At 41.3% G+C, this 140,591-nt stretch overlaps 3 protein-coding genes across 4 annotated transcripts; 2 read left to right on the forward strand and 1 right to left on the reverse strand.

Moving 5' to 3' along the window:
* Positions 1-11,956: 11,956 nt before the first annotated feature.
* On the forward strand, positions 11,957-13,131 carry LOC147893386 (LOB domain-containing protein 16-like). The gene is made up of 2 exons (XM_087385727.1): positions 11,957-12,232; positions 12,679-13,131. Exons 1-2 carry the CDS (start codon positions 11,957-11,959, stop codon positions 13,129-13,131), a joined length of 729 nt encoding a protein of 242 aa, XP_087241853.1.
* A 39,755-nt stretch (positions 13,132-52,886) lies between these two features.
* On the reverse strand, positions 52,887-53,623 carry LOC147893387 (uncharacterized). The gene is made up of 4 exons (XM_087385495.1): positions 53,411-53,623; positions 53,325-53,352; positions 53,106-53,236; positions 52,887-53,022 (listed from the first exon to the last, which is right to left on the reverse strand). The coding sequence occupies exons 1-4, from the start codon at positions 53,542-53,544 to the stop codon at positions 52,950-52,952; spliced, it is 366 nt and encodes a 121-aa protein (XP_087241621.1). The 5' UTR covers positions 53,545-53,623; the 3' UTR covers positions 52,887-52,949.
* Positions 53,624-66,153: 12,530 nt separating this feature from the next.
* LOC147893388 (putative glycerol-3-phosphate dehydrogenase [NAD(+)] 1, cytosolic) lies at positions 66,154-119,517 on the forward strand. 2 transcript variants are annotated; one of them, XM_087385743.1, is made up of 5 exons: positions 66,154-66,882; positions 67,213-67,434; positions 90,398-90,645; positions 90,824-90,963; positions 119,129-119,517. In XM_087385743.1, the coding sequence occupies exons 1-5, from the start codon at positions 66,228-66,230 to the stop codon at positions 119,268-119,270; spliced, it is 1,407 nt and encodes a 468-aa protein (XP_087241869.1). In that variant the 5' UTR covers positions 66,154-66,227; the 3' UTR covers positions 119,271-119,517. The 2 variants fall into 2 exon arrangements, with proteins under 2 accessions (XP_087241869.1, XP_087241872.1); XM_087385746.1 differs by having other exon boundaries at positions 90,824-90,913.
* The last annotated feature ends 21,074 nt before the right edge of the window (positions 119,518-140,591 follow it).

The raw sequence follows: 140,591 nt of genomic DNA on the forward strand, positions 1-140,591 counted from the left end.
GGTATGCACATCACACGTGATCGGAGTAGGAAACTCCTTTGGCTTTCACAGAAGGAGTATGTTACAAAAGTATTACAACATTTCAATATGGAGGGGGGGAAGGCAGTGAGTACTCCATTGCCTCCATATGTGAAACTGAGTCATACAGATAGTCCCAAATCAGATGAGGAAAGGGCCATGATGGCCAAGGTTCCTCATGCATCAGTGGTAGGGAGTCTTATGTATGCTATGATAGCTACTAGACCAGACATTGCATTTGCAGTGGGAGTTGTTAGCCGGTATATGGCTAATACAGGAAAGAGGCATTGGGAGGCAGTTAAGTGCATCATGAGGTACATGAAGGGTACCAAGGAGATGTGCATCTGCTTTGATAAAGGAGACATGTGTATACTTGGGTACACAGATTCAGACTATGTAGGGCATGTGGATAGTAGGAGATCCACTTCTGGTTCTGTGTTCACCTTTGCAGGTGGTGCAGTGTCGTGGATGTCTCGCGCATAGAAGTGCATTGCTTTGTCTACCACAGAGGCTGAGTATGTTGCAGCCACAGAGGGTTGCAAGGAGGCTATATGGATTGATCTACTAGTGGAAGATTTGGGGATTCATACAGGTGTACCGACATTGCATAGTGATTCGATGAGTGCTATTCAACTAGCACGGAATCCGGTCTTTCATGCAAAGACCAAACACATTGAGGTCAGGTACCATTTCATCAAGGAGGTACTTCAAGAGGACAAGCGCATAGAGCTTGTCAAGGTTCATATAGATGATAACCCTGCAGATATGCTGACGAAGAGTCTACCTAGTCAGCGGTTTGAGTATTGTCGTGTATTGATGGGCATTGGATAGTATGCTCATTGGTTGTTCTCCCTTAAAGGCACATTGTCCTTTAAGTGGGAGGTTGTGGGGGCTAAAGGTCACTGTGCCTTTACCCCAGTTATGTACAATACTCAAATGCATATATAAATGAATGAAAAAGAAGATTAGGGTGTTTTGCACCCACCAAAACTTGTGTGGCTCTCTATTTCTCTCTCTCCCTCTTCCATTCTTGCTTCCATTGAGAGCACTCTCATCTCCATATTCACATCTCTATCTCCAAAAATCTGTTTACTTCGTGGTGCAACTTGGATCACGTAGCACCATCTTGGATCAGAATGATCCGGATGAAAACCTATATTGAAATGGGTGTCAAATGCCATCAATTATATGAATTTATGTTTAAGTACATGTGCTAATTGATCTCAAAAAATGAAAGCATTTGAATAATCAAATCATTAGTATGTACCTGTTCACAATGCTTGGGAAGAACAAAAGTATCACTTTCATCAGTTCAGAGTTTAGTAAAGTCTATTGCAAAGAAACCACTATTGTCTTTCCTCACTATAGCATGGGGACCATTGTACATAGTTCTAAACCATTTTACATCAAGAATGAAAATACTAAATGGTTTGAAATCAATTTCATAGATTTCGCATATGGTCCCACAATAATCCAACTGCGAGGAGAGAAAATTGGTATCCGAAGCACTTGCTCAGCTATCTTGTGTGAAGTTAGCCATGAATCCACAATCATATGTGACTCTCTTTGAATTGATGAGTTCCACGCAAAAATGTCATCCATATGACCATAATGCACTGTACTTTTTGTACTGCAAAAGAGCATCATTAAAACAATGAGGATGCATCTATTTTATAGTGTATATTGCCACAAATAACTTAATTATGTCAAGAGGTCAAAAAATTACATACATCATACACATCCAGATGATAACTCTCGCTCGCGCTTGTTTATTGTCTCTGCATCGTGTTCGGCTTTATGTAGAGTCAGTTGTAGCCAATCAAGTGACATGTGAGTGGGGAGAATGGCAAGATCTGATGGATATGGTTGTGCTTGACTCCGAGTCTCATCCTTGCATTTATTCTTTTTGCTTTGGCCGCTTCATATCTCTGAATCCACTTTTGCATCTCCTTGCTATTGAGGATACAAAACTTTTTGAATTTCTCCATTTGCTCTTTGCTCATCTTTCTTTCAATCCCTTTTCCTTGGGGAACCTCTCCAACAACAATGGGATCATCATTCTTGTTATGCCAAGCCTGCAGCATATCGGGATCCATGGATGCAAGAAACTCCATGATATATACTAATGACTCTTGCACAAGCCATCCCTCTGCCATGCTTAGTTCCAGTCTTGCCCTTCGCCTTACAAATCCCTTCAAAGTTTTCATAAACCGCTCAATAAAAAACATCTACCGACTATGAACGGTACTTGCAATGGCACCTCATCAACTATACATGCACAAGCAAGTGCACTTGAGTTGTCATAATGCTCGAAGGAAAGTGCTTCTCAAGCAAGCATATGGCTGTGATGGAGTCCACCCTAGCCTTCTCGATGCTCTTGATATGGAGATCTCTTTTTGAGATATCCACCTATTTCACATGCCCATGTAAGATCCATAAAATCAGTCTACAGAATATTCAGCTTAAATTGAAGAAAATGCAATCAATGTGAGTTGATAGTAAGCATACCTCACAATACCACTGATCTTGAATATAGCATTTCTAACATCTTCTTGTAAGCACCCTTTCAGTGTAATTGGGAGGATGAACTATCCAAGCAACAAAGAAGTCATGTCAATAATATAACATTATCATAACTATACTAATACATCACGATTATCGATACACAAATCCTACAGATTAGAATACCTGCTGTAAGACCTTGTGCCAATCATGGAACTTGAGCCCACTAAGCTTATTGTCCTTTGAAAATGCTCCTTTCAGGCAATGCATGTACCTTATCGGTGTTCGAAAAGAGGCAATGTATGCCTTGCTCGTTGCCTCCTCTCTTGGGGAGGTTGCTTTTGGGAGCACAACTTTACGACCACACACTTGGGGCCACAAATGAGGCATCCTATTCATAGCATGCAAGTCTTCTTGCACTCAAGTCCTTATCACCAACCAAGTGTTCCCAAATAGTAGCCCCCACATTCTTGAAAATATGCATGGGATCCAAGAGATGATTGATTTGTAACTAACCCCAATAAGGAAGCTTGTGAAAGATGGATAGACTCTTCATACCAGGAGGAGGCTCCTCTCCATTCACCCTCTAAGCCTGAATCCAATCACTTGCCTTCATATATGGTGGTGGTGGATCAACCTGGCCTCCATGCGCGAGATGGTTAAGTGGAAGGTATTGAGCATGACCTTTATAAATTCCTCATATGTTTGGAGTGTCGCGTGCAAGTGCATTCAAACCCTTCCCTGATATAGGACAAGCATGGTACCCACTTATTGCAAGTCCTGCATGCATGCATGAATGTGTTAGTATAAGACATGCGCTAGAAAGAGAGTCATAAAAGTATCATTACACATGTAAAGACACAACCATGTACCTATGCACTCTCCATATCTTGGGTAGTCATGCATGGTCTAGATCAAGATTCCTCTGACCAAAATGTCATTGGTATGTCTAGGAGCTCTAGAAATATCAAAGACCTATATGCTTCTCCATAAGGTATGTAATTGCTCTATCAAAGGTGCCATGTACACGTCCATATTTTTAGCCTTGTACTTCCTTGGCGCAAGCAGTGCAAGCATTAGGTGTCCCTTCTTTATTGTTAGCCATGGTGGGATATTGTAATTCACCAAGACTATAGGACATGTCGACCAAGATGTCGAACGTAACCTGAAAGGGTTCATGCCGTCCATGGCAAGCCCAAGATGTAAGTTATGTGGCTCCCTTGCAAAGTCTGGCCACTGATTGTCTATGTGCTTCCAAGCAGCACAATCTATAGGAATCCTCAATGTGTCATCAGTGGAGTGATGTGTAGCATGCCAAGTCATCAACTCTGCTATGGATTTGCATCGGAACATGTGCTATATTCTAGCAATGATGTGAAAGTGTCTCAAGACCTTTACTCGGATTTTCTCACCCTGCAAGTCATCTCTATATCATTGTTCCCCACACTTCGAACAACTAGCCAAATATCCATGCTCATGAATGAAAGAGAATACAATCATTACGACAAGCATGGATGGTATCATAATCCATACCCACCGTTGTCAGCATCTTCTTTGCTTCATCTCTTGATGGGAGCATGGTATTTGGTGCAGGAAACATCTTTTGGAGCAATCTATAGCAATTCAAACATACATAGGCTTTGAATAATGAGAAACTATGATGATTCTCAAAACAATCAAGATCCAAATTATGAGATAAATTAATGCAAGAGCTAATCTCATTAAGGACGAGACACTTGTATCAGACCACCCATACTTTGCTTGCAGATTCAAGATTGAGAGACAAGCCCATAGTTTTAATATCCAAGCACCCTCTTACAATCGTGTTGATTGCAACTCTCACATATTGGCCTCAGACTCGAACATCACATGTACATGTGATGTAGTGCCCCTAAAAATAGAATCCATAATGTCCACCATACCCTCGTCATCATTAGGCACATCAGGGAAACTATCCTCCTACTCAAAGTGTGAAGGTATATGCGCCCCCTCACCACCCTCCTCATCCTGTCTCAAGGTTTTGTGTAAATATAAGAACTTGTCTCAAGGTTTCATGTAAAGTACACATGCAATATTAATCACGAACTCAAATAGCATTAACTTACCGATGATCCTTCAACACATGCACCACCAACAGTCAATATTGGTGCGGGCTCCTCCCCAAACATCTGCAAGTGGCACATGACAATACGGCATTAATGTTGTACTTCTCGCTTGCAATGAGTGCAATGATAATACAACCTCTCCATAAGCCACTCCGCGCTCCTAGGTGTTGGTGCATCATCTGATGAGCTTCCACTCCCCTTCCATCTGCACACCTCCAAAATCACAACACAAATCGCAAGGAAATCCACTCAAGCTCTGAAAAATAGCCACCCATGAGGTTTTATGCCTATTGCTAGATTTTATGCCATGTACCATCGGTATATACCGACATTATATCCTATTCTATCGGTATATACCGATGCTTATAGGACATACAGAGTTGGTATATACCAACGGAGTAGTGTCAGTATATACCAACTCTGGGAGCTAAAAATCGAAACCCGTGCGTCGTCGCTCCTCACAATTCTATTGCGAGAAAAGCAAAAAACTCTCCTCCTTCGTTATATTCGGTGACCTCACTTTCCTCCAACCTCTTCCCTACACTCCTTACCCCTACCCAGCCCCTCTCCCAACACTTGTGCTCCCTCTCCACCCTTTCCCTCTCTGCTCATGTAAGAGGATGTTCTCGAAGAAGGTGTGTCTATTTAAACAATGTAGGTTTTTTTTGGGTGAGATTTCGTTTTGTGAGTGTTGAAGCATGTTTCTCCTTGCATTGCTAAGCCCATATACTCATTTTCATGCTTGATTTTCAGAGTTGAAGGACCAAAAATGAGATTTGGTGAAAGAAAGAAGGCTCACCTCTTCTTTTTTTGTTTTTCTCTACTTTCTCTTCCTCTACTTTCACTTTCCCTTTCTTTTTCTAAAGTTTCTCTCCTCCTTTCCTCTCCTTTTCTTTCTTTAAAGGAAGAAACAATACACAAAAAACAATCATGAAAGAGAAGAGTATGAAAGCTATACCTATTGTTTTCGTGCTTTCTCCTTATTTGTAGGCTTCTCTTTATCCCCTCAATTCAATCCCTTTGGAAAGTTGCTTCTCCAAACTCCTCCTTTCACTAATGGTATGTTTCCTCTCTTTTATAGGGCCCGTACACAAAACACCTCCTCTTTCGAGTGGGATTATCTGGTTCTAGGACACATCATTTCTAGGTAAGAAAGTGCTTCCTCTCTTTTCCTATTTTTCTTTCCGTGATTGCAACTAATGCCTTAAGTGCTAGCTGCAGTGATGGGCATAGGAACTCTTCTTCTCTCTTCTCCCCACTCTTATTTCTTCTATTCTCTTTTTTTCTATTTCCTCTATTCTCTTTTTTCTCCTTCTCTTCTCTTTTCCTTTTCCCCTCTCTTCTCTTCTCTTCTCTTTTTCTCTCTTTCCTCTCTTCCCCTCTCTTCTCTTATTTCCTCTCTTCTCTTTTCTCCTATCTCTTCTCTTATTTCCTCTCTAACCCTCTCTTCTCTTCTCTCTTTTCCTCTCTTCTCCCCTCTCTTATTTCCTCTTCTTCTCCTCTCTTTTTCCTCCCTCTTTCCCCCCCTCCTTCCCTCCCTCTTCCTCTCCTCTCTTTTTCTCTCTTTCCCTCTCTTTTTCTCTCTTTTCCTTCTCTCTTGTTTGCTCTCTTCTCCTCTTTTCTTATTTCCTCTCTTTCCCCTCTCTTTTCCTCACTTTTCCTTCTCTCTTATCCTCTCTTTTTCCTCCCCTCTCTTATTTCCTCTTCTTCCCCTCTCTTCTCTTATTTCCTCTCTTCTCCTCTCTTTCCTTCTCTCTTTTCCTCTCTTTACTTCTCTTCTCTTCCTCTATTTTCCTCTCTTCTCCTCTCTTTCCTTCTCTCTTTTCCTCTCTTTCCTTCTCTCTTTTCCTCTCTTTCCTTCTCTCCTTTCCTCTCTTTCATTCTCTCCTTTCCTCTTCTTTTCCCCTCTCTTTTTTTCTCTCTTTTCCCCTCTCTTTTTTCCTCTCTTTTCGTCTCAATTGGTCCTCTCTTCCTCTCTTTTCCCCTCTATCCTCCTCTCTTTCATTCTCTCATTTCCTCTCTTTCCCTCTCTCTTTTTTCCTCTATTTTCCTCTCGTCCTCTCTTTTCTTCTCTCTTTTCCTCTCTTTTTCTTCTCTCCTTTCCTCTCTTTCCTTTAAGCCTTCAATCTCTCTTTTCCTCTTCTTTTTCCCTCTCTTTTTCTCTCTTTCTCTCTTTTCTTCTCTCTTTTCCTCTCTTTTCTTCTCTCTTTTCATAAGCATATGCATTTGTGTATGCTTATGCTTATATGCTTATGCATGAGCATATGCTCATGCATATGCATAATCATATGCTTTCTCTCTTTTCCTTCTCTCTTTACTTCTCTCTTTTCCTCTCTTTACTTCTCTCTTTTTCCCTCTTTTCTCCTCTCTTTTCCTTCTCTTTTCCTCCTCTTTTCTCCTCTCTTTTCCTTCCACTCTTTCATCCTCTCTTCCTCTCTTTCATCCTCTTTTCTCTCTTTTCATATAAACGAAGAGATGAGACGTGCATTTCGGATAGGAGCGAAGCTGTGGTTTATTGAGATGGAGGTGTAGAGAGAGGCAGTCGATTGGGTTGCTCGCTCGATATAAGTCTACTCCAACTTGTAATCTCACTTTTTAAATTGCTTTATTCTTCAAGTTCCAATCTAATTTCAAATTAAAATGGTTTTGCTCTTAGGGTGCAAGCTCGAACGTCCCATCAGCGGAGGTGAGCGGCGATGACAAGGAGGCAGGTCTCGAGGGATTTGGCTTAGACCGCTTCGACGAGAGCCAGGGATTAGGTGGAGGTCACGAGGGCTAGGGCGACGACTCCGATGAGTCGGATGAGTAGCAGTAGCAGTAGTAGTTTGTATAGACTTCGGCATGTACATATGCTTTTGTCTGTCAGCTCATTTGAGCAATTTTGTATCGCCCTTTTCGAAAGGGGATTTTTGTAACAAACAAGGTTGTATATGTATACTTCAGCATGTATATGCTTTTGTCTGTCAGCTCGTTTGAGAAATTTTGTATCACCCTTTTCACAAGGGAAATTTTGTAACAAACAAGGTTTGAGAGTTTTATCTCCCATGTTTGTTGTAAAAATTCTTTTGTAATGCAAAAAAATAAACATTAATGGGGCAAAATGGGGCCACAGCAAGCCCTGTTTTGCTTCACTATTTTTTAAAAAAAGTTCTGTTAAGGGTTGGTATATACCAGCGCTTTACCAGTGTTGGTATATACCGATGCTTACATAGCGATGCATATTTTTTGACGTTAATAGCGACATAAATATCAACCTTTGCGTCAAAAAACGGTGTGTACCTTGTAGTGTTATTAGAGGTCTCATATCATTGGTAGGGATCCCAATCAAGTCTTGGATTTATCTTAGGGGTCTTAGACGAATACCCAAATTTCATTCTAATAAAAAAGAATTTCCATATTTGTTTATAAGCACCCTTCCCCAACCTTGCTCATATTTTCCCTTCCCTAGATGGATAGAATAATAGGGCCCAATTCATTACAGTGAATTGCTATGAACTAAGTTGCATTAATTTGAGATTGATACTTTTTGTGCAAATTATGATGAAAAAATCATGAATTCTTGTATTTTTAAGAAATTGTTTCAGGTATTTGTACTAATAGTATATGTATGAATAAACATACATGTCTGAAAAAACAACATAAAGGATTGTCATCAAAAGTATCCGTTCTACAATCACTTCTAGAGTTTTTCGATGTTTTGACCTCATTTTTTGTGTCAAAGATGTAAAATTCTTCATATTATAAAAGTTTTGTATTTTTAAATGGGCTTGAGTCTATAAACCTCTTTTGTCAGCTCTTATTTCTATCATAATATTAGTTATGGGCTATTTATGATATAAATGCATCAAGGAATTCATAGATGCATTGGTTCATATTCATGATGACCAACATGTTTCATGAACCGTTGCACACATATACATCAATCCAGTAAACAAAATAAGCCCATATGCATGACTACTTGAATCAAAAGCACTCCCTATACAGGTTGTTGAACCATATGCACATATAAAATACAATGTATTCAGGTAAATTTTTTAGCACATATACATAACTAGATTATATGCATGAATAAGCACTTTCATATAACACATTTAAGTAAATATTGTTGACTCATATACGTAGCCAACATATCTACATGAACCAAAACAAATCAATTAATTTTTTTGACTTGAGATGATTTCAAGAATCACCTAAAGTAGTCAAATATTAATGCTAAACACTAAAATTTCGTATTATATCTTATTTTCTTTCAAAAGTTATTACTTTTTTAAAATCATCATTTGTCTTCTTTTTTATTGAAAAAACAATGCAATTGTTACACACAAAGAGTTGTACTGTTCATGGCACTTTATAGACAAGATATTCTTATGAATACTTTGAGGCTTGTACCACCCTGAATTCTTTGACTACCTATGTGTCCCCTAATTTTTTAAAACAAAGAATCTATGTGTCCCTGACTTATTCAGTCAAATATTTACTGGTGTGGGGGACTCAATGTTTAATTCTCAAATTTACCAAAACCTCAAACTCTAAAAATATCATACTCTATCCGAGGGAATGACACACTCCCTCATTTTTATATCTAGTTTAGGGAGAATTGTGCACCTCCCCCCATAATTTTGTTTTGTTTTTTTCCCCACTCACACACATTGATGAAAACTAAGTATTGCTTGTATAATCAATTTAACCCATTTGATTTTTTGTCCAAGGCTAAATACTTTGGAGAACATTCCACAATTTTGGTATTGATCAAAGTGAAGGGAGAAGGGTATTTCAAATCTGAAGCTCCAAGCTTGTTTGTCCTCTCAAAGGGAAGTGGAAGAGGGTATGAAAGTGAAAGAGGGTAGGAACGAGTGATGGGTGTGAGAGGGGAAAAGTGTTTCAAGGGTGTGATAAACTCAATAAGCCAACAAAGGGAGGAGATCTCTCAAAACATGAAAAGAACAATGAAAAATTTACCCTGTATTTTGGCTTTGGGTTTTTGTACCAAATTCCATTAATATTCTTGTCGATATTTGCAAAGGAAATTCCCAATAATCCATTGGTATTTGCATTGGTATATTCATTAAAATATAGTATAACGATAGATATACCGACTGTTATAGTAGCAAAACAGAGCATTTGCTCTATTTTTAGTGTTTTTAAAATTCATATGTTGATAAAATTTTCCCATTGTGGAGAATTATGTGTAGATGGGCCTCAAATGGGCCAACAAAGTGAATCATCATTAGAGGAAGAACTAGTGCACATGAGTTTAGAGTGCTTTGTGAGAGGATTCATTGTTCATGGGATGATTCCATATGTTTAGGTGCAAGTTCATAGTAGAATTAATAACATGACAAGGCATGACAATCATAGAATGAATGTGGAAATTTGAGACAAGAACTGTAAAGTCATTGTGCCAACTATGTGTGTGTGTGCGTATGCACTTATCTGTATATGTACATAATTATATGTATGTATGTGTGTGTACACATGCACACACAGACAGAAAGAAAATACTCTGAGGTGGGCATAACAACACCTTTGGTGGGTCATCTTGGAGGGATTTTGAACACGGGTAGCTAGCGCAATGCCCACACCACCACCTCGATTGAGGCTCCTTTCATATTTTTTGTAGTTTGATCATGGTAGAGGCATCCCCAACCATGCACCATGTAGCACGGAGTTTGCGTAAAGTAAGGGTGGTGTAGGTGCATGTGCAGGAACGTTGGGTGGCCACGTCAGCATGGGAGTGGAATCCATGCTCGCTCGTGAATCGTTATGCGGAAGAGGTGGCAAGGAACCGGGGGGAGGGGGCTCGTCTTAGTGATGAGATACTAGTCACACGGAGGGCGTGGGGAGGATATGCAGGAGATGCTGCTGCTGAGAGATGGAGGAGAGATCGGAGGCAGGCAGGCACGCCAGGGAAGGTTTGGCTTGGATCAGTAAGTGAATGAAGGGCGTCGTGGGCAAGCCATGGGAATGGCGTGTGAGAACGAGGCAGGAGGCGATTAAGGTTTTGCCAACAAGGGATATATTCTGCTGCGATCCCCCGCTTTCCGCTTTACTCGCCCTCAAGTAATTCCCATTCGCGAATCGCAGTAGCGCTTAGATCAGCGGGGTGAGGTCACAGAAATGCGATTGTTGCCGATTGATTCTGTCGAGTAGACGTAGTAGGAGAGATGAGATGCAATCGTTGCCGATTGCTTCTAGCAGTAGTAGTAGGAGACTGAGATGAGATGAGATGGTCTCGTGTTTCTGGCCAGCAGAGATCGCTGCGCAGCAACTACTTACAAATATTAGTTGTTTGCATCCAAGAACAATCTCAATCAGCATCATCATGCGTTGTTTGTGAAGTTTAGAGCCGCGACGTGCGCAAAAGCGACAGCCAACGCCTGCCCATCGTGGTAGCTCCAGTATTAATATTATACCAGCTCCCCGTCTGGCCGACATAAAAAGAAGTTTTTCCACGAGAGAATGTTCAGCGCTACGACCAATCTTTGGCCTCCCGCTGAGATTGTCTTCCGTTTTCCAATAGCCCTTCTCCTGTCCTGCTCCAGCGCTGTAGCAAAAGCTCGCGCTCGCAACTTTTGCTTTGAAGTTTGAAGCCTGCACATTCACATCACGACGGTTCACCAATTTGCAAAAAGCAATTGAACCGGACGAGTCACGACTACCATCCAAGATCATTAACAATCTGCCAAAAGCCTCGTATACCCCACTTTGCTTGCGCTCTCTCCCTCTGCTTTTCTCGACTCGCGTGCTGTAACGATCGTCGAGTAGGATGATCGGACCCACAAGAGTACGCAGCCCTACTCGATTGCGCCAGCCGGCTCGAGCAGATCAGCGATTGAGTACTTCGCGAACATTTCTTCGACAGCGCGGCGCGCCCCATGAGCTGGGCTGTGCTGCATGATGCATCTCGTCTTCTCCGGGAAACGCATGACTCCGCCTTTGTGTCCACACGTGCAGGCTCGGCAAAGATAATGGGATTGCCAGGTTGCCGGAACTGATCCGATTTGAAGAAGCTGAGCTACAAGGAAGGAGTCAGGAGCTGTAGCTACTTTCTTACGATTGAAACAGTGGAGCAAAAAGGCCTATAGGACCTAGATATGGAGCGGATGACGGGGGGGTGTGAACGTCAGATCTGCCCTTGCACTGAGCTAGGGGATAGGCAAAAGTATGAAATAACGGACGAGCACGAGCCAAAAGGCCTGCAAACGAGTACCGCGCAAGGAGCAGACCAGCCAAGGAACCGACCTGAAATCGACGGTGCCCAGCAATTAGCCTGTGTCACAGCCGGGAGATTGGAGATCAGACCGGCCAGACCGCCGGTAAGGGAGGATAGCATGAATAGTGGAGCTCCATGTGGGGCGTGCAAGTTTCTCCGGCGCAAATGCGTGGATGGTTGCATTTTCGCACCCTACTTCGGATCTGAACAAGGTGCGGCACGCTTTGCCGCAGTGCACAAGATCTTTGGCGCTAGCAACGTTTCCAAGCTTCTGCAGCGTATTCCTCCTCCGAAGCGCTGCGATGCCGTGCTCACTATCTCTTATGAGGCTCAGGCTCGAATCTCCGATCCGGTGTATGGATGTATATCAACAATCGTCGCTCTACAACAGCAGGTTGGTGTTGTTAAGATCATAATCTGCTGTGGAATAAAGCTACGCCCTGCGTTCTACTCTTAGATGGCGCACAATTACGTAGTGGCAGATAGATTCTGTGCTTGTCACATGAAGCTGCGACAATTCGACCTCCAGAATATCCATCATGAAAAATTTCAATGTGTCCTTTTGATTTTTCGTCTTTTTTGATGTGGTATAAACGACCGATCGTCTGAACGTCAAATTAGAGCGCCCGTTTCTTACGTCAATACCTATTGCATAATTACCAAGGCTAGAGGTCAAGAGACAAGCGTTTTGATCTCAACAACAAGTGCCCGAATCTAGCTTAGGCTTTGAAATGTTTCGTACAGGTCTCTTTTGATGAGGATATAGCTGGTTTAATTTCTTACTCTGAGAACGTGGTGAACAAAGGGACTGTGTTTCTGAAATTCGTCCTTTTGCTGCAGGTAGCAAGCTTACAAGCTGAGCTCAATATAGTAAGGGCGCACCTTGCAAACAGCAGGCAGATGGCGGTTAGCTTGGCCATGCACCAGCAACACCATACGCCTGCTGCACTACTGCCACCGGCAGCACATAATTTGCCGTTTGAAACTTCCTTACATGCAGGTGGCCATGTGCAGCATGTTCCTGCTTCCCTCGCATTTCCGGGAACGATCAATATGGAATTTGGGGCCGCCTATGGAAAGGAAGAGATGGAGAGATCCGATACTATACTTTACGATATCAGTATCGCTACAAGCCCTAGCGATCAGATACAGCAAGGAATAGATCACCACGTTACTGTAGCTGCAGAAGACCCTCACAATGTCGAGGATGAAGAGAAAGTCGATGCAGCCCATCTACAAGCCTTTGCAGCAGCAGGCACTCCTTCATTCAAAATGACTTGGCCACAAACCTAGTCAGGTATTGATAACGAAATTTATACCAAAGCTCTCGTTTGACAGGGCTGGCATCAAACAAGCTTTTGCAAACATTAGGACTTTACCTTTGTATATGCGCCACCAAAATCTCTGTAAGCCCTGTGCATTCATTGACGTTGTTAACTTTGCAGGCGTAACCAACAGAGCGTTATCGAGAAGATGTGAAATCACCCAACTCGCTCTCAGGAGAAACACATGACAAGGGTGGGTTGAGACGCTTTGAATCTTCTTTTCACATAATATACTGCCCCAGTCACAACACTTTCGCAATCTCATTTCCTTCTATCAAACAGAAACATAGCTAAATTTTCACAAGTAAGCAATGTTTAAATGCTTATCTACATGCAACGTATACGCACGTGCCTGTTCTATAATATGTTCCATTGAAGTCAATATATACTTTTGTTTCTTTGGAAATAACAACTTACATTGAAATCAAAATATACTTTTGTTTCTTTGCCCAAAATAAGGGAGCAATCTATGGCCATCAAAAGCTTTCTTTGCTCTAGCCGTTGATGTGATTCTAACCAAACGTTCCAACACGTCCTTATATCAACCACCATTGATGTTTTCTATCATGGAAACATTATTTCTCTCTAAACTTACGTAGAGCGTGGATAGTGTTCATAACATTTTCCAACTCCTCATCCTGCTACCATTGCATAGCATGGGTAGCTAAAATGTGCTACTAGAAGTTCATGAGAACAAACAATATGGGTAAGACTTAGGAAGCTTGGCCATATGTCTAGATGAGGTTGAGACTCGTTTGAGCTATGTCACATGTGGCATTAATGGTTTTCATTGGCAACATTATCAAAGAGTTCAAGAACACTAAGAGATATTTCTTACTTAATTCTATCCTTTGAGAAGGGTAAGCTATTGGGCAGGCCACCAATCACTTAAAAATCATCAGAACATTGAAGGGCGAATCTTGATATTAGATGCCAAAATTTTAAGAACATCTATTTGCCTATCTAAGAGCTTGTTGAGGAGAATAAGGAGGACATTATGGATATGATCCACTCAATTTCTTCAAAATTCTTAGAGGGAGGGGGATTTTTGAGCTATGGTTCAAGTAGCAATGATGACTCATTCCAACGAAGTAAGACCAACAATTGCTGATCGAAGACCATTTACAACTTTAATCTAGCCCATAAGATACATGCCAAGCCAATAGCCAAAATGTAGGATTCCTACTACTACATTCTATTCCTAGAGAAAAATTCCATTTGAAAGTGACATATGTAGATTATAATTTCCTTAATGGGGCTCACATGTTGGATGTTAAGGAGTATTAAATTAAGAACATGAGAGGGACATCCTCCTAGTTCAATTGGTGCAAGGCTTATGATGGGGAGACATGCTCCTAGATTCAAGAGGTTTTAATTGGACAATAGGTTTTAATAACTATTTTATAGAATGGTGGAACATACCTTCAATGGTGAGCTTAGAGAATTGCATTCCATTAGGGATACTTATTGACTCCCTTATCATTTTTGCTTCTTATAGTACCTATCATTCCTTCCTTCAAAGATTAAGACTTCAAGAGGGGTAACCTCATGGGGCTACCGCTGCTCCCAAGGATGGTGCCATTGAAGTCTTTTGAATTTGATGGCAACACTAAAGCAAAGATCCCTTATCATTTGCTTTTCTTATAATAAGGAAGATTTCAAGAGGGGAAATCTTGAGGGGCTACTCTCCTATTCTCAAGGATGGTGCGATTGAAACCTTTTGAATTTAGTGGCAACACAGAAAGCAAGGCTCTCTTATCATTTGATCATCTTCTTATAGTACCTATCATTCCATCCTTGCAAGGGGGGGAGCGTCTATAAATTACCTCTCTTATTCTCAAGTGGTTCCATTGAGTTTTTTGAATTGGATGGTAATACAAAAAGCAAGGGGTACGAATTTAGTTTACATACAAAAATCCACTTGTATAAATAAATACTCTTGAAGGAATGCCATCTAATTTGACATACACATGATAAAGCTCTGAACTCGCTCTCAAGAAATACCATCTTGTACAACAGACACAAGGGATAATAACACGTAAATACCTATTTTGAGTTGCATACTTAATGTATGTAGAAGGCCACAAAAAACCCATATTTGTCCATCTATGTGTTATATATGCATTTGCATAATGAGGACCCCTTGACAAAAAGGAGAGTGGCAAGGTTTAAGCTTAATTTAGGGTGTTTATAGAGCAAGTTACACATGATTCCACCAATTTCTTATGTATGTGGAGAATCTACGCAATCAAGTATGTATGGACGAGAACCTTAAAAACAAAACAATGCATGCAATTGGGTAGGAATTGCTTAAATGAATGATAGCATAGATATGCTTTTAAGCAACTATAATAAAGACCCTTGAAGAAATGCCATCTTTTTTGAAAGCCCTCAAGACATACCATCTTGTACAATAGACACAAGTGATAATAACTCGTAAATAATTTCTTTGATGCATACATGATGTATGGAGATTAAGGGAAAAGGCCCATCTTTGTGCATCTATGTGTTATAAATGCATCTACATAGTGAGGAACCCTTGACAAAAGGGAGAGGCAAGGTTTAAGATTGGTTTAGGGTGTTTGTATAAATACATCTACATAGTGAGGACCCCTTGACCAAACGGAGAGTGGCAAGGTTTAAGATTGGTTTAGGGTGTTTGTAGAGCAAGTTACATGATTCGACCAATTCCTCATGTATATGGAGAATGTGTGCAATCAAGTATGTATCGGTAAGAACCTTAAAACAATACATACAATTGTATAGGAAATACTTAAATGAATGATAGCATAGATCTCCTTTTGAGTAGCTATAATTACTATGGCCAAAAGTATTCAACATGGTTAATTATAGTAGCAGCTATGGTTATAACAAAAACATACTATGGTTGTAACAAAAACCTATCATAAGTAGTAATCTAGTTGTAAAAAATCACAATTGTTGAGCACTTATTCAACAATAGGGGAATATGCTATAATCTATTATCCTCACTAATTTTAAACCAATGGTATAAGTTTGAAACAAGCCTTCATTGAAAAATTTGACCAAGTATGTACTCTTACCTAACAACATAGTATGTACTCTTACCTAACAATTTGATGACTACATGGAAGTTTGCACTCAACCATTTTATCATGATGAGCATGTTGTGGGAGTAAAACTCTTTCTCATCCATAATTGGCAGCTAGCTTTAAGGCTAGTCAAAATAACCTGCAAGAGATACATACTATAGTGATATATTCCTAAACATCCTAGAGGAGGAGGTTGCAATACTACATAAAGGGGAGCACCTTCAACGTTTTTTATTATAGTTCTATTTGTAATTTGGAAAGTATCAAAGGGACCTTGAACATCAAAACACATGCCTAAGATTATGTCAAATCCAATAAATCAAACTTGTCTATTTTTCATCACTTTTATTAGAACACCAAAGGTCAATATTGCCAATGCAACTATTGGCATCAATTACTTCATTGAGTACTCATCCAATTTCAATTACATTAGAGATTTTTTTTTGGGTTGACTACCCCATCACAACCTATAAATATGAAAACGTGTAAGATCCTATTCATGTGGATGTAGATGCACAATTAAAACTTGGGGATATATGCTACATTTGTGTACATTACATCAAGAATATTACAACTACACCCAACCATCAAATCTCATTGTTTTGTGTAAATGCCATTACAAAAAATTTGGACTCAAAAAGGGCCCTGTAAGGGAGCCCTTGGGCTAGTGACATGGAAGAATAAGGTGAATAAAACCCAATAGAATATTGGCTAGTGGAGGGCAATAGAATATTGGAAGTGGCCTGACTTCTCTATTTCTTTATTCAATGGCCCAAACAATGAGGTGGAGCACCCACTTGCTGCCTCAACTCTCCCATCACGTTTTTTAACTATAACCAAAGTGAGAAACCTAGTTTCTCAACCAAACTTGAACCATTTGACCTGAAACCAAATCCTCCCATCCAACTACCACACTCCTTTCATTCTCTCTCATTCCTCTTGCTTCCCCCTCATTTCTGAGCACCATTTCAAATTTTTCTTTGCTCCAGTCCTCTTTTCAAATTTCCTGTTAGCTCTTAAGTGGGAAGTTTCTTTCTCTATTCTCCCTTTCATGGGGTGGACTCTCATGCCAAAATCTCATCACTTCTCTTCTCTACCTGTGTTTCCCTCCCATTTCACTCTCATTCTTTCAAAACGTTCAAGATTTTTGAATGAGATTCAACCTACCTTCTTCTTTCTCTATTTTGGGCGCTTCTCCTTCAAATCTCGCCACTTCCTCTCTCATCTGAGATTCTCCCACAATTTGAAATCATTTCATTTAGGAAGACAAGGTGATCAATGTTCTGGGCGAGCCATGAATGATGCAAGGTGTTTGGAGCTTAGAAGGAGCTATTGGACGAGATTCTTAGAGAAAGGATCAAAGAAGATTGACTTTCAGGAATTGCAGTTATTGATGCATGAGAATCAATCTTTCTTTTGCCCATCTCTCAATACTAGTTACTTTCCCTACTGCAATCTCTAAGGGTGCACGATTTCAAACCATTTGTGAAGGTTTGGGGTCCATCCAAACACCTTGTATGGAGGTTCAGGTTAGATAATATTTGGAACAATGCAACACAATGATTATGACGAGATTTGTTTGTTAATGATGTAACTTTGAAGAGCAATTAGTTCGTAGTTCATTTTGTGTAGTTGTGTTGTTTTGTTTTATTTCATGGTTTGAAATCGTTGAAATTTTTTTTTGTTTTGTAAGAAATTTCATGTGAAATGACTCTTTTTCACTCTTACTATCAATGATTTTCTACAGAATATTGCTTGAAATAGATTTCGAGATGTTTGGGAGTATATAATTTGTTTTGAAGAAAGAACCATCAACTTTATCAATCCTAGAACACATTTGGGAGCACTGGGAGGGACAAGTTTGATCACATTTTTCGAGCATTTTTCTTTCAAAGAGTCGTGCTCCAAGAATCAGGTACTATTCATTCATATAGTTTTAGAATTTTGTTAGTTTTCAACTCAAATTAGGGTCTATCAAAGCAACTAATTGCATGGAGATTCACGTGAGAAAACCTTTAGAACAATGCAAGACAATGAAAATAATAAGATTTAATGATGCAACTTTGAAGAAGCAGTTAATTTGTAGTTTTTTTTGGTAATTTTGTTGTTTTCTTTTAATACATGATTTAAATAGGAAGAAAGATTTTTTGGTTTTAAAAGATACACTCCTACTATTGAGTTTTTTTATAGAAGATGGTTAGAAATAGATTTGGAGTTGTTTGGAAGCATATAATTAGTATTGGAGAAAAATCCATCAATTTCAGCATCCTGGATTACAAGAGGGACCATTGAGGAGGACAAGTTTGATCACGGTTTTTCTTCAAAGATTCCTGTGAGGTATTGTTCATTCACATAGTTTAACAGTGTTTGATGATAAGTAAATGTTTTTTTGAATTTATAGATTTTAATCGTTAGATTTTGCATGCAATTGGGGTTTTCATTTTTGCTTGGTTTGATACTTTTCTGAAACATGTCATGTTTGTATATTATTTATTGATGTCAATGTTATATTATATTAGGTGGAAAGTGCATGAAATCATGCAAGCCGCTCGAAATTTAAAAAAAGGTGGATATCCATTTTCAAATAGATGCAGAGAATGCACCAGTTTTAAAGAGAAATGAATCCTCCTTAGCAACTGAAAGTGATTTAGTAGCTCTCCAAAATCAAGGAAAAGCACATATGGATTTGTGGGGTTAGAAGGAAAAATATAACCAGTAGATCCACAAACTTGTCAGACTCCTCAATTCCATGGATTGACCAACTTAATAAAGTTTCTATGTAAGGGTGAGAATGGTTTGTTAGGATATTATTGAAGGTTGATTGGTCATGGAGCAAGTAGCCTTCATAGCCAATATCAATCTTTGCTTAATGAAAGAGGCAAAAGGATCACAATGATGGAGGCTTGGAATCAACATTTGGTATCATCTATGCAAGCTACAAGTGTTCAAATGTCTGCATATGATGGCATAGAGAAGAAAAATTAAGAATTAAAGGTAAAGGTTCAAACATTAGATGCTTAATTGGGAGAGAGCACTATAAAAGCAATTCACTTACAGATGCAAAACACAGCTCTAAAGGATGAGATCAAGAAGTTAGAGAAAACATTATCATTCATGAAGGATACTCCAATGGGTCCAAGACTACATAAGAGGAAATTGCGTCCAATGGATGAAATATCCAAGAAAAGTGGTCACTGGAAGCATCGAGTGAGAGCTTGTAGGAGTGTTTCAGAACTCATGTCTATCCATGATGAACACTATGGTGCTATGGGTGAAGTGTTTACAAAAAAAATGTTGGAGTATGTTATACAACATCCAAAATTCAAAACTCTAAAATCAGAGATAACATCTGAGTCAATGAACAAAGTTGTGGAGCATTTCAATGCAACTAGTGCACAGGGAGTTTGTGATACTGCAGGGATAAGTACAAGAGCATATCGGCTCATATTTAAGAGCTTAAAAACAACATGTCTTTTTGTAGGAGCAAAAGTTAAGGCCCCGCTTCCTAAATCGACTGATGTTGATAAGGCCAAGCATGCACTCAATTTAGGCGTACTTGATTTAGTCGGTGAGCCCCAGCATGTATGTAGTACACTAACTTTGAAAACAAAGGCTGGAGAGACTAAAGAATTGGAATTGACAGTCAATAATAACTTTGTGATGGATGTTCGAAGAGTTCTGCAAGCCATGGTGAAGTTTTATGATATGCCTATGGAAGAATGCAATGGTACTTTGAAGATTGTACTAAAGGTTGATGAAAGTGAGGTGGTCAAAGGTCAAAATTTGGAAAGAGTTAGTTTGACAATGACGAATAGAATACTGGACCTTAAAGTTGAGCTTGATGATGCAAGACAATTCAGTGTGCAATAAGAACTGTGCAATAAGAACAGGAGATTTGGTGGTTGGTTTCCTTTGAGGTATGATGGAAATTAATGCAATAATGCAAAAAGACTTAGAATATTTTGAAATAACATGTGAGTGTTTTTTGCAAGTTCTGAAAGAGTTACATTCAATTTTGAAGTTGTTTTTTGACCAAACCGATATCCCAAGTGCGATCAAAGGTCATAAAAATGGTGAGCTACTTGAAGTTGAGGGCTATGGATCCTACTGTGTAGAATGGCATCTAGCTGTTGACCTCAAGACTATTAAATGTATGTTTAATGTGGCACATGGAGCAAATACAAGCCATCCTTGTCCACTGTGCATGTAGACGAGAGTACCTACAAAGGGTGGTAAAAAGAATCAAAAGCAATGAGCCTCTGAACTTATAGAGATAGATCAAACTAAGGCACTAGATAGGGATGCTCCAGGGAAAGATCCATCATGGAGCCCAATTCTTAAAATTCCTCTTGAGCGAGTACAGATTTTTGTGCTTCATGCTATTATGGGAATCATTGAAAAGTTGGTGCATCTATACATCATTGATGCATATAACTTGAAGCCCCAACAAGAGAGTGAGAGGATGATTGCAAGAATTGAAAAGGTTCTTTCAGATATTGGACTAGACTCTGGGCAAGTAAAGGTTACAAAAGATGAGAAAAGATCTGGAAAAATAGGAAATGTTCCTTGTAAGCCAAGCTTTGGTGGTGTCAAGGATTTAAAATTCCTTTATGTAAAGAAGAAGAATGACAAGCTCAAACGTGCTAATGAGTTTGATGTATGGAGAAAGTTAGATAATGCCTATTGTGAACGAGGGGGGAAGGGACTAAAAAGACTAGAAAAGGCACGAGTGTGGTTAGCTCTTGATAGCTTAGTACCTTTACTACAAAAGAAAAGATTCGAAGAAGATGATGCACAGTGTTTCATCAATGTTGTGAATGACTTTAGCCAGAATATGGAGATAGCTTGGGGAAAGAATAATTTCACACAATACATGGTAATCTCTAACTTGGACATTGAGATGCGCATATTGAATGGTCCTATATTTACTGATTTATTTTTCTATTTGGCAGCACATATTATATGCTCATGCACCATACATGGCATGGAATTATGGAAGCATCGGAGTGTGGTCTACTTAGGGCATGGAAAGATCGCATTGGCAAGCACGTTGTGCATATAATAGAGCGACCCAACACGGGGGTGGTAGAACTAAGTCAAGCCCAATGGTTCAATTGGCTCAATGGTGGTACAAGCATATCAAAATAAGAGCAGCTGCAACACTAGCATTCAAAGAGTCCTTAGTGTCCCATGTAGTGCAAGATGTTAACACGGAAAGTCAAAGAAGAATATACAACTCATCGAATGCAAGACAGAATCATGCAAGTTGGCATGCAACCTATCATAGACAAGGGCGCATATGGGTAGAGACAGATGAAAATGATGGTGTAGACTCTTCCAACGTGGATACCCATGCATAAGTTTCAGAATTTATTTGTAATTTTATTTATGTGATTTGCAATAAAGCCAACATATAATGGACGTGAGTTGTAGTATAAATGAGAAATTGTGTTATGGGATGTTAATTATAAGTATTTAGCTCAAGGTTGCACTAATTTTACTTTTTTAAGGGTTTTTAATCAAACAAGTATTTTTCAAAAATTAGGGTTTTTTGTCCCTATATAAGAGAATGCGCCCTCATTTTCATTTCACTGTTTAAAGAGCTCTCCACTCCCACACCACCTCCCACTTGCCCCTTAGATTTCCACCCTATCTCTTGCACCCTCACCCTTTCTCTTGCACACTCTCTCCATCCCCCATGGCCAGGTCCAAGATCAAGGCACCATGGAGACTAGCACAGCCAGACCCACCTCCAGACTCAAAGACAGAGAGTGATAGTTCCCCCCCTCTCCCCTCGATGATCCCTGTCGAAGGGAGAAACTGCCAATCTAGAAGCCAGATAGGGAGCAAGAGGGATAGAGGAAGGCACAAGAGGAGGGACACAGGAAGGCACAAGAAGATCCTCTAATAGAGATGGATGACTCGGAGAGCACAGAGGAGGAGCGTGTGGAAGAGGAACAACGAAGGACAAAGCAGAGGACCAAGAGAAGAACAGACAATCAGGGTCCACACCAACGGGGGCGAGGTGCCCGAGCTCCAAGTGCAAGTCAAAGAGGCCCTCAACATCCAGGAAGAGGCCCTCCACATCGAGGGCAAGGAGGTCCTCCTCCAGTGAGGCGGTACAGATTCAAGCTAGGGATAGTGGCACTACGGGAGATCAAAAAGTTTTAGAAGTACATTGGTTTGCTGATCTCGATGGCCAGCTTCGCAAGGGTGGTACACGAGGTCATGCAGGACCTCAACCTTAACGCAATGTCCTAGTTTTATAGGCGCGAAGTTGTGGAGGCTCCCTACTGTATTTCTAGAGATGCCTTGCTTGCACTGCAGCATGCATCTGAGGCCTACCTACTAGTAGACCTCATGGATGACACCCAACTGACTGCCATCCATAGGAAAAGGGCCACGGTGTAGACATGCAATTTATTGTACATCTTAGGAAGCCCAAGGACACTTAGGGATTTTGTATGCTCCACCATGCACTCTGCCTACGGGCATCTATCTTGTACTTTGCCTATGGCATCTACCTTGTAGAGGCCTATGGGCATCAATATAATAAAATGTTTGTTTTAGAATTGTCTTTGCATGTGCAATCTTAAATTTATTTTCAATGTATTTGCAATCTATTAATTTACTTACATGCACTCTTAATGTATACAAAAGCAAAATGAAATAATAAACATCAAATCTTAATAGAACATGCAAAAGGAAATAATACTCAATTTTACTTAACATAGAAAAGGAAACAATGTTCTGTAAACAGGAAGAGAAAATTATTTGAAAATGGTATTCTTCATTTACATTGAATAGTATCACAAAGATCATCAAAGCTTGAATGCCTAAGCTACTCTAGTCTATGCTTCTTCCTGCCTGGCTCAGATCCCTTTGTTGCTTGCTAAAGCAGAGAGGGCTGCATAATTTCATTCTCTATAGCCAAGGGATCTGTAATGCTAGCTAGCCCTGCAATAGCTATAATACTATGAAGCAGACCAGATCATGTGTCTGAGAACAAAAATAAAGCTACATTACGCCTAATCAGAATAACACGATCGGTAGTACGACGGATGGGCCTCATCTTCACCATCCGACTGAGGACCCTGAACTTCATGATGTTTATCTTTCCATCTGGCGATAATTGTCGATGGAACACCAAAATGTGTTGAGCCACTTTGTTGATGTAGTGGCCAATCGATGCCATCCCCCCACCAGAAGACCCTCTGGCTCCACCCTTGCATCGGGCATACTCATCAACCCATAAAATATCTTGCAACCAACAAATTACATCAAAATCCAAAGATTATATAAATCAATAAAATATCATTTTTCAAGAATTAATAAGAATAAGGGTTTTTTTCCAAGTAAAAATCATATCCTTAAGAAATCTTATTTGGGAGGCCACTGGGACCCTAGCAACCATGTCCATAAATTTTATGCCCAAAAAACCCTCGCAAGCCCAAAATTTGCAAAAATTATGCTCTGGTCGCATGATGTTGGATTTTGGGCTTGCAGGGGTTTTTTGGGCATAAAATTTATGGCATGGTTGTTAGGGTCCCAGTGGCCTCCCAAAAAACGTTTCTTAAAGATATGATTTTAATATGTGAAAAAACCATAACCCTATTTACATAAATGGAATGGGAGGGGCAAGTGGCAGGGGCATGTGTAAGGGGCAAGTGGCAGGGCAAGTGTGACAGTGGCAGGATGTCCTGGGTTCAAAATCATAACATTTGGTTGGGTTTTGTAACCTAAACCCTCAATCTTATTTTTCATTCCCTAAATCAAATTTGGGAGGCCTCTGACACCCTAGAAACCATGTCCATCATTTTCAAGCCAAAAACTCCCCTGTAAACCCTAAATCTGTCATGCAACTAGAGCCTTGTTTTAGTAGGGTTTTTGGCTTGAAAATGATGGACATGGTTTCTAGGGTGTCAGAGGCCTCCCAAATTTGATTTAGCGAATGAAAAATAAGATGTGGATGTCGGGTTTAAAAGTCATAAAATTTTCTTGGGTTTTCTACTCAACCCTAAACCCTATTTTTTATTCCCTACCAGTTAAAGAAAAAGAAATGATTTTTGTTCCTAAAATGGAACCTAGAATTATACTGATGATTTTAGATGACCTCGCTTTCAACTTGCTCCTCAGCTAGGCTAATAGTATTCTCCTCAAGCTCCAAGTCTAGGTTTAGGTCATCTCCTCCACCACTTGTTGATGGACCTGCTCCACCACTTGTGGATGCAGGACCCTTGGGCTGCTCGCCAACATCCTCATCAAACTTGCTACTCACAAGGAGAACGGTAAGGGCTGCAACTCTCTCCATCAAATGAATTGGGGAAGATGAATCATCCCCGATGGGAATAGCGCACTCATGGAGAGAGAGAGGGACATTATCCATGGCCCTACCTAGTGTCTTCTTGAAGTTAGCACTCTGGTCAAAAGAGCTCAAAATATCCAATGAAACTCATTGGTGAGAGAAGTTAGCGCGACAGATTGCCCATGGATAAGTCAATCAAAAAATTGAAGAGAGGGATTATCAGCAGGAAGGAGAGCTCTCAAGTGTGACTCAAGATGGAATGCTTTGCAGAAGATAGGATAAACCTGATCTGCAGAGGCATGGGAATCAGTGGATGAAATCCACTAGTCAAAAGCCTCTCTAGGGGAAGCCATGAGTGTAGGAGGATGCTTGGGAAGACGAAACAGGAGGCTGTGGAATGCAAGGTTACTCAAGAGTGGGAAACTAAAAATGTGAAAATGAAATGACCTTAGAAGTGTACTTTATAAATGGACATTGGCCTTAAAAATGCTCTTAATTACAATATTTTTATATTTATTGTTTTTTCTTTGGAAAGTCTCTCTCTCTCTCTCTCTCTCTCTCTCTCTCTCTCTCATAGACCCACAAGGTCTTCCAAGGATGTTAATATATCTTTCTTTCTTTCCCTTCCTTTGTATCCCTCATTGCTCTCTCTCTCTCTCTCTCTCCCCTCCTCTCCCTTGCTCTCTCTCTGTCTCTCTATCTCTTTTTCTCCCTTTGTGTCCCTATTTGCTCTCTCTCTCTCTCTCTCTCTCTCTCTCTCTCTCTCTCTCTCTTTTCCTCCCTTTGTGTCCCTATTTGCTCTCTCTCTCTCTCTCTCTCTATCCCTTTGTGTCCCTATTTTCAATCTCTTAGTCTCTCAAAGACCTTAATTAACTTTCGTATTTTTCTCTTTCTCAACTTAGAGGTGCAAATGAATAAATGCAATCTTAACTCTCTCTGTTTTCCTTTGTATCTCTCCCCCTCCCTCTATCTCTAAGAGGCCCTTTGTGTCCCTAACTGCTCTCTCTCTCTCTCTCTATTCATACATCTAACTCTGTCTCATGGCCAGGTGCATTATTTGTGTCGCTTATTGTACTCTCAACTTCTCTCTCTCTCTCTCAATCTCTCTTGCATGCTCTATTTGCTATCTATCTTGAGATCATACACTCTCTATCTTACACAATACAAATATACAAATATCCATACAAATTTAAAATTACAAATATTTATCACTTTATCATTCATAGACCATAGAGAGCCATCAATCTTGAGGTGCATACCTAATTAAAAAAATTTTAACAATAAATGAAACAACACTTTGTATTATATAAGATTTTTGTTCATACATGTAACAATGCCTCATTGCCAAGTGCATTGTTGAAGCACTAAGGATCCAAGAAACTGGATATCATATGAAATACCTGCCATCATGTCTCTACTATCTCTAGAGTACGGGGGGGGCAACAATTCTTACAAAGGACACCTGTCTCATCCCTATATCTAACTTTGTGATTATCAAGTCTAAAATAATAGTCTTGGGGAGGGATTGCTATTGCCAACTGCAATTCTTCCTTAATAAATCGCATGGTCCACTCCTCTTCCAATTCCAACATTAGATCAGGATGTCTTTGCCGATAAATTGATACCTCGACAATAGGATTGTGAGTCAGCCCATCGCGCAGATCGTCATCCATTGCTTCCCATTGAAGGTTCTTCCATCTAAACATTCTATATGTGAAAGTCATGCAGAGATTTTGCCTTCCAATGAAATACCTGCAAAATTTTGGATCTATCAATACATAGTATCCTGATCATTTTTTATACAAACAAGAATTGTAAGATCTGCTCACCGAAATGTCACATTTGAAGTGTTCAATCAACATTGTACTAAATCTTCGGCATGACATGTTCTTGTTGTCCATCCATTGTCAAATAGCTCAGATAGCCAATCCATTTCTAAGCTCTTGCAAGTGTAAGTAATCTTTGTTTCCCTTAATTGCCTACAACTTGCAAAGAAATCAACAAAGCATGGAAATGGAAGAAACCAGCTAACCTAGCATTTCTTCCACCAGTAGTTGGCTTCATAGCATTTCTCACATCATTAAACATTATATTTTTATATGATTCACTTATCTCCATACTTGGAAGTGGCCATTCGAGACTATCAAAAGAGGGCAAGGGAAGAGATTCTAATCTACCATACTGTCCTTCTTCATCTGGTACAATGAAAATTGAGTCATAGAAGAAGATCCCATCCTTTTTTAATTCTGATGGTGTGTGATCTTCATACTGAAAACTCCCGATCTCAACATGGAGGACATGCAACACCCCAGTTACGAATGCTGCAAGCTCCCATTCTTTGTAAGTAGATGGATATAAGTCTGTAAAACAAATACAAGGCATAAGACAGTAGTGTCAACGTCCCCAAATAGATGCAAATATTCTAAAAAGCAAATGAAGTACTAGTACACTTTGAAAAACTTACAATTGGGCCTATGATATGGAAGGCCTTCATTTGGATGCACATATATGTTTGCATGCATAAAGACATGTTGAATATATACTTGTGTCACTATGTTACTGCCAGGAGAATTTTAAAAATCTAAGATCCTTCCCTTCCAATGTTTGGATATGTCCATTGCATCCTTTCGACCCACCTTGTAGCACCCACAATTAGTGGGTTGCATTGTGATCCAAGAATATTTCTTGTAGAGCTGAGGAATCCATTCCCCATGCTCATCCTTAATATTCTTCAATACAACAGACTGTAAACTACTTCTATATCTATCATTTTCTACTTCCATAGTTTTTTCCCCTGTACCATATGATTAAAATTAGCTCTTTCTACTTCCAAAGACCCTCCAAATTTATGTCTTCTATTCTCTCTTTCTCTATCCCTCTCTTTCTCTTTCTTTGCAACTCTCTCCCTCTCTCTCTCTCTCTCTCTCCTTCTCCCTCTCCCTCCCCCTCCTTCCCTCTCTCCTTTAACTAAACCTCTCACAAAAACAAGCAAAATATTATTACAAAAAACATAGAATACTTCTCTCTCTCAGTCTGTCTTCCAAGGTACCCCTCACATAAACAAACATCAAATTTTTTTGAAATACTTAGTTATGATATGCTCTCTTCCTACTCTGTTTCTCCACAAACAAAGAAAACATTATCAATATCATATCATTCTCTCTCTGCCTCCCAAACTCTTTGATTAGGATCTCTTTTTCTTCCTTCTTTCTCAAATACTTCTAAAACCTAGCAATTTGAAATAGAATCTCTGTCTCTCTCCCTCAATCATCCCCTCAACAACATAGCAGTTTGAAATATAATCTTTGTCTCTCTTTTCCCTTCCTCTATCTACACCTCCTATACTAGCAAATAAGAAAACGACTATTTTCTATCTCTCTCCCTCACTCATTCCCTCAAATAGATAAAAAAACACAGCAGTTTCAAATTTAGTCTCTCTCTCTCTCTCTCTCTCTCTCTTTCCCTTCCTATATCTATCCCTCCTATACTACTGAAGAAAAAAATGACTATTTTATGTCTCTCTCTCCCTCACTCATTCCCTCAAATAGAAAACAACATAGCAGTTCGAAATAATCTCTCTCTCTCTCTCTCTCTCTCTCTCTCTCTCTCTCTCTCTATCTATCTCTCTCTTTCCCTTCCTCTATCTATCCCTCCTATACTAGTGAAGAAACCTGGAAAGTATGTGTTTCTTCTTCTGGAGTTGACTCTATATACTCCAAAAAGGTAGAGAAAGAGCTGAAAATGATAGAATACCCACTTTTCTCACTCCTTCTAAGGAGATTTAGGTCGCAACTTCAGGAGGTGACTCTCTATACTCCGAAAAGGTGAGGAAAGAACCAAAAATGAGAGAACACCTATTCCAAGCAGATTTAGGTCGCAACTTTGGTTTCTAAGAGAGAGTGAAATAAGTAGAGATTGAATGGAAGAGAAGACGGATGAACAGAGGTTTGACAAAATTTTCTCTGAGAGATTTTCGAATGTGGAAGAAAAACGTGAGCAAAGAGGAGAGAGAATGACTAAGCAAGAGTGGAAAGAAGATATTTTGAAACCAACTGCTAGAAAGTGGTGGGAATGAATGTTTGAAACGTTTTAAAAGAGAGAGAATAGGGGGAGAGCTGGTTAGGAAGTCAAAGTTTGGGCCAAATGGTTGAACCAAATGGAAAATGTGAGCATAGTTTTAGCTAGGGATAGTTTGCCTTGGGAGGAAAACAAGGAGGCCTGACATGGTCAGGGCAGGCCTGACAAAGATAATTTTTTATTGTAAACCACCAATGACGTATTTTGGGGTATTTTGAAAAAAATCCAAAAATTTCCCCTAGATTTGGGGAGCCTCTGTTACAGAGAAGTCCACATGGCATAATCTCCTTCATGGATACCATATTCCCTTATCCAAGCCTCTAATATTTTAGTAATTCTCCAAAGGGCCCCTTTTTTAGTCCAAAATTTTTGTAATGACAAATTTATACTTCAATGCTTTGATTTTAAACATCACCATTACATTTTATGGCATATATGTTTAATAATGTGTCCATTATTTATGTCCTCTCTTCATCTTCGTGACTCGTTTCCTTTCCCTCTTCATAATTTTTCATGCTATCACAGATTTCTCTTCCTTTGCTAAGGCATTGTGTTTGTGCACAATATAGATGTTATCCTCTTCTTTGAGTAGCTTTAAAAAGCTTCTCATTCTAACAACCTATGCTCAAATTATGAGGTTTTAAAGATTTATGTGGTTTGTGAGCATCCTTGAGTGTGTAAGTGACTAAGTGTGAGTGAAGAGTGAGTGTTATTAGTTCTTTGTAAAACTTTATAATGATGTAGTTAGACTACTTCTTGTCATTACTCATTTCCTTAGTTTATAAACTATTCATAATAATTATAAAGTGGGCTTTGTAGGAGCTTAATAAATCTCGTGAATTCTTTTATTCCTACATTTGAAGATGGAAGCATCTAGTAGTAGTATTAGTGGCAATGGCAATGACGGTAGTAATAGTAATAGTAACAATAGACGCAATAGTTCCGGTACTAATAGCAATGGTTGTCACAAAAAGATAGAAGATCCAAAACCATTTATGAAGCTACAATGGCCCTCCAATGGGGGAGAGTGCTCATGTGTGCAAGACACATGTACTTTTGCTATGGACTCCTCTACATGCAAGGGATGTTGAGAATTGAAGGAGGAGAGATAGAGAGAATGCGAGTGAGGGGAGAATGAATGCATGAGATGAAAGGTTATCACCCTTTCAATAGTGGCCTTTGGAATCCAAGGCCCATGTATCCATTTCACTACCCTTAGCCTATGATCGCGACTTCCTACCATTTAAATGAACCCATGCATCCTACCCATTCACAACAAGACAAAGCAACTATAGACATGCAAAATAGCGAGCATGTCTATAGGTGCAACTAGAATAGTAGAAATACGGGTGCATCTAATAGTGCATCTATTTGCACATCTAATAGCGCGTCTAATAGAGCGTCTATTAGCACGTCTGCACTATGAATTAGATGCGGATTTAGACGCCTTAAACCACTTGACATCCAAAACATACACAAAGAAGTGTCGAAAGTCAAGCTTAATAATATCTTGTATTATGCCACAATAATCATCCATGGCTCCATTGGCTCCCTCAAAGCTAGCAATGACGTAGCAATCTTGTGTGTTTCTCTCATCAATCCGTTGTGTTCGGAAATGCTTGCCCTCACACCATATAGCATTGAACATAGTACACTCACACGAGATTCACTAGTAATAATAACGAGACGTCACCTGTGTGTAATAAATATATGAAAATTTCCCTTATCTACCCCCTATTTACATGACCTTACCTTATAAAATGTACCTTCCTTCCCTTATATAACCCCCCTCCCTTACACTCACATGGTATTATACAATAAACCCTAGTGGACCCCCCGAGAGTATACTACACAAAGACAAAATCAATTAAATAAGCAATCTAAATTGTTGAAAGCTCCTAACTTATGCATAACATTCTATATACCAACCTTGCTCATGCATTCCCTAGCATACTCCCTTTCTTCCATTGTGATATGCATCCCCTCGTCTCTCTCTACTCTCTCCATTTTGTCAAGTAGCCAATCCACATGAATATCCTTTGAAAGTGCTCTTAGATGCTGAGGGTATGGCACACGAGATTCGTGATGTGTACAAAAGAGGGCCCTTTCTCCTTGTCTTCTTGCCTTTACATCCTCGTATCTTGTCACCCATCTTTTAATCACATCACTATTAAGCATGCAATAAAGGTTGATATTATTAAGCAACTTCATGTCTATTGCTTTGCTCTGTCCTTTCCCTTGAGGCACAATAGAGGTCATCCTTAGGTCTTCATCATCTCTCCATAGTCATGGGAGAGAGCTATCCACATCAACAAGAAACTCAGAAATTTATACAAGTGACTCTTGTACCACCCTTGGCCATGCTACCTTCGGGCCTTGCATTTTGTCTCACGAAACCCTTCAACTTCATGAAGCGCTCGAGGAAGAACAACCATCGTGCATGTATAGTGCCACATATAGCAATCTCATCCACCAAATGCACTATGAGATGTAGTTGGCTTGTGAGAATAGAAGGTGGAAATGTCTCCTCCGTTAAACAAACCACCTCCACAGACATAACTCGAGCATTCTCAAGCGTGGTGGGATCTAGATTTCCTTTGAGCTCACATATCTAGAAAGGAAAAAGTACACCATATTAGCAATATGAAAGCCTTGCATGGAGCATTGATACACTTCACATTTTGTATCTTGTAAAGTACCTCACAAGCTCGCCCATCTTGTAAATACAATCCTTCACGTCCTTCGATGCACTACGAGAAATGCTAGTAAGTAGTATGAACTGAAATGGTTGATTAGTTGCTTCTAATTCACTCACAAAGTTGGAAGGAAAAGGGTATTATACACATAAAATACTTACTTGGAGCATCTTGTGCCAATCATGAGATTTCAAGCCATATAATTGCTCTACACCTCTTTTCTTGCTCTTTGTGAAGGCCCCCTTCAAACACCTCATGCATCCAATGGGAGTACGAATTGTAGTGATAGCTCGCTTCAGTGCTACCATCTCTAGCTTTAATAACCTCCACAGTGCACAAGGTAAAAAGACATGCCCATTTGGCCTCACTGGAGCTACTTGTTGAAGATGAAGACATCCTATAGATAAACAATCCAAAAAATTTGTTCTTGCATGAGTTGTAAATATCAAAACTCTGTGTAGCATCTAAAAGCACATCTAACACCGTGTTTGTACTGTGGAATGCATCTATAGGTGCATCTAAAACATAGTGTAGCCACGCTGATAAACGCACGTTTAGACGCACTTTTAGATGCGTGTTTAGAAGTGCAAACTGCGAGCTGATTTTCGAACCTACTTTTAGCGTCCTTGCTTTCCTTCACATACTTTTAGCATTGCGCGACTTGCTTTCCTATTAACAGACACAGCTCCAGGCATCCACACTTATCTCCAAGCACCCACACTCATCTCCAAGCTTACATAGTCATCCCTAAGCATACAAGAGAAGAGGGTGAACAAGGAAGAGAAGAAAGAGAAGTAGCTTTGAAGAAGGACAAGAAGCTTCCATACCTCTATCCAAGGTAAGTCTCTTGGCACTTGATTCGTCCTTTGTCATATGCCATTAGGAAAAAAGGGAGCTCATTTTGGGGCCTTTTACAGTTTGGAAAAATAAGCTCTCAACCAATCAATAGAGGGCCAATGTAACGTTGAAAATTCACGAAAATAAGAGAAAATAGAAAAAAGAAACAATACTTTATGTAGGTACAAGCGTGCTACATTAATGTGGAGATTGGTTTTTTATTCTCACAAGATCTTTGGACAAGAAGATAGAATCTAAACTGACATTTTATCTGACAAGGGCCTTCCCGCTTCCACCTTCCTTTGAACTTTGAAATGTTGTGCCGCCTTTCGTGCGAAAGGTCTACCATTCTACACCATTGCCTCATTGTGCAGCAGCCTTTCTTTTCCAAAACTGCTCCCTTGATCCTGTTTGGCGTAGAGTAAGATGTTTCTCGTCAACTGTCTGTCTGCCCACTTTCTCTTTCTTGAAACTTCAAATTGTTATCTTAGTTACATTACTTTGCTATTGTTACAGATTCAGAAAATCTCCATGGTGAACCAAAACCACGGCTGTTCTTGTGGAAGACGCTCTGTGGATGATAATGCTACGAAGGCAGAATTATACCAAACATCCTTACCACATCGACCTGCTTCTTCTATTTCGTCGGTAGAGAATTCAAGTACAGTCAAAACAGAAGGAACTTGGGAAAGGTTTAGTGTTTCGAAAGGAGCATGGGTGCTTATGCAACCTAGCAAAAGAAAAAGACCCCAGACAAAAAACATTTTCTTGGCGTCATGGAAGGGAAGAGTACGAGATTTTAAAATCACCAGAGGGAAGATATCCGTGAAAGAAGTTTTGATTCAGCACATGTACATGCATAAAGAACTTGTCTTGTGAGACTATCCAAAAGATCTTCCGCAACATAGGCCTAATTGTATATTTTTCTATTGTGGTTTTTTTCTTTGCGAGGTGTATGGATTTTTAAGATGAAGCTTTCTCTCTTAGCTTATTGACATTCTTGTGTTGTTTTATTTCAGATTTATATCCTTCATCGTATGAGACATGGCAAAACATCGATTGTATTCTGGGATTTATAGATGTTTTGCATGGATCGATAGGAGAACAACAATACCAAGGTCGATGTGCAACAGAGCTACACATGGTGTATTAATAAAACAAGACCTTCCGGCATGGAATTCAGTGGATTGGCCTCACCCACATTCTAGTGTTACAGAGGCATATAGGGCGAAGCTTTTTACAGAAGTACAGAAAGCTCTGAGGCCCAATATTGCCACTAGGATGGTAAAAATTTCTTTATGCATGCCTCTCACAGTTTTTGTGGACTTGTTTAATACCTTTCTAGTGAAGGTTTCAAAAACAATGTTCACAGTTAAAGCAACAAATTCGGCATGCATGCCACAATTTTTGGATAAAGGTTGGGATAAGAAGACATGTAGTTCAGTGTTTTGTGAGGTTGTCCAACCTTCTATGCAACTGAATTACATGGTTGCATCACAAAATTTTATTTTCTCTTTTTATTACGAGCGCAGTCGAATGCTAGGCACAAAACTAGTCCCAATGGATCAAGATGAAGATTCTTTTGGTGCAGAAAATAAACTTATTGATATTGATGTTGTTGAGAATGGTGATGTGCTAGTCAATATCTCATTAAGAGAATGTTGCTCCCTAGCTCAATTGCGCAATGACATTCTGTTTAAGACAGAAGGTTCTATCTCAAATGACTTTTTATTTATCTACAACAACAAAAAGATACACCATCTGATTTATCCTAGTCTCATTAAGCATTGCTATTAGTTTAATTTACCACTCTGATTCATATTACTTTTTTGCAGTTGCTCAAAAGAAGAGAGAGCTCAATAAAATGCAAAGACATCAAAATTTTAAAAATTGAGATAACACAGACTCCATAAACAAAGGTTTTGTATTCAATCAAGTAAGATTTTGTACAGAACTGTTTAGTTAAATATGTAGAACATATTTCTAACATCCATTTTCTATTTATGTACAGCTTGATCCAGAGGCTGCTCTACATTTTTTGAAGGATCTTTTTTCTACTACTCCATCCTGTCCTGTGCAGTATGTTGGTGTTGCTTTATTGTCTCCTCCACTACCCCAGGAGCATCTCTTTGCTGTTGCTCCACCTTCTCCTCAACAACATCAGCAGCAGGTCTTTGCTCCTATGTCTTCTCCTCCTCAGCACTATGTGATTGCTCCTGTGTCTTCTCCTCCTCAGCACTATGTGATTGCTCCTGTGGCTTCTGGTCCTCAGCATTAGGTGCTTCATCTGTGGCATCAAGGTGTATGACACCTTCTTGTACTTTAGAGCTCTCACCCAGCTCCACAGTAGCTGGTACAATAGGTTTGGGGGAGGCATAGCTCAAAAACCTCCAAATTGTATGAGCTCTAAAATTATGTACATAGTTGGAGCTGAAGCTATCCTCTTTCATCTGCAATGGCAGACGATAATTTAGAACGCTTTGTATCATTATGAATTATCTTCAAGCTAAATGAAAATTATTTTTCCTTACAAGGTCTGGCTGTTCCTTCTCAAAGTAGCTTGAAAGTAGATATTTTGCATTGATCAGCACTCTCCATCCGCAGCTACTTGAATCATTTTGTTGTGGTGTCTGTACAGTTGGAAAGATATGTTAGAAACTATTAGCATCTGCACAAAACAAAATTATTCAATAAGTTTAAAGACATAGCATTTAATAGACTTTTTACCTCTAGACTTATTGGCTCTATTGAATCCAAAAGAGAGACATTGGGAGGACAGTGATCCAATGCATCTAAAAGCCTTCTAATACAACTGCAATATGTATAATTTAGTTAGTATGATATCAAAATAATGAAATTTTAAGTTCAAAAAGCACACACAGCACTTACAATTTCAGCTCTCTGTGTGTGTTTTTTAGAGAGTTGAATAGAAAGCATTGCTTCTGCTGGATGTCAATAGAAACAAAACTCCAGTGGTCACTGCATAAGGAAAAAAGCATAAGGAAATCAAAGGCTACAACAGTTCCCAATCTTAAAGAAGAATCTTAAAAGAAGTAGTCACCCACATACCTGCTATGGTATGGAAGTAGCAAAACATCAATTACTTCAAAATTACAGTGTTTGAACCAGCTGGAAATACTAATGGGAGTCTCCTTTGCATCTCTTAATTTAGAAGAAATGGCAGGATCAATAATATGGACTGTATGCTGTACAGAGGGGTGAAGCCAGCTTCTCATCATGCTGCATATAACCAAAAAATAATTAGGGTAGGTTATAAAGGAGGTACAAGGAGGATTGATTTGCAAAAAATGTAAAATAATAGACACTTACTAGAGCATTGCAAGAACGATAGTATCTGAGCAATACTCATTCTTATGAGCCAATGCTGCTAAGCATTGTTTTGTCAAGTCAAAATCATTCATTGAAACTTCATCCTCAATATGGACAACTACATCAGGGCCCAGCTCCTGCAACCTTCTATGTATTTGCAGCTCCTTCTTTCCAGTCTCCACATCTATAAAAAATTTTGTTTCTTTTATTTGCTACTTCAGTGAGTCCTCATAAGCAGCCTTCCCTCTGGTGTTCTTTGAGTGTGTTACCTCAACAACCTTTACCTCATCAACCTTCAACTTCCTTGTAGGTGGAATTAGCAATATGTCTCTCATCTTTATGTCCTGCCATTCCACAGGATGAACAAGCTTGTCATACCTCCATCTCACTCTGGACAATGTGTTGAAGTCTTTGGCCATCAAAGTCACCCTGTGAGCATGGGCTGCTACAAGCATTGCATCTTCAAAATATTTTTCCAAGTTATCCTCTGCCATTTCCTGTAAGGAAAGAATGGCAGTTCTATTCCACCTGAACCCAAGGTTCCAACTATCACAAATTTCTCTCACCAGTCTTTGAAAAGGTGCCTTGGGTATTGCAAAGCCTATAGCTTTCTGTTGCCTCCTGATCTCCCTTAGCACACTTGCACCATGATTCAATCTTTTGGCCTTTTGCTTGAGCAAGCTCATTGGCTTACCCTTCCTGCCATGTGCAGCTCTTCCCTTTGGAGGCACACTAAATTTCTTGGTACCTGCCCCAGCTGCTGTTGCTGCAAGCCCTGGCCCTTTGCCAACTTTCCTTGCAGTTGACTTGGTTCTTGCCATCACTCTGAAAAACTACATACAAAGGATTGGAAAGAGATTACAGACATGGAGAACATGTTTTGACAAAAAAAAGGCAATCACAGGGGTGGATGAAGCAATATAGAGAAATTTGCAATAAAATGCGATATGAGGAGTTTGAAATTCCAAACAGGTCCAAATCGTGTTTTGCTGCAAATTCCTGAAATGACATGCTGGTGCATTCCTACAGTGATTTCTTTGTCTCTACAACTAAATACAGTATGAATGGAGTTTATGCAAGAAGATTACAGCTATGGATAGCTATGGAAGTCACAAAACCAGAATGACAAGGGTTGAAGAAGCAATATTTCAATATTTGCAACAAAACGCGATTTCAGCTGTTTGAAATTCCTAAGGCCTTCTCCTCGTGTTTTCCTGCAAATTCATGAGGCAGCATGCTGGAATATGCCTTCAGTCATTTGAAGGTGTTTGCATAACCATACAGGATGGATTGAGTCTATGGAAGGCAAGAAGTGTGCACAGACTGAAGGGAGAACCCATAAGTACAGTTTTACCCTCACATGCAAATATCACACTTGAAGATCTGCATTCCTACAGTGATTTCTCTGTCTTGACTTGAGTCTATGCATTTCCATGCAGGATGGATTGTTTCTATTGTAGGCAAGAAGATTGCAGAGACTAAGGGGAGAACCCATTGTTACTGACCTGGAATCTATCTGTGGATGTGCTGTGCTGCTGATGATGTGCTGCTGATGAGTAACCTGTGCTGAGGATGAACCTGTGCTGCTAGACAGGATGCTGATGTTGCAGAGTATGGAGGTAGGGAGGCAAGAGAGCAGAGACTGGAGGGCAAGAGGTCTAAAACAGGATACCACAAATAAGTGCAAATACAAATAAGGCATCTTCTAAATTCCACACGTGTGAAATGTAGTCGTTTTTCACACGTGTGGATGGGACCCAGATCTCTTGGAGTTTGAAATTTGGCACATGTGAAAGTACACTTTATGCCTTGGAACTTGTTCCATTCATGATTTCATAATCAATACCACAACCACTCTTCCCTCCCCTGCCTCCCAATCTTTCATCCCTGCCACGACCCTCGCATCTTCCATTTCCTTCTCTCTGATCCTTTCCTACCCAGCACACTCCATCCAGACTGCAACCTACCTGAAGACTACTACTACTGCCAGATCTCCAGGTTACCTAGAGTACAGAGTTCAAGCTAGTGAAAGAGCAGGAGATTTACCAGTGCAACTCCAACAGCATGGAAAAGGAAAAAAAAGGTCAGAATTCTAGATTGGTTTCAATGTTTTTTAACATATATTTCTTCCATCCATTGGATTTTTGATGTCCAAATGTCTTCACTTATCTCCATCCTTCTCGTTACATTTTCAATTTATATTGTCCAAGAATGTGGTAAATCACCCAGGAATTTGATTAGAGATGGATATGAATAGAAACTAGAAATTTGCAACAAAATGCAAGGAGAGTGGTTTATAATTCTCTAAATAGCCCATATCGCATTTTGCTGCAAATTCCTGTTGTTGACACATTCCTCATGAAAAGTTTCACTCAGCTCCATTATTTCTCTTGCATATGAGATCATAGTGTCCAGGAATCACTGAGATGAACCTAGTGCTTGATTTGACATGCACATGAACAGAACTGGAGAATTTGCAACAAAATGCGAGGAGAGTGGTTTATAAATCTCTAAATAGCCCATATCGCATTTTGCTACAAATTCCTGTTGTTGACACATTCCTCATGAAAATTTTCACTCAGCTCCAGCATTTCTCTTGCATATGAGATCATAGTGTCCAGGAATCACTGAGATGAACCTAGTGTTTGATTTGACATGCACATGAACAAAACTGGAGAATTTGCAACAAAATGCGAGGAGAGTGCTTTATATTTTCCAAATGGTCTCCCATCGCGTTTTGCTGCACATTCCTGTGTCTGATTTGGTTCTCACTTCTACCTCATTAATTTGCTATCTTTAGCCCTGTGGAAATCTTCCTTGATGATGAGAAATGTTTTTGCTTTGGAACAGCTGGCTCCCAGGCCCCACCTTTCAAGAGGAAGCTGGACTTTTCTGCTGCTATTATTAGACCATAGCAATCACCAGGTGAGTCATGAGATGTCATGAAGGAATTATCTGGTGATATACAATGCATTCACTGATTGCATATTGACCAGCATATAGAATTCATAGTATATAAGTTTTTGAATAGGCAAAAAGAAGAGACTGGAGCAGAGTGCTGATTCTTCAATCAAAAAACAAATGGAACCAGAAGAGGACAATTCTCCAGATTTGCTCCTATTTGAGTTTCTTCACAAATGCAAGGCTCAGAGTAACTTCCATATATACCACAGTATTTTCAACATGGAGTTCACAATGAGCTCTGTACTGGAGCAGCACAAAGATTTTCTTTCAGACTATTGGGATACCTTCAAAGAACTGACAGAGGCAGGAAGAATTGTGGAAGGAGAAAAGGTCTTTGTGCATATAAATCGTATTGTCTCCAATGATAGGCTGAGGTACCATGTGAACAGAAGATTTGACAGCCTGCCTGATCAATATAAATTCAATTGTACTTTGCACACCAGAAAGTGCAGAGTACTGGAGGAAACCATGGCATTTCTTATGTACATTGTCTTTAGTCAGGAGTCTTTGGATGAACAAGGGCAGGAGATAGAAGAAGAAGACACATCTGAAGCAGAGGAAAAGGAGGATGTTTCTTTGGTCACAGAAATGGCAGAGCAAGAAGAAGATATTAACCTTCAGGATGAGGGGCTGCAAGTGGCTGCTCTTGACCTTGTTCAACTGAGGACAAAAACTCTGAGGGGAGTAGAGCCAGTTGAAGATTTTGATGTTCAGAGCAGCAACTATGCAGTGCCCATGGTTCCAGGTGTCTTGATTGGTGGAAAAGATTATGTTTCCTCCATGATATAGAGTGTATGTTCAATTTGAGGGAGGACTATGCCATTTCCCTTATTGCCCAGGCTTCAAGGCTTGACAAGGAGGTTGGCATAGAGGATGACCATTCACGACTGGCTTTGGAAACAATTTTTGATCCTGTAGAGGCCCTTACATTTTGTTTCAAAGAGGCTGAAAAGTTCCAAGACCCAGATGAAGCTACCTTCTAGCTCACACAGGAAGCTATGAATCTCTCAGCACTATACACAGAAAAGCCTAAAGAAGAGGCTGGACAAGAGGGGAGAGGGATAAATCTTTGGAAAGATGAACTGCTTGTTGCTGATGAAAATGAGAAGGTACTTCAAATCAAATACTTTGACTTCTGCTTAACTTTGTTTTTGTAGGTTGTGTACTGTCTCACTCCAATCTTTTGATATGTGGCAGCTACAAATTGAGGATGACACATTCCTCCAGAGATCAAGTGGAAGCAGGCAGATTGGGTTTCGCAAAATGTCAGGCCTAGCTCATTATATTCATGATCTAGGCAGTGCCAAGATCTTGATTTACCATAGGCAATTGAGCAACAATGGAGAAGCCATTGTTTACTTCTTAAAATGTTTGTCCAGGGCTTTAGGTGGACATGTTCTTTCATGGCAAAAGGAAAAGATCATTTTGATAGAGAGGTTGTCTGCCATAGATATATTTGGAGATTATGTGAATAAGCAGGCCTCTAGGGCCGCTTACTTTTTGTCTTACACTTCTTATGCATTAGCATGTGGTGTTAAGGAGCCCAAATATCTGGAGGGCTATGGAAAACACCAGCTCGTAAGGTTTCGAGAGCCACCCATGATTGCATCAGGCCACACAGTCCAAGAAGAGGAACAAGTGGAGACAGTTGAAGAAAAGGATACCCGTCCCAGACAAGCAACAGAGGCAAGCATTGATAAACAAACAGTCGACATCAAGCCAATAAAGAAGAAAAAGACTCCAATCAAGATCAAAAAGAGAGTTCCGATTGGCAGGCCCTAGGAGAAATAGGATTTAGTCATCAAATATAGCACAAACATTATATTAAATTTGAACTGATTTGTACAAAGTCTTTGATATCTGGTATGATCTTGTATAAATGATTAATAATTTGAAGATGAAATGATTTGTACATTTACATAGAGTGGTGTCGTTAAATATTAAACAAACAATATATTGAAATTGTGAACAAATTGTATTAAGTTTAGATCATATGTTTCACAAAAGAAATACTTTTCATGCATAACACCAAGAGTCACTTGTTCCACTTAAAAAAATTTCTATTGAATGAGTTTGAAAACATGTGGACATAACACCAATAAGTTACAAATGAGTCCTATTCATGTTTACTTGTCCATTTATGGTTTCTAAATATCGTCAATTCCCTCCATTGTCTATGTCTCTCTGTTGCAATTGAATTGTCTAGAGCTTGTCTTCGTCTTTGCTTTTGGGCTAGAAGAAAAGCAAGCTTGATTTTGGAGCTAGCAACTTTTCTTTTAGCATGCAGCCTCTGTAGTATGCCTCGGTAAAACCATTGGAAGACTTCCTTCAGACTATTTGCCTTCTGACTCCCTCCATAGTGTTGTGTGTGTCTAAAAAATGCATTACGTGCCATGTAGTGAGACTTCTCCATGCCTTGGGTAGACCAAATTGCTGGGCATCCATACTTTTTGACAAAATAGGGAAGGTGGTTGTATATGATATGGCGTAAGACATAAGAATGCATAGTAAGTAATAAAAAAAAGAGGATCACACTTAAGTAAAAGAAAAAGATAGAACCTTACCATGTAGTGAGTTATATTGCATGTTGTCCACGCGTCTTTCATTGACTTCCCAAAATGTTTAATTGCCTCCTTAAAGTTCTTGTAATCACTCTTTGTCCATGTTACTTTGTCACAGAACATGAAGAGTTGATCAAGAGACCTCCACACCTCTGCCTTCCTATTTCGTGCTTCCCCATCTGCCTCATGATCTTTCACAGCATTATGGACTTGCTTCCACAATCCATAATTAATCTTTGAAACTGTTCTACCTTGCCTTACTTGCTTACTATGTTTGGGTCGACACAAGAATCTTCTTGGCTTAACACCACCAATAGAGGGCTTGATTGGTACCTCCTTGCCATTGGTAGACTTTTTAAAATCCTTTGTGATTTGAACATCTCCTCCATGCAGACCTATATCGGATAACACTTTTTCCAATGCTTGAAGAACATCCTTTCTATTTTTTTTGGGATGGAGTTTCCAAGCAAATCCAATATATAAAAATACCAATTTCTCAATAATTTGACATAGACCATGTAATGTGCAAATGTGAACATTACATAGTGGAATGTCCAGAATGGCCTTGAAGTCAGGGTCAACTTTATCTCTATTAGGTGCTCTCTTCCATTATTTTGAATCCATTACTTGAGCTGATTCTTTGCAGTAAAGACAAGGAGACTTTGACTTGCCTCCTTTCCTAATGTTATACATGCACTTAAGTGTTTTAAGATCCCCGGCCATGTGCCACTCTACTTGAAAATCACCTTTTCCTGTAACATGGAGATTCTCACCTTGCACTTGTCTTTTGATTATTCTTGGTATTTCTGTGTGGTGAAACACCCAATCTAGTGTTTTATGGTCTTCGGTCTTCACCTGCCAGATTATAGAAAACAAAAGTATTACTATAACAGATTTGAAAACAATGACTAAAATCAAGTATAAAACAAAAAATGATCATACCTGGAATGAGCCTAACCACCATATGTGTTTCTCTAACTGCACACTAAAATACTTCGAACTCGCTTCAGTCAATGATGTATCAATTGCTCCATTCATCAATGTAATAGTAACTCTTTCCATTTTCTTTTCCTTTACAACCTCACACTCATCCAGTTTGATAACAAATTTTTAAATGTCTTTGCACTCCTCAAATGTTCTTCCATAAAACTCGACCATTCTTTTTTGAAGTTGTTGTAGATCTAAAAATATATTGTTCCAAGTATCATACACAGTGGTTCCTTTAACACCATGAAATATTTCTTCAATATGGATATATTGCCCAATAAATTCATCTATACTTTCATTCAAATGACCTCTTATCCTCCACATGGTTGCTGGATTTGGCAGTAAAACTCGTTTAATCCTTTGATCTTTCAAAGTTGAGGATATCGCATGGAAAATCGAACTATATCCCTTCCTGCTAACTCCACTAACATCAAGAGCCTCTTGGATTATAGTGCCATCAACTTGATTATTGGATACAAAGTCCTCTACAACATTACGTTTGACTGTTTTGTATTTTTTTTCCTCAATCAAACCTTTTGCTACACCGCAAGAAAGCAATCCTTTCATTTGTTTAACAGGAAGAAGGTTCGGGTCCATATTTTCTTTTGCAGGCTCCAATAATTTCCTATAGTAACAACACAATATGCCTATATCATTCAGCACCTCCATTCTTGTTTTGCGACAATCGACGAAATAGATATAGTCTGGAAGAGAGCCTTTTTTAGTATACAAAATGATAAATTTCAATCTAACCTTGCTTCCTGAATTCGTCGCTTGCATCCACCAGTCCCAGCCTTCAAATTTGCAATGTTTTTAATCTTCCTGCTACGTATTCTGTCTCCAAGCACGGTTCTCTTCTTTCTTGCTCTTGTCAACTCTTTTTTACTCTTTGAATGCTCCTCGCTTTCATTCTGCAACTGCTGCTCCAATTTTGCACGAATGGCTATCTCCTGCATCTTGGCCCCCTTTTCTTGTAGGTACATCATTTTATACGTTTCTGCAAATGTAGACTGCGCTAAAATATAACCAAGAAGTCCATTTTGTCCATCGTCGGCAAACCTCAGTAATGTGGTGGGATTGACAAATGGAGGTGTAGAGTTTTTTACTTGACATTTTGGATATATGCTTCCATCGCACCATAAGTCAATATGTTGAAGCCCTTCTCTTCTCATATTTTCCTGCTGTTGAGCATTCAGCACCGTATCCTTTCGTCTTTTTTGTGCTGGAGCATATTGTTCTTCTAAGTCGATGTGAAGATGGTGTAATTGCTTCTTCTGAGATAGTGACTCACTAGTATCGGCCATTTTTTGTGCTTCTGAGGTTGCGAAGTTTGTTTTTCAATCTCATAGTCGTTTTGTAACATGAATCGTGGAAGTGTGGCGGTATCCATGTGAATATTTTGGAAACTTGCAATCACCAAGTTCAGTGATGGACTCTTTATGAAAGGCCTGCACACGTCGGCAAAAGAGATGCGGAATTTTTAGTAAACAAAAAAAAATCTAAGGAGATATTTAATGCAAAATCGTGTTAGTCAGACAAAAGATTATCTTATTCCTTTTTGAATTGACAGTTCTGTAGTCCTTACCGACAGTTCTGAGCCATGTTTCCGTATTTTACTATTTTTGAGGTCTTTTAGGAGAGAAATAAATCAAAAAATAGTGAATTTCTTACAAGGCCCCAAAATGAGTTCCCTTTTTCCCTAATGAGGGAAGGGATGTTTTTGGCACTAGTGTTGTTCTTTTTGGGGTCGGGCACATGTCCTTTTTAGCTTCTTTTAAAAAGGCGTCTATCGGAGTGCGTTAAATAGCACGTCTAACATCGCATCTAATTTTTGGAAAAACAAGCAGCCGCGCCTATAGACGCATTGTTAGACGCAGTTATAGACGTGCTACGACAGTTTTCTTATGGTTTCTTGTGTGTTCTTCCCTTTCCCCTTCCCCTTCCTTTTCCTTCTCTTTCCCTTCCCCTTCCCCTTCCCCTTCTTTTTCCCTTAAGCATTCGTGAGGAAAGAAGGGATTGCAAGAAGGGATTGCATTCGTGGTCCAAGAAAGAGAAAAATTGGACTGAAGCATGAGGGCGGGATAAAGAAAGAGGGCATGCATGATGGAGCATTCTTTTTCTATCTTTTTTCTCCTCTTTGCTCCTCTCTTTTCCCCTCTACTTTCCTCTATTTTCACCTCTTTTTCCTTCTCTTTTTCCCTCTATTTTTCTCTCTTATCTCCTCTCTTTTTCTCTCTTTTTTCTCCTCTCTTTTCGTCTCTTCTCCTCTCTTATCTCCTCTCTTTTTCTCTCTTTTTTCTCATCTCTTTTCCTCTCTTTCCTTCTCTTTTCTCCTCTCTTTTTCTCTCTTATCTCCTCTCTTTTTTCTCTCTTATCTCCTCTCTTTTTTCTCCTCTCTTTTCCTCTATTTTCCTCTCTTTTCTCATCTCTTTCCTTCTCTCTTTTTCTTTCTTTTATCCTCACTTTTTCATTCTCTCTTTTATCCTCACTTTTTCTCTTTTTCCTTCTCTCTTTTATCCTCTCTTTTTGTCTCGTTTCGTCTCTTTTCTCCTCTCTTTTTCTCTCTTATCTCTTCTCTTTTTCTCTCTTATCTCCTCTCTTTTTCTCTCTTTCTGCATCCTCTCTTTTCTCCTCTCTTTCCTTCTCTCTTTTTCTCTCTTTTATCCTCACTTTTTCTCTTTTTACTTTCTCTCTTTTTCTCTCTTTTCATCTCTTTTCGTCTCTTTTCTCCTTTAGATCTCTTTTAATTTCTTTTATCCTCTCTTTTTCTCTCTTTTTCCTCCTCTCTTTTTACCTCTCTTTTCCTATCTTTTCCTCTCTTTTCTCCTCTCTTTCCTTGTCTTTTCCCCTCTCTTTTCTCCTCTCTTTTCTCCTCTCTTTCCTTCTCTCCTTTTCCCCATGTGAAGCTTCAATAGCGTGACATTGAGCGAGCAGATACAGACTTCTGTCACTCTAATTCAAAGAATGCAGGAGTCTATAGATGCTTGCTCAATAAAAGGCTGTCACTCTATTTTTTATTTTGCATGATGGAAAGAGGGCATGCTTGATGGTAATCTTCTTCTTTTCCTTTTCTTCAATTCATCATGTGGATAGGAAGCTCCAGCCTCACCTGATCTTCGGGATGCCATCTTTTGGGAGTTATATAACATTTTGGGGCACCCTCCCACTCCTGGGAAGTTATACACATACATGATGGGTACTCTAAACACCCCCCAGGAGTCGACAGTACTAATGGTGGGGGCGAGGATGATTCAGATGATGCAGACGTGCCACAGGGTGATGGTACGATCTTCTATGACATCACTCAGACAAAAGGCATCTTGATGGATGCACAGGGGAAGGACATCATGGCCTTCATGTGCTTTGTAATTGCTAACAACTACAAAGATTTCTTTACTCACTACAAAGAGTAGCCAAAAAAGTTGCCTGATGAGACCATCACTGCTGTTTGCTCTAGGTATCCCAATCCCCCTAATGTTCAATTCACAAGTAAATGGGCAAAGTCAAAGATTTTTATGATACTTGCCAATAAAAGATCTTTGCTTAAGAGACATGCACAAGCCAAGATTGCAGAAGAGAGGGAGGTCAACCACCAAGGGGCCAGCCCCACACCGCTCACAAGCGTGAGTGGAAGAAAGCAATGAAGGCAGCAAAGGCCGGACCCCAGTCTGCAGCACATGAAGGCACGAAGGATCCAAATGGAGCAATATGGAAACGTGCATTTTAAAGCAGGATGTGTTGAATCATGGGAGGCCCAATTTGTAAGTATCAATCTCAAATTATGTTGTGTTTATGTTTATTAGGAGGTTGTTTCTTTGTACTCACCTCTCTGCAAATTGTGTCATCTTGCAGCTTGATATCGTGGGCAGGTACCCTACTCCTGTCGAGATAGCTTACCACCGCCACCATCGCAGAGGATATACATGGAGGCACTTCTATGATGATGGGTTGATTACTGAGGAGCAATATATCCAGGCTACTAGAGCACCCCCTAGGTATTTAAAAGTAATTAAATAATGTCAATATTGTAAATAAAGATTTGACATTTCAAACATTGATACATGTTGTTCCTCATTTACAGAGGGCCCTATGGCTAATCAGGAGGAAGAAGATAAGGAAGAAAGGAGCGAAGAAGGCAGCGAGGACACAGAGAACTTAGATTAGTTGTATAAGTAGTACTAGCTACTCTTTTTTATACTTGAAGCCATTGGCTTGGCTTTGTGCCTCTCTTGTATATACACTCCTCTTATTTTTTGTACTTGAAGCCACAGAACGTGGCTTAGCTTCGTGCTATATGTAGATACAAGCACTTTTTGGGCTATGAATTAATATACACTCCTTTTATTTTTTGGCTTTCAATTTCCTTGTGCAACGTTCTATCAATGAATGCCTTGTGAACTAAATGTTCTGGAATTGTAATGTTTTATTTAAAATTATAATCGTCGGCTGTAGACGTGCATGCTAATTAAAATGCGGTTGGCTATAAGAATTGAATTGCACAATGTGGAAATGGGATTCTTGTAACCACATAGCATACACAACATACACAGCATTCTGTTCAGCCACACAAAATTCTTCTTTTATTTAAAAAAAAAGATTCTGTAGAGCGTCTGTAAGTGCATCTATGTATGTGTCTTTTTGTTTTTTTTAAATTTCTACAGAGTGTCTAAAAGCGCGTCTATCTGTTATATAGACACGGGTCTGTAGACGCACATATAGACGCGCCCGTAAGTTTTTTTTTAATTAAGGAAATGCATCTGTGTGTGTGTCTGTGGGTGCTTTGTGTTGTTGTGATTCCTACCCCCTAGGACCTAACATGTGTGAGTGCTCATCTTTATATAAATATCAAATAGTCAAATATATAATCCATGGCTCTTTGCCATTATACCTAGCTGGCTTACCTTTTATCTTAATACATTCCATCGATTAACCTAATAAAATCTAAACCATAATATTGTCATGACATGCCCTCTTGCTTGGTGATCAATTGTCCTCAATTGATAGGTCTTCATCCTGTCATGTCTATGTTCAATTTTATGCTTCATAGTACTACATTGAGCTTCATTTATTGTATTCCCTTCTCCATGGTATACCTGCCAAGAAAGTCAAGCATTGGTATGTCTCCATGTAATCGAGTTTCAAAAAGAAAATGAAAAGCATAGGGTACTTATCTATGATGCATCCCTCTTTATCTTCATGAGCTTATCTTCCTGCAAAACTTATTCATGTTTTACAAATTAGGATAAGTACCATCAATCTCGTTTCTTTTTTTCACATGCATCGATCAAAGCTCCTGCTTGGAACTCTTAGCCTTGGATTGATCAGACCCAAAACTGTCAAGATTGCCAGACCTTGTTGAGATATCTCATGAATCCACAAACCCACGAGTAGGACTCCATGTCCCAAGTGGATCCCCATAGTGACCATGCTCACATGAATCACAGGAACATATCCTTTCCTTAGAAAGGACTCTACATACACATGAGCCATCTATGCTAGATCTTGGGCCCCCTCTTGCTTCAATAGCAAGGTCCATCAATCTTCAACTAAGTACTAATTCTCTTGCTTCACTAGCAAGGCTATTTAAACTTCCACTAGTGATTATCCCCTTTTCTTGGGAAAAGACAAACTAATACAATGGCTATACCCATCTCAAAAGACTAATATCTATCTTGGATCTTTGGATTGGATCTTTGCTACTAGGACTTGGGATTCGGGAAGCAAGGTGTTCATCTTCAAGGCTTGGCCTCTAAATGTAGATTCAAAATCGATGGCAGCGACATCAACAAGGCTCCTTCCTCATCTGCCATGTAGATCTCAATTTTTTTTGCATTAGTGGTGCTGAGCATTTTGTCTTCTTTAAACTGAGACCAATGGGTTCTCATGCCAAAGCCTTGCGGCTATGTATAGTTCATCAAGTCTCGAGCAAGCCACGATTTTGTCTTTGAAGCTTGCCGACCAACTGAGATGCATCATGTAGCACCTTCTACTATCATTTTGTGCCTCTAGCTATTGCATTCTAGCAAACGCTTGGCCCAACTTCATGAAATTTGCCTCAATTGTGGATTATCTATTCGGCTATTCATGAAGTCCTGGTTTTCGTTTTGACCCATCCCGCTAGTTCCAATCCGCTGTTTCTCTAATCATAGGAGTAAAGCCAACGTTCATTTCCACCTAGCTCGACGATATGCTCGCTAATTTTCTCTCTCCATTTGGAGGTTGAGAGCTACATCCTTTGCCTCTACCACCATCTTTCACTCTTCACGGACTACGTCTTTCCTTTGTCACTTCAAATGGCAGAAATTACGTGTGTTTCAACATTCACCAATATTTTGTGTTGCACCATCGTGTAAAGACAAGGATCTCGTATGGTCTTTTGCTCCTCCTTTCTTGGAATTGCGCATCCCAAGTGATCAACACGCCTTGCTCTTCATTGCATAATCTATCCCATAATCTCTTCATCAAAACGTCCACCCACGTTGCTTCGATGCAAGTAGTCTATGCTGAAAAATTACGATGATGAGCTCCACATGATCAGATTCTGATTGTTGCTGATGAGATGTGGTTTACTGCTTCCGATTTCCTATAATGGAGAATGCAGCTAGTTGCTCATCCTCTTGCGTCTCAGTCACATGAAGGGATATGCGCAAGGTTTCTTATAATTCGTTGATGGAAGGTTCGTTGGCTTTTGCAGAATGCTTCTTGCGCTACCTCCCACAAACGTTGAGTCAAATTGTCTGTTGGATCATCTTCCCAACACAATCTATTTGGTTTGAAAGACATCATTGGTGGCTCTATAAATAGAAGCTTGTGGCGGGGAGGTGACTAGTCTTCGCAGGCTGCATCGAGGGGCTGTTCATTGTTATGATAAAAGTGAAGACGTCATTCTTGATCACCTGGCCTTTGTACTCGGGATGTTTGATGCATGGGTTGAATCCTTGATTGTTTCTTTTTGTTTTCGCTATGTCCCGTAGGTATTTGGGCTCAAGAGAGAGAAGATCCAAGCCTCATACCACTTGTCACGAAAAGATAGAAGATCCAAAAGCATTTATGAAGCTTCAATGGACCTCCAATGGGGGAGAGTGCCCATGTGTGCAAGACACGTGTACTTTTGCTATGGACTCTACATGCAAGGGACGTTGAGAATTTAAGGGGGAGAGATTGAGAGAATGCGAGTGAAGTGAGAATGAATGCGTGACATGAAAGGCTATCACCCTTTCAATAGTGGCCTTTGGAATCCAAGGCCCATGTACCCATTTCACTACCCTTAGCCTATGACCATGACTTCGTAACATTCAAATAAACCCATGCCTTAGGGGGTTCACCTCCCAAAATTTTAGTATACCACGTGCATTCAAAAGGAAGGGTATTTTAATTCCACTTTTGAAAAAATTTAGCAGGTTTACAAGAACAGGAGGGGGGTTTTAATTCAACTTTAGAAAAAAATCCGTTAGTTCATAAGTAAAGAGGGATTGTTTTATTAGGAAAAAAAATTTAGCTGAGGGTTTTTTTTAATACCCTTTGAATGCATGTGATAGAGAGGATTTCTTAGTGGTGCATCCCCTGAGACCCATGCATCCTACCCATTCCTACCCCCTAGGACCTAACATGTGTGAGTGCTCATCTTTATATAAATATCAAATAGTCAAATACATAATCCATGGCTCTTTGCCATTATACCTACCTAGCCTACCTTCTATCTTAATAAATTTCATCGATTAACCTAATACAATCTAAACCATAATATTATCGTGACAATGGTAGCATGATAGTGGTAGTAGAAATAACAAGAGTAGTCTAGTGGTAGCAGTTGTAGGAGCAATAGTACAACAGTAGCAGTAGCAGCAACAACAGTAGTTGTATTAATAGTAGTAGTAGTAGTAGTTCTTAAGCAAAGTGTAGTGGTAGTAGTTCCTGAGCAAAGTCTATTTCTATAATGCATGTTAAAGTATCTTGAAGAGAAGGTGCATATGGAATCCTTTTTCCACTTCCTCTTCCTAACTTGGATAGTCAAGAATGTCTACTTCTTGATCCATTCATTGTAGATGCATTTAGGATGAAGATTAGGTCTCATATTCAATCATCATTGAAATTTACTTTCAATTCAAAATCCCTAGGCATGAGTTGGTTCATTCCCTCCATTCTATTAATCCATTGCTTCAACTTAATCTTCATCATTAAAACAGAGATCATGTGGGTATGCAAAGACTTGCTAGAGGGATTTCTTGATAATCTCTTATATACCTAATGTGAGATGTCAAAGAAGGTTTTTAGGAGGGATACCATTTTAGATGTGTAGTTAGTAAGGAAAGTTTAATAACAAGGTATCAATTCATGCATGGAATTTGTTGTATGAGATATGCTTATAGGTATTGGAAAACTAATGATGATGGCATAAAGATTGCTATGGATTGGACACGATGGGAGATAGAGATACATATACCGAATGGTGAAATACATTTTTTTGAGGTTACATATAGTTAGATCTTGAAGCACATTTTCAAGAATACATAGCTATCACCTTTGATGGCTTAGACTTCATCTTTACACCAAATGGAAATGTACTAGTAAAAAGGTGACATAAAGCAACATTACTGCTTTTTATAAATGGAAGCCTCCTTGTACTATGGCCATTCATACTTTGATTGAAAAAGTTTATAGATTTTGAAGTGTGACATCACTTGTGAAAAGGAACTTGATAAGACTAGCCTCATCCTGTATTTGGGAGAGTGCCTTGGACCATCTCCTCGACACCCCATTCACAAAATATAACGTAAAGCAAGGTCGTGCAGTATCACTCGACCAAAGCCTTCTAGAAACTAAGTACTATCTCTTATAGACTATATCTCTTGATCGTGAGGAGTGTTATTCGGATGAGAAAGCTCGGAGCTTAACCCTTATATTTTCCCGCCTTTGGGCAACTTAGGATCACCCAAGGGTATGCCAAATCTAACCAGGGAGCTCCACCATAATCCTACTTTTTTCTCCACTGACCATTATTGTTTCCAAAGGTTACACATCTTATCTTACTTCTTCTCCCAACTGTCCATGGGATATGTTGTATGGGTTAAGGTCCAGCATATCTAGCCATTTATAAAATCATATGAATAGCATCTTATGGCCATCTTATGGGTAACATTATATAAAGGCCTGGCACATACGTGCCCCTAAGATTCAAAACATCATATTAATTAATTAGTTGGGGGAGGGGGGGGAGAGGGGAGTAGTATATGATGGCAAAATATATAAGCATAAGGGGGGGTTTTCAATCATTAGTGTCACATGGGGGAGGGAGAGAGCTTGAATTAAGTAAAAAGGGGGGGAGGGGCATTAAAGAGAAAGGAACGTATGAGATTAGGGAAGATGGGACCACTTATGATGGGCATTAAAGAGGAAAGGACATCCCAAAGGGGGAGGGGAATGAGGGAGGATTTATAATACTATTATAAGGAAAGAGTTATATAATATTATTTAATAGCCTAGTGGTAGGGCTTACACTAGGAAAAAAGAAGGCTTCGGGTTCAAATCTTGGTTTTGGATGTTTGAACGTTTGGGGAAGCCCCCCTTGGACATAGTCTTTACACTTAAAATAAATTAAATGGAGAGACATAGGTTAATTAATGCATGAATAAGTTAAGCCATAGAGAATTATAGGTTAATTTAAGTATAAATAAATTAAACCATAGATAAACATAGCTTAATCAAGCCTCCATGTACCAAAACTAATTAATTAATTAAATTTGGTAGGAGAGGTGAATAGGTGGAAATTATAAAGGCCGTCCCATGGGGCATATTATATAACATGAGCATGGGGAGGAAACCTCCAAATGTCCAGGGTGTATCATATTAATACTATACCTCATACATGAAAATGGTGGCCTTCTTTTATGTGGATCCAAAGAATTAGATCACATATTGGGAGTCTATAGTTCATCCATTCCATCATGCCTCAAATTATAACATGGGCTCTCAATTCAATAGGGATATTGTCCTTTTTTCTCCTTCCATTAATAATCCCATGGAATGATCTAGTACTAGCAATATATTACATAAAATAATGGTAAATAAATCCTCCCGAAGGAAGAATTACACCATGTAAAATAGACCCTACATGTGTCATTTCATAAAGTATCTATATAGGGGTATGGGATCAAAGTGACAAAATAACTAATAATCCTCATTTTTCTTTTTTGGAACTAGAATCACATGTAAATAAAGGAAAATCAAATGATCAATGCTTTCCTCGTTAATTATGAGTGATGGACGTAGTGGCCCCTAATGGAGAGGCCAATTATTCCCAATGAGGCTTAGTAATCCCCTTTTAATCCTTAGTACCATACATATAAATCCAAGGATTCTCAAAGTGATCTTTAAATCCAAAATCCATTCAAGTGGTAGGATTAATGCATTCTTTTTTCATGTATTCGTATGCAAGGGTTATCACAATAATGTACCCATACGTTCTCACATAAATGTCATAAAAATTAAACATATTCCACGGACTATTTTCCTTATTACTGGGAGATTATGATTCTCTTCAAGTGTTTTTAAGGGTTACATAAGTGTTTATAAGTGTTACCAAGCATAGACACACCCAAGGATTACAAGCTTTCCTCAGTGTGTGTGTCCAACCAAAACATTTAAAATACTAATGCTGCAAACACTCATTTCCACAATGTGTGTGGAGACTGATAACAAGTTCTAGAAAATATAAAGGTAATCTCCGTTGGGAGTCTTTTCAAAAAATCCCAAGTTTGAGTTGTGCACCAAACGACGTTGCGATCATAGATGTTGAGATGGACGGTTACGAACGACTTGCGCGCTCTCTCTCTCTCTCCCAGAAGGAGAAGAAGAGAGAGAGACCTTTCTTCGTCCATCGCGTTCTTTCCTCCTTTCGATTCCTTTCCTCCATGGCTATAGTGATGGGATATTGCAGGCTGGGCAGTCCACGCACAAAGCTACCTCTCTTCCTCTCCTTGCATTGTCGACTGCCTCTCCATCCGGTTCAACGCATCAGAACCATGCTCAGGCCTACACATCGGATCTCGACGGAGTGACTTTACTTGCTAGCTTCTATCGAAAGATACACTTCCACAAAACCCTATGACTCTTACACGTAGGTCGCTGGCTTCTTGCGCTGAGCTTGAACAGAACGCCCTTTGGCGGGGGAGAAGAAGCCCGGGTGATGGAGGGCAATCAATTTCGCCCCGTGCTCATCCCAATCCGGAATGCAGTGAGTCATACTCTGCAAAGCCAGCAAGCTCGATCAGAGAAGAATTGGGAGACGAAGACACTGTGAGACTTCTCAAGCAATCTCCCACCATGAGGCTTACCTCCTTCTGAGAGGAGCAATACGCGACTCTTTCTCTACAGCAATGGAGCCTCTTCTACGCAAAGACAGTCCCACCCGCGGAGCAACGGATTTCCTCCGACAAACAGGGTCAAAGAATTGTAGCTATCTGCACAAATGTTTGAGCTATGGAGCTGAATGATGCTTCCTGCCGATCTAGGGAACGATTTCGAAGCAGAAATGCACTTCTGCGGCTGATGCATTGGAGCTCACCTGATCAGGGAAGGCAGGATGGAGACAAAGACAGAGAGCGCGAGACTGTTACTCCTCCTGCATCTTCATCTTCGTCGTCCTCGTTGAGAATCAATATTTCTCGTTTTCTCCCTCGCGAATCGAAGAATCAATGCTTGGATCAAAGGCAGTCTGGCGATATCACGCCACTTTCACGCCAATGCTGGGAGGGGAAATCGAATATGATCGAATTCACAACATGATCGATACAGCGTTGGGAGAGGCAGAGACTTTGTATGTGCCTCTCCCAATTCGACTCTCACCTCTTGACCCTCCTCCCCTTTGTCTTCTAATCCATCAGCAAAGGCAGCGACACTGGCTGACACAAGGTAATAGGACTCTAAGTCTGTTGAGCAACATTACCGTCATGGTTTTGTGAGGCAAAAAAGAGGGTGAATGAACACGGACGTCTACTATACTCAAGAACTGCCCGTGCAAAAAGAGGGTGAAGTCTTCTACATCCGTAGCGTAGCGCAGTACTGTTAGTCGAGGTTGAATTGACTGCCAAAGCTTATGAGCCTATCATTCACCACGTTTGGAACTTTTATCTTCTTGTAGTACACTACTTAACTGGCACAATGCATTGCCTAGATGCTGAACTATTTTGTGTGGGTGGGACATAGAACACTAGAACATGAAAACCAAGAGCACTTCGCAATATGAGACGACACGATTGTTGAGGAGAGAATAAGAGCTAAGAGATATTTCTACAAGCCATATGGACGCTAATATGATATAGTCTGAAAAGAAGCTGAATTGAGGGATTTACTACATGAAAAATGGATTACTATATGCCATAACTCCTTGAAAAAGAAAGCACATCAATATGACACTAACTAAAAGTAGTAGCAATTGAAGACATGTAAAGCATGTGTGTCTATGTGTTCCAAGGCCTATAGAATCACTCCTAGAAAAATAGGTGCATGTGGTTCAAAAATATGCATCAAAAGTATCCAGGTGCAAGTTGTTCAAAATTTCCAAATAGACTTTTGGTCTTTATTGAGACAAGAAATGCTAAAAAAGATGTTGGTAAAGTGACCTTCCACATGATAAGTATTCAATGTAAAGAAAGTTTTACAAAAAATGAGATGACACTTGAGTAAAATATTTCAATTAATAATAAAGGATCTTTTCTAATTGAATAGAATGAAGATCCAAATTTGGATTTATTACAAAGCAAGGATCTGATAGCTACCACCATCCCACACATGCAACAATAAGTTAGCTCATTATACATACATACATGCATACATACATACATACATACACATATATTTATTCATGTATGTATGTGTGTGTGTGTGTGTGCACGCGCGCGCACGTGCGTGTGTGTATATGTCTATGTGTATGTGTATGTATATGTACATGTCCAAGTAAACAAGAAGAAATAGTGCAACATTATATAGAAGAAAAGAAGTGAGAGACTTATGAGAAAGGGAACCTATGATGCAATCTACAAGGGATAAATTTATTGTAAAACGTAGAAGGAGCCCTAATGTATAAGATGTGGTGCAATGGCTGAAAACACTACTTAAAGGATGCTTGTTGTAGGCTATTATAAGGCTGCCACAGATTTTATAAGGTTGCCTTCACATATGCTCAATATAAGCAACAATTATTGGAAAACCCTCCTTTGTTCTTTTGGGAATCAGTTTGTGGATGAATATCCTTGGATGCCTACTAAGGATTATCAAAGTTTCATTCAGCACAAACTTCCTATCTAGGTTGAGCTGGTGGACGAGTGGTGGACCACCCACTATATTGTAGGCTTGCATTTCTATTCTTGGCATAGGCATTGGAAAAAGTGGTTTGTCCCCCACGTTCACTTGAGAATGTTAATCATTGTTGTGTGATGTGGGATACTGAGACTAGCCCAAAGTCGCTTTACATGTAGATATGCCATCCCAACAAGTCCTTTTTACCTTGAAATGGGGAAACTTTGCAGGATCTTGTTTTGGATGTGGAAATTTTGGATATATGCAATGTGGGTGCCCTCATATTTCTTAAAACCTCCCCTTATACTTGTATACCCCAAGGATACCTGTATACCATGGCTATGATCAAGCAAATAACTCATATTTTGGGGGGTTTCATCCCCTCCCACGACCTTTAGCAAGGCTAAAATGCCTACTACACCATCCAAGATAGGGGACAAATTGACAACTAGGGTGAGATCCCCTTCTTCAGAGTGGCAGCTACCTAAAAAAACATTAAGCCAAGAACAATGGCTAGTAGAAATTGGATGGAGACTACAACTGCCTCTAAGGAGGCTCCGATAGTTGATGGTTTTATGGTTAGTAGGATTCATGCTACAATGATTCATGCAGATCCATTGTATCCTTTGCATACTGAAGACATGCTATTAGACACTCTTGATTCATCTCCTGACCCTATTTCAAATGATGAGCATGTGAATTCTTTTGAGGTGTATGATGGCTTGCCCACAACTTGCACAACCATACAGGTTGAGGCTTGATGTTGTAGCACATATGCTTATTTGTTGTAAATATGTATATTCTAATCACATGTTTTGCATATAATGTTCAGGGCCTCTATATTATTAATATATGGAGGCTTGTTTGGAAATAGATCATTGGTCAAAAGCCACACCTTATTTATTTTCAAGGACATAACTAACACTATCTTGTGGGCCATGAATTTTACTTTGCGGGGTTTCACATATTCTATGTTGTTCTTTCTTGCTTTTCAGCAGTCGATATGTTGATTCATCATGATTTGCATCCCGCAAATGGCATATAATGACCCACATAGACATTATGAATTTGTCTTGATTTATGACTCACATTATTTTCTTGATTTATGATTTACATTATTTTGTGGCTCAGGCTAAAATGTGGCATCACCTAGGTGATTATTCTTGGAGGGGAATGCTTTCCTATGTGGGGATTTCAATATTTCCCCTACGAGCAAGGATAGTAGTACTCATAGATCTCACATGTTGTAGAGAGAACGGGATGCTTGGACTCATATGTCTGATACTTTGCATGCTTGTGAGATTGATGGCAGCACCTTATGCCTAGTAATAAAGGATAAACCTTCCATCATAATGCATTCACTCACAATCTCAATTATAGCAATGGTACATGCTCTATGTGGGGCAATTTGATTGATTTACCTCTAGATTATTCTTTGTGCTTATTGGATCACCTTTTGGTGTCCATGACTTTGCATTTTGGCCTCCAAGTGCAACTTCCTTGCAAAAGGCTCTTATTGGCTAACAATTCTTACCTTAAGAACCATGCCTTTAGAAATATGGTCATGGGTCTCATTGATAGACTCTGATTGCATACCTCTGTAGATGCAAATTAGGCACAGGATTGGTTCTCTTCCAATGTGTATGATTTGACTCAAGAATATGGCAAATGCTACATGGGTGATCTATGGCAAAAAGTGGCACATACAAAAAAGAAAATTTTAGTCTTTTACTATTGTTATGCAACAACGTCCATTGTCCCTTCATGAACATCAAGCTTTCAGGCTACCCTCCATTGCTTGGTTGAGAATGGTCAATTTAAGTTAAGAAAGTGGCAGTTACATTCTCATCATAAAGCTATGCAAGATGAAGGCTGCTCTTCCAAGGCGTCCAAGGATTTTTTCATAATCCTACATGCCTCATATTGGATGCATTCATTGCATCGAGTGCTATGCCCAAATGGTTCATAGATAGAGAATAAGCAACAGTTGATGATGTAGTGTAGCATTACTATGCTAATTTGTTTGCAATCCATCCTCCTCCTTTACCTATATAGGTTCATGCTGGGAATGTCTTTCTTTGTATTCTTCAACGAATTCCTCCCATTGATGAGGCACATGTAATCTCCATGTAATGGAATTACCATATACTGATAAAGAGCTGAAAGTGATTGGGATGCTCCATCCCCAAGATGGAATGGCCTAATGCTTGAGTTTCTTGCTAGATTTTGGGATCACTTGAGCCTTGTTCTATTGTACATTATCAATGCTTCACTTTCTAGCACCATACCTCTGTTCTAAAAAAAGTTTGATTCCCAAAAAACGATTATGTGAACATTTGCTAGACTGGTGGTGGCTAATTATACTCATGCATGTGCTATATAAGATCATTTCTAGAATGATGGTATTACACATATCCAATTTCTTGAAAATTGGGATGCACCCTTCCCAATATGGTTTTGCATTGTAGACAGATTATGGATAATATTGCTAATGCTTACATTAAAATTGAATATGCCAAATAAATAGACCAGGGTGTCTTGATCATGCAGGGGGATATTGAGAAAGAATTTGACAACATATGATAGGATTTCATTGTGAATGTTATGGCTTGGTTGGGCTTTGGACCCGAAATGTAGAAAGTGGTTTACTAGCTTTACGAAGATGGCCCGCTCTTCTTCTTGCATTGTGGTGATCTATTTATCAAGATTAACTTCTTAGTGTCTTGCTATTTTCTATTGCAACTCATCCACTATAAATGCATATGGATGCCTTGGTCTCATAGTAGTGCTTGCATGGCATTGCCTTTCCTAGAGGTGCACCTTTTGTAAGCCAAGCTTATGTAGATGACTCTTTTTCCTTTTTATGGAAGTTTGAGTCAAATGTTTGAAACCTTATGCAAAAGATTGATTTGTATGGTCTTACAATGGGGATAAAAGTGAATTTTACCGAATCTAGGCTCCTTTCTTTGCATGAGTGTGAGTGGCATCGCCTTTTGTGACTTGTCATCTTGCTGCTTGTTGCTGATCATGTGGTGCACCATTTGGGATATCCCATTGGATGGCATATTTTATTGCCATATTTTATTGGATGTTATTTTTGGGCATTTATAAGGTTGCATTCTTGGGTGTCTACTATTCTACCCATTTCATTTGTGTCTGGCAGCATATCTTGGCTCATCTAGTTTGGTCAAGGTCAAAATCCCCAAATGTTAGAATGCCCTCCATTTGTAGACCATCCATTGGAGCTATGTATTTCATTCCCTTTATCTTACCTTTAACTTTGTGAAGCATTATTTCTACATCATTTTGGCCTTTCTATAATGGTAAAAGTGGTGGATGATCGGGTTGCATACTTTTTTTACTCTAGCCAGGCAATGATATTGTTTGGTTTTGCATCATATGCTTATTTGGGGTGATGTTACCAACCATGTTGCAATATGTTCAGCTTGTACCTTGCCTATCTTCTACTCTTCATCTATTTTACTAGAAGTTTGATTGGAGACTTTGGAGTTAATCGTTATTCTCCTTTGTAGATCCTTTAGCAAAAAAGGCTTATTATATATTACTTCCAAGAACATGGTAACCATTTTTGGTGTTTCGACAAGTCTCTTGCTTGGTGGAAGGCTTGCCTCAAATGCATATAGAACAATAAAATTGCTCTCAAGCAAAATTAGTTTGGAAGATTTTTTTATCCCTTTTTGCTTATCCTTCTTTGTTTTTTTTGAGACTCCAAGTAGAGCTAGATTCTCGGGAATGCAAATAGTACGAGGTGGGCGCACAGTATATATAAGATATTTTACTATGCGATATATTTGCAGTACCACGTGGTATGTAGAGCAAACCCACGCAGTAGTTGAACTGTACCATGTGATATATCTATCACCGCTCACTATAGATAAATACTGAGCAATATATTTGTCTTTTACTGCACAATATGTAGTTTTATCGCACGGTAACGGGCGGTAGCTGGTTTCGGTAACGGGCTGCAGCCAGTCCCGATAAAAAAAATGTGGCGAGGCCGGCTTAAATCACTCCAGGGGGCCCAAAAAACATTTAAAACGTTTTAATTCGTTGTTTAAAACGTCCGTTTTAATTCCCTCCCAGACCCCTGCCTAGAACATGATCAAACAAATTATTTAAGGAAGTAAAATCAAGGGGAAAAACCTCCCTGCAGGGTAACTTTAAAAGAAATCGTCATATTCCAACTGAAAGTTGGAAATATTTTTCTTTTCATGCTTTTGATATTTGTCATGAAAGTCCTAGACATCCATGTATCCTTTCTTATATTCCCTTCCATCAGTCAAAGCATTCAAGGCATGGATTTGAGTATTTTGTCAAATTCAAGAGGCATTGCATTCAACACGAAGGTTCAAAAAGTAAAACATGTGAATGGAAGTCATTGATTATCATGTTGAACCTAAAGTCCTGATTGTGAGAGCACTTGTCATAAGAATTGTTGAGTTCTGGAAGAACAATGGCATCTTGAGATAGACAAGTATAGGAGATACTCTCAAATAGGGACATTGTTGTGGAAAGAAAGAATGTGGAAGTTGACGATGTATGTTGTAGGAAAGTTCATGGCAAATTATTTTTCGGTAGACGATATAAATACCACAATATATCTGAAGGCCTGCATTCCTTTACTTGTGCAAATCTCTGATTTTCTCTGATTTCTGCTTTTCTTCTGACAGCATTAATCACTCATTGACCCATATACTCAAATATATAACACCAAGGGAAACATGGACAAGAGTCAAGCCAATGGGAAAAGATCTCCAAATATTTAGCATAGCAACATATGCTCATGACCACAAGGACAAAAAGGGGATAGAAAGGCCACCTTTGGATCAAAGCATGACAAATGTGTATTTCTATGCTCTATAGTTAGGATGTTATTTTTTTTTAATGCTAAAGGAAAGGACATATGATGGTCATGATCTAATAGATAAATAGCATTGCAAATAAAATCCATTTAGATAAATAGAGCAATTAGATGATGCAAATTAAATAAATATGGGAAGCAATGAAGCCAATGTAAAAAACTTATACAATATAATGTCACATCAGCTCGGCAACAACTTGAGACATAAGAGTTGGTAGAATTATTAAAGGCATTATCAAAGACAAGGAACATATTCATCAAGGTCTATTCAAGTTATGTAGGAAGAACATGAAGGATCATGAAGAATAAGTCATGTGAACTTGTGGAACACCACCTCCAAGCAAGGACATATCAAATTGAAACTCAATGCAAGTAGCATAATGGAAAGATACAAGGCCAAATGTGTTGTAAAAGGTTACTCTTAGCAAGAAGGAGTATCTTTTGAGGAAAATTTTCCAAATGAAAACATACAAGGATCAGTTATAGGCACTTTGGACTTGGATATCCATTAAATAAATGTCAAGATAGCCTTTCTTGATAGAGATCTTATAGAAGATATATATATGCAACAACCACCTCCTAGTGGAAGGAAAAGACCATCTGTAATGCAAATTGAAAAAGAACTTTATGGTTTCAAGCAAGATCCATGAGCTTGGTACATTAAAATTGATGCATGGTCATGGGATTGACATTTAGAAGAAAGAAGAAGCTAGTTTATCATTGCAATCTATGTGTATGATCTAAGTATATAACAAGACATGGAGATGTTAGATTAAGTAAAGGCAAAATTTAATAGGCAATTTGAAATCAGAGATCCTAAGACTTGCACTACATTATGGGGAGTGAGATTAATAGAACATAAGATGGAATCTTTATCAATCAAAGAAAATACGCTTAGGATGCTTACATAGTTTTTGCAAACCTATTTGAATCAATCACAATAGTTGAACATAAGATGGAATCTTTATCAATCAAAGAAAATACGCTTAGGATGCTTACATAGTTTTTGCAAACCTATTTGAATCAATCACAATAGTTGAAGATTGAGAGTGAGTAGCTCTAGGATGCTACATTATATGTAGTTGGTAAGTCAATTTATTTGAAGATAAGAACTTTACCAAATATTTGTTCTTTAGTAGATTGATTAGTCAGTTCCTAGCGAATGTGAGCATCATCAAAAACTAGTGAAAAGGATATTCAAGTACCTTAACTATCATATCTAAAGAGTCCATGTAAAACTCTTACCTCTTGGGCTTCCATGATGCAAATTAGGGTCAAGGTAAAGATGCAAAGTTGACAATTTGTTTTACATTCTTACTTAATCAACATTGCATAGTATGGTCAAGCAAGAAGCAAGACATATTTGGTTTATCAATAACATAAGCATAATATATGCAAATGTGTGTTTGAAGCACTCTTCTAAGACAATAAGATTGAGAAGGCTTCTAGGTGGATTTGGTTCAATCCAAGGGGAAGCTACTATGATCTTTTGTGACAATATGAGTGCGAATTCTTTAGTGAAAGATGCAAAAGATGATAGAAATGTGAAGCATATTGTTATTTCATTCCATTTGGTATTAAATTGAAAACGGAGAGATTTGACCCTTCGATTTTTTTGTTGAAGAACAATTGGCAGGCCCATCCAAAAAGTCATTGCTAAGTGCAAAATTTGCAGGATCCAAACAAATTCTATGTATCATAGACATGAGACCTTCAAATAAAGGGGAAATATTGGAATAGTTAGTCTTATGGTCTCATGTTCGTGCACATAAGTTAATGGAGGTGTGTTTATTATACTTAAGTATGGAAACATAACCACAAGCTCTTATATATAAGTCATCTTCTTTACAACAGATGTAGGTCTACTTGGTATGTGCTCTCTCATGGGTGTGTGCCTAGCTTGAGGATGGAAGCCTAACCCCCAAGACCCTCTTGGATATAAGTCATTTTCCTTGCAATAGATGCACATTTGTAGGCCTACTTGGTGTGTGCTCTCTCATGTGTGTATGCCTACTTTAGCCATTCTCTATTCCCTCCCTATGTTGAAAATTAAGATGTGGATGAACCTAGTTTATATGCAATAAACATACCTAAAACATGTAAGCCAATTCTAACATAGGGATATCGAGCAACTACGACTTCCACTTGTAATGACTTGATATTGGAGAAACTTGCACCATGGAGATAGACCAACCCTATGATGGCACTTCATATACATAATGATAATTTATAAAGACCAACTCTATGATGAAATTCATATTGGGTAGGGACTGATACAAAAACCAATTAAAATTGGAGAAACTTGCACCATGGAGGTATTTAAAGACCAACTCTATGATGACAATTCATGAAGATGAGCTTGCTAGTTCATAATTACGATGATAACGTTAGTTTGTCCAACGGTCATCTATTTGAGAGCTAGACTCCCAAGTCATCAAAGAGATCTAGATCTACCACTATTCATGATGTTGAAAGCTTGTCCAACCATCATTTGTTCGAGAGCTCTAAACTCCCTAGTCATCAAAGAGATCTAGATTAACCAATGTTCAAGACCAACTCTATGATGACAATTCATTATTGTGAAGATGAGCTTGTTAGTTCATAAATGTGATGATAATGTTAGCTTGTCAAACCATCATTTATTTGAGAGCTAGACTCCCAAGTCATCAAAGAGATCTAGGTTTACCACTATTCATGATGTTGAAGGCTTGTCCAACCATCATTTGTTCGAGAGCTAGACTCCCTAGTCATCAAAGAGATCTAGATTAACCACTGTTCATGATGTTAAAGGCTTCTTGAAGAGTACTGCCAAAAAGAAAAGTAATAGCTACCCTATTGACGAGTCTGAGCAATTTCATTCATTCTATTAAAATTGTTGACAAAGAATTGTGAAAAAAGATGCACAACGAGCTTTGAAAATTGGTAGAAAGGCAATTTTACAATAGTTGTACACAAGAACTTAAAACCAGACTTTGCATTTTGCACGTTTTCTCATCTATAAAATAAGTATATAATAAGTACATATATTATAAATTGAATGGGATCTGAAGTGATTGTGTAAATATGCTCTTTGTTTTTTGCTACCATTTATGTTTTGCATGACCTTTAAATTGATATGAGCATAAGAGAGCATGAATGCTAGGTCTAAGTAATGCTTGTGGTTTATTAGGAGTACAAATTATGCAAGAGGGACGAGGAGAGCTAGTATAGGGGGGAGAGAGAGAGAGAGAGAGAGAGAGAGAGAGAGAGAGAGAGAGAGAGAGAGAGAGAGAGAGACTAAAATGAAAAAAGCAATAAGCTTACAAAGATTCAAAGGTTTGAGGTTATAGATGATAACATTCTCTATTTGCTGATTCTAGATGGATTACATATATTTTGGCTCTACTATTGGCTCTACTAATGGCTCTTCCAACTTCAAAAATTCATAACATCTATTCTACTAACTATCTACAACCCAAATCAATGGCAATCGCTTTCTAATTTTATGCACAAAATTCCTATCGCTAAACTTGTGCCCCCCTCCCTACGCTCCACCTCTCTTGTTTCACCTCTCCTATTTAATTGATCAACCTCTCCCAACTACCTAAATTAACCTAATCTAATCTCCCTAATACATAAATTAATGCAATTAACCTAACCTAATCGTCTCCCCCCCCCTCCCTCACCTATCTGCAAGGTCCTATTTAATTAATCAACCTCTCTCGACTACCTAAATTAACCTAATCTAATCACCCCTAATACTTAAATTAATGCGATTAATCTAACCTAATCATCTTCCCCCCCCTTCCCTCTCCCCTATTTGCAAGGTTGCCCTTGGCTCTACTAATGGCTCTTCCAACTTAAAAAATTCATAACATCTATTCTAGTCACTATCTACAACCCAAATCAATGGCAATCGCTTTCTAATTTTATGCACAAAATTCCTATCACTAAACTTGTGCCCCCCCTCCCTACGCTCCACCTCTCTTGTTTCACCTCTCCTATTTAATTAATCAACCTCTCCCAACTACCTAAATTAACCTAATCTAATCGCCCCTAGTACTTAAATTAATGCAATTAACCTAACCTAATCGTCTCCCCCCCCCCCTCTCCCTCACCTATTTGCAGGGTTGCCCTTCTGCGCTTCGGTCTCCCCCCCTCCCACCGCAGTTGTCCCTCTACTCTTCTGCCCTCTTCCCGCCCCTCTCCCTTGCATAAAACTCACATTGCAAGGCTTCGTCAATGATCCAGACCAAGAATGGCCACATGATGAGTGCTTGCATTAATTGGACCGAGAGGAGACCGAGAGGGAGTCCCCGTTGCCTTACAGCAAGGAGTGAATCTGTTAGAGTGTAAGTGGCTTCATTGGGCTTTAGTGAGACACTTTTATATAAAAAATCCTTGTGCATAGATAAAAATAATGGAGCTGTGTATGAAGCACGTTATTTGTTTTGATAGTATTATGTCAAACATCTCTCTTTTGTCCACATCTCACCTCCTTCAGCGAGGCAAACCACACATTGCAAAAGGGAGGAGCCCATGAAGAGGAATCAACAAAGATGGAGGACAATGAGGCAGAGGGGAGATAAGGAGGAAGGGGAGCGAGCAGGCAGGGAGGTCATGCTGATGGCGTGGTGATTAATGGATGCCAGTCCAGCGACTCTACCCTTCCTTATGACTTGTTTACAGAGCATCAAAAGCAAGTTTTGCGCTCGACCCTCCCTAAGCCCTCCCCTCTGTATATACAGCCGACCTGCTCAGAGAACCTTCCAGACTAAGTCGAAACTTCAGGAATGCTCCCTTAATTGCAATACGCAATTAGTTTGGTTAATCCACAATTGAGAATAATATGCCCACAAACGCTTGGGTTAATTTGCACCTCCCACCTTAACGCTAATTCAAATACCCTTTTTTGAATGTCGTGGGCACCTACTGGGGATACAAAAGTAATGATTGAAGTAAAAGTTATTCTAGTCCAAACTTTGACACTTGAGTTCTAGATGGAATGAAGAATAGCACAATAGGAGTAGAAGAGATAAAAATCATCGTGGAGCATAATAAACACGTTGTGTTTGCCTGAGGGAACACTCGATCATCAAAATTAGAGCATGTTACAATGAAAATTGAGTGCTAGAGAGAATGTCAAGTTCTTAGTTTGGAGAATTGCAAGTGTCATGTAAGTCATCAAAATGTTGCATAGGTCCCCTACATAGAGTGTGGCATTACATATGGGACCCCAAACATGGATGTGAATTCTCCTTGAGTGGATGTGTCTCCAACGACTCGAAGCATAGTGCGAACGAGAGTGGTTGTGAGTAGGTGCAAATGGATGCGTGGATGGAGGGCCAATAATTTGAGGGCAACGAGGGATGGCAACATCCGGGCCTTGTTGAGTTGGAAAGACAACTCATAGACACTTTTCGGACAAAGGCTACTGGTTTGGCACCCTTGCCCACCCCTCGAGTGCTCTCAGCAACACCAATAAAGAATACACTCTTCATCTGCAGGTGAGCCAAACGGATTTGGTGGACAAATCATATGAACATTTGGAAATGGATGCTAGGCAAGGCGTGTGAATGCGGGCGGGGCTGTTGGCGGCCATCGGTCGGTCGACCATCAGTTCGAGGCAGAAAAGGAAGGCCAAGGGTTGAAGCGGGCAGGGGAGGGTCCAAAGTGGGCCATAGGGAGGTGAGTCACAAACGATGATCTGTGATAGCAGGAAGGGATGCACATCTGAGGCACGGGGGGCATGGATTTGGTGGTTGGTCGGAACTTGGAACCTGACCTGGGCATAGATTCGGAGGTCGGTTGGAACTTGGGGAACTTGGAGCTTTGACTTGGGTGGGGAGGGTAGGCCACCCAAAACTCAAAGTGTCAAACCAACCAACGGGCTTGAACTCAAAGTGTCAAACCAACGCACCGGCCGCTACCTCACTCTCCTAAATGCAATGCTACCTACTTACTAATTTTTAGTGCTGTCTCGGCCACCAGCTTCTACACCATCTCTCTCTCTCTCTCGCAGACCCATTTCTCCAATGCTTGCTTGTCTCGGCTTCGCGAGCTTTCTTCCATCGCTCTCATGGATTCTCCTCGCTCTCATGCCAATGGCCACTCTCCTTCTCTCCCCCAAACGGTCTCGGATTCCTCTGATCACCGCCTCCAGGAGCTCCGGCAGCTCTTGAACAAGCCCGATGGCGATCCCTTGCGCATCGTCGGCGTCGGCGCCGGTGCATGGGGCAGCGTTTTCATCGCCATGCTGCAGGATGCTTATGGACACTCTCGAGAGAAGGTGCAAATCCGCATTTGGCGACGAGCTGCTAAAGCGGTCGACAAGGCGTCCGCTGAGCATTTGTTCGAGGTGATTAACGGGAGGGAAGATGTGCTGAGGCGCCTGATACGTAAATGCGCCTACTTGAAGTACGTGGAGGGCCGCCTGGGAGATCGCACGTTGTATGCCGACGAGATTTTGCGGGATGGTTTTTGCAATAACATGCTTGATACTCCGCTCTGCCCACTCAAGGTAGTGACGAATTTGCAAGAAGCTGTTTGGGATGCGGATATCGTCATTAACGCTCTTCCTTCCACGGAGACGCGTCCTGTCTTTGAGGAGATAGGCCGGTACTGGAGAGAGCGTCGAACCATGCCTGTGATCATATCTTTAGCCAAGGGCGTGGAGGCGGCTCTCTCACCCGAGCCTCATATAGTGACGCCCACCCAAATGATTCAAGCGGCTAGTAAGTTCTCTTGGGAAGTACAATCAATTGAAGTTTATGTTGAGCTGAGATTGCAAATGCATGCCGAGCCTCGCACGCCAATCATGCAGATGAACCGCTTTCCTCAAAACAAGTAGAGTGCAAAACAATTCTAGATTATCTGATCTGGTATCTTGGTTCATGCTTGTATTTTCGATTGTTTTGTCCCTATATTATCGTCGGATGGGATCAAATACTTGGTTAAACATCGTCCGAAGTTTCTCCTCCTCCGGTTTCTAGAATGTTTGCTTTAGCGCTTAATATTTGCCATCTTTGGTCTGATGATACCCCGTTTGTGCTGGCTGTGGACAGCAAATGTTCCAAACGACAGGATTTTGTATTTGGGAGGCCCAAATATTGCTGCTGAAGTGTATAATAGGGAATATGCAAATTCTCGGATATGTGGATCGGAGAAGTGGGGAAAGCCCTTAGCTAGGTTTCTGCGCCAGCCACATTTCATGGTTTGGGAAAACCCTGACCTGGTGACACACGAAGTGATGGGAGGACTCAAGAATGTTTATGCCATAGGTGCCGGTAAGAACTTTATTGGAACAGAAAAGACTTGTGTCTATTTTGCTTCATGCAAGCCTTACTGCAATGATTTGAGTTTGCTAAGGGATTGCCCACTTCACATGTGACTAGGTCAATGTGCATGATTGTAATTTCTTATCATCCCAACGTCTCTCTTTTCCCCTCATATTTCCCACCTGTCGTCGGGACTGACTTTAAATAAAAGCGTTCTTGGAAAAATCCCATTCAAAAACCAATAAGATACATTTTAAAACCCCTTTCTGTGCTTATCTTTAGTACAATGTCGGTGTATCAGTGTTGAATGTGGTGCGTCAGTGCAAGGTTGCAGCAGCAAGGATGTAAGTTTACAAGAGAGCGAAGACAAATGCAAGTACAATGTAACTGCAGAAGTGTGCTGGGTGAGAGTCTGGAGATGTGAATTGCTTAAGGCAGTTTGCCTCATGAGAGGACAGACGTGCAACATCTCTATATTGGAAAAATAGATCAAGAGAAAATAGATCAAGAGACAATATATAGTGCTGTTCCAAAAACAGATGGCATTAGTGCAAGAACACAAGGCTGCGTGCCAGTTGGAGGAAGGTTTTCCTTTGTTTTCTGAGTTATTATATCTCGTTCTCTGTGGATGGTGATGATTGTCTTTTCGGTCAATAGGAGGGCTGCAAGATCTTCCTGAATAGATGTGCATGTTTTACTTGTTTTACTTGTGGTCACATTTGTTAGCATGATGTTGTGGGCTGTAAGTAACATAAACCAGCTGGCTTGTTAATGTCTTGTGGAGCATGCAAAAGTGGTGCTGGTTGTGTATGGTGACACCAAACGTAATATGACTGTCAACCGCATGAATGCCCAAGCAACCATGCAACAGTTCTGCAATGTACTTCTGCTTTTAGGCAACCACACCAATACTACTTTACTGGCATAATCATACTACGGTCTATGTGCAAAGGTACTCCTGAGCTCCCACCTTTGCATATGTTGGGCCTTTGTGCTGCTGCTGGCTGGTCCTGGTATTGCTGCGTATGCCCCTGCATGGTGATGGCACAATCCTCCACGCAGGCTGCTGGCGCAATCCTCCACACAGCCAGGTACCCTCAGCCCTTTTTCCCCCTACAGTCTCCTGCCCCCTTGTCCCCTCCAAACGGGGGCTCACGGTGGAGAAATGGGGACAGAAAGAAAAAATTTAGAGGCTCTTAATCACATGTCTTGGATTTAATAACGTTGCCATCTTGCATAAGAGTAGCAGGTCTTAAACCTAAGGACTTGAGGATACAAGATCTTAAATCTTTAGATAAGAGATCCAAGGTTTAGAGAATGGACCAATGTCCCAGGCCTTAGGGAGAAGGGCCCATTCAGAGAAGTGTTCCTTAAAGGGACCCTTGTGACTCCTTGGTTGCCTCCAAGGAACTCAGAAAATAGCCCTCCATTCCACACATATTAAGAGTTGCCTAGATTGTCCAAACGTGCTAGGCAACTACTACTTAAGAAAAAGGCTCCACCTTGTGGAGCTTTGAGATAAACAAGTCCATTTGGGATGGGAGTTCTTCAAGAGGGGTGTTAAAAGTTAGAGACAAGAGGGGATGAATTTGATATGGCCTGCATGGAAAGTGATGAACCTAGTCCTAGAAACCCTTTCAGCCAGACACTGCAAAAGAAGGCTAGAGATAAAAATTCTGTTTTCTTAGGAGTGCTCTTGAGGACTGGAGGATAATTAAGTTGATGATCTTTCAATCGAAGCAAACTTCATCTTGAAATTGAGCGCACCAATTGGGTGTCACTGATTGTCATTGCTTTAAATAGATCAGAGTTTGTGTCAATATGAAGAAAGCCAATGGAGTCACAAGTTGGGGTGGATTATGTAGGACCTATTCACATGTAGATAGAGGCACTCAAGGCCAGGTATGTCATAGTATCATGACAAAGTGGGCAAAGGCTGAGGCAGTGAAGAATGGAGATGCACAACCTATTGCTAAATTTGTGTTTGAAAACATCATCATCAGATTCGGCGGTCCATTGGAGATAGCAATGGACCCAGAGTTGCCCTTTGTGAATGAGGTTATTCACCCTCTGCTTATAGAGTTTATGCTGATGCATTGCAAATCCAAATCTTACTATTTCCAAAGAAATGGTGAAGCTGAAGCCACTAACAAAACTCTTTCAGGAATCTTCGCCAAAACAATAGAAGTCAACAAGACATATTGGGAATTGGAACTTCAAACTGCCCTTGGCTTGTGGGCACAAAGAAAGACATTCAGAGTAAGCTAACTCATACTCCATTCAGACTGACCTATGCATAGATTGGAGGCAGTTGTGCCAGCCATATTCACTCTCCCTAGCTCAAGGATAGTGGTCTAGGAGAGATTGGAAGGCAATGCTATGGCAAAATGGCTGTCGCAGTTGGAAGAGTTGGACGAAGCCTGTATGTTGACAGTCCCGACCATGATCACAAAAGGATGAGAAGGAGGGCCTCGTTTGTTGAAGGCAAAAGACTTCAAGGAAGGACAGCTAGCTCTATTGTATAGTGTTAGGATACATAGAGGAAATTCAAATATAGGGCACTAGGAGAATTTCTAGATCAAGCAGATCCCCAACTGGAAGCACTGGATAAAACTGAGTTCAATGCGTTCATAAATGGCAGCCTCCTTAATAGATACTGTCTACCCACATTATGGAGGAGAACCAAGAAGCTCTCGGGGGATGAATCTCAAACCCTATGTGACTTCTTGCATTGAAGCACCAGTAATAAGCAACTATCTTATGGAAAGCCAATATCTAGCCTTAAATCCTACCCCATTAATGACTGTGCACTCCATCCTCCAATGCTCATGTAGTCATCCACTAATAAAATATAGAGCTTGACAAGTTCTTTCTACCAAGTCAATGAATCATGTTACCTATAGTTCCTATGCATGGATGAAAGACTTGTTGAGAGTTTGACCAACTCTATTATTGAACCTTGCATGAAAATGAAGGGAGGGCATTAGAATAATCAGTTTGCAGGTTTCATGTATTGTAATTAATTTGCATAAGTTATAGTGTGTGTGTAGAGTGGTATATGTGTGGATAAGGGATCAACCCTTCCATGGATGATTTTGTACTTTGCTTTGTTGATAATATAGATGTACATTTTGTAGGTTTATGTTGTATTCTCTTGTATTTTCCTTTGATTTTCAAATTTGGACTTTCCAAAATAGGTTAGTTCATGGAAAAACACTAGGCTATTTCTCGTACATCCTAGAGACCCCCCCCCCACCCCCACACTAAGCTATTTCTTGTACGTCCTAGAGACCCCCCCTCATCCCCCCCCCCCCAGTTGCGTAACCCGTACAGTAAGATTGTACTACCTACCATATGACTGTAAGGGTGAACCATTCATCATTGGATGCCTTCTCAATATTGCCTTGCACACCCCCCATCCAGATCACTATACATTGCTATCGGTACATTGTTGTTGCCCTATGCCCCGTCTATACTTGCTCCCCCTTTTTATGCATTGCCATCACTCTCCCATTTATACACTGTCTGTTTAGGCATACAACAACCGATGACAATAGTTGTATGACTCATCCAAAACTCTCTTGCCTGCTTCACAATTTGTCTCCTCTACCTCACTCCTTCTAGATCTTCCTTACAATTACTCCACAGACCCCCTATACTCACTTCTACCATCTCACACTCACCAACTCACTCATACTCTCACACATCTCTTCCTTCCTCCTAGAGCTCCTTGTAGGAATTAAAAGATTTCTTTGGTTTCAAGTCCGTGAATGAATTTCTTTTGAACACGAGTTGTAGGAGCATCCCTTCCTCTTGACCTCTCTATGCACCCGTCAAATGGTCATCTTTTGGGCAAATGTGTTTTTTAGGTGTTCTTTGATTCCCTAGAAATCGTTCCAAAGTTTTGTTAGCTAGCCCTCTACCCCTCCGTTGCAAGGAGATTTTTCTCCATCCTTATCATTTTGGGATTTGAGTCAGTTGAAGAAGACATTATTATAACCTCTTCATTCATTCGTTTTCCTTGAATTTCTCCCTCACGTCTATTGCCAATTTCTTCCACCATTGGAGCCACTTTTGGGTAGGTTAGTGAGTCCCTTCTCTTCCATCACTACCTACTTTAGCAACCTCGTGTTAGGGTCATTGTCATTGACCCAAACATTAGTGATGAAAATATTATGCTTAGCATCTAGATGGTTCTTTGTTTAGGTTGTTTAGGTATAGGATTGAGATTGTAGGATGCTAGGATCAATGCCACATTTGTAGGTTGTTTGGGCATTTTGTCAAAGATCACCCAAAGAAAGAAAGGTGTTCTAAAAGGAAGAACAAGGTCAGCTTGATCATCCTTTTAGTTTTATGCCTTCCTGTCAAAAATGGATGGTTGTTCGAGATTGTAGGGTTTCAATTCTAGATCTGGCATGCACAGAGCCTAAGCTTCTCTCTCCATCTTTTCAACAAGTTGTTCCCCCTATTTTAGGATAGTTTAAAGGAGGGACTCCGATTGGGTTGACCCTTTGGTGATTTTGATATGCCCATGTCTGCGAAGATGGACACGCCTTTTTGTTGGAGAATTCACCTCCTCATCTGGCAGCCCCCAAATGAGGAGTGCATGTGGGAGGTGGACTTAGGGCTAGGGTTGCCACATGGGCCACACTTTGGTTGCAATGTGGGCAGCATACCCACAGGGAAAATCTGCAAAGGGGGCTGCCACATGGGCAGCACCTCACAGCAAGAAAACAAAGTAATATGACATTAGCAGCAAACAAGTCATGTGGGCATGGCCTGTTTCGAGAGAACCTAGCCCATTGCCTAGGGAATCTTCGGAATAAGGACTAACAGCCAGGGTGGGGGTCTATGCATCCAATGTGCATCGCTCGGTGAAAGTGTAAAAAATGCTTGCAGGCCAAGCCTTCTGAAAACACTTCCGCCTTTTCGGCAGTTGCTCTCTATCTTGGAGTCTTGTGCTCCCAGATGGCACGGAGCGTATAGATAATGTTCTGCCAAATGGCGGCGAGAGGTTGACGGAGAGACTTGTTGGCCTCCCATGACCATGCTGCAGCTGGCCATTCGGATCCAGGTGGTGATGCTGGCTATTATCTCCTAAACACTATCCTTTGGCGACTGTAGTGGACATTGTCGTGAGGGGGAACCACATCATATGCCTCTATCTTGATAACTTTCTGCTAATGAATTCTGGAAGCTGGGGAAGTAGAATCAAAAGAGAAGGCATGGCCCCCCCTCTATGAGCCATGTGACCATCCCCCATGTGAAACCCCTCTGTATTCTCTGCGTCTTGGCAACACTCTAGAGAGCACCCATCTAGATCCTTTACCTTGCTAGGCAGCCCCAAAGACAGTGTGGGATCATCTTTAGATCTCTGTTTGCACAGCAGTGGCATTTGTCATCCACAAGCATTTGCTCCATCCAATGTTCAATGGGCAAGCCTCTGTGCGCTACCATCGGGCCAAAATGGATATCTTCCGCGGCTTGAGACTGGACCACACATGAGACGAAAAAATGAGATGACCTTGTGGAGAACTTGCTGCTTAACCCATTGTCTCTCTCGCGAAGGGATCCACTCAGCTTCCTCCAACTAAAGATAGCAGCCAATGCAAGTGGTGTGAGATAAGAAGAGCACCTCCTCTATCTTGTCCGAATGCTCTACTCGTGCTTGCGAGAAACACTCCTTTGGATTGCACTAAGAGGTCAGTCCTCCCACAACCACAGGTGCCATCTCGTCCCTGTCTGCCTGTCTGGGTCAATACTCCAGTCCTTGTGCAAGCATCCCACTACCCTGATCCTTTGTCACTCCAGTAGCTCCATAGACCTGCCCCTCCAGGTCCTTTGGCTGAAGAAGGCCCACAGTCTTGATCCTACAGCATCTGTGACAGGAACAGCCAAAGAAATGCTGCAAAAGTTGAACCCTTAGGGGACTCCGATCTTGGGGAATTGTCCATATCAGCGGGGCAGGTCTATTGCCCTACGCAGGCCCTTCCACCATGACTTTGGGATTATTGCCTTGATATCTGCCATCCCAATGCTTGCTGTCTTAAGTATGAAAGTGCCTACACACGTGCCTCTCAATGTTCACAGAAAACATTTTCCTCAACAAATCACAAAACTTGGGGTTTCAGTTTTTGAAGGTTCTTCTTGAGAATTTGCAGATTTTTAAACTAATGCATAATTATATTGCCTAAAATTTTGTAGATTTTACAAAATTGAGAAAAGAATTGTTACAAGTGAAAATGAAAGTGTTCTTTGTATATAGTTTGCAGGCTTTCTGCGAACACTGGTGCCTCTGTCTCTGGGGGAAGGCGGCGCCAAGCTCCGAAGGCCCTAGCTAGTCTGCTATCCCATTGGACTTATCTGATGTGTGTCTAATTAAGTGCTCTCAGACCTTAAGAAGGCTCCGCATTAGGGAGGATCCCTTACTTGTGCGGTGGTGTCTGAGAAAATCCATCTGTGAGATTGCCTGCCATTGACCTCCCGTAAGGGGATTGAAACCTTAAAGGTAATTATCTTTAACACAAATTCACCACTTAATCAATTGGAGAAGAAGAACACAATTACACCACGAAAACGATAGCAGATTGGGTACAATCTCCCCTCCCTAGATGAGTGGCTCACGCTTCCTCGTCTAGAGTATTTATGATATTTCATAGAAGCACAAGGAGCCAAAACTATCCCTCTCTTCCAAAATGAGGGATTTGCTTTACATAGCCATCTTAGGGCCCAAAATTGAATTATGTGCATTCCAAAATATATTGCTCAAACTTGCAATAATAAAACAAATACAAAATTGGTCCATGGCCATATATAATGCGTTGTGCGACACCTTGATCGGTACCCTCGCACTAACTCCAATCCTCGCTATGAGTTCCATCACCTGTACTCAAGCCGCCAATTACATAAGTTATTAACAATCGATTGAACGAATCACCGAATCAACCAATCCCAACATAACCACGCTCAAAGCACAATAATCAAGCAAAATACCAATAACACTAGCGACATCAGTATTAACATGGAATCACCCACAATACCAAGCATCTATCATGGCCAAAGACAAGCTAGTCAGGGGTCCCCAACTAACCACACAAAGTATCCACTAGGACCCCTGCCGCGTCTGGTGCGCTCCAATGAAGTACTTTGCCATAGTCACACTTGACTAAAATAATAATGTCCAAAGTAAGATATACTAGAAATATAATTTCCGTAACATTCCTCTTGCTTGGATTGCAACTGACCTTAGTTGCGTGTTTGATTATGGGAACTAATGAGGTTTGGAAAAGTTCGAAAGAACCGCCTAGGCATCCAGTGAGCATCATCTCTCGGCTGATTCTTAAATTTGAGCAAGTATTTAGTATAGACATTTCCTTTTCGGGGTGAGGTCTGTTGATGATCAATAATGCATTCGGGTTCTAGAATTTCTTCTTCATCAACAATCAATGGAGCCTCTTCATAAACAGGATGAATAGGTAAAGGTTTTTTGAAGGGCTTTAAGAGGCTGATATAAAAAGCATTATGTATTTTTCAATTATTAGGTAATTCAAGCCTATAAGCTAGGTCATTGATTTTCTGAATCACCTTGAAAGATCCATAAAAATGAGGGGACATCTTAATTACTGGCCATTTCTCAACACTCTTTAATCTTCTTTTCTCAATCCGAAGAAGTACATAATCACCTTCTTTAAAAGGCATGTGTTTCCGTTTATTATTAGCTTGTTTTGTGTACTTCTCTTTAGTGATTGCAATGGTTTCTCGAACCTCTTTGATAATATTTTGATGGTCATGGGTAAATGCATCTGCTACCTTCACTCTATGGGTTAATCGTGTGATAGGAATAGGTAAAACCTTCCCATAGATAATCTCAAAGGGTGCTCTTATGAGAAGTATTATTATAAGCAAATTATAAGAGGTGAAGATATTTGTGCCAAGTCTTTGGTTGACTTCTTGCATAAGCTCTTATCATGTCCAGAATAGTACTATTTGTGACTTCAGTGTGTCCATTCGATTTTGGATGAAAAGTTGATGAGAAATCTAACTTAGTGCCTAGATTATGAAATAATGCAGTCCCAAAATTACTGCAAAACTTCGAATCGCGATCAGACACTATAATCTTTGGCAAGCCATGATGATCAAAGATATGCTTGATGAATAAATGTGCAGCTTGCTGAGCTGTTAAAGTCTTCTTGCATGGGATGAAATAAGCTTGCTTATTAAAGCGATCTACTATCAGCCATATCATATCATTTTGATTCGTTGTAGTAGGAAAACCTATTATGAAATCCATAGATATTTATTCCCAAGGTTGCGTAGGAATAGGCAAAGGCATTAGCAATCCCGGGGTCTTTCCTTTATAACTCTTGATCTTTTGACAAGTGATACATTCGGCTATAAACTTAGCCACATCTTTTCTTATAGTAGGCCAATGAAATTCTCTTGCTATCACTTATAAAGTGGCAGTCACTCCCCTATGTCCCATATATGGTGATTGGTGCATTTCTTCCATGACAATTTATTTAAAGGGTCGAGTGATGCATAATTTCTTTTGATAAAAGAGGTATCCATCATTGCATGAATAGTCCAACATAGGATTCCAAATATTATTCTCTAATTTGTTCCATATACCGGAAAAGTTTGGATCCTCTTGATAAGAATTCTTCATACCTTCGAAAGGCTGGGTCTCTACAGCAGTGATGTGATTAATGCTTGGCTTTTTGCTAAGAGCATCAACAACTACATTTTCTTTTCCAGGTTGATACAGAATCATGGGCTGAAAACTCTGTATAAACGATGCCCACTTGATGTGCTTATTGGATATTAGTGGTTGAGTCAATAAATGCTTGATACTTTGCTGATCAGTTTTAATAAGAAAACTCAGCTTCCATCAAATAATGTTTCCACATTTGTAAGGCATGCACAACAGCGGTTAATTCTTTATCATATGTACTATAATTGCATTCTGCTGGTTTTAGTTTTTGGCTCTCATATACTATTGGATGTCCATCTTGCATAAGTACGATTCCAATTCCATATCCACTAGCATCGGTTACAACTGCAAAGAATGGTCTAGAGAAATCGGGTAGTTGCAACACATGAGCTTGTGTGAGCTTCTTTCAAAGCTGTAAAAGATTTATCTTGATGCTTGGTCCATAAGAAATGCTTAGCTTTTCTAAGAAGGTCTGTCAATGGATGTGCAATGTATGCAAAATTCTTGACAAACTTTCTGTAAAAGCTACACAATCCCAAGAATGATCTTAATTCGTGTATATCTCGGGGTTTAGGCCATGTGACTATACATTCAATCTTCTTTGGATCTACTCGAATCCCATCAATGGATACAATGTGACCCAAATACTCTATCTGATCTTAAAAGAAACTACTCTTTTCAAGATTTATGTACAATTGATTTTCTTTCAAGAGTGAAAAGACTAGCTTCATATATTTTTCATGCTCCTCAATATCTTTGCTAAACACCATAATATCATAGAAAAATACTACCACACAATCTTGGTGTTTAGAAAGATTCGGTTCATCATTCTACTAAAAGTAGCTGGAGCATTAGTTAGCCCAAAAGGCATAACTAGGAACTCATAATGTCCCGTTTGAGTTCTAAAGGTAGTCTTGTATATATTCTCTTCTACCATACGAACTTGATGATAGCCGGATTTGGGATCTATCTTACTGAAGACCTTTGCCCCTTTCAATTTGTCCAAAAGATCATCAATCCTAGGGATTGGATATTTGTTCTTCACTGTGATTTTGTTTAGTGCAGGTTGATATAATTGATACCCTCTGCTCTCCTGGCTGTAACCAATGAATATGCATTTGATTGCCTTGTCATCAAGCTTATGTCTCAGCTGAGATGGTATATGAACATATGCAAGAGACCCAAAAACTTTCATGTGTGAAAGTGAAGGCTTCTTGCCTTTCCATGCTTCATAAGGTGTAATAGTCTTTAATGCCCGTGTAGGTGATCTATTCAGCACATAGTTGGCACACATTACTGCATCAAGCCAAAATTTATTGGGCAAAGACTTGGCCTTAAGCATGCATCTGGCCATCTCCATTGTGGATCTGTTTTTCCTTTCAGAAACAGGATTTTGCTGAGGAGTGTAAGGAGTAGTGCATGAGTGAATAATGCCCCGTGAGGATAGAAATGCATCAAACTCCTTTGACATATACTCACCCCCCCTATCTGTGTTGAGGGTGACAAGCTTGCATCCTGATTCAATCTCAACCATATTCAGCCATCTCTGAAAGCATAAGAAAACTTCAGATTTGGCCTTTAAAGGATATACCCAGCAATACCTTGTGAAATCATCAATGAGAGTCATGAAATACTTGTATCCTCCAATGGCATTTGTCCTCATCGGGCCACAGACATCACTGTGTACTAGCTGCAATTTCCTTTGTGAGAGTTTTGGACAATTCTTTTGAAAAGGAAATCGATGCATCTTACCCAAAAGACAACCCTCACACACATGTTTAGAAACTGTGTGAGTCTGAGGTACATCATTTGCCATCTGCTGTGAATGTAGCTTTGCAAAAGCTCTATAATGGAGATGGCCCATTCTCTCATGCCAAAGATGAGTTTCAGCAAGCTGTGAATCTGAAATAGCCAATGCTTCAGTAGAAAGTGCAGCTGAATGATGATCAAGGTGATAAAGCCCTTTTTGCAAAGTTCCGGTGAGAACTATGGCATTGTCATCACGAAGATCATATACTAGGCATCTGTAGCCATCAAAAATTACTCTGAAATCTGAAGTAGCGCTGGAAATGGATGTGAGCTGCACATCTTCAACTCCTTTTACAGCATATGAAGCATTATTGGCACATGTAACAGTCCCCCCTCGAGGTGCATCAGCTAGAGAATGAAACAACTGTCTGCAAGATGTGACATGCTTGGAAGCTCCACTATCAAAGTACCAGGACTGAGCATCATTAGCAGCAAAGAGTGCATCAGCTTTGGAGGGATCAAATGAGCAATGGACAGCCCATGCCCAATCATCCTGAAGAGCATGTGCATGTGAAGCATCTGCTGGCTCATGGGATTCAATGGCATGTGAGGCATTAACTGTCAATCCTGCTTTCTTTTTCTCCAAAGCAATGCGCTTCCTGCATTCTGAAATGTCATGTCCAGGCTTGTGACAATAGTTGCATCTTTTCTTCTTTCCTTTATGTGCTGTATTTTTAGATGCATGGGAGGAATTGCAGCTGCTATGTGTAGAGGAATTGCAGCTGCTATGCGCAGATTTTGGCTTGCCCATAGGCTTGGAAGCCTTGCCTCTTCCTGTCTGCTGTGAAGCAAATGCATGATCAGGAATTATGGCTTGTCTGTTAGCTCTACTTTGCTCTTCCTGCAAAAGCAAAGTAACTAGCTGATCAAAAGAATAGTGGTCTGGATTACCCATGGCCACTAATCGAAGGGTTGTAGCAAACCCTTGATATGTATCTAGTAGTCCATTCAATGTAGTACTGACAAGTTGTGAATTGGGCACTACCTCATCAATGTTGGCAAGCTGTTCCATGAGGTCCTTGACCTTCGTCAAATATGCATCCATTGACTCACCTTCATTCATATTCACTTCCTGTAATTGCCTTCTCAAATATGCAACACGAGCTTCATTGCGAATGTGATATAGAGAAGCCAATTTATCCCAAGCATCCTTTGCTGTCCTGCAAGACCGGATGTGTGGAATAATGATTCTCTTGCATGATAAAGTAATGCATGAATGTGCATTTGCATCTCTTGCATCCCATCTAGACTATTCTTGAGTTGGAAGAGCAGCAGCAGGAGTGCTAGAGGAAGAGGCATCAGGAGGAGTACCACCTGTAGAAGGTGCAGCAGTAGAACCAACCACTGTCGCATTGGCTGGCCTCAGATCAGCCCCAGAAACAATATTCCACAAATGCTTTGCAACAAGAATATGTTTCATGAGATAAGACCACATCGGATAGTTGGTGCCATCCAACTTATCATCTTCCCGAAGAACTCCAAATAAATCTTGATTGTTCCCAGCCATAGCAACTGTGATAACCTGTAAAAGACCTGAAAACCCAAAAGCCTCAAGGCTATCACTGCAAAAAGCTGACTGTCCCAAAAATGACAGCAAATATCTGCAAATTTCTGACCCAAATCAAAGGGCAAATGTAGATCTGACCCAAATGTGACTGTGACAGGCAATGTTCACTGCAAAAACAGCAAATTTGGCAAAAGCCCCAAATTTATTGAGGGCAAATAGGCCAAAAAGAGGGCAAATTCAGAAAAGCCCCAAATTTAGCTGAAATTTTGCAAATGTGACCCAATGTATGCAAATCTGACTCAATGTCCTGCAAATGTAACTGAATGTCCTGCAATCTGACCCAATGTACTGCAATCTAAACAAGAATTTGCAGAACAAATCCCAAAACTCCAATTTCTTGCAAGAAATTGCAATTAAAGGAGGTGAAAGGAAATGAAAACCCCAAATTTTCCAATGTCCTGCAAAAGCCCCAAATCTGCAAATGTCTGTAAATGACTGCAGTGAGACCAAGGACCTGATTCTAGCCAATGCTAAAACAGATACAGAACCTGTGGTGAATCTGTACGGAATACCCAGATGAAGCTGTACGGAATACCACTGAAGGTACGTAGTACGGGGAGCTGGTACAGACTACTGACGACTGAAGGTACGGTGAAAGTACCTTGTACTCCTATGCAGGTACAATCGTACGGCGTAGGTACCTTGTAGGTACAAAACGACGTACAGTACGGAAGTACGTCGGATCTATCACTGCACCGTATGTACGGCGAACTGCAGGTACGGGTGTACGATTTCAGTACAGTGTACGGCGATGCACAACTTCAGTACAGCGATGCAACGGCTACGTGCAGTACGGCGTAGGTACGACGAAGTGCACGGATGTGCAGTACAGCACAGGGATGCGCAGGTACGGATGTGCACGGACGTGCAGTACGGTAACTACGCAGAGTACGGAACAGATAGCACTGAAGGGCCTCGAACAGGCTGTAAGGTACACAGATCTGTACAGAAGGTACGGACTGTACGACGCTTGCTTGTCGACCAGCGGGGCAGAAAAATCTCCAATGAGCAATGGAGACTCGGGGCTGAGGATAGCTGGAAGGCTAGAGCAAAACCTGCTCTAATACCACTGAAGATGCAAAACGAAGAGAGAGAGAGAGAGAGTGCAGATACAGGACGAAGTCAATATAGAAGTCACGTCAAAATATTAGATTGATGGATAAGGTTCCTAAACACAAGTACAAAGTACTTGTATCTAGGCCTAGGACTAAGTGTCCTAGGTGTCACATAGGACTAAGTGTCCTATGTGGCATAGAAGGCACTAACACTATAAGTGCCTACACTTATCCCTACAAGGCACATACCATGGCCTATAGGGCATCACTAGAACCACCAAAAGATGGCCTACAATCGTTTCTTTATCGAATTGCCTGAAAGTATCCCACCGTTGTCTAGCTTTTGCTTTGAAATGTGAGGGAAGGAAATCTCTCTTGATGAGCTTTTGAAAAGACTTCAAAGATTTTGGTCGCCTTTTACTGTGCTTAGCGATGTTCCACCAAAGTGCAGCACTCTCCACTAAATGATTTGCAGCACATTTAATCTTATCTTTTCAGAGAATTTCTCCCTTGAAACGTAATCATCTAGCTGATTGATCCAAAACAAAATAGTGCGTGCTTCTTTCTTTCCATCAAAATTTTGAAATGAGAAAGCTTTTCTACTTACCTTACTCTCCTTTCTCGAATTATGTGCTCTCAATGTGGCTTTGACTGTCTTGATAATAGGGTCATCGTCGGAATCATCGTCAGATGACTCATCATCAGATGAATGCCTCTTTCTTTTCTTACCATTGATTTTCTTTTCCAATCTCTCCTTATGCTCACACTCATCGGCCAACTCTCCCTAAAGTGCATCTAGCTGCTCTTGAAGTGTGTGTGGTTGTGGTTGATTTGCCATGATAAAGCGATAATTACAAATAAAGCGGAGCGGAGGGAAATAAAGACAATAAGTGTATGAGAAATTTGAACGGATGAAAAGTGTGATTCGAGTGTATAGTAAGAAATGGATGGTGGAAGATACTAAGTGTATGCAATATAAAGCAAAAGAAATCACTTATCTCGCTCTTTGATCGGACATAGACACGGTGATTTCATGGTTACAAATCGCCTTCTTGATTCCAGCTTCCTTAGATTTCACTTTGCTCTTTTTTTAATACACCTTTGTTGGTCTATGGAGTGGCTTTGCATTTGTGTTGCAGATCGCCAAAAGGGGAAAACGTCTTCTTTTTTAGAACTTTAGAGCTGTCTCTTTTTTTAATAAATAAATTTTCTTTAAGGTGCCTTTTTAACCTTGGGGCTCCTTTGTATGAAGTCAAAGGATTCCTTTGACTTAGTAAACGATTCTCAAGTACTCTTTGAGGCTACTGACCGTTTGCGTGCTGGGATAGCAGAGTCCGTGAACCGAGTAGTTGGCTGCTGCAAGACTTCAAGTCTATCAAAGATGATGGCGGTGGCGGCTTTGCAGAGGCTACTTCCCCAAGGGCGGTGGCACGGAATCTGCCACTGTTTGCGATGATAGAGGCCCGAGGGCGAGGCTTCCTGCTTTGGAATTCGGAGTACGAGAGCACGGGGGCCGAAATACTGTAGGCAACCGCAGGTCTGCAGAAGGGCGCACACAAATTGAGACCCCTAAGTCTAGAGGCGGCTGGCTGCACTTAATGCCCTAGTCCTTTAATGCAAGGCTTGGTCGAGTCTAGGGACATTGATGGGTGAGTTGATGGGTGAGCCGCGAGCGGGTGTCGGGTTGCTGTGAGTCATTGCTGATTGATGACTCCTGAGTGCTCCCAAGTCCCAAGGGTCTTGACTCCATGAGGGCATGAAATCCGGATAATAAAGGTGTAGGCTGACTGCGCACTGGGAGTCTACTTTGAAGTTCACATGGGTAAAGTGATCGAGCTATTGCAGAGCTCCCGAGATGATAACGCCGGCTAAGTACTTGGTGCGATTTTCAAAGTTCAAAGCCTAAGACTCGATGCACACATCCCTCGATGCAATCTTTCTCTTCCCCACAACCACGAGCTCTGTTTTTGCATATGTGTCACATAGTCCTCTTGAATCTTCCACAGGACTTCTCTCCCTTTCAATTTCCACACGAGGGAGATTCTCTTTTCTTCCTTCACACGAGTGTCACCAAGGCTCTAATACCACTGAAACCTTAAAGGTAATTATCCTCCACACAAATACACCACTTAATCAATTGGAGAAGAAGAAACACAATCACACCACGAAAACGAGAGTAGACTGGGTATAATCTCCCCCCCCTAGATGAGTGGCTCACGCTTCCTCATCTAGAGTATTTATGATATTTCATAAAAGCACAAGGAGCCAAAGTTATCCCTCTCTTCCAAAATGAGGGATTTGCTTTACATAGCCAAGTTAGGGCCCAAAATTAAATTATATCCATTCCAAAATATATTGCTCAAACTTGCAATAATAAAACAAATACAAAATTGGCCCAAGGCCATATATAATGCGCTGTGTGACACCTTGATCGGTACCCTCGCACTAACTCCAATCCTCGCTATGAGTTCCATCACTTGTACTCAAGCCGCCAATTACATTAGTTATTAACAATCGATTGACCGAATCACCGAATCAACCGATCCCAACATAACCGTGCTCAAAGCACAATAATCAAGCACAACACCAATAACACTAGCGACATCAGTATTAACATGGAATCACCCACAATACCGATCATCTAGCATGGCAAAACACAAGCTAGTCAGTCGTCCCCAACTAACCACACAAAGTATCCACTAGGACCCCCATTGCATCCGGTGCGCTCCTACCGGTGCGCTCCTATGGAGTACTTTGCCATAGTCACACTTGACTAAAATAATAATGTCCAAAGCAAGATATACCACAATTATAATAATGTCCAAAGCAAGTACTTTGGCCCATTTGATGCTAGCTCTCAAGGCCTCACAGTATATCTCTAGTGCTCCCTTGACAACCTTCAAACTCTCCATTGAGCCCTCCACGAAGAGTGTTGTGTAATTTGTAAACTCAGGGTTGAGAAGCTCCTCCTTGGCAAATCGAGAAGGCATCCCTATGAGACCCGATGCTTGAGATCTCAAGAAATAGCCTAGAGCCTCTGCCACAAACAGAAACAAGAAGGGAGCTAAAGGGTAGCCTTGGTGGACTGAATAGGACAATGCAAAGGGCTCCCATGTGTAACAACCGATGAATGTTGCTCTTTTCATACAAGTCCGCGACCCCTCCCAATCCATTGCACCAAGAAGCCCAACCTTTGCATGGTGCGCTCTAGAAAGGACCACTCCACCCTATTGTAGGCCTTCTCGAATTCTAAGAGAAGGATCCCAAGGGACTGTGACTCCTGCCGAGCTAATCAATAGCCTCTCAAAAAATGAAGATGTTATGGAGGATGTTAAACTCTTGAATAAAACTTGTATGAGTATAGTGGATGATGTGTATGAGGTGGGAGTCACAACCGCAAGCTCAACACCTTGGCTAAGATCTTGTACGGTATTCAGTAAAGTGGTCGGTCTTAAGTGGTGGATGTCGAATCTATCTCCCCTCTTTAGAATCAAACAAATCCATCCTTGACTCAAGGACTGAGGAAGGGAGCGTGAGTCAAAAATCTCATAAAGTAGTGGAAGGTTAGGGTCAGTCTATCCTCCCCTGGGCACTTCTGGGGCTGGGGGCCTTGAGGGCCTCTGAGAGCTTCTCATTGGTTAAAGGCACCTCTAGATGCATGTCATGCTCTGGGAGACCACCGAATGTATATGGGCCTAGATAGCCTCCTGAGCAATGAAGCTAGGTCCCTGCTGACCTAGGACATGTGGCATGAAAGAACTACTAGCTAATCTTGTCTCCTTCTTGTACACAATGTGTCCTAGAGGAATGATAAGAAAAGTCAGCTCTGTGAACCTTTGTGGCTTGGAGGTCAACATGTGCACACTAATCGTAAGCCACTGTGATTGCTCCTTGAGTGGAAGCCAAATCCTGCCTCAATGCCCTCTCCTGCGCATGCAGTGCCTTACGTTGCTTGAGAGCCTGGTTGCTTCTCTAGATGACATCAGCTACCAAGTTAACCACCCCTCCTCTGGAGGCGTGTCTGGCTATACCAGCATACCCTTGTCTATGCATGGCCTAGTCTCCCACATAGAACCTGTCAAGGTGCTCTAGCAAACCGTCGTGCTTCCTCTAATCAAAGAAAAATGTAAGCTATCAAGAAGCCTAGAGAACTCAAGCTCTTGCCATGGGTCTCTTCCGTTGATGGTGAAGATAAACTATTTTCGCACACTGCACTGTGTCGTCCCACTGCATTGTGTCGTGGGCAAACCAGTAAAAGAAGCTCCCTCTGGCTTATCATCCTCGAACTCTAGGTTGTTGGAGTCTCCTCCAACAACCCAAGAGTCAAGGTTTGGGAGGCTCTCTATGAGCTGCCTCCAAAAGGTTGGGCATTGTTGGCGACAAGCATGGGCATACACGTTCATGATGCCTATCTTGGAATCCCCCATTTGAAGACCCAATCATATTGCTCTTCTAGTGATGAGCTCTTCTTGGTCGTATATCTCTGGAGCATCGTCTGTGAAATAGATACATGCCTTGCCATGCCTGCCAATTGTGGGCTAGCAGATCTTAGGGCCTCTCCCTGGGAGTAGGTGTGGCTAATGTTGGAAAAACATGCTTCGAATCAAGAGGAAGTCCATTGTCCATCCTACCACGGTCCTCTGCAGCTCCTGACGTAGTATCATTGCCTGCGGCTGTTGACATGCACGATTGTGGAGCCTGTGCAGAGGGGTGTAGAACAAGGCCTGCCTATGCATGGGAGCCCACGCAACGACCTCAGACTTTTGAGACTTCAAGGGGGGATTGGAAGGAGAGTAATCCGTATTCGTGCGTTGTTGTACTGGCAACATCACCAGTTGTTCTCCAATCTTCAAAGCCCATTGCAACATGAAAGAGACCTTTATCCCAAGTGTGTTAGCACATTCCAGTACGAAGCTTGCTTAAGCTGAATCTTTGGTCCCAAGCAGATCAGTCTCATAGCGAGGCATAAATCCCCACCTTTTTGGTACAAAGCCTAGTGTCTCCATTTGTGATCCACAACTCTTTGCCCTAGGGGCCCAGCCAATCCTCCATCATCTCAAGTGGATTCGGGAACCAAAATCTTCAATGACCACCTTTTGAGGTTGTAGAATAAAAAATGTCATGTCCAACACAAGCGGGTCATTCTTCAGAATCTTGAGGTAGTTCCGTAGTCCAAGTTGCCAGATGTCTCTCGATAAGGGCTGCCTTGGGCGAGACTTCGGGCCAAGAAGTTAAGAGAACAGGTTGTCAACTTTTGATTGCTCCATGGTAGCTACGTCTAACAATGAAAGAGCGTTAGACTACGGCTGTGGGGATGAAGCCACAGACTCGGAGGGACAAGACTCAGCCTTGCCAATGCTCAAGGGTTGAGGTTTCGGGCTAGGATAACGCTCCATAGGAGGAGGACTAGAAGAAGAACAAAAAGAAGAAGTAGAAAGCGGGATTGTTGCAAAAGGAGAGGTCGGGTCCGCTCCACTTGGGAGTGTGGGACCCAGGCTCTAGGGCGACAGTCGCGAGGTGTGCTCGTTTCTGCAAGGCTCGGCCTGTAGGGGTTTTTAACATTTCACTCTGCGAGGGATTCGCTGGTTGTATAGTCCCCCCACCTGGCTGTTAGCCTCAATACCAGAGATCCCCTAGGTAGTGAGCTGGGTTTCTGTGAAACATGCCGATTTTTCTTTCGGCCTTTCAGTTTTTTTCCATATTCATCAGCACCTTTGGGGCTGCTGTTTTGTATGAAGTTTTTCAAGCATTAATAGAAGGTTCTTTTCTTTGGGAAAAAGAAGAGAGGGCGGGTTTGGGTAGTGAGTATAACTACCTCAGGGGATGTTAAGACGGGGGACGAATGAGGTAGTCGATCAAGCAATCGATGTCAAGTGAGCAGTACCAAATTAGCAAGCGAGAAAAAGAGAGCAAAGCAGAAATGGTTGGGCTGCCAACATATAATCTCATTGTATGTATGTACTCATCATTAATAAAGACTTCCTCAACATTGAACATGATTATAACATAATATTGCAAGTGTACATTAGTAATAGTGTTCTCTATTCTCATGAGATGTGGTTTGTCTATCAACAAAAGGTACTATATAGTTGAAGTGTATCACTTGAGAAAAACATAACCTCACTATATGTATATACTCCTCGTTAATAAAGCTTTATAGTATCACCATAATTTTGAAGATGATTATAACATAAGCTTGCAAGTCTACATTAGTGATAGTGTTATTTATTCTCATGAGATGAACTTGTATAGAAATGCTTTGGCTACTAACAAGTAGTATATAGTTGAAGTGCATCATTCAATAAAAACTTCAACATTGAACATGATCATAACATGTTATTGAAAGTCTACCTTTGTGAAATTGTTCTATATATTTTCATCGAAAGTACTTGAATAAAAAATATTTGATTGTTTTTGTCCCAATATATAGATAGAGTTCTAACATGCTACCTATTTACGAGCAGCCTTGCTCTAAATTTCATTAAATTCACATTTTGATGCATGAAATTTTAATAAAGGGTGCAACAGATCATGATAATCGTCTAAATCATGCCTTGCCATTTGTTTTGATATGTAACATGACCCCATCCGGATTTGTAAATCAAAAGATAGAGGACGTTAAAATTCTCCTCTTTTGCACCAATTAGTAAAATTTCATGCATTTGAATGTGATTTTAATCAACATTTAGCTGATTTGTTGCATTGGATTTAGAGGAAAGTTTATCTAATTGGGACCATGTCAATATGTTGTCTTTGGCTTCTACTTTTAATTTCTATAAGCAAAGATTGATTTGTTTTGGAATTTAATTCATTTTAAACAAAGGGATGTACTTACTCTTTAGATTTTGTTGGATAAGTGGGATGTAAGAGTGATTCATTAGGGAGGGATTTTTTGCAAACAGAAAAACATGGGTTTTGTTCCAAGAGTGAACAGAGTTTCAAAAACCAAGCATTTGCACATGCATGTAATGTCGACTATTCCATGTAAGGGGTCCTTGGAAACTTTTGACATGTGTGGAAGATTTCATTGGTGATATCACTTATGTTGGTAGAGAGAGAGAACTTGATTATGGAGGATTATAAAAAATTGAATGAGGAAAAGTGAGCGAATATAGGGTGTATCTTTACTAATGATGCCTTGGCAATGACATAGGTCTAACTCTCTCATGGACTTTTGAAGAACTATAGTTTTGCTACTAAAATAGGAGATTTGTCAATCTATTATTGTTTTGTTTTGATTGTTTTTTTTTGCTCACTTGCTTTTTCTTTTTTTGGTTCGCTCGCTTTTTGGTAATTCTCGAGATGAATGGAAACACTCGGAGAGGGGATATGAAGAGGAGGGGAAATCTAGAGGGGTGTAACAGGGGGCGAGGTGGATGGCTCTATTGTGGCTTGCTATTGTTTAAAAGCTTGAGTGCTTCGGGTCACTGGCTCCGAGGGATTTGAAGGAAGATCAAAGAAAGTCTCACCTCCCCAGTATGGAGGATCCTTTGACTTTGAAACTAGGAAGCTTTCTCTCTCTCTACTTCCACTCACTTTTAGGTCTAGCACGTTGCCTTTGGTTCTTTGCGACCTTCTTACTTAGCTTCTTCTGCTCGATTCTATTCCACTTACCCTCGGAAGGTTCCACCCAAGCGGTCTGGGACTCTTGTTATCGCTGCCTGGTAGGGCATTGAGTCCTGTCTATTCGAGGCTTCGGGGGAGAGGGTTTCGTCTCTGTTCTCTAGGGCAATCACATGCCAGGTGGCCCATTTTTTTGCATCGGAGGCACTGACCTGATAATTTAGAGATCTCAATCCTCTGTCGGAGCTCCCCCTTGTTGAGGTTTTCGAGGGAGATCTCCTCTGGGTTCTCTACAACCAGTTGGACTCAGGGAATCCCATCATCTACCACGATTGAGGCTGTGCTATCTGGAGGAGACTCTGGTACCGTGCCAAAAGTGCATCCAATAGAAGGAAGGATGGTCTTGTACTCCCTTGGGAGCCCCGGGAAGCAGATCATGTGATGGCTCCTATCCATGTCCTCAATTGTGAAACCATGGTGTCAAGGGAAAAGATACACTAAGTGTTTGTTAAGGAAAATGGGATGGTGACCTCTTGCATGTGGTTATCATCTAGTGCTAAGCTTGCCTGTAACCAATTCCTTATTTGACTCCTTGAGGGCATGAGTCCAACAATTCTGGTCACCACAGCCCTATCTTGTAGAGGTTGTATGTCCCCATAACATTGAAAAAATGAAAATTCCTATTAATTAGTTGTGGGGGAAAGAAGAGGGATGGTGGCAAGGCCATGATTAAACTAAGGGATAAAGGGGGGAGGAAAGGAGTTTCAATGAAAGAATAACGGAGTTAGGGGGCATTAAAAAGGGGCCACGAGGTGAGATTGGCGAAGGGGAGGAGGGACCACTTATGAAGGGGGCAGTAAAGAGGAAGGGACATGGAGGGGAAGGAGGGACCATTTATAATATTATATCTATCTTTAGGGATGCTATGCAGATTATGGGTTCGAATACCATCTTGATATAATGTGCACCCCTCTTAGACATAAGCTTTAAAGATTAACCCATGCATAAAATTTTTTTAAACCATGGACAAACATAGGTTACTTAGCCTCCACGGACCAAAACAAATAGGATTAAAGTTTTGTTGAGCGAATATGTCCCCATAATATAGCTCTGGCAATGCTAATTCGACTAATCACTCTTCAACTCTTAAACTGCTAACTTCACATGTTGTTTATCTTGGGGAGAAAGTAAAACCTTGATGGTAGTGGGAGTTGAAGGTGCTGCCATAGGAGCCCTTTTGATAGACAAAATATCCACTAAGCTTCTTTTCTCCAAGGTAAAAGCAAAGATCCCCATGCTCTGAAAAAGGAAGGGGGAAAAAGGAAAAGGAGAGGGAAAAGAAAAGGGGGACGAAAGCAGCAGGATCTCCACAGAAAGGCCAGCCAAGAGCTCAGGCTAAAGAAAGCTCTAAGTCTGAAATGGCTGGCAAAAAACACCAAAAGGACCCAAAAAACCTGCAACAAGGCTAGAAATAACTGCCAAACTGTCCTCCCTGGCTCAGCCAGGAGAACCACAGCCCAAGAAGCTCAAGAGTGCACCAAAAGCAGCTGAAAAGCTGCTCCTTGTACACCCACAACCAAGAACACACCAAAGAAGTAGTTGGGAGCAGGGCTGGATCTCCAGGGAGCAGCCCGAGCTGCAATGCGGCACTTCAAAGCTGCCTGCGAACAGAAACCAACACAAGGACCTGTCCCAGGTGGCTTGGGAGTGGCGCAGGAGCTGTAGAGCCTTAGGGGAGGGTTGAAATAAGGGCGCCACAGCTGAAGGGGAGGCCAGGGCTAGGCACGACCAAGGGGGACCAGAAAAAACAGCCCCTGATGAACGTGGCACCACCAACAGCTCCCTACAGTACTTCACGGCAGAAAACGAACTGCAGGCCAGGCCAAATACTGAGTGGAGAAGGGGTAAAAACAGAGGAAATAAAGGGAGGAGGAGGCGGGAGCAAGGCGAAGGGGAGCAGGGAAGGCGACTCCTGGGGGGCGGAGGGGAGGGTTCACGAGCTGCTCAGAGCTTATCATTGGTATAATGTGTTTCTGCATAGTTTTATGATTAATTCTTGCTTTATGGAACAGGAGTGCAACTTGCCTTGTGCTATTCTCATGATTGACAGTTGGTTTAGGTTGCTCTTTGCATACATTAGAGACAATCCTCCATGAATTATCTGCTCCATGAATTATCTGCTCATCTTCCATGTTGGTTTAGTTGCTCATTGCACTTCAGAGGTTCTCCCATGAGTCATGTGCTAATAAGATTGGAATCTACTTGCAGGTATGGTTGCTGCACTGACAAACGAGAGTGCTACAAGTAAATCGGTTTACTTTGCTCACTGCACATCTGAGATGATTTTTATCACCCATTTGCTGACAGTGGAGCCCGAAAAATTGGCTGGCCCACTTCTTGCTGACACCTACGTTACCTTGTTGAAGGGAAGAAATGCCTGGTATGGTCAAAAGGTTGCTCAAGGAGAGCTCAGACCAGATATGGGGGATAGTATTCAAGGAGTTGGAATGATTCAGGTGTGGCTTCTGTAATAATGATACTTTGCTCTACTCCTTCCTGTTTTGTGTATGCAAATTTGAAAGGGTATACAAGACTTGTTGGCATGTAATATTTTTAAAGGATTTCATGCTTCCACATGTGTGCGTAACACAGCTTGAGCGCAGCATATGATAAGGCAATATTTGCTTTCTGTAGGGTGTCTCAGCTGTGGAAGCATTCTATGAGCTACTTAGACAACCAAGCCTGAGTGTCATGCACCCTGATGGCAACAAGCGGGTTGTTCCAGTTGAGCTTTGTCCTATTTTGCAAACTCTTTACAAAATCCTCATTAAAAGGTTTGTTTTGGAGCTGCAATTTTCTCTCATTATAGTTTTGACATTGCTTACTTTTAGAAGGTTGCAGAAAATGGTAGATCCTCAAGGTAAGTCTTGCAGATGCTTTTTCATTGTTTTTGGTCAAATGTATCCAGAAAAAAGAGGACTCTGCTTGAAAGTAATCCTGAAAAATGTTCCGTGCACAAATAGTTGTAGAAATAATGTGACAGTGGTCTTAGTATATAAATATCATACATATTTGGAGTACTGTCTGATTGACTATCAATGAGCTAGGGGCTAAGGGAGCAGTGTAGATATCAGGAGGTGCTTTATACGCTGCATCTCAAGAAGATGTATAATGACCGGTAGGTTGGGTAAGGCATCTCGCTCCTTAGAGTGTGACCTAATCTTGAGTCACAGAAGAGTTGTGTGGCCTGTTGGGGTGTCTGTCCAAGAAGAGTTTCTCCTTCTCTTTTCTTTTATCCTTTTTTAAAGCCGGGGGGTGGGAGAAATTCACCGTCATCTGCAGCTGTACCTGCGCCAGGGTGTACCATCATGTAAGAAATCCTAGATTTACTATATTTAAAAATGTGCTAAGGAGCAGAAAGGAGACTGAAATAGCAGAGAACAAGGAATAATTGTATTGCTTGAATGTCTGTAGGGTATCCGTTGTGTGTCATCCATACAATTGGGCCTCCCTTATATAGAGAGTGAAGAGTCACACATGAAAAGGTGTGTACTCCAAAGTGTGTGTGCATGAAGAGGTGTGTACCCCTTGTGAAGGGTGTGACCCTTGATGAGAGGGTACATTACAATAGAAATGTCTCTTCAATAGAGTGTCTCTTGTGAAGGGTTGTGCTTCATAGGAAGTGTCCCTTCGAAAGGGCAAAGGTTGTGCCTCATAGGAAGTGTCCCGTCGAAAGGGCATACCCTTCCACAAGTGTCCATTCATCAAACCATCCATAAGTCTAGAAATAGAGAAAGGAATACGTCACAGATCGTGACATCCCCTCCCGCTCAAAATAAGACCTTGGTGCAGATAATGAACTGATGTAGAAAATATCACAGCAAATTCTGAAAATACTGCTGTAAAATGTCAGGGTACTGCTGTAAGTCTTCATCAGATTGCCAAGTAGCGTCGGAGTCGTCCAGATCTCGCCAAAGAACAAGGAATTCCGTGATAAGTCGATGTCGAGTCTCTCGCTATCGATGTTCCAGAATACGCTCAGGAATAAGGAGAACATAATCGTCTTCGATTTCTGGGACATAATCACTTGCAGGAGGAACTGCTTCATCGCGTGGAACGTACGTCTTTAGCCAAGAAATATGAAATGTCGGATGGATTTTACCCCACGATGGTGGTAATTCCAATTTGTAACTTAAAGGTGAATTTTTCTTGACGATCCGGAAAGGTCCATAGTATCTTGGTCGCAACTTAGGAAACACAGACTTAACCGTCTTATAGCGATGTGGGGCTACAAATAATAGCACCATGTCACCAATGTTAAATTCTAGGTAACGTCTATGTTTGTTGGCAGAGCGTTGATACCGCTCTTGCGCTTTTCGCATATGATCCCTGACTTGGAGTAGAATGTCTTGCATTTCTTGAACTAGTTGATCAGCTAGGGCCACTCGATGTTGAAGTACAAAATTCGTTGATACAATCGGAGTGTGTCCATAAGCTACTTGGAATGGAGTCATGCTGATGGCACTATGGAAAGAGTTATTATAAGCAAACTCAAGGAGTGGTAGATACTCTTCCCAAGCTGCTAGGCGTGAGCGTGACTGAATATAATGTCGAAGCATTTCTTCGAGAACTTGGTTGACTCTTTCAGTCTGGCCATCTGATTCTGGGTGGTAGGCTGAACTGAACAGTAGAGTTGTACCCAAAGATTTGAAGAGTGAAATCCAAAAGTGACTGGTAAACTTAGGATCTCTGTTGGATATGATATTCTTGGGCAATCCATGGTGTCGGAAGATGTGTTGTATGAAGAGTTTGGCTATGTCCGGAGCTTGTGCATTGCTTTTGCAAGCAACAAAGTGTGCCATTTTGGACAATCGATCAACAATTACCATAATCTGAGTGTTACCTCGGGAGGATCGTGGTAGTGTTGTAATGAAATCCATGGAAATACTTTCCCACCTTTCAGTTGGAACTGGAAGAGGCTGAAGAAGTCCTGTTGGAAGTCGTCGGCTTGCTTTCATTTTTTGACAAGATAAGCGAGATGTAACCATTTTGATGACGTCGCTTTTCATCTGAGGCCAGTAGTATGTTGCACTGAGTAACCTATAAGTCTTGTTGATGCCTGGATGGGCAGCATAAGGAACTACATGATGCTCTTTTAACAAAAGACGTCGAACATCCTTGTCATGTGGTACACAGACGCGATCTTGATAGTACAGAAGGACGTCCATATAAGAATAGGATGAGAAAATCTTCTGTTCGGAAATCGAAGGTTGATCTTTTGAAAGAACTTGTACTGCTGTGCCGAAGTCTTTATCATTGAAATACTTCCCTTTGAATGAATTTGGAACATCCACAGATAATGTAGAGATTACCATAGCTGATGCTAGAGTTAACCTGCTGAGAGCATCTGCAACTACATTGCGTAGTCCCGGAATGTACTCAATGGTCATGTGAAAGTTGGCCAGAAACTCAACCCAGCGTGCTTGCCGAGCGTTCATGACTGGCTGAGTAAAGATATACTTTAAAGAGTGATGGTCTGTCTTGACCACAGAGTCGGCTCCCATGAGATAATGTTTCCAAGAGCGATAAGCATGTACAACGGCAAGAAACTCCTTATCATAAACCGGGTATCGGGTTTGGATATCAGAATGTTTATGGCTGTCAAAAGCAATAACTCTGCCTTCTTGCATCAAGACTGCTCCTGTAGCGATGTCGGAAGCGTCGGTCATGACCTCAAATGGAAGGTTTGGGTCAGCAATAGCCATAACTGGTGTGGTAGTGAGTGCTTGCTTAAGTTGTTGGAAACTATACTTTGTTTCGGGAAGCCACTGAAAAATTGCTATGCTTTTCAATAATTCGGACATAGGAGCTGCGATTTCGGAAAACTGATAGACCTTCGTATGATAGAAGTTTGCCAATCCGAGAAAAGAGCAGTTTCGGATTACCTCAACCTTCTTGGGATCCACAGAGATGCCTTGAGCTGAAATAACATGTCCCAAATATTCGAGTTGGGTTTTGAAGAACTCACTCTTCTCAATGTTGATGTAGAGAGAATTTGTGCGAAGAACTTCAAAAACTTGGTGAAGATGTTGTTTGTGCTCATGTAGGGATCTGCTGAAAACGAGGATGTCATTGAGGTAAATGATGACGGACTTATCGAGGAAAGGCCTGAAGATGTCGTTCATTAGTGTCATGAATGTGGCCGGGGCATTGTTTAACCCAAAGGGCATGACCAAACATTCATAGTATCCATACTTTGTTCGAAAAGCTGTCTTGTACTCATCGCCTTCTCGTATGCAAATTTGATGATAACCTGAACGAAGATCAATCTTTGAGAATTGTGTTGCATGTAGAAGTTGATCGAAAAGGTCATCGATGCGAGGCAATGGATACTTGTTTTTTATAGTGAGCTTGTTAAGGGCTCGATAGTCGATGCAGAGGCGCATTGACTTATTCTTTTTTTCCAGAAGTAGTACAGGAGATCCGAAAGGGCGGCGACTGGGCCAAATGTGACCTTTGTCGAGTAGTTCGGTGACCTGTCTTTGGATTTCTTCATTTTGAGTGTAAGAAACCCGATAAGGAGGTTTCGACAGTGGATTACTGCCGGGAATAAGTTCGATTGAGTGATCCACTGGTCGTCGAGGTGGTAACTGATTTGGCAATTCCTGTGGAAAAATATCCAAGTAAGGCTGGAAAAAAGGTTGGTTGAGGTATTCAGGAGGATCCTTTGTTGGTGTCTCCTGGACTACCGTAACCAATAGAAGTGAAGTCTTTACTTGACGTTTACAAACCCACTTCTTTACTTGTAGGGCAGAGGCAACTGGGGTTGAAGGAGAGTCCCTAGAACCAATTAGCTCAATAAGTTTTCCCTGGTGGACAAACTGGATAGTATGGCTGCGAAAACTGATTGATGGATCATAGTCGTAGAGCCACTGTTGTCCAAGTATGACATCGTACTGAGAAAGAGGCATGATGTCGAAGTTGAACTTGTGTGTATAATGTTGGATGCGAAAAGACAAGTTTTTAATCCTGGTGTTGCACAAGAAAGTAGTTCCATTTGCGAGTTCAATCTGATAGTCCATGAGACTAGGACTGGTGGTCAACTGAAGTTTGTCGACCATAGAACTAGCTAGAAAATTATGAGAGCAGCCACTATCGATGAGGATAGTGACCGTTATTCCACGAATCGATCCTTGAACACAAAGTACTTGAGTGGCCAGGGAAGGTTCGGGGTTGCTGGCAAGGCTCAGGTGGATGGTATTTGCCATTCGAACAGCTTTGCCTTTCTTGTCTTGTGCTGGGGTAGCATCTTCTCTTTGGGAAGTGCTAGGTTCCATATTGGAATTTTGCTTTGGTCGCTTGGGACAATCGAACCATCTATGGTCGCCTGTACAGATGGTACAAAGTCCTTTTGTGCTGGAGTTGTTCTTCTTGTCAGTGGCCGCACCTTTATGTTGGGGATGTCGGTAATGACTTTGTGAAGAAAAAGAGGCGCGATCCTTGGAGGAGTGCTTCTGTTGAAATCCAGCATATGATTTTTGAGCCTTCGGGGGATCTTGAGACTGTTGCTGACCTTGATTACCGGAGTTTTTTCGAAATCTGGTGTTATCTTGAGGGCGAGCACCTTTGGCCATAGTAGAGTTCTGTGTGCGATTAGCACTCTGCTTCCCTGTGTTTTGAAAATCTGTAATGCGCTTTGCGTAAGCAATAGCGCCAGCTGTGGTGGTGATGTTTGCTTTAAGGACATTAATGCGTAATGAGGGATTTAGGCCTGAGATGAAAGCATGAAGGCGATCATCCTTAGTCAAACCATCAATCTCCAGCACCAATGTGGTGAACTGAGAGATGTAGGAAGACAGGAAGCCCGTTTGCTCCAACTGTCGGAGTTTTGATCTTGCTTGGAAGTCCGCATTGGCAGGTATGAACTGCTTATGGAGCACGTGTTCAAAACGTTTCCATGTTAACACACTTTTGCCATCCTTTAAGCGTCTTTGCCACCATAGAAAAGCTGTATCCTTGAGGAGGGAGGCTGCCAAGGCGATCTTTTTGCCTTCAGTGAGGTCAGCAGTATCAAAATACATGCGCATTTTTGCGAGCCATTGGTAAACTGCTCGGCGATTGTGTTGACCAGTGTAGGCTTCCGGAAGTTTGATGTCAAGTCTTTTAGTTTTGGAAGCTTGAAGTAAACGGTAGAGGACACGTAGTTCATGAGAGGGGGAAGAGTGGAGGAAGGGAGCAAGAGAGTGAGAGTCAGAGAGAGACACACTAGTGTGGGTGTGAAGTGAAGAGTGAGCCACACCACAAACTCACTTATGTTTTATTAGGATTAGGTTTACCCTATGACTGTCTTAAGACAGTCATAGGTGTCCTATCTTTAATTCTTTTAATTAAGGGTAGGCAATGTGCCTTTACCCCAACAACCTCCCACCTAAAGGCCAATTTGCCTGAAGGGGAGAAAAGAATAAAAATTACAGCAATATACAGTTACTGTATACTAGACCATAAAGTAAGAATGGTCTCATCCTAATCCCATGATGTGGCGGCAATGTGCAAACCGCTCTGTAGGCAAGCTCTTAGTGAGCAAATCTGCAGGATTATCATCAGTATGTACTTTCACAAGCTCAAGACGCTTGTCTTCCAGTACCTCCCTGATGAAATGATATTTCACTTCTATGTGCTTGGTCATCTGATGAAAGACCGGATTCTTTGCCAACATGATAGCACTCTGACTATCACAATGCAAAACTGGCATATCTCCTGTAATGCCCAAATCTCCCACCAGCCGAGTAAGCCATATTGCTTCCTTGCAAGCCTCAGTGGCTGCAACATATTCAGCTTCTGTGGTTGACAATGCAACGCATTTCTGCAACCGAGACACCCATGATATAGCACCTCCTGCAAATGTGAAAATATAACCGGTAGTAGACTTCCGGTTATCTGCATTCCCTGCATAGTCTGAATCTGTAAAACCATGCACCAATGCATCCTGCCTACCATAGCATATGCACAAGTCTTTGGTACCTTTGAGATACCTCAAGACACCTTTCACTGCTTCCCAATGCCGCTTGCCTGGATTTGCCATATACCTGCTGATGACTCCCACCGCAAAAGCAATATCCGGACGAGTGGCAACCATGGCATACATCAAAGATCCAACTGCAGATGCATACGGAACCTTGGCCATTTCAGCCTTATCATCATCTGATCTGGGGCTGTCCTTACTGCTGAGTTTTAAATGTGGAGGCAACGGGGTACTAATGGACTTCCCCCCCTCCATTTTAAACCTCTGCAGTACTTTGTCAATATACTCTTTCTGTGACAGAAACAAAAGTCCCTTGGACCTGTCACGAGTAATACGCATGCCAAGAATATGATTTGCATCACCCAAGTCTTTCATGTCAAAAGACTTATGCAGTTGTTTCTTCAAAGCACTAATCTCATGCTGAGATTTACTGGCAATAAGCATGTCATCCACATATAGAATGAGTAGCATCAAACTGCCATCCTTTGCCCGTTTGGTGTACAAGCAATGATCGGTCTCACACCGATGATACCCTTGGGACTGCATGAAGGCATCAAACTTCTTGTACCATTCTCTTGGCGCCTGCTTGAGTCCATACAAGCTCCTTTTGAGCTTACACACAAGCTGCTCTTTCCCTTTAACAGCATATCCCTCTGGCTGACTCATATAGATCTCATCATGGATATCTCCGTGAAGAAAAGCTGTCTTCACATCCATCTGACATAAATCCATGTCATCATGAGCAACAAGAGCCAACACTGCTCTCAAAGTAGTCATCTTGACTACAGGTGAAAAAATCTCATCAAAGTCAATGCCCTTCTCCTGCTTAAATCCCTTGGCAACCAATCTGGCCTTATACCGAGGTAAAGCATTTGAATCCACTTTGACTTTGTAAACCCACTTGCATGGCAAAACCTTTCTGCCTGCAGGTAACTGCACCAAGTCCCATGTATCATTCTGAAGTAGGGAGTCCATTTCTGACTGCATGGCTTTCTCCCACTTCTTTTTCTCTGTTCTTCCCATAGCTTCCTTGAAGCTGGAAGGCTCACCACAATCTGTCAGCATAATAAAATCAGCCACATTATTGGCTCCTGGAACAAACTTGGCAGGAGGCCGTTGTGCACGGGTGCTCCTCCTCACAAAATGTTCAGGATTAGGCTGCTGTCCAGCCTGTTCTTCATGCATGACGGGTGGCTGTACCACCATATCTGGCTGTTCTACAGCCCCATCTGTTGGCACATCCAGTGGTGCATCATTGGCAAAATTATCTGGCTGATTGTCAGCCTGTATACCCTCTTGAACAGGGTGATCTGCAGCAGGCTGCTGCTGCATATAAATGGGCATTTTTTGCTGTCCAACATCATCATAAATAACCCTCCTGTATTCCACAGGTTGCACGGGTTCCTTGTGTACACTATCTTCTTTAAAGATGACATCATTGCTGCGTATAATCTTCCGTTTAACGGGATCCCATAACCTGTACCCCATTTCACCTTCGTCACCATATCCCATAAAGATGCATCTGATAGACTTTGGATCCAGTTTGGTGCGTAGATCTTTGCGTACATGAGCAAAGCACTCACAGCCAAATACCCGTAAGTGCTTATATGAGGGTGGCTTGCCAGACCACACCTCCTCTGGCACTTTCAACTCCAAAGCCTTATTTGGTGACCTGTTAATAATGTGAACTGCTGTTTGCACGGCTTCTGCCCAAAAGCCATGGGGTAATGCAGCATAAGACAACATACATCGAACCTTCTCCTGAATAGTTCGATTCATCCGCTCACTTGCACCATTTTGAGATGCATTATGAGGGGTTGTGAGTTCCTGTTTGATGCCCTTAGCTTGGCAAAACTGCACAAAAGCATGTGACACATACTCACCCCCATTATCGGATCTGAGGCATTTCAGCCTACAACCTGTCCGATTTTCAACCTGAGCGACAAACCTCTTGAAAGCATCTAGGGCATCTCCCTTATGCTTCAAGAAATAGACCCACACCTTACGTGTGGCATCATCAATGAAAGTAATAAAATATTTGGCACCCCCTAGTGATAACTGTGGCATCTCACACAAATCAGTGTGCACTAGATCAAGTGGTGCTCTATTCTGGGGAGATCTCCTCTTATGAGGAGTCACAGAATGCTTGCCAAAAATACAATGATCACAAGTAGGCAAATCTGAAAAAGAGAGAGGCGGCAGATAACCCAAACGTGACAGTTCTTGCATTCCTTTAACAGACATGTGTCCCAACCGGCTATGCCACAATGAAACCTTTGGTAGCTCGGTTATGGCAACAACATGATTACCCACACTGGAAACATAAAGAGGGTACAAGGTATCACTCTTAAAACCCTCAGCCACTACAGTCTGGCCATCAGTAATCACCCATTTGGAATCCCCAAATGTGGTGTGGTAACCACTGTCATCTAATAAGCCAGTGCTAATCAGATTTTTCTTGATTTGCGGCACATGGCGAACACCATCAAGCATAAATGACTGTCCATCAGGAAATACTATCTGTATACTGCCAATCCCTGCAATCTGACATGCATAGTTGTTCCCAAGATGAACAACTCCATGAGTACCTGTGTAGGAAGTAAACCACTCCCTGTGAGGTGTAACATGAAAAGAAGCACCTGAATCCAAGAGCCAGGTGTGCATGTCATGACCATCAATAACCAAAGCATGTGCTATTACAGCAGAAGAGCATAAAACATCATGTATGTCACTGTCACTGTCCTCTGCTGCAACATTCACTGCATCCAAGTCATCTGCCTTGGCCTTGCCTTTGCCTTTGCTTGCATTTCCTGCATCCTTTGTTTCAGCCTTCTTGGCTTTCTGATCCCGTATGAACTTGAAGCACTTCGACTTCACATGTCCCTTCTTGCCACAATAAAAGCATTCAATGTCCTTTTTGCCACGGGACTGACTACGGGATTTGGACTTACTAGCAGATCTCCCCTTCTGCTGAGTCCTGCCTCTGTCCTGTACCTGCAAAGCACTTGAAGACTTGCTGCCTGCATTATTCTTCCTGCTCATCTCTTCCATAAGAAGAGAGCTCTCTACATCAGCATAAATAAGAGTGGCATTTGAGTTTGACAGGGTGGTCTTGAAAGTGTCCCAACTCTCAGGAAGAGTACACAACAAGAAAGTAGCCTTGAACTCCTCATCAAGGTTCAACCCCTGTGCAATTAGCTGTGTAAAGATAGCATTGAACTCACTCAAGTGTGAGGTCATAGCTGTACCTTCCTTCATGCGAAGATCAACCAGCTTCTTCAGCCAATAAACCTTACTGGCTGAGCTCTTTTGGGCATATAATTCTTCTAGTCTTTGCCATAGACCATAAGAGGTCTTTTCAGCCTGTACATTGAACACAAGAGTGTCTGAAATAGTAAGCATGATAGCTGCCCTTGCGGACAAATCAAGCTCTTCCCAGTCATCAGCTGCCATATCAGATGGCTTGACACCCTTTACCCTTATGGGCTTGGCAATCTTCTTTAACAGAAGGACGTTCAAGCACTGTTCTGCCCATAATGCATAGTTATGTGCTCCTTCCAGTTTCTTTATGTTCAGAATTGAAGAATCACCTCCTCCTGATGCCATATCAGATGAGGAAAGTACCTGACTCCCTGGAAGTAAAAAGACTGAATAAAAGTTCTGATTTCTCAGAAAAGCCTGCTCTATTCAAGAGCCAGAAGCACTCTCAAAGGTGCTGTTTTTTCTGTCAGTAAAATCTGCAGCAAAACAGTAAATGTCCCTGCAAATACTGTACCTTCTGACAAACTGTTCTGAGCTCAAAAAGGCATAAAAAACAGTAATTTCAGACTGCTGCTGCTGCTCAACAAGTGCTTAACAGTGCATAATCATCTGACAAAAACCACCAACACTGCTGTAAACACTGCTGTACTGACTGTACTGATCACTTCTCCCACCTCAGATGATGTATGTCGCTGACTCAAATTGCAGAGACCACTTGACAAACACCCCAAAAAACAGTAAATGACCCTTCAGCCTGTCACAAAACCTGCAACAGTAAATGGGATAAATCCCAGGCAATCACCCTTATACCAAGGGGAGAAAATGCATCTGAAGATCTCTGTCGGTAACCCAAGTGCTATCAAACAAAGTTTGGGCAAAAGCCCCTTGATCTGACACCTGAATCAAGTGGAGAACACCTCAACACTGAGGTAGCATGCAAAATGAAATCTCTCTGACACTTGTACCTGACAATGTGTAATGCATAGGCTGCCCCTGTGTACTCGGTAACAACACAACTCACAACGTACAGACACCAAGAAGAAAATCTTTTGAGCACTGTCAACGATGGGCAGTTAGGGACCGAGTAAACTCGATGCGCCCTGACCAAGCGTGGCTCAACTGAGATTTTCAAAGTGCGTACAAAGAATGTGACCTGCAACAAATGTCACCAAATGCACTGCGGAAATAAAGCAAATGTGTGCTCCCTGGCTACACACTGCCTCAAGGCATATACTGCATACACATCCAGGCAAAAGCCCTTTAATAAGATCACCCAAAACTGAGATTTTCACTCAGTAAATGCATAGAAACTCTTGCTGTACTGCTGTCCTTCTTGCAGCACGCGCTTCCCCCCAAAAAAAAAGAGACTTTGCAGCAAAAAAAAAAAACCAAGTCCTGCTGTTTCTGGACCCTGCTGGTTCGACGCCAACTCAGTGTACCTACAGACGGACTGTAGTCCGTACCTGGCTGTGAAGGACTATCGTCCGTACCTGTGTACGGCTGTCCGTACAGCTGTACGGACAGTCCGTACAGATGATGTAGGAGCTGCTGTAAAACACAGCAGCTATGCTGCTGTACTGCAGCAGGCTGGCGAAACCCACGCCCTCGTCAAGGACCTGCAAAAAGGTGCAGTATGCGCCGAAATGCGCCCGCGACCACGCCTTGCTGCTGTTGTACGAGATCGCCCGCGACAAAATGCGCCGCCTGCGATGCACACACCCGCGACCACCGTATCCCCTTCAAAACACGCCACCGTACGGCTCTGCGCCCTGGTCCGTACAGTCGTACGGACGACGTACGGTAGTACGGAACTGTCCGTACGTCCGTACGGTATGGGTGAGGATGAGGTAGAGAGGGGGGAAATCGATGGCTCTGATACCAGTTGAGAGGGGGAAGAGTGGAGGAAGGGAGCAAGAGAGTGAGAGTCAGAGAGAGACACACTAGTGTGGGTGTGAAGTGAAGAGTGAGCCACACCACAAACTCACTTATGTTTTATTAGGATTAGGTTTACCCTATGACTGTCTTAAGACAGTCATAGGTGTCCTATCTTTAATTCTTTTAATTAAGGGTAGGCAATGTGCCTTTACCCCAACAGTTCAGTGTTTTCTACCTCTGGTGGGAATGAATCCGCATAGTCGTCTGGTTGCGTCACGTCATCCTCTGTATGTGTGGTACTGCGAGAATCTTGAAGTCGTTGGACTTTCTGGACCAAGTCGGAGATGCTGTCCTGAAGCTGGGAAATTTGAAGTTGCAGTAGTGTTTCGCCTTGTACGTTGACTTCAGGGGTCTTTTTTGGACTTGAGTCTTTGATCTCTAGAGAGGCTTCACGCGAGCGTTGCGACATATCGGAGATCCCTGTGAGAAAAGCGCGAACATGCGCTCTAGTTTGTACCATTCCTGGAAGAAGATTCGGGCTGCTCCCTGAGGTTGCTCATGTTGGAGGGGGTAGGTGAGGCAGGATGGAACCACCCGTGGAAGTCTGGTAAAGGAGGTCCTGTCTGAGGTAATGGTGATGCCGAAAGGGGTGTTACTGCTCGTGAGAGGACAGGAGTAGGTTGCAGAGTCCACGGACCTGAGAAGGGATAAGGAGCTGCTGTCGGAAGTGGAGGATATCCAGGAGAAGGAGTGCCTTCGGAGTGTAAATACTGTCTTGGGGAAGGTACAACCTGTATAGGAGGATATCTGGGAGCTGAAGGAGGTGGAGAGTACCCTGGAGATGCTGAAGGTGAGGGGTAAAATTCTCTCCAAAGATGGACAGCAAACTCTTGAGGAATATCGGGTTCTGGGTATCTTCGTGTCTCGTGGAACACAACCTGTACTGTGCTGAGGTGCCTCACGCAGAAGATATAGGATGTGGTCCAAATCACTAGGAGGGCACGTGACACTGAAGACCCACGATGCAAAAGCTCCGAAATGGGCTGGTTGTGCAATCTGAACACGATATTTTGTGGTAGATGATGCCTGAGGTGTCCTTGAAATGCCAGGGGAATTACCAGGGGTTTCCATGCTTTAAGGAAACGTCTTTCATTTGCTGTAATTTGATAATGACAAGAAAATCCTTAGAAGTAGAATGGAAAGACTCCACCTGGCAATGATTTAATCTGCCAAATTGTTGCATAGAAGAGGCCTGCAGATTTCTGTCCGGAGGTCCATGTTGCAATGGGTGGCGAGGAGCAGATCTGGGCTTGGCATTTAATAGGATGTCTTCATCGCGATAGGAGGCTGAAACTGCTGCTGATCTGGCAGGAAAAAGGTGGCGAACCAAGGGGAGCAGGCTATCAATGGCGAAAAAAAAACTGGTTGCAGGCTGATTTGCGGCAAAATGGCTGGCTGATGCCGTGCTCACGCTGCAGGCTGGCAGGAAACAGGGCCGAAAAACCAGCGAGACTAGGGGCTGCAGATGGCGAGGGGGCTGACAGCGAAATGGTGAGGGGGCTGGCAGCGAAATGGCGAGGCAGGGACTGGCAGCGAAATGGCACAAGCAGGGGCTGGCAGCGAAATGGCGCAAGCAGGGCTGGCAGCAAAATGGCAGCGAGCAGGGGTGGCAGCGAGCAGGGGCTGGCAGCGAGATGGCGCGAGCAGGGGCTGGCAGCGAAACCAACCTGATTTGACGAAAAATCTGTAGGCGTTGAAAAGGTTCGTCCCTTTTTCTTTTTTGTTTGGGCTGCCTACATGTGGTGGTTGCCCAAAAATTGAAGGGTGGGTTTATTTAACCCTAGGGTAGCTAGGGTAACCCTAAGGTTGGGGGCCGGGTTTTTCATTTTAACCCCTCTAGGTACCCTTTTATAAGTGCTTGGTGCCTAAAAGGTGTGCCTATTCGAAGGGGTGTGACCCTTGGAATAGGTGCACCTTTTCATGAAGGGGTATGTCCCTGTTTTTAAAAGGGGTGTCCCTACATGAATAGGTGTGTCCTTTTGTCCACGATAGGGTATGTCCCTTGGGTGAGGAGTCGAGACTCTTCATCAAAAGGTGTGTCCGATGGTGGAAAAGGTGCGTCCCTTGGTTTTGGGACAGCCCAAGCACCTGAAAAGACACGATTTTTGTCGTGTCCATTCACATCAACTCGTGATGTGCGAGAGATGGAGAGGCCATAGATGACTTTAGGTAGGGTTGGCGCGAAAAATTTTTACGCTCATCCTCTCCATCTCTTCCATGCACAATGTGCACGGATATCCTTCTAGCGGAAAAGATGTATCAGATCGGCGCTAGAAGGTGGGGGGCATTTCCTACAGGCAGGAGCAAATTTTGCTCTGATACCACTGTAAGAAATCCTAGATTTACTATATTTAAAAATGTGCTAAGGAGCAGAAAGGAGACTGTCTTCTATGAGTCTCCCTCAAGGTTGAGATGGCATTTTCAGCCTCCGTCTTGGTTTTTAATTAGCTCATTTTGAGCTGGTTTTTTCTCCCCTCATGCATTGCATGATGTACTCCTACATTTGAACTTGCTCTCGCGGTTTTTGTTCATACTTAATGAAGTAATTTTCTTGAAAAAAAAAAAAAAGCTCTCTGTCACGCACTTGTCTCCCATTTGTTTGACATGACCTCTTGTGAAGGTAAATATGCTTTCCCAAACTGAGAAGAAAAATATCGAACACAAGTTGCAACAAGCTGTGCCCTAGAAGAAGTCCAAGCACCATCTGATAACAAAGCCCTGCAAATATTTTGAGAAGACCTTCTGTAATGCAGCCCTTTAAAAAATGATTTGGAGGAGCAATTCGTAGGAGTCATTATAGGACAATGTGATTGTCTCCTTTTCTAGAAGCATCAATGATACTTGTTTCTTTTTGTTTTGGGTAGATTGCAGATATTGATGGATTTGTTAATGGTAAGAGGAGTTGCGTTTTGTGCATATGTGGGTGAGGAAATCCGAATCTACATGCATTGTTTTTTTTTTTCCAAGTTCTTTTATGTCTGTGCGTTTGGAAGTGTCTTTCTAGGCCTTTTTAAAAGAGAACTATCGGTTGAAATGTACGTGTCCACAAACGACTCTACTTGTTCTTTTGAGGACATACCATAAATAGGACCATCTTGCACCCATATTAAACCATGGTCATGTTGGCTCCTATTATGCTCTAGCCGAGATAGCATGACCTAGGAAAGATCGGTGGGCATTTTCTCTTAGATGACCGACTTCTGTAATATTTCATGTGCGTAAATTAAATGGTCAAGGGAATTAACTGCCAAGGTCCTAGGTGAGGGTGTATTGGCATCGACTAGGTGGTTCTGAGTACTAAGGCCTAGGTACACCTAAATGTGTAAAAATGCCAAGGGGCAAATGTTTTAAGTGTGCCCCAAGAGAGGGGTAAATGGTGTACCAAGCTAAAGGTCTAAAATGTTGACATGTGGCAGGAGGGAACCATCTAGGGAATTGTGGGCTTGTGGATAAGCATGAAGAAAAAAAAGTTATGTATCTTTATGGGCATGCAATCCATGAGAGAGGCTGGGAGGATATTCGGGATGCCTACGCCTGTGAATTTTGTCCGTGAATTCGACAGAGCAAAAGAGAGATTAGTTAGTGACTGTATCATTTGGTATCAGAGCACATAACATCTGGGAGCGTGGATGAACGAGTTGCGTAGAAGGGACGAGCTGTCTACGTGAACCCGTTGGTTTATGGTTAGCTTAGAGCCAGGGAATGGTGGCGCGTGAGACTGAAATTAGAGAAAGGCCCTTCGACGCGATAAGCGTTGTTGGGTGAAACACCTGTGAAATCAGCGTGGCTCAGGCTGGACGAGGGGATTACAACGTGTGCTTTTAAACGGTCACGGGATTTGGCCGTCTCAGCCGTCGGCATCAGGCAAGGATTAGAGGTGGTTATTCATTTGGTAAATGATGCGTGGCGATGGGCGATGCACGGGCAGCGATGGTAACATGGGGGCTCGATGGCGATGCGTGGCTGATTAGCCCAACGAAGTAGTCAGGTACTGGTTCGATCGACTGGCCATCTATCAGCTCCTCAAGGCAGCAAATAGGAGCAGTGCAGCTACGATAGGTTGATGAGCAGCGCCAAAGATGCGTGGGAGGTTGCACATCTGGGATGTGGTCACGAAAATAGCTCGTGAGCACTGAGGCTGATTCCGAAACAAAGAGTAGGCTGATTTTGAATGAGAGAAGCGAATAGCTGGGTGAGTGCCTTGGTTGGTGGCGCAGATTTTCGAGGCTTGCAAAGGCTTGGCAGAAGAAAGGAATTCGGGACTCCGGGATATTCCAGGGAGCAGTTCTTTTCCCTTCCATACAAATTTTCAATTTGCAGTTTATTATTCCTGTACAGCAAAGGAGAATTTGAAGTGTGATATACTTTTGGGGTTTTTGACGTACGGAAAGAAGTTATTATTTTAAAAAAAAAAACTATTTTCCTTTTCGAAAGAATGGAGGCAGAGGGACAAGATTCCAGGGTGAATCCTGGTGAATCTAGAGCACGGTCTACACAACAAGTGTCCCATCACACAACGCCTACTCTGGTGGGTAGGAGTTGTGTACTAGAAGATGCTTTACAACAGATCATGAACCAAGAGCTTCAAGTGAACGTTGGTCAAAATGAAATTAGAGAAATGGTGCAAGCCTTGTCGAGCCTTGTCGGCTAGACCATCTAGAAATGAAAAGGGCAAAGCTCTAGCAGAGCCAGAGTCCAGTATACACTCATCAGAGCATGCGAAGGTCAAGGTACCTAATATTGCCAACTATAGACTGGAGAAGTACGTTGGTCGGATGACCGAGCGCAGTTTTGATGTGATCGAGGTTTGGTTACACAAGTGGGAAGAAGCCTTCGCCAATTGTGAAATCAGATCTGATCTAAAGAAAATCCGCGAGACCACTCACCTGTTTATTGAGGCAGCGGATAGGTGGTGGATAAAGCAACAGAAAGATCAGGTTGCCCCTACCACCTGGGAAGGGTTTAAGGCTGAATTTAAGAAACACTTTCTTCCACCTGACGAAGAGTCCCGAGCTTGGGATGCTTACAGAAACCTTTGCCAGAGGAATTTGTCGGTGGCAGAGTACACTGATAAGTTCAGGGAATGTGTTATGAAAATAACAGACCCTCTCCCTATGTCGGTTCAGTTGAAAGACTATATCTATGGACTAAACGACAAGATTAAAATGGAAGTTCGGGCTAAATATATAACTACATTAGATGAATCTATTGCAATAGCCCTGAACTATGAGGATGCCAGAGGCAGACCTAGTGGGTTTATGCAGGCAGGGACTCAGCATGAGTACCCGAGAAAAGGGGGATTTCAAAGGAAATGGACTTCAAAGACAAGTGTCTCGCAGCCAAGTGGCCAAACCAAGCAGGTGAAGCCGATTGAAGGACTAGCAAAGACAAGTATCACCGTTGGGGTGAAAAGGTAAGTAACTCCAATGGCAGCCCGGGCTTGGTCAAAGTCCTCGTTGACCCCTGAGCAAAAAGAAAAAGCTAGAAAAGAAGGATTGTGCTTCAGTTGCCTTCAGCGACATCAGTGGAAAGATTGTCCACTAAACAAAGACCGTCGCACGGCCAATATGATAATATCTGAATGCAACGTGGAAATGCAGGAGAGTCCCAATGCGGAATATATGCAGATGCAATTAGCGGGACCTTCTTAGAGGTTAGTACCTGTGTTGTTAAGTGTGTCTGTTACTAAGTTAGTAAGCGGTGCACCTGATAACATCCTTTCAAAGCCCGCAGCAACGGGGTATACGGTTTTCGATGAGCCCGAGTTGATCAAAATGAAAGGACAAGTAGCCAATCATGATGTGATTGTGTTGTTTGACTCAGCGTCAATGCACAATGTAATTAACTCGAAGCTTATTAAGAGGCTCAAGTTGAAAACTAGTTCGTCTGATTATGCTTATACGGTCAGGATGGCGGACGGAAGTTCAACTGAAGTATGGGACCAAAGGGTTACCTAGTTAGAACTTCGAATACAGGACTATGTTGAGAAGTTGGACTTTGAGTTGACCAGGCTTGATCACCCAGATATAGCCCTAGGTATGGCTTGGCATTTTTGGAAAAATCCATCCATTGATTGGAAAAAGCATATTTACCAGTTCAAGATGAATGGGGTAGAATATGTTTTGCGAGGTGAAAAGGATCTACCTCGAGGACCATTGATTTTAGCCATGGAAATTCGGAAGACTCCAAAAGAGTTTCTGTGTCTGTGTATAGCATCGGTAGAGTCAATTGGTGATGCATCGGCTAGCACTGAGGCTACCCAAGATGGGGAAATGGCCTAGTTGGCTAAAGAGATATCGGAGAAGTTCTCTGATTGTTTTGGGGATGAGTTACCTTATGGGTTACATCCAGAGCGGAATGTTCAACATAAAATTAAGCTTATCCCGGGGGCAGAACTTGTAAATAGGCCTCCCTATAGATTAAGCTTTACAGAAGAAGCTGAGGTGCGAAGATAACTGGAAGAATACCTCAAGCTGGGGCAGATTCAACCCAGTTTTTTACCTTTTACTTCGCCAGTGATATTAAAGAGGAAGAAAGATGATACTTTTCGCCTCTGTATAGATTACAGAGCATTGAATAATATCACTATTAAGCAGAGGTATCCGATGGCTCGGATCGATGATTTGTTAGATGCATTACATGGGGCCGTAATTTTCAGTAAGATAGATCTTAAGTGTGGCTACCATCAGATCCGTATTAGAGCCAAGGATGTGCATAAAACCGCTTTTAGAAGCAAGTTTGGTCATTATGAGTTTTTGGTAATGCCCTTTGGACTTATCAATGCTCCAGCTACATTCATCATGCTTATGAACAATTTACTATGTCCGTATATCGGAAAGTTTGTAGTACAGTTTATTGACGATATTCTGGTATTCAGTAAAAGTATTACTGAGCATCGCGAACACTTAAGAATAGTGTTCAATACTTTGAGGAAAGCCAGTCTTTATGTAAATAAGAAGAAAACTATACTGTGTATGGTTAGACTTGAATATTTAGGATTCATAATTACTCTAGAGGGGGTAGAAATAGGTCCAAAGAAAGTAGCTGCGATTCGATACCGAAGAGGCAAGGATAATAAAGTTGCTGATGCGTTGTCACGCATTATGCATAACATGAGTTTCACGGTGTTAGAGAGTGGTCTAATGGCCGAGATTAGAGAAACTCAAAAGGTAGACGAGTTCGTCCAGAGTCTATGGCCTAAGGCTCATGTATTGAAACTCGGGGAAAAGGATGACTTGGCATCCAGAAAAGGCCAATCTTGCATACAAACTTATGCAAGATATGCCATAAGGGATGGTATGCTAAAAAGGAATGGCAAGGTAGTAGTACCTAATTAGAATGATCTCAGGCAGAGAGTCATTCGACAATGCCATGATAGCCCATGTGTGGGACATCCAGGAGTCGAGAAGACATATGATCTCGTGAAGCGAGATTTCTTTTGGCCAAAGATGAAAAAGCATATTCATGAATATGTGACACGGTGTTTCTCGTGTCAGGTAAGTAAGGCCGAGCGGGTGAAGCCACCCGGACTTTTACAACCCTTGGAAATACCACTAAGTAAGTGGGAGAGCATTTCCATGGACTTTATCGTAGGGCTGCCTACGACATAAGGAGGGTATAATTCTATCCTTGTGGTGGTTGATCGTCTAACCAAGATGGCTCACTTCATTCCGACTAGAGAGTCTGTTAGTGTCCCGCACGTGGCGGATTTGTTTATCAGACATATATTTTGTCTGCATGGATTACCCAAATCCATAGTGTCAGACAGAGATGTCAAATTTACCAGTCATTTTTGGACTGCAGTATTTAAGACACTAAGGACTGAGTTGGGAATGAGTAGTGGGGATCATCCAGAAATGGATGGTCAGACAGAAAGAATCAACCAAATTCTAGAGAATATGCTTAGAGCATATGTGTCATTGAGGCAACATACATGGGACAAGTGGTTGCCATTGTTGGAGTTTGCCTACTATGATAGAAAACAATCTTCTACAGGGTTCAGTCTATTTGAGCTAAACTATGGTTATAGACCAGCGAATCCAACTATAGTTGGACTACCTCAGAAAGTGCCTAGTGCCGCAAACTTTGTGGTTCAGATACAGGAGATGCTAGTACTTGCGAGAGCTAACATCCGCCAAGCTATGGATAGAGCTAAGGCGTATGCAGATGAAAATCGATCCGCTAGAGAATTTAAGGAAGGAGAAAAAGTTTTTCTCAGAGTTCCTCCGCACTCTAAGTCTTTGACTGCAAGAGAGTGTGCTAAGTTATCACCTCGATATTGTGGGCCATGGTTAATTCTAAAAAGAATAGGCAAGGTAGCCTATAAATTAGAATTACCACCGGGGTGTAAGGTGCACCCAGTGTTTCATGTTTCTCATTTAAAGAAATTTTTGCATACTGGTGACTCACTAATCGAAGGTGTTGTTTTGTTTCAGGACATAGAGGATAATGCAAGACGCAAACTAACAAGAATCGTGGACCGAGGAAGAATGCAAGTGCGCAATCGGAAGATACCCACGGTGTTGGTTGCATGGCATGGTCTACCTCTATCGGAAGCTACCTAGTTACGGAGAGTGTTCCCAGATTTCATCATCGAGGACGTTGATGCTTGAAGAGGGAAGGAATGTTATGCTCTAGCCGAGATAGCATGACCTCGGAAGGCTCGATGGACATTTTCTCTTAGATGACCGACTTCTGTAATATTTCATGTGCGTAAATTAAATGGTCAAGGGAAGTAACTGGCAAGGTCCTAGGTGAGGGTGTATTGGCATCGACTAGGTGGTTCTGAGTGCTAAGGCCTAGGTACACCTAAATGTGTAAAAATGCCAAGGGGCAAATGTTTTAATTGTGCCCCAAGAGAGGGGTAAATGGTGTACCAAGCTAAAGGTCTAAAATGTTCACATGTGGCATGAGGGAACCATCTAGGGAATTGTGGGCTTGTGGATAAGCATAAGAAAAAAAAGTTACGTATCTTTATGGGCATGCAATCCATGAGAGACGCTGGGAGGATATTCAGGATGCCTACGCCTGTGAATTTTGTCCGTGAATCGACAGAGCAAAAGAGAGATTAGTTAGTGACTGTATCAGCTCCCTTTGTACTGAAATTCCATAACAAAATAGTCCACGATCTTGCCTAGTATCGTAGGATCTTTCTTCATCAATCGTTTGATTGCTTGAAATGTTGATGTTGGACTGAACTCCCAATCCAACCTTAGGGTTAGCTTCAGCTAGGGGATGGAGCTATGGGGCATAAAAGCTGCTGATATACCAGAAGTTTCAAATTAAATTAGAAACCTAGTAATACAGAAAATGCTTCATAATTTTTTTTTCAAGAATTTAAAAAAATGCTACAGTAATTATGGCTAGACCCAGGAATAAAAATGTAGTTTTACAAGCAGGAAATTAATTAACTCGATGGACATGAATGCAATTCAGAAATATCTTTGGGAAGATACTGCGATGCTTAGAAGGCATTTAATCTGCAATGTAAGAATCAGCTTACATGATTTAGAGGTGAAGAAGGGTAGGTGGGTGCGACCTAGGATCCCAAGAGGGGAAAGGATATGCAAAACCTGCCCTATAGGACATGTAGAAGATGAGCAACACATGCTTTGAAAATGTTAAGCATAGTGGCAGCATGGGTAACCTGAAAAACCTACTAGAACATCTAGCCCGAAAGCTTGGAAGCTACCTAAAAGAAGACTTGGAGCACCACAACAAAGTCGGTGGGTTAGCCACAAACTAGCTCAACAAATACTCACAACATAGAGCTTGATAGAGATTTCTTTCACCAGATGTAATTAATCACTATTTAGATTAATAGTAGTCACCAGTTCCATAGATCCTGAAGGGTCTCAAGAGGACTTTAATACAATCATATGATATCATCTCTCTCTCTCTCTCTCTCTCTCTCTCTCTCTCTCTCTCTCTCTCTGTGATGGCCATCAGACAGATAGGGGTCTCATCCCATCAGCTGAGGATTGAGACAGGGAGAGCCACAGGTACACCCTAAGTGCAACGAATCTGTAGACTATGCACATTGGAGGAGGTGGAGGTAGAGGAGCATTTTCTGTGCATTTGCCCTATTTACTACGAGATTGAAGTTTTATTGTTTGGTTGGGATTTAAAGCTTAGTAAGTACTTGGTTTGTCCTAGAGATTTTTAGAATCTTTCGAAACTCAGATGGCAGCTTATGCTCTAGTACTCATGAGAACATAGGCGTAGCTTTGCTTACTAGTTTCTTAGTTATTTTTTCCCTCATTTACTCAGAATTTTGTTTAAAGTCGCTTACAAACTCCCTTCTTTCCTTTGTTCTGCCGCTTATTCTATAAAATAATTTAATTTGTAAGATCCAATATACTATAGTCTTATGAAGGTAGTCAATACATACATGGTGGTAGAAAGTGTGGCTCAAAAGATTGATGGCAGATATTCGTGGACGTTTGCAGCCACGTACACCTATACTTACTGACAATCAAAGTGTTATTGCAGTAGCATGACATCCTATGTTTCGCACGTGCACAAAACATATTGAGATACATTATCATTGTGTCAAAGAGAGCCTGCATGCAGGAGAGATCAGTTTCATCTACTATCCTACACATCTAAATGTTTATGATCTTTTCACCTTTTCATCTAAATGCAAAGATTTAAGCATTCTTCCATTGGGTGATTGAGATCACTCTTTGTACACCAGGGCATTGTCATTGTTGGGGATATTGGAAATATTGTAATACTTAATGCAGGGGCCAATGAATTAATTAGTTAGGAGGGTTAGGGCTACTGTTTGTGGTTGAGTTTAGGGAGTGTGTTTAACCCTAGCCTGGGTTCACCTAGGGTTTTAGGATTTTTGTCATGTTGACTACCCATGTTTTTTCTTGCGCCATTATCTCCATCTCTCACATATGGTTGACTTCTGCTACCTACGACTCTAGAATGGCGCACTCATGTATGTCTGTCCATCCATTGCAAATCTGGCTTCTGCTCTCTAAGCCTCTCTATGGAAGCAAGATCCCATCTAAGAGCTCGCTCTCTCCGACTGGGTCTGTTAGCAGCTTAGTGCTTGTGCTTGAAGCTATGCATTGTTCCTCTGAATGGCATACGTTGTTTAGCCAGCCCATCCATCTTGTGGGACAGTATACTTCAATGTCAAGATTTGCACTATAGCATGTTGGACATCCTCCTCCTAATAAAGCTCATCTAGGATCCCCACTCTCGTCTGCAGAAGTTCGTAGTCTTTTTACACCGAATGCAAGACAATAGGAGCGTAGTCTTACATCGTCTTGTCTACCAAAATATAAGTGGAACTATTTCGAAGCATGGCCTAGTTGCCTCTGTAAAACTTTTCCAGCCTCTCCAAGAATTAATCATGGCATTGTTGGCGAAAAGAGTAATGGAGACTTTTTTGTAGCCTAGTAAAATTGGTCTCTTTCCATGGGTCTCATTGTCTATATGAGAAAATATAAATGCTTTGAAGTGCCTTGTTGCTCGGTTGGAAGTATCACTAAAAAGAAAGCACCTTGGTCGTTCTCCACAAGCTCTAGAATGCTGAAATCCGCTCGACGAATCCACGAGCTGACGTTGGAGGCTAGCAAGTAGTGGATTAGCACCAAAAGGGGCTCTTTGTTATTGGGAGTTAGAGCAGACACGTTCAAACCCTATCTTGAGGTCCTCAACCATGAATGCAATCTAAATCAGCCAGTCTTCAATCATCTCTCAAAGTCATGTAGGACAAATGTTGGGTTCTCTGAGATGCAAACTGTTGGAATATGGAAGCAAGAACTAGAACTAGAAACTAGAAATGAAATGACAAGACTGAAAAGACTAGAAATACCTTGAGAAGAGTGTAGACAAGACACGCTAGACTGATAGATTACAATGATGTGACCCATTAAATATATGGGCCAAAGTACAAGACATAAAGCAAGAGTGCTTATGGGATAATTGTAGAAGTGCCACATGGCACACACTCAAGACATAAAGACTAGACTTAGACTTAGACAAATGTAGATTAGGAAATAGTACACTTAGTGTGCACTTATCTCCAACACCCTCCTTAAGTGGACACTAGGAGTAAGACAGAAAGACAAGACTAGAAGACAGACATAAAGACTAATAGACTGAGAGACAAGATAGAAGACATGACAAAACAAAAAGATCCTGAGACACCCCTCCTCAAGCGATATCCTCATATGGGTCCACAAGGGTAGGGACAAGATGGATCTAAAGCACAGTCAGATTGATAGACAAATAGACTGACAAACAAGACTAGATAGATGCAGGAGCTAATGTAGAGGTTTTGGAGTAGCAGTCCCTCTCCCGATGATTATCACGGCCACAAATGATGCATGGATGAGCCTTGAAACAGTCCTTGTCCACATGATTAGTTTTGCCACAATGGGTGCAAGGCTTTCTTACCTTAGAACTTCTTTCTTTGCTAAAAATGTAGTGTCAGTTACCTTTCGTTGTTGAGTTCTTTCTTCCTCTTGGAGAGCAATGCAAAGGTTGAGAGGATAAGCTTGGACTTGAAGACTAAAGATGTCAATCTTGAAGCCTGTCTCTTACTTCCAATGGTGGAATCGGAACAAAAAGGAGTAAGAGATCTGCAATAACTTTTATGGGTCTATGATGCGTCCCAAGATTGTATTGTTGACAAGTTGTCGGAAAAGAGCGAATGTCCCTGAATATCTACCACATCATCAATGAACCGAATGCCCAACTTCGTGAGATTGTAAGCCTTGATTGATTGTTGTACAGCAAGAGAAGAGCAAAAAACCAGCACTCTAGTGAAGGCTTTACAGTCGAAGTTATGAAGCTATAGAAGCAGGATGGGGAGACCATTTGATGCGAGAGAGCACGTGCTTCCAGTCCTGAATCAAGGTAGTAGAAAATGGGCAGCCAGGTATTTTACCTTGAAACTTGCCAAGTACTACTTCCCATGGATCAACGAGCCAATGCCCATATAAGCATTTGTGCGCATCTGGCGACACAAAAACGCCAACATAATAAACCATGGTTGCTCTTCCTGAAAAAAAGTTGTGAGCATAGTGACCTTTCTTGCCAACACATGAAATTTGATGTTTAGAATATTCAAACCTCCATGCATCTTTGGAGAGCAAAGGAGGTCCATTTTGAGCAACCTCCAAGCTTTTTTATGAAGCTTAGTTTTCCAAAAAATCTCCATGGCTTGAGACATAAAAGAAGAGAGATCTCGAGATGACCAATGTAGTAAAGGCAGGTAAAACTGGACATAAGCCAAAACAATGGATTGGACAATTCGAAGCCGAACAGGTAAAGGCTAAGTGGAGATCTGTCAACATTTTAATTTGTCAAATACCTAAGACATTTGTTGCTTATTGTTGATTTTTCAGCCAATTGGATAACCCAAATGTCTTACTATGTGCTCACGATGAATAATCTGACCTGGCCAAAGAAGAGCATGCCAGTCACAATGCTTGAGAGGCAAGAGTTTTGATTTCTGAAAGTTAATATTTAGACCAGTCGCCAACCCAAAATCAGAAAGGGTATCCATCAATAAGCGAAGCTCCAAAGGACAATTCTTTGGCATAAAGAAAGAATCATCTGCATAAGCCTGTGCAATGAAAGACCGTGAGCCAGGAATCTGTAGCCCCACAGCTGTCCAGTATCATTTAGATGATCCATATAAAGAAGCAAAGGATGAGAAGCAATAGCATAGAGCAAAGCACTAAGAGGGCATCCCTGTCGAACTGACCGTCCTAGAGTCCAAGACTCAGACAAATGATTTCCTATAAAGCATTGAGTAGTGGAATCTGAGTAAAGCCAATAAATGACATTAACTAGCTTTGGCCCAAAACCAAGTCTAGACATGGTTTGATCTCGAGACATAATCCCATTGTACGGTATCGAATGCCTTTCCCACATCCAGCTGCATGACCAAAACATCTTGTGCTGAATATTTAGCATATTCCATTGCAGTGAGAGTATTGGAGATATTATCATGTATATTCCTTCTTGGAATAAAACCATATTGCTTGGGATGAAGGCCATGATGAAGAATATCCTTTATCCGGTGAACCAACATTTTAGCAATAAGTTTATATATAACAGGCATCAAAGTGATAGGTCTCCAGTCAGCCATAGTCTCACATAGGAGTTTTTTGGACACAAGCTTGACTAGACCATGCTTCCAAGCTGAAGGAAGATGTTGATGCTGCCTACATTAATGAGCTGCAAGATTGGACCCTTTAATTCAGCCCAGAATTGTCTTCTTTGTTTGAGAGGCATTGTCTTCTTTGCAGTCTACCAACCCTCATGAGAACATGAATTATTTTCCACTTGCTTGCCCTTTCCTTTATTCTTACTTTGAGCTAAAATGACTTGACTCCCTGTATGAATAGAAGGCTTTGTCCCTTTGGCTTCTGTCTTTTCCACATAAGTCTTCTGACCTCCTTTATTAGATGGCTAGGGAATGGCAGCTGGGGGAGGAGGATGAAGGATAGAGAGACACTCAAAAGCTAGGTGTCCAAACTTGTGACAAGAAAAACAAGCTCCATGAAAAATCCCCCATTTCAAAGTGAAATATTTATTTCCCAAATTAACACCCTCAATCTCAACAGCAATCGAAGGAGGGGTTGGTTATCAGTATCTTATAAGATGCAAAAGTGATTTTTACTACTTGTGGGACGAGAGGGACAGATCACTTGTCCCAATGTCATAGCTAAGCCAGGAAGCTTCAGCCTCATGTAATCTGGGAAATCAACCACTTCAACCCATACAAGGCAATGGTGCTTGATGAGATTTTGATAGTCCTTATTAGGAGACCAAGGCATGATATTCACCATCTAACGGCCAAAAAATAAAGAGGACATTTTAAGCATCTTTTGTTTTGTCAAGGCATCCAAGAGATGAACTTCATAAAATCCTTGAGAGGCAAAATAAACTCCTTCCACATAACAGCCACCTAATAGGGAATTAACCCAATGTCCCATATCATTAGCCGAAGGTAGTTTCCCAGGGAAAAAGATGATGATTGGAGTCTGAGAGAGCTTTTTCAGAGGATGCACAAGAGAAGGCAACTTCATTTTGTAAGTGAGTTCCAGAGCAGGTAGCATCCATTCTCTTCTACTCTGATGAAATTCCTCATTCAGCATGTCAAACACATAGGAAGCATCTTCAGATGAAGGGGCTATGGGGGGTAGAATCTCCCTTGATTGTCTTTTGGGTTATGGAGAGAACACCCTCTTTGCATAATGCTTATTTGTTTCTAGTCGGTTTAATAGAAAAGATTCAACGCTGAAATTGCAGTTAGATAATAAGCTATGAAATAGAGGGAGATGAGGGCCGAGACGAAAGGAACAGACGGGGCAGTAAAATCACAGTCGGGGTAGATAGTGAGCAAAGATGGAATATACACAGACGGGACGCGAACCAAGCGAGAGATGGAATACATAGACAGGACACGAACTAGACGGATCGGGCAAAAACCAAACTAGGGGCGGTGACGCTGGAGCGGCTGGGCCAAACTAGTTTCAATAGAGCAACAACAAGAGCTGGGCAGAAGGGCACTGGACTTGAACAGAGGGGCACGAGAACTTGGAGCGACGAAATCACTTGCGGGAATACTGTGGGCAGTCGAGACCTGCCACAATTTTTGCAAGACCTCAAACTTTCACAAGAGGATCTTGATGGCCGCGGTCACAAATCCAGAAGCTGCTCAAGTGTCAAATTGCTCATTTGGCACCTCGATCCCCATCACGGAACCTCTCTCTCTCTCTCTCTCTCTCTCTCTCTCTCTCTCCCTCTCTCTCTCTCACACACACACACACATACCACTCGTGCACACACACACAGATTGAGAGCCTTTCCATCTGCACACACACACACACGTGCGCGCGCACACGTACGCATAAGCACAAGCACGCACGCATGCACACATACATTTCACTTACACTTTATCTATTATGTGTATTGATATCTTTTGATGTTTGTCCCATTCTTTGGGATTGCTTTTTGTAATATAGTGGCAAATGGAGTGAAAAAGTGTCTGTCCCACTCCTAGGGACTGTTTTCTTTAATATAATGATGAATGGGTTTCAAAAATTAAAAAACAAAAAGTGCACACACACACGCACGCACGCACACTTACACTTTATCTATTATCTATATTGATATCTTTTGTTGTTTGTCCCATTCTTTGGGATTGCTTTTTGTAATATAGTGACAAATGGAGTGAAAAAGTGTGTGGCCCACTCTTATGGACTATTTTTTTAAATATAATGACGAATGGGTTTCAAAAATCAAAAAACAAAAAGTGCACGCACTTGTGCGTATGCACGCATGCATGCACACTTACACTTTATCTATTATCTATATTGATATCTTTTGATGTTTGTCCCATTCTTTGGGATTGCTTTTTGTAATATAGTGATAAATGGAGTGAAAAAGTGTGTCCCACTCTTAGGGATTGTATTCTGTAATATATTGACGAATGGGTTTCAAAAACAAAAAACAAAAAGTGCACACACACGCATGCACACTCACGCTCGCACACACACTTACACTTTATCTACTAGCAAGATCTCAACATGGTCCATGCACAGTTAGTAAAGTGTAATTGTCATTAACTTATTACAACCCTAGCTATCACAACATGTGCACATCCCCAAACTCCACGTACTACGCATGCCTCCCCCTTCCCCAAAATAACTCTAGTTTTTAGCACACCTATGCATGTGCACCAGCTGAGAGAGAGAGAGAGAGAGAGAGAGATGCTGATTGCTCAAAATTTACATTTGGGGCAGGGAATCTTCCATAGAAGCAATCTTGAAAGCATTAAGGGATGAAAACATGTATGATCCAAGGCATCGAATAGAAATTGTTCAAGACAAGGGCTTCTACTTGCCTCAACTTCTTGGACATCGACATGTATCACAATCGGATTGATGTTATAGAGCTATTTCATTTAAGTAAATAGTTAAATCCTTCTTTGAACTTTCATGGAGCATTTATGAAGAAAGTTCTAATCCTTGGGGGAATTCCTCAATGGCCTTTGTTTGACATTTAGTTTAGATAGAAGCATAGTATGTCACTTGATTTGAGGACATGCTGGTTTTGACACTAGCTCTCCCGTTGATAGTGTATGAAGTGAAATTGGTTTTTCTTTCGGAGAAATTTGTCAGATGTACATAATGCCAAGACATTGTACATGCTTATACAATTCTTATTAAAACACACTGGGTAATTCGTTGTGCAAGCTTCTAGTTGTGTTGGTGTAACTTTCCATTCTCGTACTATGCTTTTAATTTTTCCATAGCTTTGAACAACTTATATAAACCTTGTCTTTTGTTAAGAGTTGGCATGCTCATGGGTGGGCCTTTTTTTGTGGGCTATAGTGACCTCTTAATTTCTCACTAAAAATGGACATACGAACCATACCTAGTTGTTCATTAGGCTTGGGGTTTGATATGGTCATGTTCTATGATATTTCAGACATAAACAGTTTAGGTTAAGTGAAACACGTTCCACTTATTAACTCATAGAATGCACATGACATCCAATTCTCAATATAGCAGTTGGACGCTGTAGGTGTAGAGTGTGGAGATATGCCTTGCAAAAGAAAAAACAAGTGTTTATAGTTCTAGCTAAGCAAATTTTTCCTTTTGTGTCTCTATGGTACAAGTGGTGAAATGGGTAAATGATCTTGTGGCCTTAATAGCTGGAGATCAAGTACCAAGTACAATTAAGTGCTTTCTTTTACACCTCAATTGTACTTGTGGGGTAGCACTTATCTTGTGTTAGCTTAGTCACATTACACAATTTTGGCAGTATCACGGCACCAAATCTTGCACCTTGATCTTTAGAAGGTATTTGACAAGCAATGATGCACAGATAAGTGTTGCTTAGCATGACCAAGTGCTTGGCATAATGGGAGTACCTACTAAGAGTAAGAAAATGGCTTCTTGTACCCTATCCCCTACATCAATAGATGCATAGACTCGATTTTTAGAGAAACTATCCTTAATTCTAGAAGGCGCTCTTTTGCAAATGGGATAGGAGTTGAAATCAAAAGTGAGTGTCTCCTAATGGCTCTTCCAAATTATATTCAATTAATTAGTGTCTACTCACATCAAATTAAGCTTTTTAACGTAAGCTAAAAGTTAATTAATATAATCTCCCCTCCGCCTCCCTTTTGCCTCGCAGCCACCTTCTCACACATACTCCGCCTAGCCTTGCCTCGCCAATCCCTTGCACCCCCATTGAGCATTGGAATGCCTATCCTCCGGGCAGTCCTTTGCACCCCCACTCCTCCTTGCCTCGCCATCTCCCTGCCCCTCCACTCTTGTCTCCATCGCCTCAGCCCCTTGCCCCTCTCTCCCTCCCTTTGGCTGTGGCCCTCATGGACCCCTCCCCTCGTCTGCCCCCCCCCCCCCCCCCCCCTCCCCTATATACACTTGCCATGAAATTTCTCGAAATAGACCCCTTCAGCCTTATGTCAATTCTGCCCACCCTTCAGAAAACATGCCGTCGGGCAGATGAAGGATCGCGCATAGGTCATACCGTCGGGCCTGGGGCTACCGGCAGCCCCCGGACCCTGCCGCTGGGGGCTTTGCCCCCAGACCCCCACCGGGGGCCTGCGCCCCCCGGACCCCCTGCTATCGGGGGGGCTATCGCCCCCCCGAACCCCCCCTTTGTGCAGATGGGTATCTACTCTTGGCTCCTAAGCCGTCTCATAACCATCTGGTCTACTCTAAGACCCCTTCCAGTGTCTAAACTGGGGATCCCTCCCAATATCTGATACCCATCATGGCTTCTCCTCATATGGGGGCCTTACAACATTGGGTACACAGAATATTGGTGGGTTACATGAGAGGTGGACATTTGAGCTAGCCGTCTCATAACCATCTGGTCTACTCTAAGACCCCTTCCAGTGTCTAAACTGGGGATCCCTCCCAATATCTGATACCCATCATGGCTTCTCCTCATATGGGGGCCTTACAACATTGGGTACACAGAATATTGGTGGGTTACATGAGAGGTGGACATTTGAGCTAACTCTAACATTTATACCTCAACATTCTATCCTTAACAGGATATGGCCAGTGTCATGCTCAATCAAGCTAGTAGCATATACAGAGTGCTGATTTAAAAAAATAAAAAGGGGCATCATCCGACATCTATGCTTCAGTGTTGCCTCTCTGAAAGTGGGAAAACGGGTTAACATATTAATCTTTCCTATGTGAAACTGAGGGAGCTTGAAAATAAACCCTTGTGCATTAGGGAAATCTTGAGCAGCATCATCAAGAACATCAACATCCTGATCAGTGATAGCAACAGCAAACTGAGAAGGAACACCCTAATAAGGGTTAATAGAAACATCCTGTACAGCATGGCTATGAGTAGCAATACCTTGATTAGTGGCATCGGCAGGAGTTTTAGCAGTAGCACCTGGAGTGCGGGCAGTCCTATGATAGTACTAAGGGGGTTTTTCATGAGAAACATCCAAAGTGCATCCTTACATTAGTCTACATAGCTTTGTGAAGTATGAGCCAAGCTAAGCAAGACATTTTCTCAAGTACTTATTGTTCCATAGCTTTCCAAATCTTTCATACCATTTATCTCCACTATCATGTAAATGTCACTTCACATTTAGAGTTCGAAAGATGTCCTCAGTATCAGAAGATGGAGTGGGAATTGGGAGACTTGAATCAATACCCACCCAGCTAAATTCCTTGTGATAAATTAAGCAATTACCTCCTTTCCACTCTGTGTTATCTTGCCAGACTTCTAACTTGTTTAAGATCGACATCTAACACGGATTGTTTCAAACAAACTCCCTTCTAATTTTTGGCCATGTTTTTCATCTAATCTACTTGTTCCATAATTTCCCTTGAGTTTGAAGACCTTTCTTAAACATAATTCTGGCGCGGAGGAACTTAATCATCATTGAGTTGAGCACTTCTAAAAATGTTGGACACCTAGATAGAATCAATAGCCATAAAGGCCCCCTTTCTAGAGAATAGCAAATAGGCCTTTATTTCCTCAAAAGTTTTCCAAATAGATTGCCAAAGAGGACTCCCTTTGGTTTTGCAAGGTTCATAATTGCACAAGGCAAAAAGAGGGGGGTAGTTTTTCCACTTAGGAGCCTTGACTAGTCTGACTAGCCTCATGTTTCTTAAAAGAAGATGTGCCCAATCATAGTTCTGGGTTCATTATGGCCCTTAATCACCATGCAACATAATTTTCTGTTGGCTAGTGCTATATCAAGGCCACCTTCTTTCTTATCCTTGATACAAAAAGACCATCTCACCTTGGAAATTCTAGAGTTTCCCCCCTAGAGGAAGGATTTCCAAATCTTGATGAATCTATCAAGGCTAGATTTGCAAGACAAGTTGAAAATGGAGATAGAATTTATGCAATGGTTGAGCACCAACCTTCTACATGTAAGATTGGCTTGGAAGCCCCTTCATTGATCCACCTTCTTTTGAAATCTATCCATACACCAATCCTACCTTTGTTTCATAGATATGTCAAAGCACATAGGGATTCCAAGCAACCTGAAAATAGTACCCTTATTAATAATTTGGCATCCAAGTCCTTTTAGAATTTCTTGTTCACCCGCCTTGACGGTAGCATACCCAATCTTTGTGTGATTAATCCTAGAACCAGAGGCCTTACAAAATATGTCCAGATATTTCATAGTGCATTCCACATCCTGTATTGTATTTCTAGGTGTGAGGGTGGTGTCATGTTGGCAGACTAGCTATTTTTCATAGGCTAGTTCTATGCCTCTAATTCTTCCTTCCTTAACCTCACATTTGAGTAGCAACCCGTTGCAATTGCAAAAACCAAGGGGGCAAGGCAGCATCCTTGTCTAATTGACCTCTTTAATGGAAATGACTAACTCATGTCTCTATTGACATAGATTTTATTAATCAATAGGAGTTTCACATAAAAAACAAAAAGGGCCCCAAACCCATATCCTACAAGGACTGAATAAGGAAGTCCCACTCTTCTCAAGAAGGTTTCTTCCCTTAATGAATCCTTTTTGCTCATGTAATGTCCACTCATCCATTTTCTTTTGAACCCTGACAGCCAAAGCTTTGGCAACGATCTTATAGCTACAGTTGTGCATAGCTAGGGGCCTCCAGTTTCTAAGTTCATCCTTAGGTCCTTCTTTGGGAATGAGCTTAATACCCCCTCCATTAATGTGTCATGGTAGAGCTCCATTTTTGACACTTAGGTAAGGCCCAACCACATCCCAAAATTCCTTGTAAAACTCAATTGGCAAACTATCATTTGTAGGAGTTTTCCCATTAGCCATGTAGAAACAGCTTCTTTTAGTTCTTCCAAGGAGAGAGGTCTCTCAAGAAGGCCTTGTCAAACATCTGCATTCTCTCTCACAACCTGGCATATTTCTCTAGCTCTTTGTACCTCCTCATCTGGTATAACAAAATAAGAGAGAAAACCTTGGAAGCGACTCTAAACTAACTTGTTGTCATCCCTCTTGAGTAGAGGGAGTTCTTCATTTTCTCTTTTCCTTCTTATGAGTTTGAAAGTTTCTTTCATTGGTCTATCCAACGTCCCTACCAACCAATCTCTAAAGCACACCGTAGTGTCATTTAAAATCAGCTTCTCCTATCTTCTAAGCTCCTTCCTTGCTTCTAATAGTGCAACTTGTGCACAAGTATCTTCCTATCTAGACAGGGCATCTAAAGCCTTTGTCTTTTCCTGAATTTTGCCATCCTCAGAGCTCTAATTTATGCCATGTTCTTCCTAGTAGTTTTGAGCATACTCTGAGTATTCTCTATAGCTACTTCCCATGATTTTGAAATAGGTTTATTTTCAAAAAAGGCTAAATCCTAAACTGTTTTAACCATATCCTAAACACTCTTTAAGGTGAAAAGCTTTGGATCTACCTTAAACTAGGAGGAGCATCTTTGGCCAAAACCAAAATCACAATAGAGGGAAACTAGTTTATGATCTGACATTGTGAAAAATGAGTGTGCCTAAGTCTATATAGAGCTCATGCTACTCAAGAGTCCCTAGGAAACATAAAATCTGTCAAGTCTAGCCTCCCTCCTAAATTCACCAACTTGACTATTACACCAGGTGAATTTAGCCTCTAAATCAGAGTCAAGTAATTGAAGTTGATCTTTGAATTCTTTCCAAGACTTTAATTCTGAACCCCTGATTACTGTCCACTTTTCTAGCCATCTACCTCTTTTTCTTTCCACCATATTGAAATCTCCAATGGCAAAACAATTCCTCTTGCAACAACAAGAGAGTCCCACATTGTGTTTCTGTCTGCAATAGAGTTTGGGGCATAAGTAGAAATAACTAAGAATTTATGTCCCTTCATTAAGCATTTGAGCACTAACCATTTGTTCTGGGCATCTATTAAAACCTGAAGCACACTTGCATTGTAGAGAGAAAGAACTCCAACAACAGTACCCCCCTTCCCTTCATCATGAGAAGTGCAATATCAGTTTCTTCTTCTATCAATTGACTTAAGTCTACTTTCTAAATAGGAACCAGAGATCTTGACCTCTTGAAATGCTAGTAAATTAGTAGAGAGGGGTTTAGCTCTAAGTCAATGATCTATCTCATCTCCTCTACCATGATCAGGTAATCCCCTAACATTAAGAGTCAAGAAAGACAAAGATTTATCTAGCATTCTTTTTTTGCCCCTTTTTAGGACTCGGGTTAATTTACCTGAGGGGAAGCTACCTTGGCTTGAGATTGCCTTCTTTTATTTTGCACAATTGTGAAAACCTTACATTGTTTAGTGTCCTCCTTGCTAACGGGACTAGCCTTAGTCTTCTCCTCTTCTGAATAATCTCTCTCTCTCTCTCTCTCTCTCTCTCTCTCTCTCTCTCTCTCTCACACACACACACACAAAATTCTTTTGCCCCTTTTGAGTTCACCCAATTAAATTTTTTACCTTTACCCTCTTGGAAAACCACCCTCTTTTTACTACTTTTTATTGCTCTCTCTACATAGTTCTCTCTCTTATATCCCCTCTCTTTCTATCTAATCCTCTCCTCCCCCTCTCCCTAACCAAACCCTAGTTGTCCTCTCCCCTCCCCTCTCTCTCTCTACATCCTTTCTCTCCCTCTATCCTCTCTCTTTACTTAATTATCTCCGCTAACTACTACTTCAACCCCTAAAATAGTCTCCCTAACCACTCTCCTTCTCTCTCTCTCTCTCTCTCTCTCTCTCTCTCTCTCTCTCTAGCTCTCTCTCTATCCTGTCTCTAATTTTGCCCCAACTATTTCTCTCTCTAACCTTCTCCTCACTCTCTCTCCTAAATTTCCCCTAGCCCACTCTATCTCTAATCGTCATGCCCTCTCTCCTTCCGAATTTCCCCCTCTCCCATCCCATTTGGGTATAACTGGAGTCCCTTATGCAATGAAGGTCATGGGTCATAAGCAGGCTAGTAGTCTAATTAAATATGATAGGAATGAGCGTGTAAAGATTGATACTGATTTGGAATTTGCGGCTAACCTTTATGATGAGCATGGTTGTTCATGGAATTATGATGATGTGAAAAAGAATTAGGAGATTTATAGTAGGAAAGTTGATGGTGTTTTTATTAGGAAAATGGAGGCTCTTTGAGGTCTCTGTTTTGTGCACAATAGAGTTGATCTTTTTTGGGACAACAAATCCAAATTTGTTGGAACTTAAGTTTGAAGCAACCATTTATAAATTTGTCAGTTCCAGTGGACTCAAGAGGTCCTAAAATCTCTATGTTGCTCATCATTTGCATTTTGGTGGTGTTTACAAACAGACCTGTTTGCTAAAACGTTTTTTGATCCATGTGTTTGTTGAATCCGGTGATTGGGACTACGATTTTCAAAACTGTCTGTTCCATTGCATTCTAGAGGCCCAATAACCCCTACTTGTCAATCCTTCTGCGATCCCGTTGATATTTGGAGAAGTTCTATCTCTCTAAGACGTTGAATCATCTTCTTTTTTTCTCACTGTAAAAAAATCATTCAAAGGTTCAATTTCACGTCATCAACTACAAGGGTTGACTGGCTTTTACTCCCTCACTGAATAAGATTTTGGAGTTGCAGCAAAAAGGAGAAATGTGTAGATTGCATCATTGAGTCCGGATATGTGGTAATATTCATGTTTTGATGCATCTCATGATTTATTTTGTAGCATCGATCATTGCTATGAGACCGTGATTTTGGGCATACCTTATGCAAATCACTCTAGTTGAAGTTTGATCTGTGTGCGCTCAAGTATTCGTGGTTTGGATTGGGTCATCACAGATGCTTTACAGGCTATTTGGATGCATTGTGGTCCTTGTTGAATTCACTAATAGGCCTAGATTGCATTGTGGGATGCTATTTTAATGAACGCTTTGCACATGGATACTATTTTATGTTGAGGGACAACTTTGACACATTGCAATTGATGCACTACTAGTGCTATGCTCTCTTGGATGAGATATTGTTGATGCATATGCCCATGGACGATGTTTATGCTTGAGGCATTTGGCACTTATTGGCGTTTGGATTGCCATTGCAGTTGGCATTTTCTTTTGGGCCAGATTTGCTCATATGGATGCATAGTGTATGCACATGAGCTAGTTGCATTTTTATTCTTTGAGCTTTGAGTTTTGGTGATATTGCACTCTATTCTAGCATACACATTTGGGAGCACCTGGTATTTGGTGTGAATCTTTCTTGCAGGCACTAGCATTTGGGATTTTTCTTTATTTGCATCATGGGATCCTCTTCCATGTTTGAAAATGAGTTTTTCAACGTTTAAAAGTTTGATGGGCCAAACTTTTCTCTATGGAAAGAACAAATAAGGGATGTGCTTATTCAAAAAAAGCAGATTAAACCCTTGGAAGGGATTGCAGCTAAGCCCGTAGCTATGTCTAAGGATGATTGGAATGAGTTGGATGCATTAGCAAATTCTACTGTTAGACTTCATCTTGTAGAGTTAATTTATTTCACAGGAGTAAATGAGAAGACTATGAAAGAGTTGTGGAAGAAATTATGTGCCATTTATGAGAAGGAAACTGCCTCTAATAAAGTTTATCTTGTGAAGAGGTTGTTTGAGCTGCAGATAAAGGAAGGGGTCTCTATTGCTTCTCACTTGAATGAATTCAATAATATTTTCTACCAGCTTCACGCTCAGAAGCTGAAATTTAATGCGGAGAATAAGGCAATAATCCTCTTGTGCTCATTGCCATCCTCATGGGATACCTTCTGTACAGTTGTCAATAACTCTGCACCTAGTGGAGTACTGAAGTTTGATGATGTTGTGGGTAGCTTGTTGGCCGAGGAGATTAGACGAAAGTTTATGAATGGCAACAAGCAGGATGTATCCTGAAATGTGCAAAGGGGAAGATCACAGTTCAGGGGGAAGTCTCGAGAAAGAGGGAAGTCTCGTAGCAAATCTAGGCCATAGAACATTGAGTGTTACCATTATGGCAGGAAAGCCCACATGAAACAGGATTCCTACAAGCTGAAAAGAGAGAAAAAGAATGCAAATTGGGGTGCAAATAAGAAGGAAGAGATTCCAAGGGAGGGACAAAGGAAAAGTGAAGATCAAGGAGATCAATGCAGTCATTGAATGACATTATCTTCATGTCTAGTCTACCTGCAGAGTTGCTTACCACTTCAGATGATGCATATTCCCAGGATTGGATTTTGGATTCCGGTGCTTCATTCCATGTTACTCCCCATAGGGAATGGTTCTCCACTTATGACAGTGGAAAGACAGGTTGTGTGCATCTTGGAAATAACTATGCATGTATTAGTGGGAGCAGGTGACATAACGTTTTCTTTTGAAAATGGGTCCGCTTTTGTTTTGACAAATGTGAGACATGTGCCTTATCTGACCAAGAGTCTCATTTCAATGGGTTAGCTAGACAATGCTGGTTTTTAAACCATCTCTAGTTTTGGGAGTTGGAAAATTTCGAAGGGCTCTATGCTTTTGGCTAGGGGTGCCAAGTGTGGGACTCTGTATCCCTTACATGTATTAGGGTTGTGTCTGATCATGTTATTGCAATAACTGAACAACCACGTACTTCTTTGTGGCATTGTCAGTTAGGACAAATGAGCCAAAATGGAATGAAAATCTTATGCCATTTGTGTTATGTACCGCATTTAAGTTTTTCTGACTTTGAATTTTGTGAGCATTGTCTTTATGGGAACCAGAATAAATCAGCCCATAAAAGAAGGCGAAAGAAAGAGATTGAAAAGCTTGATTTTATGCATTCATACATATGTGGTCCCATGCCTACACGGTTATTATGCAAGGCTGAATACTATGTGACATTCATTTATGATGCAACTAGGAAAGTGTGGCTTATGCTATGCTTCGGAAAAGCGATGTGTTAGAGGTATTTTAGAAATGGTTGAATTTGGTTGAAAATTAGTAAGGTAGAACACTTAGATGCTTACAAATTGATAATGGTGGAGAGTATCTCTCTCACAACTTTCAACATTTTTGTGTTACACGTGGGATTAAGAGGGAGCTCACATCCCCTCGTACTCCAAAACAAAATCCAGTTGCAGAAAAGATGAACTGCACTATTTAGGAAAGGTTGCAATGTATGCTTTCCAATGCAAGTCTTTCTAGTGGTTTTTGGGCTGAGGCAATGAAGACTGCAGTGTATGTGATCAATAGATCACCTAGTAAGAGTTTGGATGGTTGGATTCCTAAAGACGCATAGAGTAGCAAGAAGCCCTCTTACTCTCATTTGTGTATATTTGGGTGTGAGGCATATGCACATGTGCCAAAAGAGCTTCGGAAAATGCTAGATCCTAAGTCTAGGAAATGCATCTTTCTTGGTAATGGTGAAAGTGGAGAGATGGGCTATCATCTCTAGGATCCAAAAGCAAAGAAGATAATACAAAGCCATGATGTGGTATTCAATGAGAAGAAGACGCATAAGACACCCATGAGGGATGTGGAATGAGGAGAATCACTTTCAAGGATGTGAGTCCACCCATATATGTTGATAGACAGCAAGTTGTTCATGCATCGAATGTGTAGCAAATGGTGCCACCTAGTACTCCCACAGGCACACAATCAAGGGCAGATGATGGATCATCTATTGGTGGAAATGATGAGCCAAATGTGGCTAATATGCAGGTGGGACAGCAAGTTGAAATGACCTTGGAAAGATTAGCTAGAGTGTCTAGACCGCTTGATAGCTTTGTTCCAGCTAGAGGGCCTAGACCGCCTAATAGGTTTGTTCCAGGGGTAGACTATGTGATGCTTACTGATTGCAAGGAGCCTTCTTACTACAGAAAGGCTATGATGTGTGAGGATCAGTGCAAGTGGGAGTATGCTATGCAATAAGAGATGAATTTACTCATGAAGAATAAGACTTGGGACTTGGTTTCTTTGCCACATGGAAAGAGAGCATTGCCATGTTAATGGGTCTATAAGATGAAGGTCACAAGTGATGATGTGTCCAAGTACAAAGTCCGTTTGGTTGCTAAAGGATTCAACCAAGAGAAGAGTGTGGAATTCGATGAGATCTTCTCTCCGGTTGTGAATGTGACCACACTTAGATACATACTTGGACTTGTGGTAGTAGACGATATGTAGCTTATGGAGATGGATGTCAAGACAACTTTCTTACACATGGGGATCTGCATGAGGAAATTTACATTATGCAACTAGAAGGCTTTGAACAAAAGGGTGAATAAAATTTGTTTTGTAAGCTCAAAAAGAGTCTCTATGGCCTTAAGCAAGTGCCAAGACAATCAGAAGTTTGATGCTTTCATTTGGTCCTAGGGTTTCAGAAGGAGTGAAATCGATCATTGCCTCTACACTAAAAGGGCTAAGGATAATGGTATGATACTCCTGGCACTTTATGTGGATGATATGCTATTGACTATAGCAAGAGCACTCATGAGCTAGATGCATTAAAGGACAAGTTGTATGAGGCCTTTGACATGAAGGATTTGGAACCTGCATGTCATATACTTGGTATGTGCATCACGCGTGAGGAGTAGGAAACTCCTTTGGCTTTCACAGGAGTATGTTACAAAAGTATTGAAGTGTTTCAATATGGAGTGGGGGAAGGTAGTAAGTACTCTATTGCCTCCATATGTGAAATTGAGTTAGGCAAATAATCCAAAATCAGATGAGGAGAGGGCCATGATGGCCAACGTTTCTTATGCATCAGTGGTTGGGAGTCTTATTAATGCTATGATAGCTACTAGACTAGACATTGCATTTGTAGTGGGAGTTGTTAGCCACCGGTATATGGCTAATCCAGGAAAGAGGCATTGGGAGGAAGTTAAGTGCAGCATGAGGTACATGAAGGATACCAAGGAGATATGCATCTGCTTTAGTAGAGGAGAGATGTGTGACTTGGGTACATAGATTCAGACTATGTAGAGCGTGAGACCCACTTCTAGTTACATGTTGACCTTTGCAGGTGGCGTAGTGTCATGGATGTCTCATGCACACAAGTGTGTTGCTTTGTCTACCACATAAGCCAAGTATGTTGAAGCCACAGAGAGTTACAAGGAGGCTATATGGCTTGATCGGCTATTGGGAGACTTGTGGATTCATACAGGTGTATTAACATTGCATAGTGATTCCATGAGTGCTATTCAGCTAGCACGGAATCTAGTCTTTCATGCAAAGACCAAACACACTGAGATCATGTACTATTTCATCAGGGAGGTACTTGAGGACAAGCGCATAGAGCTTGTCAAGGTTCATATAGATGATAACCCTACATATATGCTAACAAAGAGTCTACCTAGTTAGCGGTTTGACTATTGTCATGTCTTGATGGGCAATGGATAGTATGTCCACTGGTTGTTCTCCCTTAAAGGCACATTGTCCTTTAAGTGGTAGGTTGTGGGGATTAAAGGTCACTATGCCTTAACCCCGGTTATGTACACAATACTCAACATATATATGAATGACATAGAAGATAAGGGTGGTTCAGCACCCACAAATCTGTGTGTTCCTCTCTAGCTCTCATTCTCTCTTGTTTTCGCTTCCATTGTGAACTCACATTACCTGCTCCTGGGCTGCGAGAATCATCATTTGTGGTGCCATTTCTACCGGCTTCTCCTTCACTTGGCACAATAGCTCTACTAGATCTTGAGGCAAGGGGACCAGTTTTGAACTTATAGGTTGTTTTTCTCTGTAGGCCGTCTCCTCTGCTCTATTTATGATAACTGGTGGCACTGGCTTGGTGTGGCATTCCTTTAACCAAGAACCCATATGCAAAGGTAACACGAGTGGAGCACGTGATCTCGAGGGATGGAAAAGAAGCCTCCCTGTGGCTTCTAAGCTATGAATGCATAAGAGGGACATGCATGTCCCCCTCTTTTTCCATGGGTACCTGATGCCTTGCTTTCATAACACTGCAGGGGGGGGTAGTCACTTTTGACCATGATAGAGGAGAAGGCTCTATGCTCTTTGTCTTTATCTAGAGATGGAAAGGTAGTTTTGTCTTCAAGATCTAAGTTTGTGTCAAAAAACAAGGACAAAGGCAACAAGACTTTTGCCTCAATAGCATGTCCTATTTGCAAAGCGCTATCCAACATAACCTGACTGTGCTGAAAAGCATCATCTTTGTTATTAGATTGGATACCATATTGCCTGATAGCTTGAAGATGTGAAGGGGAGTAGTGAATGTGGTCTCAAAGCAAGAGACCACCATCCACATTGCTACCATCACCACCATCACCCTCCTCCATCTCCCAGCCAAAAGTTATCTTCCATGATGAGATTTTTGAGTGAAAGTATACAATCAAATACAAGCCAATAGGGGGTGGCATCAAATTGGAGGTAAAGAACAAGTCCAAATGGCTTGAATGGAATGATAAAGGTTTGCAATAGTCCAATTTTTAAGGTATCTAATAGTATTAGGTAAACAAAATAGCTTACGTGAAGATGCACTGACTACTAGGTTCCAAATTCACAGCCAAAAATAATGTTATAAAATAAAATTTAAGAGTAAGAAACATTCAATGAATGGCCATCATGGGCATCAAAATAAGGTCTTCATTGTTCTTGATATGAAGTGAGAAGTGGACTTCCAAGTAGAGGGATGGATGGAAATGATGAACATTAGGAAATGGATTCCCAAGTAGAGGGATGCATGGAAAATGCAGTGAGAAATGGATTCCCAAGTAGAGGGATGCATGGAAAATGCAGTGAGAAATGGACTCCCAAGTAGAGGGATGTATAAAAAATGAGGAACATTGGCACAACCAAGATAAGCATGACTGTGGAATTATTGGATGATGAGGATGGATGGCCCCAATCTCCTAGATGTGACTCATGAGGTGATGTATATTGCCCTAGATGCAACAAAATCCTCAAAGCTTGGTCTAGGCCATCTTTTTTATTGCCTAGGTATGGTGCTCTTGCATATGAGGCACATGGAATGGAGAATCACAAGAGGCTTATTATTCAACCTACTACTAGTGCTTCACATTGTATTCCAAGAGCTACCCAGTGTAATCAACACCAAGGCGCCATGTGATTCCATGTATGGGATAATGCTAATGATGAAGAGTAGTAGTATTGGTATGCATAGTCAAGCCTATATACCATATACCTAGGTGCATTGAGGAATGTCAAAAGTGTCAAGGAGCTTCCATAGGATCAACACCAATGGGAGGATTGCTCATATACTAATGGTTAGTAATAGTACCCTCAATTTGATCAAGTAATATGGTCTTGCAAAGTGAAACTTGAAGCCACTAAGGTTGACCATAGGTTAAGAGTGGGGGTTTTCAATGGATAACGCATGATTAGTGGAGCTTGTTGCTAAAGGAAATATGAATCATACCACATGTGCATTGATTACAAATATCTCAATAAGGCCACTTTTGAAAACAAGTTTCCAATCCCAAGTACTGATGACCATTGGGTGAACTCAAGGGTGCTCAACTATTCAGTCAAATAGTTTTGAGGTTAGATTCCACCACATCAAGGATTGATGATTGTTGGGGGAACTCAAGGGGCCTAGTTGTTCACTCATATAGATTTTATATCAAGGTGAATGAGAGTGATAAGCACCATGATAGCTGCCACATAGTAAGTTCAAGATGATTCCATTTGGATTCACTAACGCAAAGGCCACCTTTTGGGAACTAATGAACAAGATACTACAGCCACTTTGATTTTTGGTATATGTTTCTTTTCTTTGATGATATTCTCATTTATAGCAAGAGTAAGTATGAGCACATTGATCATGTGAGAAAAGGGATGTGAAGCTTGAAATTGCATTGAGTTTACAATAAGACCAACATATGCACCTTTATGGCAAAGGTTGAATATATGGGCCACATTGTGTGCAAAATGGGATTGCAAAGGCAAAGTGTATGAGCAAATGGACATGATTGCATAACCCCCACTCACATGAGAGGATTTTAAAATCTACCTAAATTTACAAATGATTCATATGATATTTTACAAAAAGCTCATGCCTTTTTATGGTCAAAGGAAGCACATGGCTTTGAAAATCTATAATTTGGGTTGATTGATGCCCCATATGACTTTCACAAGGGAAAAAGAAAATCTGGTTGCATATGCTTTGTCCAAAAAGTTGGTTTGCATACTGATAATATGCATGGTTAGGTATCTTGAGTAGCAATGTCCTAGACATGTTATGTTGGGTACTATATAGCAATTCGAGAAGTGATACAAGCTTATACTAGTAGGAAAAACTAAAAACTATGCATTTGCTACACATTTGCTAGCTCCAAGCCTACATGTCCTTGTAAATAATCCCCCCCTCTCCTCTCTCTCTCTCTCTATCTCTCTCTCTCTCTCTCTCTCTCTCTGTGTGTGTGTGCTAGTGATGGTGCAGGTATTGTGGAATCTGGATGGTGTTCTAGTTGGTGATCAAGCTACTCTTGTTGCTCATGCTGATGTTGTAGGTTGCTAATGGAGGTTATGGAGTTTTTGTTATTGCTGATGGTGCTTCATTGTGGAATTTGTGTGATGGTTTTGATGATGATGGAGCAATTGTATCAGGTTTTGTGAAGTGGTTTTGAGAGCATGTTAAGTGTTTTCAAAGAAAAAGTCGTTTTTTGAGCTTTTTCCTATTCCGTTCGACGACAAAGACTCCGTATTGACTTGTAGAGGCAACCATTGCCTGCTTTTGGTGTCCATTTCACTTTGGCAGCTTGGAAACACCTTCATTCTTGAATTTGGGATCATTTCATTGGATTTCTAACTCACTGTGTCAGTTTCAACGTTTTTCTGCCCGGGTGTTGGAACTCAAGTTTGGAGCAACCATTTGTAGATCTGTCAGTTCCGATGGGCTCAGGAGGTCCTAAAACTTCTATGTTGCTCATCATTCATGATTCGGTGGACTATTTTCAGAGTTATAGATCTCTGTGCATTTGATTTCGTCTCTTTGGTATGCATTTTGCGTTCTAAGGTTTTGAAACCTTAGATTTATGCCACATGGCAGTGGATAAGTGTTGACTCCCATTTCTCACTCATCGGTTGGGATTTTGGAGTTCCAGTAGAAGAGAGATATTTGCAAATTTTCTTGCTGAGTCCGATTATGCAATGGCGCCCATGTTTTGAGGCATCTCAAGTTCTATTTTTAGTAGCGGTCATTGCCGTAGGACCATGATTTCTTGAGCATACCTTATGAAGATCACTCTGGTTGCAGTTTGAGCCGTGTGCACTCATTCATGGTGTACATTGGATTGCAGTGGATGATTTATAGGCCATTTGGATGCATTGTGATCCTTATTAGATGCGCTAATAGGCCCAGATTACCTTGTGGGATGCTATTTTTTAGGGACGCTTTTCACATGGATGCTATTTTATGTTGAGGGACAGCCATTTGACACATTGCAGTTAATGCACTGATAGTGTTATGCTCTCTTGGATGAGATATTGTTGATGTATATGCCCATAGACGGTGTTTATGCTTGAGCCATTTGGCACTTATTGGCATTTTGGATTGCCATTGCAGTTGGCATTTTCTTTTGGGCCAGATTTGCTCCTATGGATGCATAGTACATGCACATGAGTCAACTGTATCTTTTGATTCTTTGAGCTTTGAGTTTTGGTGATATTTCACTCTATTGTGGCATACACATTTGGGTGCACCTGGTATTTGGTGTGATTCTCTCTTGCAGGCACTAGCATTTGGGATTTTGCTTTATTTACATCATGGCATCCTCTTCCATGTTTGAAAAAGAGTTTTTCAACATTAAAAAGTTTGATGGGACAAACTTTTCTTTGTGGAAAGAACAGATAAGGGATGTGCTTATTCAAAAGAAGCAGATAAAACCCTTGCAAGGGATTGCAGCTAAGCCTACAGCTATGTCCACATATGAATGGAATGAGTTGGATGCATTGGCAAAGTCTACCATTAGACTTCATCTTGGGGAGACAGTTTATTTCACAGTAGTCAATGAAAAGACTACGAAAGCTTTATGGAAAAAGCTATGTGCTACATATGAGAAAGGGACCGTCTCAAACAAAGTCTATCTCATGAAGAGATTGTTTGAGCTACACATGGAGTGAGTATCCATAGCTTTGCACTTGAATGAATTTAATATCATTTTCAATCAGCTTCAAGCTCAAAAGATGAATTTCAATGCGGAAATGAGGGCAATATTTCTCTTATTCTCATTACCATCCTCATGGGATACTTTTCGTACTGCTATCAGTAACTCTACACCCGGTGGAATATTGAACTTTGATGATGTGGTTGGTAGCTTGTTGGTCGAGGAGATTAGACGAAAGTCAATGGAAGACGACAAGCAGGATGCAGCCTTAAATGTGCAAAGGGGTAGTCACAGTCCAGAGGGAAGTCCCATAGCAAGTCCAGGGCACGGAACATTGAGTGTCACTATTGTGGCAAGAAGGGCCACATGAAAAAGGATTACTACAAGCTTAAAAGAGAGCAAAAGGATAAGAAAAAGAATGTAAATTGGGGTGCAAATTAGAAGGAAGAGAGTCCAAGGGAGAACAAAGGAAAAGTGAAGATCGAGGAGATCAATGCAGTCACACATGATAGTGACAATGACATTCTCTTCATGCCTAGTTTATCTGCAGAGTTGCTTACCACTTCAGATGATGCATATTCCCAAGATTGGATTTTGGATTCTGGTGCTTCATTCCATGTTACTCCCCATAGGGAATGGTTCTCCACTTATGATAGTGGAAAGACAGGTTGTGTGCATCTTGGAAATGACTATGCAGGTGACATAATGGGAGTAGGTGACATAAAGTTTTCTTTTGTAAATGGGTCTACATTTATTTTGAAAAATGTGAGACATGTGCCTAAGCTGACCAAGAGTCTCATTTAAACGGGTCAGCTAGATGATGCTGGTTTTCAGACCATCTTTGGTTCTGGGAGTTGGAAAATTCAGAAGGTCTCTATGCTTTTGGCCAGGGGTGCCAAGTGTGGTACTTTGTATCCCTTACATGTATCAGGGGTGTTTGATCATGTTGTTGCAATAACCGAGCAGCCAAGCACGTCTTTATGGCATTGCCGGTTGGGCCATATGAGCCAAAATGGAATGAAACTCTTTTGCTGTTTGGGTTATGTACCGCATTTAAGTTTCTCTGATTTTGAACTTTGTGAGCACTGTCTCTATAGGAAGCAGACTAAATCAGCCCATAAAAGAAGAGGAAAGAAAGAGTTTGAAAAGCTTGATTTGGTGCATTCAGACGTATGTGGTCCCATGCCTACGCGGTCATTAAGCGGGGCTAAATACTATGTGGCATTCATTAATGATGCAACTAGGAAAGTGTGGGCTTATGCTATAGCTCGGAAGAGTGATGTGCTCCAAGAATTTCAGAAATGGCTGGCCTTGGTTGAGAATCAGTCAGGTAGAACGCTTAAATGCCTAGGGACTAACAATGGTGGAGAGTATCTCTCTCATGACTTTCAGCATTTCTATGATACACGTGGGATTAAGAGGGAGCTCACATCCCCTCGTACTCTAGAGCAAAATCCAATTGCAGAAAAGATGAATCGTACCATTCAAGAAAGGTTGCAATGCATGCTTTCCAATGCAAGTCTTTCTGGTGGTTTTTGGGCTGAGGCAATGAAGACTGCAGTGCATGTGATCAATAGATCACCTAGTAAGAGTTTGGATGGTGGTATTCCTGAAGAGGCATGGAGTGGCAAGAAGCCCTCTTACTCTCATTTGCGTATATTTGGGTGTGAGGCATATGCACATGTGCCAAAAGAGCTTCGAAAGAAGCTAGATCCTAAGTCTAGGAAATGCATCTTTCTGGGTTATGGTGAAAATGGAGAGATGGGCTATCGTCTCTGGGATCCAGAAGCAAAGAAGATCATACACAGCCATGATGTAGCCTTCAATGAGAAGAAGATGCATAAGGCACCCATGAGGGATGTGGAAATTAGGAGAATCACTTTCTAGGACGTGAATCCACCTGCATATGTTGATAGACAGCAAGCTGTCCATGCACCAAATGTGCAAGAAATGGTACCACCAAGTACTCCCACAGGTATACAATCAAGGCTAGATGATCGATCATCTATTGGTGGAAATGATGAGCCAAATGTGGCTGATATGTAGGTGGGACAACAAGCTAAAATGCCCTTAAGAAGATCATCTAGAGTGTCTAGACCGCCTGATAGGTTTGTTTCAGGGGTAGACTATGTGATGCTTACTGATTGCAGGGAGCCTCCTTACTACAGAGAGGCTATGATGCGCGAGGATCAACGCAAGTGGAAGTATGCTATGCAACTAGAGATGAGTTCACTTATGAAGAATAAGACTTGGGACTTAGTTTCTTTGCCACATGGAAAGAAAGCATTGCCATGTAAATGGGTCTACAAGATGAAGGTCACAGGTGATGATGTGCCTAGGTACAAGGCCCGTTTGGTTGCTAAAGGGTTCAAGCAAGAGAAGGGTGTGGAATTTGATGAGATATTTTCTCCAGTTGTGAAGATGACCGCACTTAGATGCATGCTTGGACTAGTGGCAGCAGAGGATATGGAGCTTATGTAGATGGATGTCAAAATAGCTTTTTTGCATGGGGATCTGCATGAGGAAATTTACATGGTGCAACCAGAAGGCTTTGAAGAAAAGGACAAAGATCATTTAGTTTGCAAGAAGAGTCTCTACGGTCTTAAGCAAGCGCCTAGAGAATGGTATCAGAAGTTTGATGCTTTCATTTGATCCCAGGGTTTTAGAAGGAGTGAAATTGATCACTGCCTCTACAATAAAAGGGCTAAGGATAATAGCCTGATACTTCTGGCACTATATGTGGATGATATGCTATTGGCTACCAAGAATACTTATGAGCTAGATGCATTAAAGGCCAAGTTGCATGAGGCCTTTGATATGAAGGATTTGGGACTTGCAGGTCATATTCTTGGTATGCGCATCACGCGTGACCGGAGTAGGAAACTCCTTTGGCTTTCACAGAAGGAGTATGTTACAAAAGTATTGTAGTGTTTCAATATGGAGGGGGGGAAGGCACTGAGTACTCCCTTGCCTCCATATGTGAAACTGAGTCATACAGATAGTCCCAAATGAGATGAGGAGAGGGCCATCATGGCCAAGGTTCTTTATGCATCAGCGGTTGGGAGCCTTATGTATGCTATGATAGCTACTAGACTAGACATTGCATTTGCAGTGGGAGTTGTTAGCTGGTATATGTCTAATCTAGGAAAGAGGCATTGGGAGGCAGCTAAGCGCATCATGAGGTACACGAAGGGTACCAAGGAGATGTGCATTTGCTTTGGTAGAGGAGACATGCATGTACTTGGGTACACATATTCAGACTATGCAAGGCATGTGTATAGTAGGAGATCCACTTGTGGTTATGTGTTCACCTTTGTAGGTGGTGTAGTGTTGTGGATGTCTCGTGCACAGAAGTGCGTTGCTTTGTCTACCACAGAGTCTGAGTATGTTGCAGCCACAGAGGGTTGCAAGGAGGTTATATGGCTTGATCAGCTAGTGGGAGATTTGGGGATTCATACAGATGTACCGACATTACATATTGATTCCATGAGTGCTATTCAGCTAGCACAGAATCTGGTCTTTCATGCAAAGACATTACCAAGCCATTAGGTATCCGGGTTTCCTGAGCATATTTCCACAATCATGCCTTTTTAAAGGTGTAGCTTTCCATGGAGGCCTGTAGTAGCTTTGAGATAATTCGGTATTTGTATTCTTGCTATAGTGTGTGGCTCTATTGCCATATTTTTGAATATGCTTTTATTGTGCTTGTTTTTCTCCTTCTTATCCCCTTCCTTCTCTCTGCCTTTGTCTCAACCTCCCCCTCTAACATTCTTCCTTTGACCTCTCTGCACTCTTCTTGTCTTTCCCTCCCCCCCTCTATATAGTTGTTTGAGCCAATCAGAAGCTTCTAGAACATGGTTCCAGAATGAACGTTCTAACCACCTGCACCACCGCCTTAATTTGCACTTAATTGGACTTTTGGCCTTCCTACACCCGTGCCTCACAAAATTAATTAATGTATTTTATTTGTGGGAACATGGCGGGCAACCTTTTCACTCTCCTCTCAAAATTCAATTAATTTGTCGCTGCTTCATCGTCAATTAAAGCATGCTATTGGTGATTAATCTTTCACGATTAATCTTCCGCAGGCTGTGCTTACTCGCATGCCTTCTTTTGCAGGCCGCGTTGCCCTTTCCGTGCTCCCCCTCTCCACCCTCTTGCTTTTGGGGCTGGTCTTTATAGGTGCCCAAGGTCGATTGTGGATGGAACCGCCGTCTCGAGAACTCACAGGCGGTGCAAACCTTCGAGGCGTTAATGTTAGGCCCTCTCATATTGCCTTAATCGCGCCATTCTAGTGCCTAGACGACTAATTAAAGGAATTTATTTTTGGGAACACTAAGGGCTCCTATTCCTTTTTGCATTAGGATTGCAATTTTGTCCTTTAATTTTGACTTCTACTAATGGGTAGCTAAAATTCCTAAAATCTATATATTCTAGCTCACGCATCAAATCAAGACACCACTTTTTGCATTAGGAGTGTAATTTTGTCCTTTAATTGTTTACGAGCTACAGATTTGCATTTGCTCATAGAACAAAGAGAACTTTACAAAATTGATAGCAAAAAACAAAACTTTCCATTACTATTATGATAAGCGGTTACATAAGCATCAGAGCCATTTATTACATCATTTCGGCCCAACAGTCAATCTACTACATTGATTTGGCCGAAACACTCAATTGATGTGTATCCCATTCCTACCATTACGAGAGGTAGATATGCAAGTAGACGCGGCACAGTCGAGCTACTTCATCCGGGGTGGTAGCTGGCTCCTTG

This window comes from Dipteris shenzhenensis, chromosome 15 (genome assembly GCF_047967505.1).
Source record: "Dipteris shenzhenensis isolate YYH24624 ecotype China chromosome 15, Dip_SZ_1.0, whole genome shotgun sequence".
NCBI lineage: Eukaryota > Viridiplantae > Streptophyta > Polypodiopsida > Gleicheniales > Dipteridaceae > Dipteris > Dipteris shenzhenensis.

What these genes read in the sequence shown, in the direction of transcription:
- LOC147893386 (XM_087385727.1), top strand. Translation starts at nt 11,957, where the DNA reads ATGAATAGTGGAGCTCCATGTGGGGCGTGCAAGTTTCTCCGGCGCAAA. An exon ending in TCGTCGCTCTACAACAGCAG is followed by an intron (nt 12,233 to 12,678) that starts GTTGGTGTTGTT and finishes CTTTTGCTGCAG; the next exon opens with GTAGCAAGCTTACAAGCTGA.
- LOC147893387 (XM_087385495.1), bottom strand. Translation starts at nt 53,544, where the DNA reads ATGCATCAGCCGCAGAAGTGCATTTCTGCTTCGAAATCGTTCCCTAGA. An exon ending in ATTGCTCCTCTCAGAAGGAG is followed by an intron (nt 53,237 to 53,324) that starts GTAAGCCTCATG and finishes CTGGCTTTGCAG; the next exon opens with AGTATGACTCACTGCATTCC. An exon ending in AAGAAGCCAGCGACCTACGT is followed by an intron (nt 53,023 to 53,105) that starts GTAAGAGTCATA and finishes TCCGATGTGTAG; the next exon opens with GCCTGAGCATGGTTCTGATG.
- LOC147893388 (XM_087385743.1), top strand. Translation starts at nt 66,228, where the DNA reads ATGGATTCTCCTCGCTCTCATGCCAATGGCCACTCTCCTTCTCTCCCC. An exon ending in CCAAATGATTCAAGCGGCTA is followed by an intron (nt 66,883 to 67,212) that starts GTAAGTTCTCTT and finishes GGCTGTGGACAG; the next exon opens with CAAATGTTCCAAACGACAGG. An exon ending in AAGGAGTTGGAATGATTCAG is followed by an intron (nt 90,646 to 90,823) that starts GTGTGGCTTCTG and finishes TGCTTTCTGTAG; the next exon opens with GGTGTCTCAGCTGTGGAAGC.